The following is a 133,494-nucleotide window of genomic DNA, read 5'->3' as shown; positions in this document are numbered from 1 at the left end:
CTTCAACGATAACAAAGATCTACTCACTCTATGATTTACTTCAACCATGACAAAGATCTACTCACTTTGGCTTACTTCAACCATGGCAAAGATCTACTCACTCTATGACTTACTTCAACCATGACACAGATCTACTCACTCTATGACTTACTTCAACCATGACAAAGATCTACTCACTCTATAACTTACTTCAACTATGACAAAGATCTACTCACTCTATAACTTACTTCAACCATGACAAAGATCTACTCACTCTATGACTTACTTTACTTAATTTTCATTCAACATTTAGAATTACACTAAATCATCTTTAAGAAACTGATTGACAGGTCATTGGGTGACCTAATTTTGACATGCAACATAGTTCTTTGCTTTCCAAACTTCCTGACCTTCTGAAACTACTTTGTACTACTTGTTTGATTTGTATTAGTCTTGAATATGCATGAAATACCTGCCACTTGACATTAAGCTAACTAGTCCTGAATATGCATGAAATACCTGCCACTTGACATTAAGCTAACTAGTCCTGAATATGCATGAAATACCTGCCACTTGACATTAAGCTAACTAGTCCTGAATATGCATGAAATACCTGCCACTTGACATTAAGCTAACTAGTCTTGAATATGCATGAAATACCTGCCACTTGACATTAAGCTAACTAGTCCTGAATATGCATGAAATACCTGCCACTTGACATTAAGCTAACTAGTCTTGAATATGCATGAAATATCTGCCACTTGACATTAAGCTAACTAGTCTTGAATATGCATGAAATACCTGCCACTTGACATTAAGCTAACTAGTCCTGAATATGCATGAAATACCTACCACTTGATATTAAGCTAACTAGTCTTGAATATGCATGAAATACCTGCCACTTGACATTAAGCTAACTAGTCCTGAATATGCATGAAATACCTACCACTTGATATTAAGCTAACTAGTCCTGAATATGCATGAAATACCTGCCACTTGACATTAAGCTAACTAGTCTTGAATATGCATGAAATACCTGCCACTTGATATTAAGCTAACTAGTCCTGAATATGACCGAAGTACTAACCACTGAATCTTAAGCTAACTCGTCCTGAATATGCCCGAAGTACTAACCACTGGATCTTAAGCTAACTCGTCCTGAATATGCACTAAAAGCCTGCAACTGGATGTTAAGGGCATACGATACAGTTACAGGAGAGGTAATGACGTTGCTAACGTAAAATGTTATTTTCGCGACGTCAAACTGTGACATATCGGGCAAAGATGCATTTTTCGACTGATTTTTATCATTGAAACTGATTTAATTTGAAAACGACTTCATGGACCCCTATTTTTCAAAACGGCAATTTGTTTTATTTTGCAGGGAGAATATGTGACCCAAATTTTATAAAACTGTAAATAGAGGATTTTTTCTAATTTTGATAAACATGCAGTAAAAAATGACGTTTTTTCTTCAATTCATGAACATTTGATAAATATGAGTTATTTCTGAATGAAAAATTGCATATGTTTTAGAATACTTATAAAATACAGAAATTACCGACTATTTAACAAAAAACAATTTGTGTTTATCTTTTCTAACAAAAAAGTTATGTCTTTCTTTCGAAAAAGCAATTACGGCCACAAATCCGATTTTTTTGCAAATATACAAAATTTCGACCTCATTTTACTTAAAAAGTAGCACATGAAGGTATATTTTTTATTACATATTTGATTTAATCAGGTAAAAAATAGCATATATGCAAATTTTCATCAACTTATAAATACAGGATCAAAACTGTATCGTATGCCCTTAAGCCAACAAGTCCTTGATATGCATGAAATATCTGCAACTGGATCTTAAGCTAATTAGTTCTAAATATGCATTAAAATATCTGCACTTGGGTCTAAAAATAACAAGTCCTGAATATGCATGAAATATCTGCCTTTAGATCTTAAGCTAGGTACCCATATATATACTTCAAATACCTTCCACTGAATCTAAAGCTAACTAGTCCTAAATATGCATAAAACATCTCCCTGTATCTCAAAGTGATAAGTCCTGAAAATGCATGAAATATATGCCACTAGATCTTAAGGTAACTAGTATAGAATATGAATGAAATATCTGCCACTAGATCTTAAGCTAACTAGTATAGAATATGAATGAAATATCTGCCACTAAATCTTAAGTCAACTAGTTTAGAAAAAGAGAGAAATATCATCCACTGGAACTTATGCTCTCTAGTCTAGAATATGAATGAATGAAATATCTGCCCCTGGACTTTAAACTATTTCTAAATATGCATGAAATACTTGTCACTAGATCTTAAACTACCTAGTCTAGAATATTAATGAAATGTCTGCCATTGGATATTAAACTATTTGTAAATATGCATAAAATATGTGTCACTAGATCTTAAACTACCTAGTATAGAATATAAATGAATATCATCCACTGGAACTTATGCGCTCTAGTCTAGAATATGAATAAAAAATCTGCCCCTGGACCTTAAACTGACTACTCTAGAATATGAATGAAATATACGCCACTGGATCTTTTACTATTCCTGAATATGCATGGAATATCTGCCACTAGATCTTAAGCTTACTAATCTAGAATATAAATGAATTAACTGTCCCTTGACCTTAAAGAAACTATTCTAGAATATGAATGAAATATCTGCTATACTGAACTTTAATCTAAATATACATGAATATGCATGAAATATCTGCCACTGGAACTTAGGCTTACTAGTTTTGAATAATCATGGATCTTAAGCTAAATACTCATTAAGGTAACTAGTTCCGAATATGCATTAAAATACCTGCCATATGATCTTAAACTAACCAGTCCTAAAATTGCATGAAATATCTGCCTTTAGATCTTAAGCTAGGTACCCATATATATACTTCAAATACCTTCCACTGAATCTAAAGCTAACTAGTCCTAAATATGCATAAAACATCTCCCTGTATCTCAAAGTGATAAGTCCTGAAAATGCATGAAATATATGCAAATAGATCTTAAGGTAACTAGTATAGAATATGAATGAAATATCTGCCACTAGATCTTAAGCTAACTAGTATAGAATATGAATGAAATATCTGCCACTAAATCTTAAGTCAACTAGTTTAGAAAAAGAGAGAAATATCATCCACTGGAACTTATGCTCTCTAGTCTAGAATATGAATGAATGAAATATCTGCCCCTGGACTTTAAACTATTTCTAAATATGCATGAAATACTTGTCACTAGATCTTAAACTACCTAGTCTAGAATATTAATGAAATGTCTGCCATTGGATATTAAACTATTTGTAAATATGCATAAAATATGTGTCACTAGATCTTAAACTACCTAGTATAGAATATAAATGAATATCATCCACTGGAACTTATGCGCTCTAGTCTAGAATATGAATAAAAAATCTGCCCCTGGACCTTAAACTGACTACTCTAGAATATGAATGAAATATACGCCACTGGATCTTTTACTATTCCTGAATATGCATGGAATATCTGCCACTAGATCTTAAGCTTACTAATCTAGAATATAAATGAACTAACTGTCCCTTGACCTTAAAGAAACTATTCTAGAATATGAATGAAATATCTGCTACTGAACTTTAATCTAAATATACATGAATATGCATGAAATATCTGCCACTGGAACTTAGGCTTACTAGTTTTGAATAATCATGGATCTTAAGCTAAATACTCATTAAGATAACTAGTTCCGAATATGCACTAAAATACCTGCCATATGATCTTAAACTAACCAGTCCTAAAATTGCATGAAATATCTGCCTTTAGATCTTAAGCTAGGTACCCATATATATACTTCAAATACCTTCCACTGAATCTAAAGCTGACTAGTCCTAAATATGCATAAAACATCTCCCTGTATCTCAAAGTGATAAGTCCTGAAAATGCATGAAATATATGCCACTAGATCTTAATGTAACTAGTATAGAATATGAATGAAATATCTGCCACTGGATCTTAAGCTAACTAGTATAGAATATGAATGAAATATCTGCCACTAAATCTTAAGTCAACTAGTTTAGAAAAAGAGAGAAATATCATCCACTGGAACTTATGCTCTCTAGTCTAGAATATGAATGAATGAAATATCTGCCCCTGGACTTTAAACTATTTCTAAATATGCATGAAATACTTGTCACTAGATCTTAAACTACCTAGTCTAGAATATTAATGAAATGTCTGCCATTGGATATTAAACTATTTGTAAATATGCATAAAATATGTGTCACTAGATCTTAAACTACCTAGTATAGAATATAAATGAATATCATCCACTGGAACTTATGCGCTCTAGTCTAGAATATGAATAAAAAATCTGCCCCTGGACCTTAAACTGACTACTCTAGAATATGAATGAAATATACGCCACTGGATCGTTTACTATTCCTGAATATGCATGGAATATCTGCCACTAGATCTTAAGCTTACTAATCTAGAATATAAATGAACTAACTGTCCCTTGACCTTAAAGAAACTATTCTAGAATATGAATGAAATATCTGCTACTGAACTTTAATCTAAATATACATGAATATGCATGAAATATCTGCCACTGGAACTTAGGCTTACTAGTTTTGAATAATCATGGATCTTAAGCTAAATACTCATTAAGATAACTAGTTCCGAATATGCATTAAAATACCTGCCATATGATCTTAAACTAACCAGTCCTAAAATTGCATGAAATATCTGCCTTTAGATCTTAAGCTAGGTACCCATATATATACTTCAAATACCTTCCACTGAATCTAAAGCTGACTAGTCCTAAATATGCATAAAACATCTCCCTGTATCTCAAAGTGATAAGTCCTGAAAATGCATGAAATATATGCCACTAGATCTTAAACTAGTATAGAATATGAATGAAATATCTGCCACTAGATCTTAAGCTAACTAGTATAGAATATGAATGAAATATCTGCCACTAAATCTTAAGTCAACGAGTTTAGAAAAAGAGAGAAATATCATCCACTGGAACTTATGCTCTCTAGTCTATAGAATATGAATGAATGAAATATCTGCCCCTGGACTTTAAACTATTTCTAAATATGCATGAAATACTTGTCACTAGATCTTAAACTACCTAGTCTAGAATATTAATGAAATGTCTGCCATTGGATATTAAACTATTTGTAAATATGCATAAAATATGTGTCACTAGATCTTAAACTACCTAGTATAGAATATAAATAAATATCATCCACTGGAACTTATGCGCTCTAGTCTAGAATATGAATAAAAAATCTGCCCCTGGACCTTAAACTGACTACTCTAGAATATGAATGAAATATACGCCACTGGATCTTTTACTATTCCTGAATATGCATGGAATATCTGCCACTAGATCTTAAGCTTACTAATCTAGAATATAAATGAACTAACTGTCCCTTGACCTTAAAGAAACTATTCTAGAATATGAATGAAATATCTGCTACTGAACTTTAATCTAAATATACATGAATATGCATGAAATATCTGCCACTGGAACTTAGGCTTACTAGTTTTGAATAATCATGGATCTTAAGCTAAATACTCATTAAGATAACTAGTTCCGAATATGCATTAAAATACCTGCCATATGATCTTAAACTAACCAGTCCTAAAATTGCATGAAATATCTGCCTTTAGATCTTAAGCTAGGTACCCATATATATACTTCAAATACCTTCCACTGAATCTAAAGCTAACTAGTCCTAAATATGCATAAAACATCTCCCTGTATCTCAAAGTGATAAGTCCTGAAAATGCATGAAATATATGCCACTAGATCTTAATGTAACTAGTATAGAATATGAATGAAATATCTGCCACTAGATCTTAAGCTAACTAGTATAGAATATGAATGAAATATCTGCCACTAAATCTTAAGTCAACTAGTTTAGAAAAAGAGAGAAATATCATCCACTGGAACTTATGCTCTCTAGTCTAGAATATGAATGAATGAAGTATCTGCCCCTGGACTTTAAACTATTTCTAAATATGCATGAAATACTTGTCACTAGATCTTAAACTACCTAGTCTAGAATATTAATGAAATGTCTGCCATTGGATATTAAACTATTTGTAAATATGCATAAAATATGTGTCACTAGATCTTAAACTACCTAGTATAGAATATAAATGAATATCATCCACTGGAACTTATGCGCTCTAGTCTAGAATATGAATAAAAAATCTGCCCCTGGACCTTAAACTGACTACTCTAGAATATGAATGAAATATACGCCACTGGATCTTTTACTATTCCTGAATATGCATGGAATATCTGCCACTAGATCTTAAGCTTACTAATCTAGAATATAAATGAACTAACTGTCCCTTGACCTTAAAGAAACTATTCTAGAATATGAATGAAATATCTGCTACTGAACTTTAATCTAAATATACATGAATATGCATGAAATATCTGCCACTGGAACTTAGGCTTACTAGTTTTGAATAATCATGGATCTTAAGCTAAATACTCATCAAGATAACTAGTTCCGAATATGCATTAAAATACCTGCCATATGATCTTAAACTAACCAGTCCTAAAATTGCATGAAATATCTGCCTTTAGATCTTAAGCTAGGTACCAATATATATACTTCAAATACCTTCCACTGAATCTAAAGCTAACTAGTCCTAAATATGCATAAAACATCTCCCTATATCTCAAAGTGATAAGTCCTGAAAATGCATGAAATATATGCCACTAGATCTTAATGTAACTAGTATAGAATATGAATGAAATATCTGCCACTAGATCTTAAGCTAACTAGTATAGAATATGAATGAAATATCTGCCACTAAATCTTAAGTCAACTAGTTTAGAAAAAGAGAGAAATATCATCCACTGGAACTTATGCTCTCTAGTCTAGAATATGAATGAATGAAGTATCTGCCCCTGGACTTTAAACTATTTCTAAATATGCATGAAATACTTGTCACTAGATCTTAAACTACCTAGTCTATAATATTAATGAAATGTCTGCCATTGGATATTAAACTATTTGTAAATATGCATAAAATATGTGTCACTAGATCTTAAACTACCTAGTATAGAATATAAATGAATATCATCCACTGGAACTTATGCGCTCTAGTCTAGAATATGAATAAAAAATCTGCCCCTGGACCTTAAACTGACTACTCTAGAATATGAATGAAATATACGCCACTGGATCTTTTACTATTCCTGAATATGCATGGAATATCTGCCACTAGATCTTAAGCTTACTAATCTAGAATATAAATGAACTAACTGTCCCTTGACCTTAAAGAAACTATTCTAGAATATGAATGAAATATCTGCTACTGAACTTTAATCTAAATATACATGAATATGCATGAAATATCTGCCACTGGAACTTAGGCTTACTAGTTTTGAATAATCATGGATCTTAAGCTAAATACTCATTAAGATAACTAGTTCCGAATATGCACTAAAATACCTGCCATATGATCTTAAACTAACCAGTCCTAAAATTGCATGAAATATCTGCCTTTAGATCTTAAGCTAGGTACCCATATATATACTTCAAATACCTTCCACTGAATCTAAAGCTGACTAGTCCTAAATATGCATAAAACATCTCCCTGTATCTCAAAGTGATAAGTCCTGAAAATGCATGAAATATATGCCACTAGATCTTAATGTAACTAGTATAGAATATGAATGAAATATCTGCCACTGGATCTTAAGCTAACTAGTATAGAATATGAATGAAATATCTGCCACTAAATCTTAAGTCAACTAGTTTAGAAAAAGAGAGAAATATCATCCACTGGAACTTATGCTCTCTAGTCTAGAATATGAATGAATGAAATATCTGCCCCTGGACTTTAAACTATTTCTAAATATGCATGAAATACTTGTCACTAGATCTTAAACTACCTAGTCTAGAATATTAATGAAATGTCTGCCATTGGATATTAAACTATTTGTAAATATGCATAAAATATGTGTCACTAGATCTTAAACTACCTAGTATAGAATATAAATGAATATCATCCACTGGAACTTATGCGCTCTAGTCTAGAATATGAATAAAAAATCTGCCCCTGGACCTTAAACTGACTACTCTAGAATATGAATGAAATATACGCCACTGGATCGTTTACTATTCCTGAATATGCATGGAATATCTGCCACTAGATCTTAAGCTTACTAATCTAGAATATAAATGAACTAACTGTCCCTTGACCTTAAAGAAACTATTCTAGAATATGAATGAAATATCTGCTACTGAACTTTAATCTAAATATACATGAATATGCATGAAATATCTGCCACTGGAACTTAGGCTTACTAGTTTTGAATAATCATGGATCTTAAGCTAAATACTCATTAAGATAACTAGTTCCGAATATGCATTAAAATACCTGCCATATGATCTTAAACTAACCAGTCCTAAAATTGCATGAAATATCTGCCTTTAGATCTTAAGCTAGGTACCCATATATATACTTCAAATACCTTCCACTGAATCTAAAGCTGACTAGTCCTAAATATGCATAAAACATCTCCCTGTATCTCAAAGTGATAAGTCCTGAAAATGCATGAAATATATGCCACTAGATCTTAAACTAGTATAGAATATGAATGAAATATCTGCCACTAGATCTTAAGCTAACTAGTATAGAATATGAATGAAATATCTGCCACTAAATCTTAAGTCAACGAGTTTAGAAAAAGAGAGAAATATCATCCACTGGAACTTATGCTCTCTAGTCTATAGAATATGAATGAATGAAATATCTGCCCCTGGACTTTAAACTATTTCTAAATATGCATGAAATACTTGTCACTAGATCTTAAACTACCTAGTCTAGAATATTAATGAAATGTCTGCCATTGGATATTAAACTATTTGTAAATATGCATAAAATATGTGTCACTAGATCTTAAACTACCTAGTATAGAATATAAATGAATATCATCCACTGGAACTTATGCGCTCTAGTCTAGAATATGAATAAAAAATCTGCCCCTGGACCTTAAACTGACTACTCTAGAATATGAATGAAATATACGCCACTGGATCTTTTACTATTCCTGAATATGCATGGAATATCTGCCACTAGATCTTAAGCTTACTAATCTAGAATATAAATGAACTAACTGTCCCTTGACCTTAAAGAAACTATTCTAGAATATGAATGAAATATCTGCTACTGAACTTTAATCTAAATATACATGAATATGCATGAAATATCTGCCACTGGAACTTAGGCTTACTAGTTTTGAATAATCATGGATCTTAAGCTAAATACTCATTAAGATAACTAGTTCCGAATATGCATTAAAATACCTGCCATATGATCTTAAACTAACCAGTCCTAAAATTGCATGAAATATCTGCCTTTAGATCTTAAGCTAGGTACCCATATATATACTTCAAATACCTTCCACTGAATCTAAAGCTAACTAGTCCTAAATATGCATAAAACATCTCCCTGTATCTCAAAGTGATAAGTCCTGAAAATGCATGAAATATATGCCACTAGATCTTAATGTAACTAGTATAGAATATGAATGAAATATCTGCCACTAGATCTTAAGCTAACTAGTATAGAATATGAATGAAATATCTGCCACTAAATCTTAAGTCAACTAGTTTAGAAAAAGAGAGAAATATCATCCACTGGAACTTATGCTCTCTAGTCTAGAATATGAATGAATGAAGTATCTGCCCCTGGACTTTAAACTATTTCTAAATATGCATGAAATACTTGTCACTAGATCTTAAACTACCTAGTCTAGAATATTAATGAAATGTCTGCCATTGGATATTAAACTATTTGTAAATATGCATAAAATATGTGTCACTAGATCTTAAACTACCTAGTATAGAATATAAATGAATATCATCCACTGGAACTTATGCGCTCTAGTCTAGAATATGAATAAAAAATCTGCCCCTGGACCTTAAACTGACTACTCTAGAATATGAATGAAATATACGCCACTGGATCTTTTACTATTCCTGAATATGCATGGAATATCTGCCACTAGATCTTAAGCTTACTAATCTAGAATATAAATGAACTAACTGTCCCTTGACCTTAAAGAAACTATTCTAGAATATGAATGAAATATCTGCTACTGAACTTTAATCTAAATATACATGAATATGCATGAAATATCTGCCACTGGAACTTAGGCTTACTAGTTTTGAATAATCATGGATCTTAAGCTAAATACTCATCAAGATAACTAGTTCCGAATATGCATTAAAATACCTGCCATATGATCTTAAACTAACCAGTCCTAAAATTGCATGAAATATCTGCCTTTAGATCTTAAGCTAGGTACCAATATATATACTTCAAATACCTTCCACTGAATCTAAAGCTAACTAGTCCTAAATATGCATAAAACATCTCCCTATATCTCAAAGTGATAAGTCCTGAAAATGCATGAAATATATGCCACTAGATCTTAATGTAACTAGTATAGAATATGAATGAAATATCTGCCACTAGATCTTAAGCTAACTAGTATAGAATATGAATGAAATATCTGCCACTAAATCTTAAGTCAACTAGTTTAGAAAAAGAGAGAAATATCATCCACTGGAACTTATGCTCTCTAGTCTAGAATATGAATGAATGAAGTATCTGCCCCTGGACTTTAAACTATTTCTAAATATGCATGAAATACTTGTCACTAGATCTTAAACTACCTAGTCTATAATATTAATGAAATGTCTGCCATTGGATATTAAACTATTTGTAAATATGCATAAAATATGTGTCACTAGATCTTAAACTACCTAGTATAGAATATAAATGAATATCATCCACTGGAACTTATGCGCTCTAGTCTAGAATATGAATAAAAAATCTGCCCCTGGACCTTAAACTGACTACTCTAGAATATGAATGAAATATACGCCACTGGATCTTTTACTATTCCTGAATATGCATGGAATATCTGCCACTAGATCTTAAGCTTACTAATCTAGAATATAAATGAACTAACTGTCCCTTGACCTTAAAGAAACTATTCTAGAATATGAATGAAATATCTGCTACTGAACTTTAATCTAAATATACATGAATATGCATGAAATATCTGCCACTGGAACTTAGACTTACTAGTTTTGAATAATCATGGATCTTAAGCTAAATAATCATTAAGATAACTAGTTCCGAATATGCATTAAAATACCTGCCATATGATCTTAAACTAACCAGTCCTAAAATTGCATGAAATATCTGTCAATTAACCTACTTACTGTTCCTGAATATGCATGAACTATCTGTCAATGGCATTTTAGCTTGCTAGTACTGAATAAGAATGGATTTTAAGCTAACTAGCCCCGAATATGCATATAGATACCAGTAATTTGATCTAAGGTTAACTAGTCCTGAAAATGCATCAAATACCTGCCACTGGATCTTAAGCTAGGAAGCCCTAAATATGTACCACATAACTTCCACTGAATATATAGCAATCTAGTCCTGGATATACATGAAATATCTGTCACTAGTTCTTATAAAGCTTACTAGTCCTGAATATGCATCAAATACCTGCCACTGTATCTTTAGCTAACAGGTCCTTAATACGCATAAAATATCTGCCCCTGAATCTCAAAGTGTAAAAGTCCTGAAAATGCATGAAAAATCTGCAACTAGATCTAGCTAACTAGTCTAGAATATGAATGAAATATCTGCCACTGGATCTTAAACTTAAAATTCCTGAGTATGCATGAAATATCTGCCACTGGATCTTAAGCTAACTATTCTTGAATATGCATGAAATATCTGCCCCTGGATCTTAGGCTAACTATTCCTGAGTAACAATGAAATATCTGCCACTGGATCTTCAGCTAAATAGTTATTCAGCTAACAAGTCCCGAATATGCATGAAATATCTGCCACTGGATCTTAAGCTAACTAGCCTAGAATATGAATGAAATCTTTAACAAACTATTTCTGAATATGCATAAAATACCTGACACTTGAACTTAAGTAACTAGTTCTGAATATGCATAAACAATATTCACACTAGTAATTTTTGGGTCGCTTTATATCTTGCTGTTCAGTGCCAAGGCTCCGTGTTTTGACCGTATTTTGACCCATAATGGTTTACTTTTACAAATTGTGACTTGGATGTAGAGTTGTCTCATTCAGGTACTTGTACCACATTTTCTTATATCTACTTGAAGACATTTTCAATTGAGTTGTCAGAATACAATGCAATATGAGCATGAAAATGGCACACTGACTCTCTAATTTGGGTTAGCAAGGATGTTGAAGATCAAAGATGGCAAGCTACATTTATCTGGTTATATAGATCATTTGACCTTTTGAATATGTGAGGTAAAAACTATGCATGTAACAATATATAACAAGTGAAAGTTGAACAATGAATCTAATGAGTATCTTCTGAAATACATAAAACCATGAAACTTGCTAAAACATTCAGTTCTATCCAGAAGATATAAAACCATGAAACTTGCTAAAACATTCAGTTCTATTCAGAAGATATACAACAATGAAACTTGCTAAAACATTTGGAAAAAATTTGGACCTCTATGAGGATTGTTCAGAAGATTCACTAGAAAAATATCTGTTGTTAATTTGCCTCTTTTCTTATGCAGATCCACATATTTGGTCATGTGAGATGACAGATGTCCTTGATAAGGTACACCACTGTTGACAATCACAGCAGAGGCTAGACATTGCAAGGATCGTGTACCCACAGGACATAATGGACTTGATAACGTCTGGGAATACCAGATGGGTGTTCTATTGACAGCATCTAAACAGTCAGTGTGAGCACCAGCTCCCAGCAGGGCTTGGATAATATTCATTTGGTTATCATGATGGTCATTCACTACCTCATTCAATTCAGTAGACCTGATACGGTAGGCTAAATGGAGAGGTGTCATTCCAAACTCGTCCCAAGTATTGGGATCTGCTCCTGAACTTAGTAAGACTTCCACTAACTCTAATGATCCTGATACTTCTTTCTCTAATTTGTCTGATGCTTTGTTTGTGACTGGTGTGACATAGTGAAGTAGACTCTGTCTTACATCATTACGAATGTCATCTTTGAGAACTTTCCTCAAGAATTGTAGAAATCTTCGATCTTCTTCATCTGTCTTCTCATATCTATGTAGACATTTGATTGACAGCAGAAGAGGGGCAAACTGGGAGAAATCTCTTTGTTTTCTTGGAGTGGCTAGACAGTGCAAGAACAAACATTTACATATAGCCATCAGTAGATCGAATGACAACTGTCTTCTCTTTGTCTCAGTAAGTAGAACATTAGTGAAGGAGTCAATAAACTTGGTCAGTGTATAAGTCTTTGTAATACTGCTCACTGCATAGTATTCCTCTTGTGAAATATACTTAACAAGGTATGGGAAACTGTAGGTCATTACAGTAACAAATTCTTGGACTTTGTCATGACGTTTATACTCAATTGCTAAAGCATGAAATGCTCTCATAGTTTGATGGCATCCGTAACCTATCAGTCTCTCGTGAATTAGCACACTCTTAGTGAGAATGGCAATACGTGTTTTATGTAATAGTTCCTCTTCATCTTCACTGTCACTTGAGATATTATCAGAGCCTCTGTCACGGCTGTCACTAGAGATATTATCAGAGCCTCTGTCACGGCTGGTTAAAGTGTGGAGATTTGATACAACTGACCTGGTGGGTGAATGAACTACAATATCGGGTACAGTACCTGTGTTCAACTTAGTTTTAAAGCTCTCTTCAACAGACTCAATGATGGAGCGAGAATCTTCATCAAAGTCTATATATACAGTATCCATGTCAGTATAATCCTCGTAAGGATTCTGTAACTCCTCGGCAAGTTCATCCAATATTTCTATACCCTTCTCCCACTTTGACACTTGCTCTGAATTCTTATTCTTAAGGGTAGCTATCTGTTGTCGGATACAGTTGGCAGCATTCCAGCAATCTACAGCGTCAGAAAAACATCCCCATTTGGCAAAGTTAGCCCCAGCTATCTCTAAAGTATCAAACTTAATATGGAAAGGTATCTTGGGCATATCCAAACAGGTTCCTAACAGGCTCTTCCCAGTGGCAGCTAAGAATATAAGAGCATGTACATACTTGGTAGGTTTTGAATCGTCGTCACATGTGACGTTGTTAGTAGTAGGGTTTATTCTACAAGACTTTAGAACAGTATTAACATTAGTCTCTATAGTGTCTGGTTGATCCTCTAACAAAGGGAGGTAATAATACTTAAGAACATTCGCAGTGTTGACTTCTGTGCCATCAGATTGTTCCAAAATTGGTTCAATATAACTTGAGATTTGGCATCTCTTATAATTATAATCTTTATGAAGAAGTTCATACCCTAATAATGACATTCCCTCAGCATTCCTGACATTGTCTAGGTTAGGAACTTTGTCTAGAAATATAGGCAGACAAGCTTCATACAACTGTCCCCCAGAATTCATTACTATAACATTCGTACTCTCTTCTGGTAGCACAGCTCTAAATATATCAAACAGTTGACTCTCAGAGCATTTCTCTACAGCTCCATATGCGATCAACAATACAACGATTCTTAATTTAGGATCACATGGCACTGGAATTTTCTCATCCTTCTTGTTCTTAAAATCAAGTCTTATTCTACATTCAACTTCATTATCAGATCCGTACATACTTTCCTCTTCCTCTGTTTCCTCTTCATCTAAAAAGTCATCTTCATCATCTGACATATAGTCACTTTCATCATCATCAACATCAGTCCAATCCCCTTCATCCCCTTGGCCATCTAGACTTTCATCATCATCATCATCATCATCATTATCATCTTCATCTTCTTCATTATCATCGTCACTGTCTTCATCGTAAGATTCCTTTTCATCATCCTCATCATAGTTTTCTTCATATCCAAATGATGGCCATGTTGTTGTTGATGAACGTATCTTCATTGAGAACAACAACAAGTTGAAGGTGGGGGCCACATTTCTCCCCGGATCAGCGTTATTTTGGAGTAGGTAATGTACAATGTGTTCCTCTTGTTTTGCTATTGCCCACAGCATTGGCTTGCCGTCACCATCGTTACCATTTACATCAGCATCACAATACTCCACTAGAAATTTAACAAGGTCAAGGTTTCTTATCTTACATGCCAGAGATAAAGGGACATGGTCATAATAACGTTTGTTTTTAACTTTCATCAATTCCTGTCTTTGCTTTTTAGAACATACACCTAATATTGCTGCTAAGTAATGATCTGCATCGGTGGATTTAGTTCTGGTTCTCCGAGATGGAAACAGCCAAAGAAAGGAAAATGGTTCCACTTTTGGCTTTTTGGTAGCCCAAATCAAATCATGAATATTTCTTTTAATAGCTTCAAAAGTTAGATAATTCACTCCATCGCCGTAATTCATGTTGTTATAGAGGCCCTCCTGACTGTTCTGATCTATTGCTCTACTTTTCAGAGTTATATTGTATTCACCAAAATGTCCTGTTTTAATTAAGTTAGAGAAGCAACAATTCTGATTTGTATCAAAAGTCATATTCTTTGTTGGATAGTTTTCTTTCAAGGAACAATTTTCAATCGATTTTGTTATCTTTAAATCTTCTTTCAACTCCATTCTTTTATAACAAATCAATCTGAAAATACACAAAAAAACAAAGGGTAAAAATTTAGGATGAGTTTTATTTATTGTAATTATACATGTATTACACACAAACTGTAGTACACAACATGCACAATACAGATTGATAAAGATTCAACAATTATCATATACTAGTAGTCCAGTTAATCTAGCATAAATTTGACCTTTACCTTGAAGTAACCATGGTAATTGCAACAGAAGATTCTAAATTCTGAAGTTTTAATCTTTAACATAATCCCCCAAATATACACAGAAAAAAATCCCATAAAATCTTACTTGCGGAAAACTAAAAGATCATTTTAAAATATCTATGGAGATTTGCATTTTTTATATGGGAGATAACTCTGCAAAAAAGGCAGAAATATAAATAAAAATTTATACAAAATTATATCTTTAAAGCTTCTATTCAACAGAATGTATGGATTCTTGATATTTTAGCCGTCCTTAGAGTATAACAAACATACAAACATGAAGGTGTTTCCATATTTCTTATCAAGCTAGAACATAGATTTCATAATTCATTAATAGTTGACCATTTATTAGATTTTTCTGCATGTCAAGGTAAAGAATCTTGAAAATTTAATATAACTAATTAAGCATATATATATTCTTCTTTTTGTGGCTTAAGGTTTCTTTAAACTAGGTAGATGCTGAACAAATATAATTTACAGATATAAACAATACCAATTTTCACATTATATTTTCAAAATGGTCACAAAGGTATAAATTTGCAATTTCTTGAATGAAAATGTGCACAAAAAATGAAAATACCCATAACAATTCGGTTTTGTACATTTCATGAGCAGAAGATTATATAATATAGTCAAATACAAACTTATATCCCCATCAAAGTATTATATTTTACATGAATTTGAAGAAAATCAACCAAAACTGAAAAAAAAATAAGGTACTAGCTGAAAGACGCCTACAGGTGCAGGAGTTTCTCGCTACATTGAAGACCCATTGGTCGCCTTCCGCTGTTGTCTGCTTTATGGTCCAGTTGTTGTCGCTTTGACACATTCCCCATTTACTTTCTCAATTTTATTAGAAATAAAACATTTCGAATTTCTGTTACAATTAGTTTGAGATTCAAATTTAGTTTGACTGGACTAAAACAAGATCAGAAGCTTTCAACAAATAATTCCTACTGTTGTGTTAATAATGAGGAATAATTGGTGTCGCCACAAAAGGTGAAATTGTGTTACAAGAGTCAGAATATTGTCAAAAGTCTTACCAATCCCGGAAAAATGTATATATTTAATGAAATCTTAATGATTGATTAAAATGGTGTCATAAAGTATGTACTATGGTACATGTACAAGTCTCGTAACTCTGGCATACATGGAAAAATCTGAATAATTGTATAAAATGGTCAACTACTTGAACCACATATATATGTAATGACGTCGTGTTTTACCTATTGTATCTAGTATAGGGTTGACGTCAGTGCAAGAAGTAGCCTTAGCATTTGAACATATCTATGAAGTAAACGTTATGGTTTGGTTTCTTCTTTTTAATATAATGATATACAATTTAGTTGATTTATCACCGCCAGTTATTGTCTGTTGTCTTTTTTCGATATAATATAACGCAGTCTGCATGATTAGCCACTAGTCTGATGCCCCAGACTAGTAAAATTTTATATGGACTAGTAAGTTGTTGCAAAACTTTGTTTAGACTAATAAGAAAAATGTTTGAATATTGGTCTTCAGACTAGTAGTTGAAAAAGTTTTTGGTGTGGACTGTCTGACTGTTACTGGCTGGATGTTCATGGAATAGTAAGTTTATTATCCCTTGGATACAACTATTGCCCTTGGCTACTTCTCAGGACAATCATGAGTTGCTCCTCTGGGCAATAAACTTACTATTCCACTCATACCCAGTCTATAAGTATAAAATATATATTAGTCCAGTCAATTTGTAAAAGATATTTAAAATTTAAAACAAGAGGCTGTCACAACGACAGCAAACTGGATTTATAAACATTTACTAGAACACACCCGTGACATCGCGGGTCTGTGACTGAATTAAAGTATATAACTATGCGCAAGCCTTACTTTAGTGTTAGTATTGTCATCTGATAAAATCATGCCTATTATAAGATACACAGTTTTCTCTGCTTTCAAATCTTTTTTAAACTAATTATTTGGAAAACAGAAGGTCCTGGAATGGAGTTTTTTTTTAATCAACAGCATTGTCCTATATTAGTTATAAATTAAGTTGAATTCTTTGATTCGCTGTTTTACGTCACTCATGCCCGCTAACAAATTGAAAACTGTACCTACACGCCTTATTTTTAGTCCAGATTTTTAGTATTTGTTTTGTTATCTTAGAAAGTCTTACTGATTAAAATACTACAATAGGTAACAATTTGACAATTTAGCAGTGTCAACCCTGTGATTATGACCCGTGTATATAGCATATTAATCCTGCATACACTGTTTGGTGGTGCCCCTGTCGGATGCGGAACATACAGATAAGGTATAAGTAACAGGTGATTATACTATTGGTATAGGTATCAGACTCGACCTGGAACTTCTTAATTATTGGCAATATTAATTACATGGAAAACAAAAGGGCCTGGAGTGGTGTAATTTCGTTGTTTTCACGTGATGACGGCTGACAAATTGGACCTCGTACTTTTAGTATTATAGATTTGTGTCCTGGCAATATCACAAGGACCATTACTGATGATTGGTGAAAGTGAAAGAAGTCAATATCAAATTTGACCTCTATTTTGTCATCAGAATCAACATATTAAAATTTGAAAAGGTAAGATTGAATGGTTCAAGAGTAATTGTAACAACATGAATGGAAAAACCATTTTACGATCTTTCAAGAACCATAACTACTGAACGGTAAAAGTTAAAATCATCATTATTGAACTTGACCTTTATTTTGTCATCAGTAACAACATATTAAAATTTGAAAAGCTTTAGTTGAATGGTTCAAGAGAAAATGCACTGTCATGACAGGAAACACCATTTTTCAATCTTTCAAGAACCATAACTCCTGAACGGTAAAAGTCAAAATTGTCATTATTGAACTTGACCTCCATTTTGTCACCAGTAACAACATATTAAAATTTGGGAAGCTTTGGTAGAACAGGACATGCGTAAATGCACGGACACGACTGGAAACGCCATTTTTCAATCTTTCAAGAACCATTTATAACTCCTGAACAGTAAAAGTCAAAATCCCGATTATTGAACTTGACCTTCATTTAGTTGTCAGTCACAACATATTAAAATTTTAAAAGCTTTGGTTGAACGGTCCACGAGTTAATGCACGGACAACATTTGATTGCTGCCCGCCCGATCGCCCGACCGACTGACTGGGCGCCCGCCGAGCATCCCCAAATCAATAACCGACATTTTTGTCACAAAAATCCGGTTAAAAATGGTAAAACATTGACTTTAAAGGGCAATAACTCCTAAAGGGGTCAACTGACCATTTTGGTCATGTTGAATTATTTGTAAATCTTATTTTGCTGAACATTATTGCTGTTTACAGTTTATCTCTATCTAATAATATTCAAGATAATAACCAAAAACTGCAAAATTTCCCTAAACCAATTCAGGGGCAGGAACCCAACAACGGGTTCTCTGATTCATCTGAAAATTTCAGGGCAGGCCCTTTGGACCAGGTGAGCTAAAAAAATCAGCATTTAAAATTCCTATGGAGATTTGTATTGAAAAGGGAGATAACTCTTGCAAAAAGGGCAGAAATATCAATAAAAATTGATACAATATTATAATTTTACCACTTCTATTCATCAGAATGTATTGATTCTTGATTTTTTAGCGGTCTTTACAGTAAAACAAACAACTCTAAAGGTGTTTTCATATATTTTATCAAGCTTTAATCTAGATTTCATAATTCATTTGTTGACCATTTATTGAATTTTTCAACATGTCAAGGTAAAAAATTACAAATATAATAAAAATAATTAAGCATGTATTCTTCTTTTAGTGGTTTAAAGTTTCTTTAGATAAGTAAGTTGCTGAAATAATATAATATACAGATATAAACATTACCAAATTTTCACATTTTTTTTTCAAAATGGTTACAAAGCTTCAAATTTGCAATTTCTTTAATGAAAAATTCACGAAAAAAATAAAACTACCCATAACACTTCCATGACTTCGGTTTTGTACATTTCATGAGCAGAACATTATATAGTTCAGTCAAATACATCAACCCCATCAAAGTATCATACTGCACATAAATTTCAAGAAAAACAACAAAAAAACTGACCAAAAAAGACTCATTTTTTGAAAGAGTTATCTCCCTTTCCAATGTTAAATTTGTCTTTAATATGTCATTATGATATATTTCTATTATGAATTACTTTATACGTTGAACCACAAACGTAAAAATCAATCAATGGCGTAGTGGAATCAACAATTTTTGGATTCTCATAAATTCTATGTATACTTTTGGACTAATTTGAATCTCGGCTATTTCTGTAATTTATTCTTACATACTTTTGATTTTTTAAACCCTGTATGCGTACATTGCCTATGTAAATTTTAAAATTGTTTGTATGCACATTGAACGACAAATTTATGTGACGTATATCATGTATATAATTTTTCTGACGTCAGACACTCAAATCAATCCATGTGTTCGTAGATGGTAGTGGATTCTCATAAATTCTTTGTATAACTTTTGGACTAGTTTGAATCTCGGTCTATTTCTGTAATTTATTCCTACATACTTTTGATTTTTTAACCCTGTATGCGTACATTGCCTATGTAAATTTTCAAATTGTTTGTATGCACATTGAACGACAAATTTATGTGACGTATATATTTTTTCTGACGTCAGACAATCAAATCAATCCATGTGTTCGTAGATAGTAGATGTTTTTGTGTCCTGTTAAATTGTTCATTTTAAAATTGTTATACGATGATGACTGATGTACCCATATTTTGACTATTTTATTAATTGTGACTGTTTATTTAACGCATCATGTAAATGTAGCGGAATTTGATGAGACTGTTATTAAAGTGAGAGGGTTAGCGCTATAGAACCAGGTTTAATCCACCATTTTCTACATTTGATTTCACATTTGAAAATGCCTGTACCAAGTCAGGAATATGACAGTTCTTGTCCATTCGTTTTTGATGCGTTTTGTTTTTTGATTTTGCCATGTGATTATGGACTTTCCAAATTGATTTTCCTCTGAGTTCAGTATTTTTGTGATTTTACTTTTTCCTAGGAAATTGAAAATTCTGATTTTGAGTTTTCCTCAAGTTATATTTAATGGGACTTTTTTCTGTGTATATAAAGGGCATAACGCTATAGATTAGAACTAATACATTTTCTGTTGCAATTAGTTTGAGGTTAAATCTTAGTTTGACTGGACTATATAAATATAGAGGTTAACTCCTAACTATCCTACAGCCTGTAGATACTTTTATTTTTGGCGTTGTACGAGTCATGTCTTCTTTGACTGTCCATGACCATTATGACATTAAAATATTAATTCCCTGAGATTTGTTTTAAATGATTTTAGTCTCTGATGCATTTTTTTTTTTTTAATTTAATTGATTTTGGCTTTAAACTAAAGGCTCTAAAGAGCCTGTGTCGCTCACCTTGGTCTATGTGAATTTTAAAGAAAGGACGCAGATGGATTCATGACAAAATTGTGTTTTGGTGATGGTGATGTGTTTGTACATCTTACTTTACTGATCATTCTTGCTGCTTACAATTATTTCTATCTAAAATGAACTTGGCCCAGTAGTTTAAGTGGAAAATGTTGGAAAAAAATTACAAATTTTATGAAAATTGTTAAAAATTGACTATAAAGAACAATAACTCCTTAGGGGGTCAATTTACATTTTAGTCATGAAGACTTATTTGTAAATCTTAATTTGCCGAACATTATTGCTGTTTACAGTTTATCTCTATCTATAATAGTATTCAAGATAATAACCAAAAACAGCAAAATTTCCCTAAAAATTACCAATTCAGGGGCAGCAACCCAACAACAGGTTGTCAGTTTCATCTGAAAATTTCAAGGCAGATAGATCTTGACCTGATAAACAATTTTACCCAGTCAGATTTGCTCTAATTGCAATGGTTTTTGAGTTATAAGCCAAAAACTGCATTTTAGCCCTATGTTCTATTTTTAGCCATGGCCGACATCTTGGTTGGTTGACCGGGTGACCAGACACATTTTTTAAACTAAATACCCTTATGATTGTGGCCAAGTTTGGTTTACTTTGTCCCAGTTGTTTCAGAGGAGAAGATTTTTCTAAAAGACAACTAAGATTTACAAAAAATTGTTAAAAATTGACTATAAAGGGCATTACATGTAACTCCTTAGGGGGTCAATTGACCATTGTGGTGACTAGATACCCCAATGATGATTGTGGCCAAGTTACGATTCATTTGGCCAAGTAGTTTCAGAGGAGAAGATTTTTGTAAAAGATATCTAAGATTTACGAAAAATGGTTAAAAATTGACTATAAAGGGCAATAACTCCTTAAGGGGTCAACTGACCATTTTGGTCATGAAGACTTATTTGTAATTTACAGTTTATCTCTATCTATAATATTATTCAAGATAATAACCAAAAACAGCAAAATTTCCCTAAAATTACCAATTCAGGGACAGCCATCTTGGTTGGTTGACCGGGTGACCAGACACATTTTTTAAACTAAATACCCTAATGATTGTGGCCAAGTTTGGTTTAATTTGTCCCAGTTGTTTCAGAGGAGAAGATTTTTCTAAAAGATTACTAAGATTTATAAAAAATTGTTAAAAATTGACTATAAAGGGCAATACAATAACATGCATCTTCGCTAGCCAAGGGTTACGATCCACTCCCGCTCTCTTCACCCTTGGCAGATTGAGCCAACATTTGTGATATCAATGTTGCGCCATCTATCGGAAGTTTAAAGTCACGCCCATTCCGAATAAATTATTCTTGACCAATGGTAGCACTTGAACTCTTCAATTTGGAGATAAAAACACGGAAGCGTCTAGATTCTAACCACTTGGTAAAGCCGGAAACGAAAATATATGTCAATATTCATGCATTTGTGCATGAAACATACACAGAAACTTCTATAAGTTGATTAAAAACATTCAAGTTGTCACTAAATATAGTCCTATGTTTAGTGATGTAAAGACTTGTAAACACGTGGCAATTGTTTACACACACTTTCAACATTTACACGTGATCATGTTATAGGCGCTCTTTGATTGGATGCAGCGAATATCTACTGCAACCAATAAAAATCCTTACCTTGTGTCTCCGAAATATTATCTCAATCCACCAAGGGTGAAGAGAGCGGGAGTGGATCGTAACCCTTGGCTAGCGAAGATGAATAACATGTAACTCCTTAGGGGGTCAATTGACCATTCTGGTAATGTTGAATTATTTGTAGATCTTACTTTGCTGAACATTTTTGCAGTTTACAGCACAATTTCTTTAAAATTTCTAATTCAGGGGCAGCAACCTAACAACGGGTTTTCTGATTCATCTGAAACTTTCAGGGCAGATAGATCTTGACCTGATAAACACTTTTACCTCACGTCAGATTTGCTCTAAATGCTTTGGTTTTTGAGTTATAAGCCAAAAAATGCATTTTACTCCTATGCAGTGGCGGATCCAGAAATTTTCACAAGTGGGGGCCCACTGACTGGCCTAAGAGGGGGCCCGCTCCAGTCACGCTTCAGTGATTCCCTATATAAGCAACCAATTTTTTTCTAAAAAAGGGGGGGCCCGGGCCCCCCCCCCCCCCTAAATCCGCCTCTGCTATGTTCTATTTTTAGCCATGGCGGCCATCTTGGTTGGTATGCCGGGTCAACGGACACAATTTTTAAACTAGATACCCAACGATGATTGTGGCTAAGTTTGGTTGAATTTGGACCAGTAGTTTCAGAGGAGAAGATTTTTGTAAAAGTTTACGGACGCTGGACGACGGACGCAGACGGACGATGGACGCCAAGTGATGAGAAAAGCTCACTTGGCACTTTGGGCCAGGTGAGCTAAAAATGAAGAGATTGATGCCCAATTTATATAATTCCAAGGCCCTCAGTCAGCTCCAGAAGTGATTAAGTAGCGCATCCATTTTGGGTGGGCAAATATCCACTTTTAGATACGGAACGAGGTCTGACGTCCCAAGGCCCCAGCTTGTCTGGAAAAACAGCCGTCGGACGTCAGAGTAATCTCAGACTACAGTTTTTCCTGTTTGTTAAAAAGTCAATTTTGAAAAAAAAGAACATTATTTTTCCAATATTCTTTTTTAGTATATACATGTATATAGTTTTAAAAATTTTCATTATATCTGTAGTTTTGATACAATTGATGTTTGAAAAATTCATACAAAACTTGCATATTCTTTTATTAGTATATATAGTTTTAAAAAAATAACCACTTACATAACTTAAATAAGTAACCCGATACAAATATATTATGACTTTTTTCAATGCATTCAAAAACTCCAGTTTGATTATTTATTGCATACATGTACATAGTGACTTTTTCATATGCATTCCAACATATTTCTGACAAATAAGTTGTCTTAAACAAATTGTGACTTTTTTTCCTGTGACTTTCTTTCTTGTGATTTTTTTTCCTGTGACTTTTTTCCTAGGGATATTGTGACTTTTTATCCTGTGACTTTTTTTCCGTTTACCGTTTAAAATGGCCTGTCTCTATTATTCATTATATCTGTAGTTTTGATAAAATTGATGTTTGAAAAATTCGTACAAAAATGGCTACAGAAGGGTACATCACAGGCACTGTGGGTGTAACGGTTTATTTCTTCCTCTGTGATATTTTATCCTGAGGATAATTTGTCCCGGTAATTTTTTTCCAGGCATGGTATTTCACAGGTTGATTTTTTCCAGAGGAGTGAAAATCTATCTGTGTTATGCGGATAGTATGTACCGGTATATATTTGCCGTACTATATTTCACAGAACCGTGTGAAATAGAGTCCCATTAACTACTATGTAAGTTGCTCACAATCAATATATACCTGACTATAATTATAAAATGTTTCACAAAGGTAGACCAAATTTGCATAATTTATGAAAGGGAGGTAATTATGAGCAATTTATATTTTAAAGATATTAATATAAAATGTTTCTGAATTTATTTTATAGTGAAATTTTTCCTTGAATCTTATTTTTTATATATTCATTTATATAAAAAGATGACTTACAACTTGATTTAATAAGACAGATAACATTTCACAGGTTAAAACTATCCAGCTGTTAAACATGCTTTTGTATCAATATATTGTTATGCTATGATTTATCTGATTTCCATATAATCAACAACTACATCTCTATTTATATAGTTAAAAATATCATCATAATCAAATTCTTTTAATACTGTTAACAGTAGTAATGCAGCTATATTTCTACCTTACTTTTAAATTTATATGTGTACTGAGATCTGAAAACAACTCACTTTTACATGTATTTCACTAACCCTTTTCAATCATGATATTATTTTCACAATTACGATCTTTGAAATTACTTCTGGTTTTCTTCCTTTTGTTTCATGATAATTTTCTTTTTAAAAGGACGATATTGACTTGAATATTTTAGGAAATTTTCTCAAGGATATTTAGTGAAATTATTTTCCATTATACTTAATTTTTTTTATCAATTTCGCTTTATTTCAAATACACTTCATAGTATTTGGGATAAGTTTTTTTCCAATAACTATTCAATAAGTTAACTACCCAGATAGAATTTCACGGCAAAGGAAAAAATATCCCAGAGAAATATTTTCCTCCGGATAAAAAAATAACAACAACTACTGTGACATTTTTTCCTCCGGATCAAATTTCACCCGGATATAATTTTGCTTTACATGGGTACATAAACCTTAAACTTCATCAGAACTTTATAAATAATTTTCAAATAATAATAAAAAAAACCCCAGATAATATGTACAATTAGTTTCTGCCAAAAAAATCTACTTCTCTTACCTCTTAAAAACTTGAATTTAAATGTAATGTCAAAGCTTTCCAGCATCCTCATCATCTTTGTTTACATCGTGGGCTGCAAATAAAAGGGCGGGAAACTAAAAACGACATAAAAAGTGTGCTCATAATCCGTGCTTGTAACATAATATTTAAATGAAAATGCAATTTAATAAAAAAAAAATTTCATTCGATAAATAACATATTTTGAGTGTAATTATTCACCTGGACTCAGTCAAAAAATATAAAATACAAGTATGTTTATCTAATTAAATTATAAATATCTCTTCATTTTTTAAACGATATGAGCATCTAATTAAGTTAATTAAGGTAGTTTATATGGTCCCTTTTCAATCCTATTTAATTTATTCTTCGTTTTTGATAATAAGCTTTTTCATTTCTTCGTCATTTTTTTTTTTTTTTTAATGTGCCAAAACCTGCTAGCTTATTTTAAACCGTATAAGGCGTTTTTAATACCGATAATTGAGGTAAATTTGTTTTATGATTTAACTTTTGTTTTATAATTGCTTTTTGAAAATTTGTAAATACTAGTTTATACGTCTCTTATAATTCTTTAAGAATGGCATTAATAATTTTAAAAAGGTTTACTTTTATAATGTGAAATGTGTAGCATGACTGTACGTATTATTGGTGGTCAGACGTTGATAAATTATTATTGTTGTATATTGTCATTAATAAATTATTTTTTTCTATATTAAATTTTGCTGTATATACTATTAATGTGCTACCCGGGCTAAAAAAAAATACCATGAAATTATCAACATAAACTTACGTTAAACTCTACTGATGGAATACAACTGGGTTATAAGTAAACTGTTTACTGTACTTTTGGAACAGGAAAAGTGTGCAACCATTCTATTTCATGAGAGGGGGAGGGAAGAGTTGGATTTTTAAAATGAAAAATCTGCCATGAATCAAAAGAACAGGACAAAAATATCATTATAACTAAACTACTAACTACAAAGTGTGTGGTATAGTAACTGAACTACCAACCATAATGTTGTGTGGTATTATAACGGAACTACCAACTACAAGGTTGTGTGGCATTATAACGGAACTACCAACCATAAGGTTGTGTGGCATTATAAATGAGTACCAGATAGACGATTATGTGGCATAACTAAACTACCAACTACAAGGTTGTGTGATAGTTTAAACATGTTTTCTGTTAAAGTACAAATTGGATAAGACACAAGTCAAACAGACTTATGAAGTCTTCTCCATTTAACATTTATAGCAATATAATACAAAAATATATGTATGAGCATGCATATATAGAATGGTATATCTATTTAGTAAATATATAATATAAATGTGGACCAAAGACGGAAAATTGAAAAAAAAGAAATTAATAATAATACAGAAAAAAGAAAAAAAAATATACATATAAATGAATCATTATTTAAAAAACAGAAACACAAAAAAACACAAAAAAGAAAAAAAAAGAAAAAAGAAAAAGGACAAAAAATAAACAGCTGCGCCATGAGCGCATGATACGCCCGCCGTCTTATGTGGAAGTTTTAAGCAATAATCATAAATTATTTTTGAGATACGGCGTGACATGTAAAAAAAACCTCCCCTGTGTAACAAAATACTCAATAACTCAAAAATTAAATTTTGAATCACCACCAAAAAGTATACAGATCTTTAGATCAATATAACAAAGAAGTGTGTAAAGTTTTAAGCAATAATCATATATTGTTATAGAGATACGGCACAACATGTAAAAAATAAACTCCCCCTTTTTTACAAAATACTCAATCACTCAAAAATGAAATTTTGAATCATAATCAAAAAGTATACAGATCTTAAGATTTATATAACAAAGACATGTGTAAAGTTTGTAGCAATAATCATAAATCGATTTTGAGATATGGTGCAAAATGTGAAAAAACCCTCACTGGGCCCTTTTTTACAAAATACTCAATAACTCAAAAATGAAATTTCGAATCATCACCAAAAAGTATACAGATATTAAGATTAATATAACTAAGAAGTGTTTAAAGTTTTAAGCCATAATCAAGAATCTTTTTTGAGATACAGTGCGACATGTGAAAAAAACACACCCCTGTTTTAGTTACAAAGTGCCGTAAATCAAAAAGTTTAAATCTAATTTTCACCAAAAAGTATACAGCTCATTTGACCATCATAAGCAGTGGCGGATCCAGGAATTTTCATAAGTGGGGGCCCACTGACTGACCTAAGAGGGGGCCCGCTCCAGTCACGCTTCAGTGATTCCCTATATAAGCAACCAAATTTTTTCCCAAAAAGAGGGGGCCCGGGCCCCCTGCCCCCCCCCCCCCCCCTAAATCCGCCTCTGATAAGAAACAACTATATAAAGTTTTATGAAATTTGGACAATTAAGTCGTTCTCAAGTTACGGTGCGACATGTTTACGCCGGACAGACAGACACCAGACATGTGTATACCATAATACGTCCCGTCAAAATTTTGACGGGCGTATAAAAAGGGAGGAGAAATTTTACTTAGATGATGATGTGTGTGCGATCATGGTTTGCTACCTAGACAATTTGAAATCTTTCCGAACTTTTAATAAACTCAAAGTCATTTTTGAAAACGGGTTTATGTGTGATATAGTAACTAACTACCAACCATAAGGTTGTGTGGCAATACGAATGAGTACCAGATAGACGGTTATGTGGCATTACTAAACTACCAACTACAAGGTTGTGTGATATAGTAACTAACTACCAACCATAAGGTTGTGTGGCAATACGAATGAGTACCAGATAGACGGTTATGTGGCATTACTAAACTACCAACTACAAGGTTGTGTGATATAGTAACTAACTACCAACCATAAGGTTGTGTGGCAATACGAATGAGTACCAGATAGACGGTTATGTGGCATTACTAAACTAACAACTACAAGGTTGTGTGGCAATACGAATGAGTACCAGATAGACGGTTATGTGGCATAACTAAACTACCAACCATAAGGTTGTGTGGCAATACGAATGAGTACCAGATAGACGGTTATGTGGCATTACTAAACTACCAACCATAAGGTTGTGTGGCAATACGAATGAGTACCAGATAGACGGTTATGTGGCATTACTAAACTAACAACTAATAGGTTGTGTGGCATCATAACTGAAATATCAAACTATAATGTTGTGTGGCATTATACCTAAACTACCAATTTCAAGGTTGTGTGGCATCATAACTGAACTATCAAAACTATAATACTGTGTGGCATTATAGCTAAACTACCAATTTCAAGGTTGTGTGGCTTTATAACTAAACTACCAATTTCAATGTTGTGTGGCATCATAACTGAACTATCAAAACTATAATACTGTGTGGCATTATAACTTAACTACCAACTAATAGGTTGTGTGACATCATAACTGAACTATCAAACTATAATGTTGTGTGGCATTATAACTAAACTACCAATTTCAAGGTTGTGTGGCATCATAACTGAACTATCAAAACTATAATGCTGTGTGGCATTATAACTTAACTACCAACTAATAGGTTGTGTGACATCATAACTGAACTATCAAACTATAATGTTGTGTGGCATTATAACTAAACTACCAACTACAAGTTTGTGTGATATAGTAACTAGGGCATCATAATTGAACTACCACTTCAAAGTTTTGTGGCATTATACTAGACTAACAACTACAAGGTTTTGTAGTCATATAACTATACTACCAACTACAACGTTTTGTGGCATAACAAATTGACTTCCAGATGAGTTAAGCCTTTTCAACTGATTTTGATAGTTCGTTCTTTTGTTGTACTGATATACCACTGTCAAAGGTAAGGAGATGGTTTGGATCCTGTGCTAACATGTTTAACCCCGCTACATTCTGTATGTATGCATCAATCCCAAGGCAGGAGCCAGTAATTCAGTGTTTATCGTTTGTTTGTGTGTTACATATTTTGTTATTCGCTCATATTTGTACATAAATAAGGCCGTTATATTTCTCGTTTGAATTGTTTTACACCATGTTATTTCGGGCCTTTTATACCGGACTATGCGATATGGGCTTTGCTCGTTGTTGAAGGTCGCACGGTGACCTATAGTTGTTATTTTTTGTGTTATTTTGGACTCTTGTTGAGAGTCTCGTTGGCAATCAAACCACATTTTTTTTAATATATATATTTCGTTTCAAAGATGTGCTTCATTAAAAGTGTACTACCATCTACAAGGTTGTATGACATTTTAACTGAACTACCAACTACAAGCTTAAGGTTTTGTGGCCTAAAAAACGAAAAAAAACAACTACAAAATTTTGTGGCATTATTACTTGACAACCAACAACAAGGTTTTGTGGCATTATAACGTGACTACCAACTACAATGTTGTGTGGCATAATTACTTAACTACTAACTGTTTGTTTTTCGTAGTTTTCCCTCAATGACTTTTATCATAGGGTTGCTGGTTTTCTGTTATGAATTGTTTCCCATATTATAATGTTTTGGGCTTGTATAACTTACTATACAGTATGAGCGTTACACATTGTTAAAGTCTGTACAGTGCCCTATAGACGTTGGCATCATTATCTTCACATATAGTCATGTTTTGGGCTTGATTAACTTACTATACAGTATTGGTTTTACACATTGTTCAAGGCTGTACAGTTTCCTATAGACGTTGACATCATTGTTCTCTGTCCTCTGGTTCAGTTTCATTTGAAAGCATACCAAATAATTTGGTATGGCATGAACACTGAACAATATCTATAAAGAAGTGTGGCATTAAAACTGGAGTGACTCAAAAATATGGTGTGGCATAAAAACTGAAGTAACATTTAAAATATGGTGTGACACAATAACTCAACTACAATTTACAAGATTCTTTGACGTTAATACAGATCTGCTGAACTACAAAGTGATGTGGTACGAAAGTAATCCACCAACTATAATGTAAGGCCATGTGTCATAAATACCTAATCATCATCTCAAATTAAATATGGCATAACAAATCGAAAAATAATGTACTGAAATGTTAAATAATTTAATTCTAAATTTTGAACAAAATATTTGATGTAAATTGTAGCAAGGTGGCAACTCATCCAATCAATTTTTTTAGTAAACACTGGTAACACAGTAGTTATATAAATTACTACAAAATTTGCACCACCTGAGCAGTTTGCATTTTTAAGTTAATTAACAATGTAGCACAGAATTTGAATTTCTAAGTTAATTAACAATGTAGCACACAATTTGATTTTTTGAGTTAATTAACAATGTAACACACAATTTGAATTTTTAAGTAAACTAATAATGTAGCACACAATTTGAATTTCTAAGTTCACTAACAATGTAACACACAATTTGAATTTTTAAGTTAATTAACCATGTAACACACAATTTGAATTTCTAAGTTAACTAACAATGTAGCACACAATTTGAATTTCTAAGTTCACTAACAATGTAACACACAATTTGAATTTTAAGTTAACTAACAATGTATCACACAATTTGAATTTTTTAGTTAATTAACAATGTAGCACACAATTTGAATTTTTAAGTTCATGAACAATGTAGCACACAATTTGTAATTTTTAAGTTAATTAACACATGTAACAATGTAACACCTAATTTGATTTTTTTAGTTAATTAACAATGTAACACACAATTTGAATTTTTAGGTTAATCGACAATGTAGCACACAATTTAAATTTCAATTTGAATTTTTAAGTTAATTAACAATGTAGCACACAATTTATAACTTTTAAGTTAATTAACAATGTAACACACAATTTGAATTTTTAAGTAAACTAATAATGTAGCACACAATTTGAATTTCTAAGTTCACTAACAATGTAACACACAATTTGAATTTTTAAGTTAATTAACCATGTAACACACAATTTGAATTTTAAGTTAACTAACAATGTATCACACAATTTGAATTTTTTAGTTAATTAACAATGTAGCACACAATTTGAATTTTTAAGTTAATTAACAATGTAGCACACAATTTGTAATTTTGAGTTAACAATCAATGTAGCACACAATTTGTATCTAAGTTAACTAACAATGTAAGACACCATATGTATTTTTAAGTTTAGTAACAAAGTGGCATACAATTATATTTTAAAGTTAACTTTATATATACAATTGTATTTTTAAGTTTGTTAAAAGTTAGTTAACAGTGTAGCATATAATTTGTAATTTTGAGTTAAATTACAAAGTAGCACACAATTTTTTTTGTTAAGAACTAACAATGTAGCACACAACAATTTGCATTTTTGAAGAAACTAGCACATAATTATCTTTTTTAAGAAAGTTGCACACAATTACTATTTTTGAAGAAAATTGCACACACTTACTATTTTTGAAGAAAATTGCACACCATCTGTATTCTTTTAGAAAGTTGCACACCATTTGTATTTTTGAGAAAGTTGCACATAATTTTGTGTTTTTTTTTTAAATAGAAAGTTGCACAGAATTTTGTGGGTTTTTGGTTTGTTTTTTTAGAAAGTTGAACACAATGTTGTGTTTCGAGAAAGTTGCACACAATTTGTATTTTTCAGAAAGTTGAACACAATTTGATTTTATAAATAAACACACACTGAAACATGATATATTTCAATAATAAAGTTTTCAAGTGGTGTGTCAAAAGAAACATCTGGTGAGATATGCTCCTCTGTAAAGCACTGTCATTTGGCTGTTATATAAGATCATGAATATCTTATTTCTAAATTCCTTGATCTATGAACAGAGAATTTCTTTCAACAACATAAGGTTCAACTTCACAGCACTGTATTTGTTAAATGGGAATTAGCAAACATTATGGCAATATAGTTCAAAAAATTAAACTGTTTTTTTTTTTAATTTACACAAAATTGTCTTTTTAATTGGTTATTAATGGTTAAATAGTTTAATTAAATTAGATAAAAATTAGCCCAGAAAACATGGTAGATAGATTTTTGGCTTGCAAGACAATAAATAACTCAGTCTATATCTATACATGGGTCACACCTAAATAATAAGCAATCTTCAAAAGTCCTGTACATGGTTTAAAATTAAGATGCACCCAAAATGTTGAACTTTTTTTCTTTGTCATGTATTATTTACTGTTTCCGGTGAGACATTTTTCAGCATGAGCTAATCCTGGTACTACATTTAACCTGTTTAGTAAATAACAATCAACTTAATTAATATTAAACCATGATAACAATTTACAAGGCAAATGTTAAGTAACTGTCTGTTTATGTCAATCAGAGCCTTCATTCTCATCACTTTCACCACTTTGATTACCTTGATTACTTTGATCACTTTGATTACCTTGATCACTTTGATTACCTTGATCACTTTGATCAGACTCCTGGTAAAAACATTGATTAGATTCACTGAACAAATATTCTGTAAATTGATCAGATGTACGTTTGCCCCTCTTCTTATGTAAGTCTACCACCTTCTCTATGTGAGGTAATTTATGTCCTTGATAAGGCACACCACTGTTGACAATCACAGCAGAGGCTAGACATTGCAAGGATCTTGTACCCACAGTACACAATGGTCTTGATGACGTCTGGGAATACGAGATGGGTGTTCTATTGGCAGCATCTATACAGTCTGTGTGAGCACCAGCTCCAAGCAGGGCTTGGATGATATTCATTTGGTCAGTTTGATGCTCTGATCCAACACTCAACAAGACACGGTAAGCTAAATGAAGAGGTGTCATTCCATAGTCATCCACGGTATTAGGATCTGCATCTGAACTTAGCAATATCTGGACTAATTTGTGTGATCCCGACACTTCTTTCTCTAAATCTTTGGCTTCTCTATCCATAACTACAGGGGTGACATAATGTAAGAGACTCTGTCCAACACGGTTCCTCAGGTCGTCACTCACTACTCTTTCCATGAACTTTAAAAACTTTGTACTCTGCTCTTCACTCTTGTCATAACTATCCTGTACTTTTATGGCTATCAGCAGAGGTGCAATATCTGTGAACATTCTTTGAATCTTTGGTGTGCCTAAGTAATGGAGGAAGAAACATTTACCAATTGCCATCAGCTCGTCAAAAGTTAACTGCATACATTTTGTCTCCGTCAAAACAATGGATGTTAAGTTGGTTATAAACTTAGACAATGTCTCAGTCTTTGTATAATCTCTCACAATATAGGTTTCCTCTTGTGATATATATCTCAAAAAGTATGGAAAGCTGTATGTGACTACAGAAACGAAATCTTTAATTTGATCGAGTTTGTAGTACTCTGTGGACAATGCTTCGAATGCCTTCAGCGTCTCATGAGAACCGTATCCTACGAGTCGTTCGTGTATTAATGCACCTTTTAACAGCATAGCCAAACGTGTATTAGTGTTCTTGTCCAACTTTTTACTGTTACATGTGTTAAGACAAGTAAGGTGAGATTTTATTGATTTTTCTGGTGGATTCACTGTAATAACAGGAGCATTACCGCTTCTTATTAATTTTTCCTGCCATTTTTTGACCAACTTGATAGTTATCTTGGCATTCTCAGCCATATCCAGGTAAACAAACTCCATGCTGACATTGGAATCACCTTCAAACGGATTCAGTAACTTCTTAGACATTAAAGTTTTTACTTGAAATTCTTTTTCCCAAGGTGAAATATTAATTGGATTTTGGATGATCTCTACTTTCATAATTTTCTTTGTTCTATTTGAAACTTTCTGTTGCCTTATTTTGTCTGCATTATTCCAGCAACTCATAGCATTGTTATAGTACCCAAATTTGGCATAATAAGCCCCAGCAGCTTCTAATGCATCAAACTTGGGTTGAAACGGAACCTTATGTTTATTTAGACATGTGTGTAATAACCTCCTTCCGGCACTGGCTAAAAATACAACTGGATGTACATACTCATAGTTACCAGGATCATCAGGACAAACTGCATTGTTTGTAGTCTGGTCAACACTGCAAGACTTAAGAACAGTATCTATATTTGTTTCAATACCATTGGACATGTCCTCTGATGGACGTACAGGATAATATTTGATAATGTTCGCGTTATTGATATCTGACCCGTCACTTCTACCGAGGCGACGTAGCAAATGACCTGAGATCTTACATTTTCTAATCAAATCCTTATGGAGAAGTTCGTAACCTAACAAAGTCATGCCTTGATCGTTCTTTAAACTGGCCATGTTAGGTACTTTGGCAAGTAATAATGGCAAACAAGCTTCATACAATTCTTCTGCCATGTTAACTATTATCAAGTTGCTACTCTCTTCTGGAAGTACAGCTTTAAATATGTCATAAAGTTGGCTCTCAGAACATTTCTCAACAGCTCCATAATCAATCAACATTTTCACAATTTCAAGTTTTGGACAAAATGGTGCAGGAATATTTTCATTCTTTTTGATTTCAATATCAGTGTTATCACAACTCTCTTTTTCCTCCTCCTCCTTCTCATCGTCCTCATCATCAGTTTTGTTTTTGTCACTATCATCTTCAGTTTTGTTATCTTCTCCATCATCATTGTTTTCTTCATCCTCATCTTCATCTTCATCCTCTTCCACTTCTTCATAACCAAATGTTGGCCATGGTGCATAAGAAAAGATCTTCATAGAAAACATTAAAAGATTACAGTTACCCACATTTTTTGCAGGATCAGCTTTGTTTTCCAGTAAATAGCGAACCATGTCTTCCTCTTGGTTAGATATTGCCCATAACATTGGTTTACCATCCCCATCTTTACCATTGACGTCAGCCTCGCAGTACTCCACCAGAAACTTGACCAGTTCCAGATTTCCAATCTTACAAGCCAAAGACAAAGGGACGTGGTCATTATGATGGTTGTTTGTAACTTTCATTAATTCCTTTCTCTGTTCTTTAGAACAAACACTTAATACTGCTGTAATATACCTTTCAGCGTTGGTAATCACCCTTGATTTATCCTTCAATTCTTTCGACTTTTTTAGTTTCTCTTTTGAATGTTTTCCAAGAAGCATTGTTTCTAAGTACATCTTCACTTCTTCAGATTTATTGGGTGGTTTTGTAGCTAAGATTAAATCATGAATTATGCTGTTAATAGATTTAAAAGTGTCTGGTTGAACTCCATCCCCATAATTAAATGTCTTTTGTAGATGTTCATTGCTTGTGCAACCATCATTCTGTGACTGATAGCAATTACTGTTAATATCAACATTTAAACGACGTCTTTTAGAGCATTTTTCGTATGAAGATGTTTCCTTGAAACAGGAGTCACTTGTAGAATCCATTGCTGTTCATTCAATCTGGAAAATAAACAAAACTATAACTCAAATAACTTACAAATAAAATGATACATGTAAACCAAGTTTCATGCATCGATCCATTACTATATGTAAATCTTAAGAGTTGAAACTGAAACAACCAGATAACTGATCAGTTTCCTAACCATTCAGCTTACAGTATTTTGGGTGGTACCCAATACTTTCACTAAAATTAATTTGGCTTGTTTAATTTTCATAAAATTTTGTCAAAGTATTAATACTTTGACGATTTAACAAAAATATACAAATTAAAAAAAATTGTAACCAACCGTTTTGTCAGAAAAATTACGCTGGTTATATAGCAATTTGACAAACACCAATTTTGATCATTGATAAGCTTAATATTCCTTTTACAACACAATGTAATTAAAACATTTAGCTTGACTTTACAGAGTTATCTCCCTGTAGTGTTAGGTACCACCTTAAACAATATTGATGTTGTCTTAGCAGGATACAATGGCATCATATTTCCACTCAACTTTTTATGGGTTCCTTAAACAAACTTAAAAATAATGTATTTATGATCTTAAACCCCTGTTATGTTTGAAATTAATGTTTGGTAGCCCAAGAGGTTTATGATGTCAATACTATAGCCTTTTTTAATGAAGGTCAGACTAAATCTGATTGGTCAGTCATTTTATTTCATGATTAACATGATTAAGCGATTAAAATCTATTAAAAAGGAACAAGAGAAAACTGACATGTCAGCACAGGTGGCATTCATACTTTATCTGATATACAGTAGTTGTCGTCTGTTTAATTTTATGTAGTTCAAACATGTTTTTTGCTTCTCGTTTTTATATAGATTAGACCGTTGGTTTATCCGTTTGAATGGTTTTACACTAGTAATTTTGGGGGCCCTTTATAGTTTGCTGTTCGGTGTGAGCCAAGGCTCCCTCTTGAAGACCGTACCTTGACCTATAATGGTCTACTTTTATAAAATGTTCCTTGGATGGAGAGTTGTCTCATTGGAACTCATACCACATCTTCCTATATGTAGTTATGTGAGGCAAAGAGATTATGCATACAGAGCAAACATTCACAGATGGTAAATGTTCATAAATATTGACACCAGTAGGTGTTCTCAGTCAATACATGTTTTGTTAAAATCCAAGCACTATGAACCTGTTTTTGTGGGAATTTGGTAAATGATGTGCAAAAACCAATAATTCTGACACAGAATCATTTCACGTTAATTCTCAGTTTTAAACAATTTTTCATGAGGAAGCAATTTTGAAAGCCTATATAGTATATATCAGTTTTTGTTAAAATCCTGTTATGAGAGGCATTGCTTAAAAAATGCGATCTTTTAACATCAAAACTAACAAACCAAATTTCCCTAAATACAATATGATCATCTACATGACAACTGTGCAAATATCATATTGGCCTCCTCTCTATGCTTTTAGAGTTTTTGCAATTATAATTATAAGACATTTCAAAACTTATGTCTTAATTAAGCAGAATTTCACCAAAATATAGTACATATTATTCACATAAACAAATTTCACTGACCTCCTACCTATACTTTTTGAAGATTTCCACTGTACAAAAATTACAAACAGACATACAGACAAAATGAAAACTATAGAGCTCCCTCATTCCCTACGAGGGTCCCTAACTAGTTATAACCTTTTCATTGTCTCAGTTAGTCAAGCCCTAACAATAAACCCTGAGGGTCAGGGATCATACTGATGTGTACTTCACCCCGGATGAAGGTCAAGGTGCATACTGATGTGTAATTCACCCAGGATGAAGGTCGAGGTGCATACTGGGTGTAATTCATTCAGGTTGGCAATCGAGGTGCAGACTGATGTGCACTTTACAAAACATGAGGGTTAACTAAAGGTGCATACTGGTGTGTACTTCACAAGAATACTGATGTGTACTTCACCAAAGATAAGGGTTGAGGTGCAGACTGATTTGCACTTCACCAAGGACAAGGGTCAAGGAGCATACTGATGTAGGGATTAGGGTTAAGGTGCATGCTAATGTGTACTTCACACAGGACAAGGATGGAGAAGTATACTGATGTGTACTTCACCAAGGATAAGGGTTGAGGTGCAGACTGATTTGCACTTAACCAAGGACAAGGGTCAAGGAGCATACTGATGTGGGGATTAGGGTTAAGGTGCATACTAATGTGTACTTCACACAGGACAAGGATGGAGAAGTATACTGATATGTACTTCACCAAGGGTAAGGGTTGAGGTGCAGACTGATGTGTACTTCACCAAGGATGAGAGTGAAGGTGCCATAATTATGTGTACTTCACCAAAGATGAAAGCCAAGGTGCATACTAATGTGCACTTCACCAAGGATAAGGGTTGAGGTGCAGACTGATGTGCACTTCACCAAGGATGAGGGTCAAGGTGCATACTGATGTGTACTTCACCAAGGACAAGGGTCAAGGTGCATACTGGTGTGTACTTCACACAGGACAAGGATGGAGAAGTATACTGATGTGCACTTCACCAAGGGTAAGGGTTGAGGTGCAGACTGATGTGTTCCTCACCAATGATGAGGGTCGAGGTGCATACTGATGTGTACTTCACTAAGGATGAGGGACCATGTACATTCTGATGTGTTCTTCACCAAGGATGAGAGTGAAGGTGCCATAATTATGTGTACTTCACCAAAGATGAAAGCCAAGGTGCATACTAATGTGTACTTCACCAAGGATGAGGGTAGAGACACAGACTGATGTGTATTTTACCAAGGATGAGGGGCAAGGTGCATACTGATGTGTACTTCACCAAGGATAAGGGTTGAGGTGCAGACTGATGTGTACTTCACCAAGGATGAGAGTGAAGGTGCCATAATTATGTGTACTTCACCAAAGATGAAAGCCAAGGTGCATACTAATGTGCACTTCACCAAGGATAAGGGTTGAGGTGCAGACTGATGTGCACTTCACCAAGGATGAGGGTCAAGGTGCATACTGATGTGTACTTCACCAAGGACGAGGGTCAAGGTGCATAAATGTGTGTACTTCACACAGGACAAGGATGGAGAAGTAAGGGTAAGGGTTAGGGTTATTTGCTAGCTGTTATATTTGTTTTTTTCACTGAGGAGCAATTGTAGGATTAATTTGTGTCCCGTTTCAAACCTTAGGCCATTTTTGTATTTTCTCACAAAAACGGATATGTGTATTCACAGGCACTCGTCTTATACCTTTATATAATAAATTGTGAGACCAGAGCCTGTGTGTGTATTCATTTATTAACTGTAAAATGAAAAGAAATAGTATAAAAACTCTTATTATACTTGAATGTTTTTGTTTCATTCAATTTACATAAATCTGGGTTTAGTTGTCTTTTATTAGAAATTTTGGTTTCTGATGCTATATCATGTCATAATTGATTTGGCCATTTCACTTTTTCCAACTGATTTCGTTTTTGATGAAACCCTGTGTTTATTAGCAATGTTCTCGTTAAGGTACGCACACACGCCCAAGGTTGCGTTCGATAGACTGTTTTAGACGCTTCCTAAAACACTGGCTGAGTCTTGTAATCATGATAACTTTCCCTCAGCTTTTCAAAAGAAGCAGAAAACATGCTTCTATTCAATATTTTTACCGGACATTCACTTTGGTTTTAATTCAATGTATGTTATGATAAATCCCATACAATGCGAAAAAAATAAGACTAAATAACAGACGCTAATTGGATAAACACCGAGAAGATCGAAATGTTTTCAAAAACATGTGTACCTATTTAGCAAGGGAAAACTCCAACAGGGACCCATTTTAGCTGCTTGATGCAGGGATCTATTTTTAGAACGAAAGGAAATTTCCAATTATAAATATAATAAAGTAGATTTACGTGACGACTGTAAACTGATAAGGGTAAATAACGCAAACAGTAGCCAATAAAAGGGTTGAGAACTCATGGTTTTGGTATATAATTGGGGTTTCCTTTGAATTAATTGGGTTATTGAACCCTGCAATGGGCAATTGCATTGTTTTTTTTTCTTATTTATATTGCGTGATCACGCAAATACGCAGCTTATCTGGAGCTCTGGGCCGAGGTGCACACTGATGTGTACTTTACCAAGGATGTGGGTGGAGGTGCATACTGATGTGTACTTCACCAAAGATGAGGGCCGAGGTGCATACTGATGTGTACTTCACCAAGGATGAGGGTTGAGGTGCATACTGATGTGAACTTCATCAAGGATTAGGGTCGAGGTGCATACTAATGTGTACTTCACCAAGGATGAGTTTGGAGGTGCAAAATGATGTGTACTGCACCAAGGATTAGGGTTGAGGTGCATACTGATGTGTACTTCACCAAGGATGAGGGCCCAGGTGCATACTGATGTGTACTTCACCAAAGATGAGGGCCCAGGTGCATACTGATGTGTACTTCACTTTAGATGAGGATGAAAGGGCAGACTGATGTGTACTTCACCAAGGATGAAGGTGGAGGTGAATACTGATGTGAACTTCACCAAGGATGAGGGGCAAGGTGCATACTGGTGTGTACTTCACCAAGGATGAGGGTCAAGGTGCATACTGGTGTGTACTTTACCAAGGATGAGGGTGGAGGTGCATACTTGTGTGAACTTCACCAAGGATGAGGGTGGAGGTGCATACTATTGTGTACTTCACCAAGGATGAGGGTGGAGGTGCATACAATGTGTACTTCACCAAGGATGAGGGTTGAGGTGCATACTGATGTGTACTTCACCAAGGATTAGGGTGGAGGAGCTTACTGATGTGTACTTCACCAAGGATGAGGGTTGAGGTGCATACTGATGTGAACTTCACCAAGGATGAGGGTGGAGGTGCATACTTGTGTGAACTTCACCAAGGATTAGGGTGGAGGAGCTTACTGATGTGTACTTCACCAAGAATGAGGGTTGAGGTGCATACTGATGTGTACCTCACCAAGGATTAGGGTGGAGGAGCTTTCTGATGTGTACTTCACCAAGGATGAGGGTTGAGGTGCATACTGATGTGAACTTCACCAAGGATGAGGGTTGAGGTGCATACTGGTGTGTACTTCACTAAGGATGAGGGTCAAGGTGCATACTGGTGTGTACTTCACCAAGGATGAGGGTGGAGGTGCATACTTGTGTGAACTTCACCAAGGATTAGGGTGGAGGAGCTTACTGATGCGTACTTCACCAAGGATGAGGGTTGAGGTGCATACTGATGTGTACCTCACCAAGGATTAGGGTGGTGGAGCTTACTGATGTGTATTTCACCAAGGATGAGGGTTGAGGTGCATACTGATGAGTACTTCAATAAGGATGAGGGTTGAGGTGCATACTGGTGTGTACTTCACCAAGGATGAGGGTCAAGGTGCATACTGATGTGTACTTCACCAAAGATTAGGGTGGAGGAGCTTACTGATGTGTACTTCACCAAGGATGAGGGTTGAGGTGCATACTGATGTAAACTTCACCAAGGATGAGTGTGAGGTGCATACTGATGTGTACTTCACCAAGGATAATGATTGAGGTGCATACTGATGCGTACTTCACCAAGGATGAGGGTTGAGGTGCATACTGGTGTGAACTTCACCAAGGATTAGGGTCGTGGTGCATACTGATGTAAACTTCACCAAGGATGAGGATCGAGGTTCAACTGATGTAAACTTCACCAAGGATGAGGTGTGACATTTTAATGTGTACATCACCCAGGATAATAATTGAGATGCATACTGATGTGCAGTTCACCAAGAATGAGGGTGGAGGAGCATACTGATGTAAACTTCACCAAGGATGAGGGTTGAGGTGCATACTGATGTAAACTTCACCAAGGATGAGGGTCAAGGTGCATACTGATGTGTATTTCACCAAGGATGAGGGTTGAGGTGCATACTGATGTGAACTTCACCAAGGATGAGAGTCAGGGTGCATACTGATGTGTACTTCACCAAGGATGAGGGTGGAGGTGCAGACTGATGTGTACTTCACCAAGGATAAGGGTTGAGGTGCATTGTTATGTTTACTTCACGAAGGATGAGGGTCAAGGTGCATACTGATGTGTACTTCACCAAGGATGAGGTATGAGGTGCATACTAATGTGTACATCACCCAGGATAAGGATTGAGGTGCATACTGATGTGCAGTTCACCAAGAATGAGGGTGGAGGAGCATACTAATGGGTTCTTCACCCAGGATGAGGATTGAGGTGCATACTAATGTGAACTTCACCAATGATGAAGATGGAGGTGCATACTGATCTGTTCTTCATCAAGGATGAGGGTTGAGGTGCATACTGATGTGTACTTCACCAAGGATAAGGGTTGAGGTGCATTCTTATGTGTACTTCACGAAGGATGAGGGTCAAGGTGCATACTGATGTGTACTTCACTCATGATAAGGATTGAGGTGCATCCTGATTTGTACTTCACCAAGGATAAGGGTTGAGGTGCATTCTGATGTGTACTTTACCAAGGATGAGGATTGAGGTGCATACTGATATGTGCAAACTGGTGATTACTTCACACAGAACAAAGATGGATAAGTAAACTGATGTGCACTTCATCAACGATAATGATTAGGTGCATACTGGTGTATAATTAAACCAGGATGAGGGTGGAGGTTAAGACTGATGTGTAATTCATCAAAGATGAGGGTCAAGGGTCATACTTATGTGCACTTCACCAAAGATGAATGTCAAGGAGTATACTAATGTGTACAATTGTACTTCACCAAGGAATACGATCAAGGAACGTACTTCACCAAGGGTAAGAGTGGAGGTTCATACTGATGTGTACTTCACAAAGGATGAGGATCGAGGTGCATACTAATGTAAACTTCACCAAGGATGAGAGTTGAGGTGCATACTGATGTGTACTTCACTAAGGATGAGGGTCAAGGTGCATACTAAGGTGAACTTCACCAATGATGAAGATGGAGGTGCATACTGATCTGTACTTCATCAAGGATGAGGGTTGAGGTGCATACTGATGTGTACTTCACCAAGGATGAGGGTTGAGGTGCATACTGATGTGTACTTCACCCAGGATAAGGATTGAGGTGCATACTGATGAGTACTTCACCAAATATGAATGTCAAGGAGTATACTTATGTTTACATTTGTACTTCACCAAGGGTTTAGGGTCAAGGAGCATACTGATATGTTTTTTTCACTCAGGATCAAGGATGAGAGTCAAAGTGCATACTGAAAAGTACTTCACCCAGGATAAATGTCCAGGAGCATACTGATGTGTACTTCACTTTAGATGAGGGTCAAGGTTCATACTGATGTGTACTTCACCAAAGATGAGGGTCAAGGTGCATACTGATGTGTACTTCACCAAGGATGAGGGTCAAGGTGCATACTGATGTGTACTTCACCAAGAATGAGGGTTGAGGTGCATACTGATGTATACTTCACCATAGATGAATGTCAAGGAGTATACTTATGTGTACATTTGTACTTCACCAAGGGTTTAGGGTCAAGGAGCATACTGATATGTTTTTTTCACTCAGGATCAAGGATGAGAGTCAAGGTGCATACTGATGTGAACTTCACCCAGGATGAATGTCCAGGAGCATACTGATGTGTACTTCACTTTAGATGAGGGTCAAGGTGCATACTGATGTGTACTTCACCAAGGATGAGGGTGAGGGTGCTTACTGATGTGTTCTTCACTTAAGATGAGGGTCCATGTGCATACTGATGTGTACTTCACCAAGGATGAGGTCAAGGTGCATACTGATGTGTACTTCGCCAAAGATGAGGGTTGAGGTGCAAACTGATGTGTTTTTTCACAAAGGATGAGGATAGAGGAGCATACTGGTGTGTACTTCGCCAAGGTTGAGGGTCAAGGTGCATACTGGTGTGTAATTCACTGCAATGGGGGTAGAGGTGCAGTCTGGTGTGTTATTCACCCAAGATGAGGATAGAGGAGCATACTGATGTGTACTTCACCAAGGATGAGGGTCAAGGTGCATACTGATGTGTACTTCACCAAGGATGATGGTCAAGGTGCATACTGGTGTGTACTTCACCAAGGATGAGGGTGGAGGTGCATACTAATGTGTACTTCACCAAGGATGAGGGTCAAGGTGCATACTGATGTGTACTTCACCAAGGATGAGGGTCAAGGTGCATACTGGTGTGTAATTCACTGCAATGGGGGTAGAGGTGCAGTCTGGTGTGTTATTCACCCAAGATGAGGCTGGAGGTGCATACTGATGTGTACTTCACCAAGGACGAGGCTGGAGGTGCATAGTTACTGATTTGGACGAGGATGAGGGTGGAGGAGCTTACTGATTTGTTATTCGCCAAGGATGAGGAGTGAGGTGAATACTGATGTGGACATCCACCCATGATAAGGATTTAGTTGAGATGCAGACTGGTGGATACCTCATTTACCGGAACTGTTTCTTAAGTTGTTTTTGAGTTTATATATAATATTATATAGTAATGTTTAGTTTGGTAACTGGTAGTGGTCAATATTAAATTAACATGTATCTATAAAGATTTGTTGACTCTTGATTTATTTATGACATAATATTTGTTTGTTTTTGCACTTTGATGTCAATCTTTTTTCACCTACTCATAGAATCCCCATCTATTCGGTCTGTATTATAAAAGACTTCTTGTATCATGTATTAAATCTGTGTGAACATAAATCAGCGGGAAAAGGGCGGCAATCTAAAAAACATTGTAACCTACAATAACACCTACCAATCCCGTGACAGTAACCAAAAACACATATAAATTCTTAACGTCAATGCGTTGAGGATCACAAGAGGGACAGTACTATATATGAGCTAAAAATATGAAATATCTATAATAAATTTCAAAATAAATATTTTCTTTTTTGTTGTTTTATGAAGATAAACAATTTAAGGGCATCAAAGATAAGAAAACTTTATTTTGATTCGGCATTAATGCAAATATACAACACAAGGAGCTTTTGACCGAATATGTATTTTTTTGCCTTTTTAATAATTGAGACCTGGGACTATTATACTAGTTACTACTTACTATAAAAGTTCCAGTTGTGACGTCAATAATTTTGAAAATCTTATATAAATATTTACTTTTCTACATTGGCTAGAGGTATAGGGGGAGGGTTGAGATCTCATAAACATGTTGAACCCCGCCGCATTTTTGACGCCAATAATTTTGAAAATCTTATATAAATATTTACTTTTCTACATTGGCTAGAGGTATAGGGGGAGGGTTGAGATCTCATAAACATGTTGAACCCCGCCGCATTTTTGCGCCTGTCCCAAGTCAGGAGCCTCTGGTCTTTGTTAGCCTTGTATTATTTTAATTTTAGTTTCTTGTGTACAATTTGGAAATTAGTATGGCGTTCATTATCACTGAACTAGTATATATTTGTTTAGGGGCCAGCTGAAGGACGCCTCTGGGTGCAGGAATTTCTCGTTACATTGAAGACCTGTTGGTGACCTTCTGCTGTTGTTTTTTCTATGGTCGGGTTGTTGTCTCTTTGATACATTCCCCATTTCCATTCTCAATTTTATGAATATATTCAACTTGATTTCATTATCTTTTAAGATACATTCAGACCAGAACCAATAAAATAACATGTATTGAACCTGCTGGTTCTAGCATTCATATACTTTTTCGAGTGTGCATCAGAACTAAAAACATCCAAGTCTGTATAGTGACTGCTTTGGTAAGGAATTCCAAAGCCTAATTATTTTTGGTAGGAAATTCTTTATTTGAAGGAAAGAATAGATGTACTCTTGCCCTCTTGAACATACGAATGCAAATTTAAGTTTTCTTGGAGATAATATATAGTTCATGAAAACCCTAGAATGTAGACGAAAATCCAGTTGACTGAGCATGTTTTACAAAGCAACAAACGGAGTAAACATACCATCAGACGTGAGAAGACCATCTACCTCAACAAGACAATACCATCCAGAAAAGTTCACTCCGATCAGTACGTTTGCTCAGCAGTATCTGCGTTACAGATTTCCATTACAGCTCAATATTATAGATGTAGATATTTATTGCTGGTTTGCGATTAAGCTGGTTTCTCGGTTGACCACTACACTTTGTTCGTAGTTTGAGCAAAGCGTTAATTACAAGCGGATTCCTGTTTAGTATGAGATGGAAGCTATTCAGTGATTTTAATTTTGAACATGGTGACTTATGCAAGATTTCTTTTTTTGTTGTAGTGTTGGTTTGCTTCTATATTCAAGCAAAGAAGTTCCGTAGCTATATCAATTTGATGTATAAACCTGGCTGTTCGGTGGCTTTTGCATTCTTTTTTTTTCATAAAGGTTGCAGATTTTAATGTTATTTACAACGGAGTTATATCATTTGTTATGGTTATGCCAATATACTTTGCTTTGTCTGTTGATTGTCGAGCGTGCGAATTTTGTCGCAAAAGCGAGACATAGCGATCCTACATTTCGGCGGCGGCGGCGTCTACAAAAATCAACTCTGTTAATAAAATTAACGGTACCAATTTTCTTGCACCAGATGCGCATTTCGACAATACATGTCTCTTCAGTGATGCTCGTGGCCAACATTTTGAAATCCAAAGCTTATATAAAAGATGAAGAGCTATAATCCAAAAGTCTTTTTAGATTTTAATAACCTTCTTAAACTATCCTGGATTTTTACTAAACTAGGACAGAAGCTTGTTTAGTATCATAAGATAGTATCCAGGAGTAAATTTTGGAGAGAAAAAAAATCTGTTTATCCGTATTTTACTTATAGATGGATTTAGTTGTTCTACCAGTAAATACTACATTCGCTATATGTTTAAGGTTTTTAAAACATTTATTAGATTTATAATCCATCCTGGATTTTTACCAAACTTGGATAGAAGCTTCTACAATCAACATATAGTATTTGGAGGAAATATTTTAATAATTTACCCACCCCCTATTTTGGTTGAGCCTGCGAATAACAGCAAAAGAAGGCGAGATACTGGGATCCTTGGAACCCTTGCGATTTTTTTTAATACGAGATCGTGTAACGACAATGTATATAAAAAATAAGATTTTTGCTCTCTAGTTGTGTAGATTTCACATGTGTCTGGATTGAACGACCTTAACATTTCTTGTCCGCACGGTTCAAATTTATGCAAGTCTGATTGAAGGGTTCGACATTTGGCATTTAGTAAGAGATGTTAGACTTCATCATCTACAACCAGAAGTATATTGATTGACGGTTGTCTGGTATATCATCTATGTAAATTAGAAAAGGATGATGATCAAGAACAGAGCCTTGCGAAACGAATGACACATCAGAACAACTCTTTGATGTGTAACTATCAACTACCACTTTTTGAAATCTGTATTAAACCATACCTTTATGTATACTGGTGTTCTGTTGTTAATTTCCGTGCGTTTTAGCTTAAAGATAAGTCTAACATGGTCCACTTTATCGAAAGCTTTTAAAAAAATCAATGAAACAACACATTCGGCATTTGATCCTTGTTCGCTTTATCTTGTTTTACATAGCAACATTTTTACTGTTTATATTGAGTTGAATACAATATTTGGTCGTTTGGTACAATGCAACATAGTGTACTGCCAAACAATGCAACCTTTGATCTTATAGTGTATCTTTCTATGTTGTGATGTTACATTATTGTTTCAAATAAGGGTGAAGATTTGGTTCCATTAAAACGTTTAAACCCGCTGCAATTGTTTGCACCTATCCTAAGTCAGAAATCTGATGTTTAATAGTTGTCGTTTGTTGATGTGGTTCAAAAGTTTTTCTCGTTTTAATATATAGATTAGACCGTTGGTTTTCTCGTTTGAATTGTTTTACACTAGTATTTTTTTGGGGCCCTTTATAGCTTGATGTTCGGTGTGAGGCAAGCTCCGTGTTGAAGACCGTACCTTAAACTATAATAGTTTACTTTAATAAATTGTGACTTTGATGGAGAGTTGTCTCATTGTCACTCATACCACATCTTCCTATATCTATTTACACAGGTTTTGTCATTTAATTTGCGTGAACAATTAAACCATATTGTCGGAAACGGCTGTACAATGAACATACTTGCCGCCTCAATTAGTTGTTCAATGTGACCTACTTACTGTCATTTCTGTTGAACAATTGTGCCTACTTACTACCTTTATCAGAGTTGTACAATAAACATACTTACTACCTTAATCAGTTGTACAATGTAACCTACGTACTACCTTAATCAGCTGTACAATGTGACCTACTAACTACTTTAATCAGTTGTACAATGTGACCTACTTACTACCTTAATCAGTTGTACAATGTGACCTACTTAATACCTTAATCAGTTGTACAATGTGACCTACTTACTACCTTTATCAGCTGTACAATGTGACCTATTTACTACCTTTATCAGTTGTACAATGTGACCTACTTACTACCTTAATCAGTTGTACAATGTGACCTACTTACTGTCTTTTCAGTTGTACAATGTGACCTAATTACTGACTTAACCAATTGTGCAATGTGACCTACTTACTGTCTTTACAGTTGTACAGTGTGACCTACTTACTGTCTTTTCAGTTGTGCAATGTGACCTACTTACGGTCTTTTCAGTTGTACAATGTGACCTACTTACTACCTTTATCAGTTGTACAATGTGACCTACTTACTACCTTAATCAGTTGTACAATATGACCTACTTTCTATATAAGCCAGTTGTACAATGTGACCTACCTGCTACCTTAATCAGTTGTACAATGTGACCTACTTACTGTCTTTTCAGTTGTACAATGTAACCTTCTTACAGACTTTATCAGTTGTGCAATGTGATCTACTTACTGTCTTTTCAGTTGTACAATGTAATCTACTTACAGACTTTATCAGTTGTGCAATGTGACATACTTACTGTCTTTTCAGTTTTACAATGTGACCTACTTACTGTATTTTCAGTTGTACAATGTGACCTACTTAGACTTTATCAGTTGTGCAATGTGACCTACTTACTGTCTTTTCGGTTGTACAATGTGACCTACTTACAGACTTTATCAGTTGTGCAATGTGGCCTACTTGCTGTCTTTTCAGTTGTGCAATGTGACCTATTTACTGTTTTTTTCAGTTGTACAATGTAACCTACTAACTGACTATATCAGTTGTACAATGTAATTAACTATGCACTGTCTTTTCAGTTGTACAATGTAATCTACTAACTGTCTTTTCAGTTGTATAATGTAACCTTCTTATTACCTTTATCAGTTGTATGTCATGATAATGCGACCTTCTTCATGATCCCTTGTTTAACAATGAAACCCGTTAATTGTCTTTCTTAGTTGTATAATGCAATTTTTTTCTTGTCATTATCATCTTACAACAGCTCCTAAAACAACCAAAAAATTGTAGATAAAATATGTCGAACTCCTTCACCCAATCCAACAGCCATCCTTGAAGTGCTATAGCCCATATGATTTTCCTTACTCTTAAGTTTATAGCAGGGAGTTCCACACATTTCATGGCCAAAAACCTTTCCTGTGAGTGTTATGTAGATATGCATGAATTATATTCCACTGGACGCTTAGCAGCTAATAATTAATCTCAAAGATATTTTTGAAGACCTGCTTGGCTTTGAAATCAATGTTTAGTGGACCTGTTAGACAAGATTGGGATATAATTGTTGTACTTAGATCTGTAAGTACGATTATAGCTAATTAAGTTATTGTTCTTCAGTAAAGAGGAATACATTAATTTCTTCAAGATTGTTAAGTAAAGTCCAAGAGAAAATTATCTAGTTCTGCAAATCCACATTATAAACGCATCAAACTATGAACTAGGCTTAAAAAATATTAATATGTTAGAAAACAAATATTTTATTTGTATATTGTTAACAAAGCAGACTAGACATTGACAGATTAGCAAACATAACATTATTTCATATATTTCATATTATGCATGATCTCCTGTAAATCAATTTATAAAAATATCTTCATTGAGGCAGAATTGCTCACCTGGCAAAACATGCCATATTGATAAATTAATTTTAAGCTTTTTAGTATTTATTACTGAAAACAAATGATTTGCTTACAGATCATTGGACAATCTGGCCTTTTCATTACCAATCAATTGTTGATTTTGTCTATTGAATTGTTTCATGTTTTTCATGTTTTATATTTTTTATAGCCGACTATATGATACACAGTTTTTCTCACTGTTGCAGGCTGTACACTTGCCTACAATTGCTTACAAAAGGCTTCATTTGAACTTCTGTGGCTTGTGGAATTAGTTGGTTGGAAAAATGGAACCATTTGGTTAGAAAAATGGAACCAGTTGGTTAGAAAAATGGATCTAATAATAAGTTGGTTGGAAAATGGAACCAGTTGGATAGAAAATGGAACCAGTTGGTTGGGAAATGGAACCATTTGGTTAGAAAAATGGAACCAGTTGGTTAGAAAAATGGAACTAATAATAAGTTGGTTGGAAAATGGAACCAGTTGGTTAGAAAATGGAACCAGATGGTTGGGAAATGGAACCATTTGGTTAGAAAAATGGAACCAGTTGGTTGGAAAATGGAACCATTTGGTTAGAAAAATGGAACCAGTTGGTTGAAAAATGGAACCAGGTGGTTAGAAAAATAGAACCAGTTGGTTGGAAAATGGAACCAGTTGGTTAGAAAATGGAACCAGTTGGTTGGGAAATGGAACCATTTGGTTAGAAAAATGGAACCAGTTGGTTGGAAAATGGAACCATTTGGTTAGAAAAATGGAACCAGTTGGTTGAAAAATGGAACCAGGTGGTTAAAAAAATAGAACCAGTTGGTTGGAAAATGGAACCAGTTGGTTGGAAAATGGAACCAGTTGGTTGGAAAATGGAACCAGTTGGTTAAAAAAATGGAACCAGTTGGTTGGAAAAATTGAACCAGTTGGTGAGGAAAATTGAACCTCAGTTAGAAAAAATGAACCAGTTGGTTAGAGAAAAAAAATTGTATACAATATGTAAAAAAATAAAAAATCCCTTAAATATCCCAAACGCTTAACATGACTTCTGATCTGTGTAAAGGTCAATCAGGAGATAATCCAAATAAATGGTCAGGAAAGTTTTGATAAGTAGGTTCCCCATTCCTTTGATGAAGTTTAACAAACTGTATTAGGTGTTGAGGTAAATGTTCATGGTATTCAATATTATTATCTAGGATGGACACTGAGGCCAGACATTGAAGTGTTCGGTTAGCCACTGGACATAGTGGTACTACTGAATCCTGTGAATTATCTATTGCTGATTGGTTGGAAAGATCTACACAGTCTGGGTGAGCACCTCCTTCTAGGAGAGCTTCAACAATGTCGTGAGGGCTGCTGGTAACCTGCTCCTCAGAAATCTTTAACATTAAAAAGTAACAAAAGTGTAAAGGAGTCATTCCTTCATCATCAAAAGCGTTTGGATCTGCTCCGAATGTTAATAATAACTCTATCATTTCCAATGATCCCCTAAATTCATTTGTCAATGAGCTTTTCTTGTATTCCACATATGGCATCCATGAATCAATAGTATCATCAGAGAGAGTTGGTACAGCATAATGAAGCATTGTTTGTCCGTATAAATTCCTAAGATCAGCCTGAATAACTTGTCTCATAAACTTGGAAAACCTCTTTGTTTCTTCAAAAGTTTTCTTTTGTCCGTTCATAATCTTCATCATCACAAGCAATGATGCGAACTCTATGAACTTTCTCTGACTCCTTGGAGTTACACAACATTCTAAGAAGAAACATTTCCATATTGACATTAAAGTTTCAAAAGACAACAGTGAACGGTGGTTCTCATTGGTAACTATGTCCACTAATTTTAAGATAAACCATTTACAGAAATATTTTTTGTCTAAAATTTCTTCATTTGGTAAAAATTGAATGAAATATGGAAAACAATAAGTAATGAATGTAGCCAATTGTCTCACTCGATCTTCCTTGTCAAGTTCTTCAGCTAGATTCTTATATGCCAAAAACGTTCTGAAATCTCCATAACCAATCAAACTCTCATGAATCTGAGCACTTTTAAGTAAGATTGCCAAGCGTGTATCTATTGTCTTTCCTGCCTGGTTTTTACCAAGGTGCCATCCGAAAGATGAATGGGTAGATATGTCACTCAAATCAGGAACCTCCCCCTTTTTGACTTCTTCGTTAAAGATATGTTTAACCAGCTGAACAGTTTTCTTGGTTACATGAGAGAAATAATTTGACACAGTGTCTAGAAGATCTATAATTAATGTTGGCATAATTGGATTTAAAGAAGATAAAAACTGAGATCTGGCTTCTTCACGTGCACGTTCCTCTGTTTCCCATTTTGACATACTTTCTGCATCATTTGTTGTTGTCTTGTACATTTTATTTCTAGTGACACGGACACATTTTTGTCTCCTTATTTCATCAGCAGCTTTCCAACATTGCACAGCATCAGCGAAGTAATTAGAAGTACAGCAGTACGTCCCAAACACTTCCAGACTTTCTATCTTAACTTGGAGAGGTATATCTGACATCAGTAAACACTTATGGTATAACATGGTGTCCCCAGAGGAGGCTAGATACAGAATAGGGTGAACATACTTAGCCTCTAACTTTGCATCTGACTTGTCACCCAAGGCAATCTCATTGTTATCTTTATTAATACTAAATGATGCTAAAACAGAATCAACATGTTCTTCAGTGCTATCACAGTTTTCAATGGCCGACTGAAATTTGAGTAGATTAGCATCATTTACATTGTTTATATTCTCTAGATAAGGTTCTAGATAACCTGATATTGAGCTTCCTCTATGAATCATCTCAAATCCAAATACTGACAAACCTTCTATATTCCTTACATTGCCAAAATCAACGGGAACTCTATCAAGTAAAAACTGAAGTGAGGTTTTATAAAAATCTTTTGTTTCATCAAAAGCAGCAGTCAAGATGTCAAACAATTGTCTCTCGGAACATTTCTCCACAGCCCCTTTATCCACCAACATTTTAACAATCTCCACTTTATGACAGAACCCCTTATCTACTGCCTCCTTTAACTCCTCACCTAGCTTTGTTTGGTTAGCAGAATTGTCTGTGTGTTTATATCCAAATACTGGAAATATTTCTGGTGGGAATACCATCATGGCAAGCATTAGACAATTACAGTTCTTCCCAATGTCAATACCAACATCAGCCTTACATTCAAGTAAATAGTGGATAACATCTTCATCCCCATTTGCTACTGCACAAAACAAAGGTTTGCCCTTCAGGTCATCTGATTCACCATCAACTTGAGCATCACAATGCTCCACTAAAAACTTGACTAAGTCACCATTTTTTAACTTACAAGCCAAAGATAGTGGGTTATGGTTCTTATTTCTCACTTTCATCAACTCTTTTCTTTGTTCTATATCACAGATGCCTAATATGGATGCCAAATACCTTTCAGCATCACAGGATATCAACTCAGACTTTCTAGTGTCAGATATTAAATTAAGGATCATGTGTTTTAAAACTTCCAGAGTTTCTGGTTCAACACCCATGCCAAAACTTTGAGTTTCCTCACAGTCTTCCTCATAACCATAGTAACCGTCATAGTAATCATAGTTTTCTTCATCCTGGTCCCGATCCTCAATATAACTTTGTGTATTCTGAGGTAAGTCTTCTCCTAAGCTGTCATTATGTGTTAACGGAATTGTCTTCACCTCTATTCTATATCTTTGTGTATTCTGAGTTAAGTCTTCTCCTAAGCTGTCATTATGTGTTGACGGAATTGTCTTTACCTCTATTCCACCATTATTACCTTTGTCCTTAAGATCATTAAGTTTTTTTCTATCAACTTTCTGTCTCTTCTTCGTATTTCTAGATGATCCCATTTCTTGTTTTAAATCATTTAGACAGCCAAACTTAGTCCTGAAAAATAAAAAATAAAATTCTTGAGTCTTCTTATTTTTCATTTTCATTAATTGTTTAGTGTCTATCTATCTCTTATAATTTTCAAAAAGCAAAAACATTAAATATTGTTTAAACCTTCATCATTAAAGAGCAATAACTCCAACAGAAATTTTAGTCCAGTCAAACTAAGATTTAACCTCAAACTAATTAAAACAGAACATGTTTTAGTTCTAATCTGTAGCATTATGTCCTTTATATACACAGACAAAAGTCCAAAAAAATCTAGCTTGAGGAAAACTCAAAATCAGCATCTTTTATTTCCTCTGGGAATTAACATTGGAAGGGGAGATAACTTTGTGAAATCTTTTTTTGGTAAGATTTTGGTTGATTTTCTTGAAATTTATGTAAAGTATGATACTTTGATGGGTTTATAAGTTTGTATTTGACTATATTATATAATCTTCTGCTCATGAAATGTGCAAAACCGATGTGTTATGGGTAGTTTTATTTTTTTCATACATTTTTCAATAAAGAAATTGCAAATTTGAAGCTTTGTGACAATTTAGAAAAAATAATGTGAAAACTTGGTATTGTTTTTATCTGTATATGTAATATATTTTTTCAGCATCTCACTAATCTTAAGAAACTTTAAACCACAAAAAGAAGAATACATGCTTAATTATTTTTATTAAATTTGAGATCCTTTACCTTGACATGTTGAAATATTCAATAAATGGTCAACTAATGAATTACGAAATTTAGATTATAGCTTGATAAAAGATATGAAAACACCTTTAGAGTTGTTTGTTATACTCTAAAGACTGCTAAAAAATCAAGAATCAATAAATTCTGATGAAAAGAATAGAATTTTTAAGTTATTATATATCGAGAAACATGTGTGTGACACCATTTTTCTTCTTTTTTTTAAATCTGAATGCATGTTATATCTAGCTATCTTCTCATATTTTTTATCTTCTTTTTTATTCTATGGTTTGTTAAACAAAAGGAGATGTGTTATGCCTGCCAATGAGACAACTCTCTAAATGAAACCAAATGACACAGAAATTAACAACTGAACTATTGACTATAGCACACTGTATGGTCTTCAACAATGAGCAAAGCTCATACTGCAAAAGCAGCTATAAAATGTACCATAATGACAAGTGTAAAACAATTCTAACCAGAAAACTCACAGCCAAAATTAAAAATAAAATAATGAATGAAAAAGAAATATATATGTTACACACCAACAAAGGACAGTCACTGAACTACAGTCTTCTGACTTGGGACAGGCACATATAGAATGTGGCAGGGTTAAACATTTGTGGGAACCACACAAAATAGGGTTTTGCATGAATAATCTATACAAAATCTGACAATTTTGCACAACCGGTATCCTTCGTCCAGTATATCTAACAGGAAATGTTTGAAATTATTGAAATACAAGTTTTATCATAAAGTAGAAATATTTTCTAAAATGAAATGACCAAAATAAGACTGATTTATATGATGTGAAATGTTTTAAAACGATGTGAGAATGTTGGAATGCAATCAGCACAATATTTTTATTACCCTGTTTGCATTCTGAATGAAATGAATTGATTATGACAAATTTAAAGTGACAGATAACAAGTTTGATACACTGGCATCACTTAAAAACTATGTTTGAGTGACATCTTATTGATATAATCAGAAATCCTTAGGACAATAGAGTGGATGTTGTGAGCACATGTCTGTTTCCATATTGTCGCTGGGCTTCTAAAATGTAAATTACAAATATTTCTAGAAAAAAATATCTCACAAACAGGCTTTGAAAATTTTGGCAATTGCATGCTTCCAAAATGTTGTATGTGAACTTGAACATTTTTGTAAATTATTTATAGCAGTGAAATAAAAACTGGATTATCCAAGAACTTCAATTATTTTCACAGAAATAAAGAAATGTACAATATTTTTTTCCCAAAGCCATTCTACAATGAATTTCAAGTTTTCATACAACATTTTGGAAGCAAACTTTACAAACAACTGACATTGGCAATTTTGTAATATATATATATATATATATATGTATGTCTTATTTCACACATTTTGATTGGTCTAACTGTATGCTATTTTGTAATACCAAAGATTTCCTCCCGCACAGACCATTGGAGTCAAAAAGTATTTTAGCAAAAAAAGTCATAAACAACATTTTAGAAGCCCAGCGACGATATGCATGATATGTATCTTTATTAATTATGACCTGTCAGATGATAATATAGTAAGTAAGGAAGTAAATTTATTTAGATTCAGGCATGATATAGTAAGTAAGTAAGTAAATGTATGTACAAATCAACACAGTCAACATAATAGCTCAGTAGATAACTGCTACAATAAGGTAGTGTCAAGTCCCATCAATATACATGATATATACAATGTATGTTCCTGCTGCATATTGAAAAAAATATGGTGACCCTTATATTTTTATTACAATTCCCTTCATTGTCCTTGGGACACAGATATATGATAATGCCTCGCTTGCATATCATATAAAGTTATAAAGGAACAAAACTGAAGAACTGTAAATGTGACGCTACATTGTATATCCAAATTTGTATTTCATCTGAGTTTTGTGGTAATACAATGTAGGTATTGTGTATATATAAGTCTCATAACATTTGGTTGAGACTAACTAACATGACTAAAGTTAGACAGAGAACAAAAATGAAAAAATCAGCAATTTTTCCGTTTGTATAAAAACTCTAGAAGGGTAAAAGTAACATCACCAAAATTCAAATTTAACCTGTATTTTGTGATAAAAAGCATTGTGTATAAGCAGATAAGATCGAGTCATACCATTTGGTTGAAGCAAACTGAAAGTAAGAGAACGGAAAAAAATCAACAATTTTCATGATTATAAAGGGGCATTACTCAAGTACAGTAAAAGTACTTTTTTGACTTGAGCGTCACTGATGAGTCTTTAGTAGACGAAACGCGCATCTGACATATATATACTAAATTTAATCCTGGTATCTATGATGAGTTTATTTCATAACTTTGATTGAGGCAAACAAACTAAAATAAGAGAAGGAAACATAAAATTCAACAATATTTATATAAATAAAGGGGCATTACTCAAGAGCCGTAGAAGTGAAGCCACCCAGAGTTCTTAACTTCTAGTGAAAAAGTTTGAACAGGTCTCAGAGCCCACCAATAAATGATGCCCATGCCTTTTTTCTGCTGTTTCTAAAGTACCTGTTGTTTTTGTTGTGCAAAATTTCCATATTTTTCTGCCTTTGAAATACCAGCAGATTCCTAATTCTTCCACAAACTTAAGTTAGAGAACAGAAACCAACATTTGGACGTATGTACAGATGGACAGGGGTAAAAAGTTATGCCCCATGTGCTCCAGCAGTGACTCCCATGCATATGGCATTCTCAAATTCCAAAAGTAGTTCCTGGATCCTGAAATCTCGAGCTTTAAAGAGCCTGTTCCTGGAGTCCCGATAAAGACACCCCCCCCTAATTATGAAACACAATCCAAATGGCAATGAATGGTAAGACTTCCAAATTATTATGAATTTTTGAAATGTCAATTTTTTGTTGTTGGTTGTGACAGTTTTCTATAAATTATTTATTTAGTAAATCGAATTATCAGTTTCGGTATAGAAACAGCTAAACAGGATCTAAAACGAAACTCATTTTTTCACACATATGTTTTTAGACTTTACCTGTATTTTGTGAAAAATTTGAAGTTTGGTTGTATTGGACTTGATTGTTGTTAACCTGTGTTCTCTTAAAACCTTACACATATCAACTTCATAGAAGTTAGTAGACCTCTGACATCAACTTTCAGGTCCAAAAATAGTTCATGGGAGCAGACATTTTGATCTTACTAAATTGTGTACAAGCAATCCCGATCTTATCCCCAATTGCTGCTTAATATTGAAAGATGAACAATTTGACATTTTACAACTGATTATATATCCCTTTTTTTCTAAACAGGTTTTCTGTTATTTGATTGAGTTCAAAATGAAACACAAACCATCTATCATGTCAACAAATAAGTCATAGACTTTACTAATTTATTTTTATTATCTGGAATGTAACTACATAGAAATTAAAAGTACACAATTGGGAAGCTGAAATCATTTTTAAAGATTTCTGTTCAACCCAACCTCATCGTCAATTTATATGTGCTAGTTAAGATATAAGGCAGACTTATCTGTATCTGATGTATCGTTTATCCCAAAGTAGATGGGAAAGATGCTTTCAACAGTCACTAAAATTTAATGAAAAGTATGCTAGTTAAAAATGAAGTAAAAGGTTGATGTTTTTTTAACTTATTTCATTTCTTGCTAAGCAGCTTCTGTATGAAGTCTGCCTCTTTGAGTAAAGGAAAAGTCGTCAAGAAGAGAAACACAGTTGGTTTCCATGTGAATGCCGATTGTTTGTTGAAAAGTACGTCCTCCAAACGTAACAGATATGTTGTCAATCAAGCAAGAAAGTAAGCATCTTGATGAGGTTAGTTTCAGAAATTATTTTGTGTGAATCAGAGTGATTTTTTTACACAGCCAGATTTATCCATCCCTACAACAATTTTGTGTTTACATTGGTCTTTTTTTTTATGAAACAAGACAAAATCATCTCTTTCAATTTGCCATTTAGTTTGTATTGTGGATTTTGTTTTAGCTAGAGATAGTTTGAAATTTAGTTTATATACTTTGGGACAGATAAATGTTGAAAAATGACACACAATCCTACATGGTTGATCTTTTGGCCCCAAAAAGTAATACATGTGAAATTTCCATTCCAAAATACTGTAAATTCAGAAATTATTGCGTGCATTTATTATTGCGATTTTGTCATTTTACACTGAAATACGATTTTAATTTTTGCGATATTGTTAAAAATCCTGTTTCATTCATATAAAATATGAATAAATGCGACTTCAAATTATTGCGATCATAACCCTATCGCATTTTTCGCAATAATAAAAACATCGCAATAATTTCTGAATTTACAGTAGTAAAGTTGAACTCACCAAAATAGTTTTCATCCGCAAACGATGTCTCTATTTGATTGTTTTGCTCTCTTACTGACATTAACCTCACTTCTTAGTATCCATTTATAGAATTTCAGCATGATTCCAGTAATATACAAGACATGTGAAAACTCCACGATGAATTTTAGATGATTTACAAGGTGAAGCTACGCTAAATATTACACAAATATGCATCCACTGTACTACAATCTATTGATACTAAATCCATTGGATGTTGGATGTGTAATAAATGATATTTGGTGCAAGATACATGATTTTTTTATAAGTTGTTATTGGCTTTAAACTGATTGTTTTTGGGATGTACCAGTACCTGTAAATTCTCCTCTGTGTTTTTGTTAGATGTTTTTTTATAAGTTGTTATTGGCTTTGAACCGATTGTTATTGGGATGTACCAGTACCCCGTTCAATTCCCCTCTGTGTTTTTGTTAGATGTTTTTTTATAAGTTGTTATTGGCTTTGAACCGATTGTTTTTGGGATGTACCAGTATCCCGTTCAATTCCCCTCTGTGTTTTTGTTAGATGTTTTTTTATAAGTTGTTATTGGCTTTGAACCGATTGTTTTTGGGATGTACCAGTACCCTGTTCAATTCCCCTCTGTGTTTTTGTTAGATGTTTTTTTATTTGTATCCATTTGATGAGTTTAGCCTTTTTCAACTGACTTTTTAGTTTGTTCTTATGTTCTAATGTTACACCACTGTCCTCATTTGGGGGAGGGTTTGGCATCCTCAAACATGTTAAACTCTGCCACATTCTTGTCTGTGCTTGTCCAAAGTCAGGATCCTGAAGTTCAGTGTATGTTGTTGGTTTATGTCTGTCATATACGTTTTTCATAAAATGTTTTGTTATAAATTCGGTTGTTAGTCTCTCAATTAAATTGTTGATATTTTTCATGTCAGGGCCTTTCATAGCCAACCACAAGGTGTGGGTTTTTCTCATTGTTGAAGGCGATTCAGATGCCTATAATCGCTTACATCCTTTTCATTTCAACCCTGGTTGACAAAGTGTTTCAATCTTACCACACCTCCTTATTCTTTATATCACAGATGGGTCAAATTAAGTTAAACAGATTCAGATAGTTGGAACAGCAAAAATCTATGATACTACTACTCAAATTCATTGGGTTTAAACAAATATAACACATATACATACAGAAAATAGCCTTTATTTTTCTCTAAAACATTTACAGACTTTCTTATCTATAAATCTTAAACAAAAATAATAATTCTTATCACTGTTTATTCAAGACACATCTTTAATTCATACTAGCTGCATATTCATATGCAATTAAACTTCACTTATAGGCCACAACTTTTATCAGAATCACAGTTTAACAATTCATTGAAGTTTCAAGAAATATCACCGGTTGGAGTCACAGGATTCAAGAATTTGAATTTCAACAAGTATCGTGAATACAGATCATGCCAGTAAATACTTTTTCTAAATAATTCAGATCATTTCCTGAAAATTATATCTAGTGGCGAGCAGGTACAAGATACAATCAAATTCAGTCAAACTATCGTTGCAATATATATAGTGTGTTCAATGTATAAGTTACAACTTGGGGGAAAAAATTGACAAATACTATTAACCTTTCATTTACCAAATATTTCATGTAAATATATTTTAGTGGGTACCAAATTTTAAAGATTCAGGTAAAATTGTATTTTTGTGGAAATTTGATTTTATAACTTTGTCCAATTTTGCATACAAGCCTATAGGTATATCATACTTTGCTAGACTTTAAAATCTATTGCTCCTCTATAATCATGGCATACACACATATTAGTACCTCCCATTATTCTGAATTAACAGTATCATTGTTAACATATGTTTTCTATTTTCTGTATTTTCTGTGAGAACAGCAAATGTCAAAAGTGTTCTTATAGCTATTCTGCTGAACTAAACTGACCGACTTACACTACACCTCAAGAGAACATTTCCACCTAGCCATCAAGTAGCATGCCTACTCTACCAGTATTTAACCTCAGATTTGGAAAATTATTGAATACAAAATACATTAATCATTTCCCCTTGGGGTACTGACAGAAAAGAAATGTCATAAGTTTTGCACAGGGGGTCATCTAAAAGCTCTGTCCATTTTATGTCCACTCCGACCATGGACAAGTAGAAATGACCACTTGAGATGTAGTGTAGAGATTGAGAACTAAACAATTTTGGTTACTAATTTGCATGTAAGTGACATTTATTGTGATAACATTTTCAAGGTATTTGAAACTGAATGTAGGCATGGTAAGTGAAATAATCATATTGCTAGCTTAAAAATAAAATGTATAATATCTATCTATGGAGGTGAGGACATCAATTATTGCTTTCCCAACAAATACAACTTAAATGTATTAAAATGAAACTAAAATGAAAAGAAATAAAATCTAATTACAAAAATATGCTTTCAGTACTTTTAAGATCTTGTGTCTGAAAAACATTTTTAACTGATAATGTCTCACTATGTTGTAAGTTAAACACGCTCAAATTTTATAAAGAATCATTTAAAGGATATTTGTTTTCTTTCAAATGGGACCTAAGCCATCTAGTCAATTGGGCAACAAATAGTAGAAATTAACCATTTGAATATCAACAATCTTAATGAAAATATCAGCACTGACATCTTTCATTAATTAGTTTTTGGTAGATTTCTTTTTACTGTATATAAATTTAAAATATGGTAGATCAAGTCTATTGATGTGAAAGTAAATCTCTTTATTAACCAGATTTAAATTAAAATCTTTAGATTGCTAAAACTGACAATTTCTGCACGTGGTTTGACAAGATAGCCAACACATGTACAGATAAGCAGAATCATCCCTGATTAGTGTGGACTTTGAACCTTAGTCAAAAATACTAGATACAAAGCCTTATGAACAAAATAAAATATGAAGTGAGGTATTCTAATTGGAATGGCAGTTCTAAAATTTAAATTTGAATCACTTGGAATATTGCAAACAAGGATATACTACATCTTAAATTTACAAATTGTTATGATACAAATTGAAAATGATATGTAAACACTGTATGTATGATTACCATATCTTCATTACTGGTCTAAGTTATTCAGATTTAATGATCAAAAGTCAATTTAGTATTTTGCCAACCAAAATTCTTTATATTTCCCCTTATTTCACATAGTAGGGTTTGAGATTGCTAAGATTTTATTTACCTTTTCTTTACAATCCATCAATTAAAAGTAGAGCATACAAACAGGAGGTTTGGTTAAAGTTTAATCCAGATAAAAAACATTCAACTGGGTGAATTTTAAATATGAAACAAAACAAAAATACTTTATCCAATTTTTTCTTTAAAATATCTGGAATGTACATCAACTATGGGAGATAACCTGGGGCTAACAAGGGAGATAATTCATCATTATCTATAATTGGCAAGACAAAAATTAAAATAAATAAAGTTAATATGTACAGATCATGAAAATAAATAAAATTTGATGACAAGCTGATGTACAAAAAACATAATTATAACTAACAAGTTTAAACTAATGAACATAAAAGGACCTGTGCTAAAAATAAATACAATACTTTTATAAGACATTTTTACTTTCAATTTATATAATGTCCAAAATAAATGCTTGTCTATTGACCAATGGTCAGAAAACAAGGCAAGGTATGAATATAAAATTAAATTTGATTTGACTCATATCCAATCTTTTAATCTCAAAATTTTGATGGTTGAAAATATCACAATACATATTTTTATTTCGAAAAAAACAAATCTCTGCCCACACTTGTGGTTATATGACAAACTTCCGTCGAACTTAAATGAATGAACATTAAAGTGCAGACTATAAGTCATAGTACGTAATTTCCTGCATACTTCCTTACACCTTTATTTGAATTTGCCTTATTTTTTTTCTTCAATTTCTGATTTTAAAATTATATTTAAAATCAAATCATTTTCATGATAATTTACTATTTAGACAATCGAAATTAAAACCAAGATTAAAAGAAAATTTGTATTTGATATCTGTCATTGCCAGGTTCAAGTTTCATAACAAAAGTAATTGAGTACAATCATTGACCTTATATAAATCAATCACTTTCTCTTTTAGATGAATGCAACAAAAGACATGAGAGAAGAATTTCATTTATAATATTTCTAATTTGAATGTTTGATCAATAGCATACAACCGAAAGCCTATTTATTTATCTTCTATAATTTTGGTCCTCTTTTCACAAATCTCTTCAATTAATTGTAAACCATCCAACCTTATCAACATGAACGTTATGTATAATGATACTATGTATGTATTCATAGAACCATACTAAACAATGAGTACTGTACATGTATGATACTTAATATCAACAATGAAACAACATGAAATAAAATGATATCAATTATTGCATTGCTTGTTGCCCTTTCTATAAAAATATTTACATCTTTCTGGTGATGATAAAACCTGGAACATTTAACAATTAATGATGTATATACATATGTTAAATGATGGTTGAACTATATACATGAATGATGCACCAGTAAACAGATCAACTGTACCACACACACGTGTCAACTTTAACTAATGGTGTTGTTTTAACATATAATATTGCCATTTCTATTGCCATTTCTATATCTGCACAGTTCCCGGAACAAAACACAACCTTTAGCTTTCATCAACTTTTCTGTATTAACGTTGTGGGCAAAAAAATAGGCTGAACATTTTGAATATTTGTCCGACACAATGGGCACTCGTCTAACCGGGACGCACAGTTCTGACAACAAGTCATGTGACCACACGGACAAAAAGCTGTTGATATATCACAGTCCATACACACACTACACAGAAACGATTCGTGGATTTTTTCTAACTTGGCTTTCAACACCTGAAAGAAAAATATATATATATTAAATTGTTACAAGTTATTCCTAGATTTAATTCAGATTCCAATATTTCATACCAGCTTTTACCAGCCCAAAAGTAGCAACAAATCATTATGGAATTACTCAAGTCAAGAAATCAGGATTGTGATAAAATTTAAGACTGGCATAGAGATCATTTAACCCATCTTGGAAAAGAAAGAACGTATATAAGTACATATAACAAATATGTTGGCAGATTAAGCATTCTTTTTTTCAGACAACTAATCTAAAGACATTGGTTTTAAATATTTATATCCTAGGCTATTGATATTCACCCATTATCACTATTTCATGAAATTTGCCTTTGACATCTAATTACTGATTGATTATTTCCTTTCCAGCACAGTAGAGTGATATGAAAAATTATCTCTACTAAGAAACTAAGGGGGTCATAGGTTTAAATAGCCATAAACATTTTATCATTGGTCATCTCAACTTGATTGCTTTTCTCACTTTTGCTGTCACGGCTCAAGCAAGAAAAGCCATCTCTTTGAGATTATCAAAGATAATCTACAATTATCTCTACATTTGTATCTTAAGTCTACAATTAGAAATGACCCACAATTACACATTTCAGAAATAACAAATTACCTGAACGTCCTGACATTCGTGGTTTTTGGGAAGAATGTGTGTTTCACTACTATCCTCCATTTCTTCCTTATCAGGGGGAGGTAAGCTTTGATTTGCTGCTTCTTTCATTAGTTTTCGTCTAGTGCTATCATATGCTTCTCGCCAAGTTCTTTGAACATCAAAAACATAGTTTTGACCTGCAGGTATAGACAAATAAAACATTGGAAAAGATTCATACTTGGGTATTTGATTGTACAAGCCTTTTTCAAGGTTATAAATGAGGTATAGACTTTGTATGTGTTGATTTGTCTAACACAATTTATAATTGTGTATGAGATTTTGTTTCACACAGGTCCATCAATAAGCGGTAAATAAGTATAGTAAGACTTTTTATTGTTGAAGATGTTTTGTTGACTACTAGTTTTTTGTTGTTGTTTGTGATGTTGGGTTGCTGTCTCATTGAGGTTTATCCCATATCTCCTTTTATCGGTCGTCCCACTGTCTATATCACTCTGCTCAGCTCTTAATATTATTCCGTATCATGTCTTTGTGACGTCAAATACGTTGACCCGGCCTTAATAACTTTGACCCGGACATATCAGCGACATCACAATGTTTGAACCGACGTTAATAACTTTGACCTGAACTTATCAAGTCATCTTTTGTGTGCTGGTGAAACAAAGAAAACACTTCTGAAACACGCAAATATAGCCCGATAAATCGATTATCAGATTATCTGCATATTGATATTGTAAAATATCAGCTGCTCGACATAATATGAAGGCTTTTTGATCTCGTTCGCTACGCTCACTCGACAAAAAACTTCTTATTATGTCTCTCAGCTGATATTTTACTATATCAACATGCAGAAAACCTGATAATAGGTACTTATTCATTCACAAAAAGTCAATAAAAATCTTCTTAAAAGTATTTTAAATATTTGGCTGTTTACAGCAAAATGACAATCAAATTAATAATACTGATAAATTTATTCTAAAGAAAATCACCTATCTAATATAATAACATGGTGAACTGAAATGTAAATTTCCTTTCTTCCACAAAAATATTTGCAAAATCAATTGTCATCTATAAATTAAAGCTACTGATTGAACATTTACCAGTTGTGGTGTTCTCATTAAACAAAGATGCAAGTAGTCCTTTGAGATCACGATAGGTTTGGGATGACACTTCACTGTTAACTGTATCACATCGAAAGAAAGAGTGCATCTCCGTTATACAACGGTACAAACAAGAGGCAGCTCGTAAAGTTCTGAGACGGACCTCAATCCGACGTGTTTCCATCTCTTCAGTATACACAGACATGAAACAAGAACAGGCATCATGGACAATCCTCTGGATCATTGGGTACTCAATTCTGGAAAATAAATTAATCAATGGTCAATACTTGGGTACTCAATTCTGGAAAATAAATTAATCAATGGTCAATACTTGGGTACTCAATTCTGGAAAATAAATTAATCAATGGTCAATACTCTGGATCATTGGGTATTCAATTCTGGAAAATAAATTAATCAATGGTCAATACTGGATCATTGGGTACTCAATTCTGGAAAATAAATTAATCAATGGTCAATACTGGATCATTGGGTACTCAATTCTGGAAAATAAATTAATCAATGGTCAATACTGGATCATTGGGTACCGGTATTCAATTCTGGAAAGTAAATTAATCAATGGTCAATACTCTGGATCATTGGGTACTCAATTCTGGAAAATAAATTAATCAATGGTCAATACTCTGGATCATTGGGTATTCAATTCTGGAAAATAAATTAATCAATGGTCAATACTCTGGATCATTGGGTATTCAATTCTGGAAAATAAATTAATCAATGGTCAATACTCTGGATCATTGGGTACTCAATTCTGGAAAATAAATTAATCAATGGTCAATACTCTGGATCATTGGCTACTCAATTCTGGAAAATAAATTAAGCAATGGTCAATACTCTGGATCATTGGGTATTCAATTCTGGAAAATAAATTAATCAATGGTCAATACTGGATCATTGGGTACTCAATTCTGGAAAATAAATTAATCAATGGTCAATACTGGATCATTGGGTACTCAATTCTGGAAAATAAATTAATCAATGGTCAATACTGGATCATTGGGTATTCAATTCTGGAAAATAAATTAATCAATGGTCAATACTCTGGATCATTGGGTACTCAATTCTGGAAAATAAATTAATCAATGGTCAATACTCTGGATCATTGGGTATTCAATTCTGGAAAATAAATTAATCAATGGTCAATACTCTGGATCATTGGGTATTCAATTCTGGAAAATAAATTAATCAATGGTCAATACTCTGGATCATTGGGTACTCAATTCTGGAAAATAAATTAATCAATGGTCAATACTCTGGATCATTGGCTACTCAATTCTGGAAAATAAATTAAGCAATGGTCAATACTCTGGATCATTGGGTATTCAATTCTGGAAAATAAATTAATCAATGGTCAATACTGGATCATTGGGTACTCAATTCTGGAAAATAAATTAATCAATGGTCAATACTGGATCATTGGGTACTCAATTCTGGAAAATAAATTAATCAATGGTCAATACTGGATCATTGGGTATTCAATTCTGGAAAATAAATTAATCAATGGTCAATACTCTGGATCATTGGGTACTCAATTCTGGAAAATAAATTAATCAATGGTCAATACTCTGGATCATTGGGTATTCAATTCTGGAAAATAAATTAATCAATGGTCAATACTCTGGATCATTGGGTACTCAATTCTGGAAAATAAATTAATCAATGGTCAATACTTGGGTACTCAATTCTGGAAAATAAATTAATCAATGGTCAATACTCTGGATCATTGGGTATTCAATTCTGGAAAATAAATTTATCAATGGTCAATACTGTCTCTATCAAAATTATGTATACAAATGCCATGCATCTGATCTAAGCAGTTCAAAGTCATAACCTGACAGCCTTTTATTTGGGTTAAGCCAGAAACCACCTAGAGCTAAATACACATATATTTACCAGATATTAGAATGCAAGTTCTTCACATCGGGATACTCAAGGAGTTGCATTAATATTTATTTTTATTCGCATTAACAAAAATAGTACATATTCAGAAATTATTCTGTGCATTTATTTACAATGTATTGCAGTTTCTAAAGAATGTTTTTTAAAAAGGGTGTTTAATTATTGGACCTCTGAACTACCAGACTGGGCTGAATCATGATAAGCACAAAGAGTAAGTTGTTACTGACTTACCGATCTACTAGTTCCATATGGTTGTCATATATAAACACTCCTTCGGGACCTACACCAACTGACATCAATTTTCTGTCCATCTTTACTTCATGCTTTTCCATCCCATAATCCTCTAGTGTTGAAGCTTCCTGCAGCATTCTGTACTCTGCATTTTGGGAAGACACACCACGTAGTTCTGAATGGCAACTGGCTACACTCTTCAGAAAGTCTGGATCACTTTGAGGACAGATCCTCTCTAAGAAAGTCTCATAGCCAGGCAGATGTAAACGATTAGATACATGATCACCAAACTCTTCCTGAGCTATCAAAGCAAGTATCGTAACAAGCTTCGTCTCGTCTTGAACATGGAGGGTCTTAAACAGGATTTCTTGTTTAACTTGTATGTAGAACAGATGCCTGAAAACAGATACAAATTTTGATGTCAACACAAATTCATTGGTTACTCTGTATACATTGGACATACAGTACATGTACATGAAATCCTGTACATATAAATCCAACATTACAATCATAGCAAAAGCTACGTATAAAGTCACAATGTACATTATAATTATGTTACAAAAAAGTGTGTGCTACAAATCTGTCAAATTGATAGCTTTTGTCATTTTAAAGATATAAGTCTCTGTGATGTTCAGTACTATCTGAGAATGGTGAGAGAGAAATATATTTTGAACATAGGTAGGACAGAAGGCCAGACAAGGTGCTTGCTATATAGCCCCACTCTTAATCAGTGATATGTACTTGCTGCTATTGTAGATCCTTGGCTTGACAGAATGTAAACATGGAAATTCATGTTTTGATTATAAAATATATACTTTTGATTTATACTTTTGTTGTTTAAATTACTTTAATCTTTACCCAGTTTTAAAATGCACTTAAAGCCTACATGTAAATTAACTTTCTATTTTTATAAATGTTGTAAACAAAGTACTTATACTTATGAAAATTCTACTTTCTATTATCTCTCTTAAATCACAAAATAGGTAAACAGTCTTTGTTTAACCAAAACAATATAACGGTTATCATGTTTATTGCTGTTGCATCAATCTATTTTAAAAACTTAAATTAAACAAATAACCGATTGAAACTGTTTAAAATCATTTAATTTATTGCATCAAATTGCACAATTCTATTTTCAAAAACACTCAAATGTTGACAACAATCCAAAATAAGTACATTTTTTGTAGTTCACCATATAATGACTAATAATTTGTATCCTTCAAAGCACTTCAACTTAAATTACATTAAATTCAACAATAGTCACATTTTGATAAACAAGTTCAAAGTCCTGTCAAACATCAAAAACTTCGCTTAGGCGTCATGAACTTATATCACAAGCACCAAAAGACAGCAAACTCTACCATTCTTTAAAAGTGGTAGCATATACATGTATGTGGTTAGCTTATTTACAATAAGGCTACTTTTTGGTCCCTTGAAATCGAAAATAAAACAAGAATAATATACATGTACATGTATCTAACAACTAACATAATAGACATATCAAATGTTCACAAAACATTAGTCATTACTTTGTTAAACATCACGATTTATATTTTTTTTTAATCTTGTCGGACATATTTATATTTGGGCTTCAAACTTCATGCATTAAGTGGTATAATTTTGAGATCTTGCAATAAAAATTAATACTATTTACTTGTAGGTACATGTATGACCAAGGACTTTCCCGATAAAAAGACATTTTTGCTAATGTGTTTTATTTTAAACATCTTTTAGTGTAAGGCTTGAACTTTTGTCTACATGTATTTAGCCCAAAAAGTCAATTTAAGACCAAATTTACTGTTTTATTTATCTTGTTTATGACAACGTAAGTGTTCTGATTATATCAAAAAGTTTATATTTTGATGAAATTAACACTTTTTTGAAAGGTTAGAATAATTTGACCAGTTATGAAGGTTCAGTGTTTGCACTGCAGTCTCTACTCATACCTCCTTTCCATACAATGTCATGATTGTTTGTGTATAACATGTTTTAAGCCTCTATTGTCAGTTTGTCAATCATTAAGTTTTGCCTTGCCAAACCTTGAAAAAGATTGATATTTTCAGTTTTATCAAACTTTATGTTTCCAGTTACATATACAATGTATATTTCTGTCTGCAACAGATCTTTGCTTTCTCTGGCTGATTTTAATTTATATACCATCTAGGATTAGAACTTCAACATGTTAAATATGCTGTTCCTCTTTTGTTTAAAATATATTCAATAACATAGATATCTATTTCTATTTTTATGTATCATCATTGACATAAAATATTGTATTGACATCGTCACACAGGACATGCCAGTTAAATTTACACAGGATTGCACATAGAATATTAATAAATTGACCATGAACCATTTTATACAATGTAAACCACTCTATTAAATAAAGATTTGTCGTTGTGGATAAGATTTGGGTCAGTCACCTACATGTACATTTATTTATAGGGCACTGACTAATCAAACGCAGTATTATAATTGTAAGTACATGTATTCTTTGGTTCAGTCACCTCCATTGAAACATTGACTTTTAAAAATGGCTGACTGATCATTTCTTTTACCTGGATTACCTGTACATGTCTAAATATAATTAAGACTTTTGCGTTTTAATTTATTATTGAAAATGAATATTGATGATAAATACTGGCTTTTCCAATAATTTGTAGTGTTTAAATAATAATTATGTCATTTCAAGGAAGAAATTTCATCAGGTATATAAAGATAATATATACAATGACAGATGAACAATACATGACAAGAGAAGACACCTACATAGAATGACATGGGCATGCATTGCCCAATGTTTTAATTTAAATTCTGATAATATAGTACAATATTAGATTAAACATTTTATTTCTACATGTATGAATAACTTAAAATTTACATCAGGATCATTTACCAAGAAAACTAACTACAAGCACTTTAGGACCTGCTATACCACAGATAATTAGGTATACAATCTATGATTCAAATATTCTACTGGAAGTCTACTGAGGGGGGATAGGACCTTTATCGGGGACTCTGAGATAGGGTGTTTTTTAGCCCTGGATTTTGGGATAAGGACCCCTCATACCCCCTCTCTCTACTGGAAGTCAATATCTTGTTCTGAAGACAGATTCATTTCATAGTTTGTAGTCAGGTCTGACTTATTAAGCTATTACATCAGCAATGATCAGTTCTTCTGACTTCATACCACAACCAATGATTTACCTTAATTGTCTGTACATAGAGCTTGACATATTATTAGTACCAAATTAGACTTCACAAAGAATCACAAGCTTCATCTAAGTAGTACATCACATGTACAGTTTGTGACATACATGTATACTCATATAGCATGTATAGTTAAAATTAAAGGATGTTTTAGAACTTGACATAGGGATAAGCACCACTTACCGGTTGGACTTTAGAATCACAAACCACCTAAGTACTACATCACAATCATGTGTCATACTCATAGTAAATTTTAAAGGTTGTATGTAGAATTTACCCCACATATGAAATTTAATTACAAGACTAACAGTTTCTATAAACTAATCTTCATCATGTTCAACTTTGGTTTTATGTAAAATTTGATAGGGGTGAGATCCATTAAGTAAGGCCAAATATTACATTTGTACCATGTAGAGTCCCAGATTCTTGCAACTGAAGATGTGACAGATTTAAGAATTTTACTCAGAAATGAACTTTCAGTCTGATGACCACAACTTCACAAGCATGGCCAGATTTGAGTGACAGATGGACAAATTATGTACATGTACACTAAAGACCAACAAGAACAACCAGTGAGACACATAGAAAGACTTGAGTGGTATAATGAGAGTTTTACTGGTGAATGTCTAATTATTTTTTGGGGAAATTTGACCTATTCCCCACCAAAGAGACAACCTGAACTTATACAAACAGACTATGCTGATATAGGACATATACATATACAACCTGTACTTGTTTTGATGTACAGAGAAGATAGCTGCTTTGACACGTACAGTTCATGTACATACAATGTATACAAAAAATTCATTATCACTGAACTAGTATATATTTGTTTAGGGGCCAGCTGAAGGACGCCTCTGGGTGCGGGAATTTCTCGCTACATTGAAGACCTGTTGGTGACCTTCTGCTGTTGTGTTTTTTTATTTTGGTCGGGTTGTTGTCTCTTTGACACATTCCCCATTTCCATTCTCAATTTTATCACATAGATGAAAATAATAGGCAAATGGTTGCAATGTTGCTTTCAACATGTTCAATCCAAAAACAGATGATAAATTTCTGCAAGATACATTTTTGTAAATAACTTTGTAAAATGCATGTTGATGGAAAGACTGCCTTATGACCATGAACCCCCTGTGAATCTGTCAACAAAATAATCTTAGACATACATAATATACATAATGTATAACCAAGTTGACCACCTACCTGCTAGATTCCTGTAACAGAAGATGGGGTTGTATGTAGAACTTGACACGGAGATGAAATCTGTGAGCCCTCATTTCAGACACTTGTTGATTAATTCTGTTCCTCATGTTCAGCCATATTTTTTCTCCTTTATTGCCACTAAATTGTAAGCCAAAATAGTCATATTCAAGAATTCCAAGATGCAGGCAAACCTAATTAATAAAAAATTAAATACATTACAATGTGTTACAAAATTGAAAGGATATAAATAAAAGATAATCAAAATATTATTGAATAGACCACTTTCGAGTTCATCCGTCACCGGGAAAAACTCGTCAATTATACGTGCCTTTATGACGTCATTTACCAAATAGAGGGGGTCGCCTGTATCCCTGCACTATAATCGTTCATCAAGCATCTTAGTGATCGTCATTGTGCAGGATAAACTAGAAATAATTGTTATTCCGTAGGTACTTAATAAAAATTCCCTAATGACAGCTGTGCTGATTGTCAATTTTGATAATTCAATTTGCCGAATAATTCGTACAATATAGAATTATATTTTTCCAACCACTCGCTCAACATTGGAACGGAAGTGACGACGCCCCTAAACGCACAAATGACGTTCACTAAAACCAGAGTTTTTACTTACTGTAACACGTACAAGTACAACTTTAGATAATGAGCATTGTGTGAACTATTTAGGTTTCATAAATGCCTTATTAGTTATAGTAAATTTGGTACAATAAATCAAATTACTAACTACCCAGATTTTTGTAAGAACAACTAGTTTTCTACTTGAACTATAGTATATTCAATCTTACTACAGTTCAGTAACTGAGAAACAGCATATACATGTTAATCATCATTAGAAGGAGGCTGCTGTAATTACCAAAGAATTACCCAGTCTCCCTGTCCATATATAATTTGCACCTAAAAAAATACTGAGGAAAGCTACATGTAACAGAAAGTTTGGCAATGACCAGGAGTACCAGAATATAACCTTGCAACCCATGGCATAATGCCAGAAAGTCATCTGCTATCAGATACAATCATTTTACAGAATTGGAAGTAAAAATAATTGTCAATAAATCAATGATTCTGTAAAATAATATTATGATTATCTCACAAGAATCTGAATAGTTATTGGACTGGTTATTCCAGTTTTGTAGTCATACAATTGATATTTATAAAACTAAACAAATTAATTTACATAATTAATCAATACATAAAATAGTTTGCACATTTTATAATATATACATTCACTTGGAAAGATGTTTTTATCTTTTGGTCAAAATTAAAAATATAATTATTTTATGATAAAAAATGTACAAAATAATATTTTTTTTCTGTTCTAAATTAGTATTATCATGATTATCTTTTCATATCTTGACTTTAAATCTTATGTTGCAAAATTGTTTTTCTTTCAGTTTTAGCAACACATTTTTCTTTTATAGGACAACCCAATACACATGTACTTGTTTATACTTTTGTGTATTGATTTTTCTTTTGTCAAGTCAGCTGATCAAAGAAAGTCAAAGCTTCTTATTGCATCAACCATCCTCAGTCAATCACAAAGAAATTAGTCTATTACAAACAAATCTTCGAAATCGGATGAAATGTCTTAGAAATGTAATCAATTATAATGATTACAACATACATGGTAATTTTGACAGGTAACCGCTACGGGTTGATTGATCCTTTGTTTACATCCGATCACAGATTGGACTTTGGACCCTGCATGGCCATCTTCGATTTTTATGTACTTTCCCTTTGTCAACGGCATTTTACAAAGCAGAAATACGTTTTTACATATATAACAAGTTTCTTTATATTCATCATCAAAGCACAATTAATTAATTATACAAATATTGCAGCAAAAATGGAAATTTTTAAAGTTTTCTCCAAAGAAAGTGGAATACATTTTTATAGGTCACGTTCGACTTTACCTGATCTAAGCATTCTTGTCCATTCGCTCGAATATCCACATCGATTTCAATCACAACACTGTTCGGTAACACTACTGTAAATATCATTTTGTTCAAATATTCTTCTTTACGCTTAAAATGTCATTTCTTCTCTTAGAATCATCTCTTGGACGTGTTGCTATATTTGGAATCGTTGATCACATGGACTTTGACCGAGGTTCATTTTAGAAGCACAGATTCTGCGCGAACACTTTATCCAATCAAAATAATGATAAGGCGGTAACATTAAAAACATCAACAATTCAACCACGTGTAGAAATGTCACAAATACTCTCTAGAGAATAGAATATTTTTATTTCCGAAATTACAGGGCCCATAAAGGCATAAAATCAGATACAATTGATTAACATAATCTAAATATATACTTTTTCCAGGTACTACTGAATTTCTAGCAGTCAACTATAGTCAACTATGATAAAATATTTCATTGCGTTCAAATTGATTTTCAAAAGTACCGTATCATGCGAATATAATTAAAAGTTAAACTTCTATTATCTGCCGTACGTGTGCCTAAGTATTATGATCTATTATTCAGTCTAATTTGTGCCATGTCTTTGTTAAAAGATATAGATGTTTTGCATACTATACTTTTAACGGTAACATGTCATCTATATGGTATCTTACTAATATGCACTATGGTTCAAAATTGTGTTGTATTCATATTTTTTGTATTCATTTTCTTATTCGGTGGATTTGAAATGCTCACTCAGAGATATAAAAGAAGATGTGGTATGGTTAGCAATGAGACAACCCTTCACAAGAGACCAAATGACACTGAAATTAACAGCTTTATGACACTGTTCGGCCTTTAACATGAGCAAAACCCATTCTGACCGCATAGTCAGCAGATAAAAGACTCCGAAATCACAAATGTAAATGGCGGGGTTAAAGTGTAAGCGGGAGCCCACCACTCCTAACCTGGGACAGAGTTGTAACAGTGCAATAATAATATTAGAACGCATAAACTATAAAATCAGATGAAAGGAAGATGTGGTGTGAGTACCAATGAGATAACTCTCCATCCAAATAACAATTTATAAAAGTAAACCATCATAGGTCAACGTACGACCTTCAACGCGGAGCCTTTGCTCACACCGAACAATAAGCTATAAAGGGCCCCAACATTACAAGTGTAAAACCATTCAAACGGGAAAACCAACGGTTTAATCTATGTAAAAAAAACAAGAAACACGTATAAATTATATTTGGTAATGTATGTGGTCAGATGAATTATCCAGTAAGCCTGTGATTTATGTGGTTAGTTGAACTATCCTGTAAGCATGGTGAATTATGTGGTTAGTTGAATTTATGTGGTCAGTTGAACTATCCTGTAAGCATGGTGAATTATGTGGTTAGTTGAATTTATGTGGTCAGTTGAACTATCCTGTAAGCATGGTGAATTATGTGGTTAGTTGAATTTATGTGGTCAGTTGAACTATCCTGTAAGCATGGTGAATTATGTGGTTAGTTGAATTTATGTGGTCAGTTGAACTATCCTGTAAGCATGGTGAATTATGTGGTTAGTTGAATTTATGTGGTCAGTTGAACTATCCTGTAAGCATGGTGAATTATGTGGTTAGTTGAATTTATGTGGTCAGTTGAACTATCCTGTAAGCATGGTGAATTATGTGGTTAGTTGAATTTATGTGGTCAGTTGATCTATCCTGTAAGCATGGTGAATTATGTGGTCAGTTGAACTGTCAAGTATGCCTGGTGATTTATGTGGTAAGTTGAATTGTCAAGTATGCCTGGTGAATTATGTGGTTAGTTGAATTTATGTGGTCAGTTGAAATGTCCAGTATGTCTGGTGATTTATGTGGTTAGTTGAACTGTCCAGTATGCCTGGTGATTTATACATTATATATGGACACAACAAGAAAATATCATTGTTTACATTTAAGTTGTCTATTTTCACTAAGATTGTCTGATGACTCATAATTATCCAGGGAGTTATTACCCTTACACGATTATATTTTACAATTCAAATACAAAGTTTTTGCCTTTCATCCTGAAATTATAATATTTAACGAGATTTATCGACAAAAATAATCAACAAGAAAAAAACTACATGTAAACATATTTGGTTAACTGGTGAGTTGACTTCTTTTGCATATAATTGCCCTTTTTATACCTACCTTTTCTATAATTATTTTTTTATTCAAGTTTTGTATTTGTCATGTAAATAAAAAAGAGATAAATAAAAACGTCTTTGAATGGCAATAACTCTTATCGTCAATCTAATGTAATTTCTAACTGTAAATGTAACGGCCAAATAAATAAGGTTAAAGTTATCGTCTTTTAAGAGCAACAAATTAACTCTTAAAAGAAGTCCACTCACCAGTTAACCAAATATGTTTACCACGTGATCATATTTTGAGTTCGTAGACATGACTTTTCGATGCCGAATACCAAAATGATTACCGGATGTTAAAAGAGGTTCTTCGCATAGGCTAGTTGGCAGGATAACTAGAAAAATAGGAAGAGTTATATATTGACTATCAAATTAATCCTTTTTGTACTGAATCGGACCAGAAAATATGTAAAAAAAACCATCTCAATTACTTCAGTATTTTTTTTGGTAAAAGCCCTTACATGTCCAAATCAAGTTTTACAGTGGGTGTGTTATTTTTAACATTCATTCAGTTCATTCCCTGAGTGAGTATTATTCTTTTGTGCCTAATTTATTGTTTATAGTTATAATACATGTGATACAATATTAACCTTTTGTTTTCCTAAATTTATCATGCCTTGCAAAGATTAAATTTTTGTTGATGTACAGTTAAAACAATCGCTTATTTTGTGAAAATTTAGGAATGGATTCTTAGAAGAGGCTTGACTTGAACGAAATAAGGGTCTTAAAACATATTTTAGTTATAAGCACATGAGGAAATGTACGCGGAAATACGTGACGTAGAGAGGTGTAAGGGCAAGTGCAATGTAGTTTCCTTGAACAAAAGTACGGAAATAAATAAGAATAAATATCTAGCACTTTCTTCCCACCAAAATTACTTTCTTCCCGCCAAAATTACTTTCTTCCTACCAAAGGAAAGACGTAGAAAAGAGAGATTAGAAAAAAAACCAAGAAAATATAAAAATAACAAAAAACACAAAAAACGCACTATTCTTCAAGTGCATGCATGTAATAAGATAAGATAAGATAAGATATTTTAAGATAAGATAAAAAAAAATTTATTTCCAATTATGGGCCCCAAAGGGCATAAACATTACAACATCAATAATTTTTTTCATAATACAATACAAACAATGAGATAAAAAAAAAAAAAAGTTAAACGAGAACTATTTAAGTTCTTAAAGAATACGTAGATAAAGAATCTATAGTATGTTTTTTTTTTTAATACTAATGCATTTTATTGCAAGTGTGGTTGATATAGATAACAAACAAGCAGCCCAAAAAGAAAAAAAAGAAAAATAGATATCCACATATGTATAGTACACAAAAAGTTGGATCAATTAAATATATAAAAATTAGCCAAAAAGAAAGTAGAAATTAAACATGTCCATGACTCATCCTGTGTCAGCAGCAAATAGGAAAGCATTATGGTTTCCTAAAGGCAGCTGACACCAGGGGGCGATACCTTATGGGCCATAGGCATGTAAAATGTGTGTAAATGTCTCTTTCCTACCTATATCAAAAGCAAACAAGGAAGCATCATAGGTAACTTGAATGCAGCTGATACCAGGGGACGATGCCTCAAGGATATAAGAGAACATTTGAATAAATAATATATCTTAACAATTATGTTTTTTTTTTAATCGGCTAGTATGTTTGTGATATTCAGATGAATATAATTTTCTATGTTCAATCAAGGAGGTTATCATATAACGGAAATCTATGTGTGTATATACATTTGGTTCAATCAAATGTATATACACACATAGATTTCCTTTAACTAATCTTCACTAAGGAAGATGTTTGTATATAAAATTACACATTATTTTAAGTAACTCAACATTTTCTACACTAAATAACCAGATAATTTTGCTTTGACTGTTCATATGATTAAAATAAGAATTATATTGTGCAATACTAGCTAACATACAATTTCTATCATCCTCAAATTTGTTACAATCAAATAGAAAATGAGCCTCATCTTCGACAGTATTGGAAGAACATTTATTACACCTTCTGTTAATTCGGGGAATACCCTGATATCTACCTAATTCTATTTGTAATCTATGAGAAGATACACGTAATTTAGTAAAACTTCTTCTAAGTTCAAAATTCTTGATCAATGTTAGATATTTTTCAAAACCAAAATTTGTTTTATATAAAAGGTAGGTTTTCAGTTTACTGTCTGAAAATTTATCTATTTGTTTTTTCCAACAGCTAATAAACAATATTGATAGCTTGGTTTGTATATATTTCTTAAATTTGTATAAGGATTCACAAAATGGAGCATTTATGGCATTTGTATAGTCAATACCAAGTATTTTAAAAACAACATTTATTGAACCATACCATGATGTTATATTCATGTGATGTAGTGTCTTTGATTGTGTATATGCCTCTTTTAATAGAGGAAAATTATTACCTAAATTCTCTAATCTATACCAGTACAATAACATTCCTTTTATAATATTAAAATATATTGAAAATCTTCCAAGTTCAGATAACACTGCAGCATTTGTTGTTTTCTTGTGTACCCCAAGTATAAATTTACAAAATTTTATATGAAGTTTCTCACAGGGTAAACCTGAATATAATTTTTCAAAAGATATATCTTCCTTCTTACATTTAGAGGAAAGAGAATTAAACATCCCCCATATTTCGCTACCATATAATAAAATAGGTTTTACAGTGTGGTCAAAAACATGAATACTTGTTTTTACATCAGGATTAAGTGATAAAAGATCTTTCCTTAATTTGAAATGAGCTTTCAGGGATTTTTTGTATAGTTCATTTTGAGCATAACTGAATGAACCAGATGAGCTTAAATATAAACCTAGGTATTTGTATTTTGAAACACATTCCAGATTTATATTCTGAAATGTGAATATCTGTTTTACATGTCTGCCTGCCTTGTTGAAAATCAGCACCTTTGTCTTATTAGTATTCACATTGAGACAACAATCTTTGCAAAATTTATCAAGCATTCCCAGCTTTTCTCGTAGTCCTTCAGCTGATGTAGATAATAAAACAATATCATCAGCATACATTAAACAATGTAGATCTTTGTCATTGACATTAACTGGGTCTCTAGTATCTGACAAATATCTGGGTAAATCATTTATGAATATCTTGAATAAATTCGGACTGAGGTTGTCACCTTGTTTGACTCCAATATCTAATGGGAAAAAATCACTTACTTGATTTGTAATATATATCAATAGTATTCAGTGACCTTGTTGTCCTTAAAAAGAAATGTATTTATCCACACCTTATTTATATTCCATGTTGATAAAAAGAACATCAATAATACCAGGCTATAGAATATAATATAATATTTCTTTTAATCAACAATGAGCAAAACTTATACTGTATTGTCAGCTACAAAAGACCCCGACATGCCAATAGGCTTGAGATAGACACATACAGAATGGTGTGGTGTTAGGTTGATGCACACCTTATCCTAGATTAGAACGCAGAAAGATTTAACCTTTGTCGTGTAAAACATCCTTTAATATGATTAAATCTGGTCTCCGGCTCCTAACTCTTATATGTCATTGGTTCATTAACTGTCAATTGGTGTGTAGACTGTATATATATTGCTTTTGAATCGAAGTTTCTTTAAACATGATCATCAGAATCTTCTTTCAATAGATAGTTATATTGAATAGAAACACAAGCATCATTTGATAATTTGTTCGTGTACATATATATTTATACAAAGAACTGTTTACGTATTGTAAGAAACACTTGTCTGGTCTGGAAGACCGAATGTTCATCTTTGGATCTTTAAAAGTGTCTTTCAATCTTCCTTTACGTGTCTCTAGTTTGCTGACTCCTTCTGTTCATGTTTCAAATGTAACCAAAAGTGCACTATTAATTTATTTAATATTTGATAAATTCCCCTTGACGTCTTAAAGTTTAATGATAAACATATACAGGCAGATTTATTGGAGCAATATGCTTGCACAACTCTATTTTTAAGTCAACTGCATTTTGACAAAGATCCAAACTGATTAAACAAAACAAACGCAAAACTTTAAATTTCGTAATATATTTTGTTATATTGCGTTTGTTTAGTTCAATTTATGTTTACATCCCGAATTCTCATATTTACAATATCTTTGATAGTTTATGTTAAATTTATTCAAAACTTTATTGACTATAAAAAAATATTAAAGAAGATAGCTTTCACAGCTGTTTACATGTCATTTGTCGTTGGGTTATAGTCTTATCGATAGATTCCTCTAGATACCATTTCCATGTGGTCCTTTAATTTCAAACAGTTTTAAAATGTCCCAAAATAAGATGTTATAACAAACGTCGTTGCTACATTGACTTGCGAGTCAGTTTTTTGTACTCATACTCCTAAATCAACCAATCAAAATGCTGGATTTCATGTTTCGAGCATGTTTTTTGTGCTTTAAGCACTGAGCAAAGTTTATTTACTTCAATCCCTGGTAGTATAGGTCCCAAATGAAAATCCAAATTTAGCAAGGTTTTGAATACCTGTATACCTAGGAAAAATAAAATAGTGTTGACATCCTGTACAATTGAGTCATACGGATCGATAAGTAAGAACGTAACAGTTTTATCGGAATTTCATCCAATGACGTTTTTTTACTCGATGATCATGGTGATGTTTTTTTAACCATTAAATATGTTGTTATCCTACGTCACTACAAGGGGATAATTTTTTTTTTTTTTACTGAGATGTATAAACTTATATAGGTGTTGCTGAGACCGTGTTCGTGCACTAACGTCGGATGATTTTGTTAAGACTCTGGAGTCACGGTAGTGTTATGACCTTTGATTGCCATCGTCATCACTTGTAAGGATCGTATTCGAGGTCTTTATTATGTTCTGAAAAGCTAATTATATATCAGAGCACCACCGGATTAGAAAACACAAATGCTTGATGTTTCTGCTTGTTTTCCTGAATCAAAACGATTTATCTTTAAACACAAATCTTTACGTTTAGTACTTCATCTTTTGAGTTAGCTCTGTAAATTTCTTTTGCTGAGTAGTACTGTTACATCTAGTAAACAATGGACAAATATATAAATAAGAAGATGTGGTATCATGCCACGAGAGACCAAACCACACATAAATTAACAACAATAGGCCACCATACGACTTTCTACAATGAGCAAAGCCTATACTGCACAGTCAGCTATAAATGACCACAACTTAAACGAGAAAACTAACAGCCTAGTTTATGTACAAAATAATGAACAAAAAACAAAGGCTGGATATAAATACGGATATCCATTGAAAACATTTGTAGCAAGGGAGATAGGCTTTGCTAAAAGCGCGCGTATTCCTTCGTAAAGAATTAACAAAAAAATCGTCTAATATAATCGTAATAAACAAAAGAAAACAAAAAATACAATTTATTATGATTCTGTCAAATCTCTTTAGAATAACGCACACCGTTATCTATCCTTTGGTTATATAGTGAATGGAAGGAGTCCCCCATGTAACTTTATATTGAAATGTTATGCAGTTGTCTCTCTTGTGATAGGAAATAAAACAAAATGTTTATGTAAAACCCAACAAACATTTCTAGAGTTATAAGGTGATTGGAGTTGTTTCCCATGAAAAATTAAAATTAAAATGTCATGCAGTTATCTCTCTTGTGATAGGAAATAAAACAAATTATTTTATGTTTAAAGTTCTCGTATTTGTAACGAAGAAAAAAAACAAGTTATTTATAGAAAAAAGTTAAATTTTCAAACCAGTATCTGATCATAGGAAGGTTCTACAAACTGGAGACTTAGGTATAACACATATTTTTGATAAGCAGTGGAAAAGTATTATTCGTTTGTGGTGTAGATTAAATAACATGAGCTCAAATCGGTTAAATGCAAAAGTTCACAAGTGGGCTGATAGTATGAGTATTAAGCATAAGTGTGTTAAAAACTGGAATCTTTTAGTAAAGAAAACCTTCTGTGAACTAAATTTAAGTCATTTATCGTGTCCTGAAAATATGGACACTAACTATGTTATAAATTTTTTTATGTCAAAATAACACGGAAAACATGTCGATAATTGGCATGCTGTTTTGCATTCTGATAAATCTATATCGAACAGAGGTGGCAATAAGCTACGAACTTACAGACTATTTAAAGAAAATTTTGAACCGGAGGAATACTGCAAAATAGCTTTACCCTTCAGTCACAGAAGTGCTTTCGCAAAATTGTTTTAGAAAATAGAGTGTGTCATATGTGTGACGTTTTTATTGAAGATGAAGCGCATGTTTTATAAAGATGTCCTCTTTATGGCGATTTTAGAAACCATTTATATCATGTTGCTGAAACTTTTAATGAAAATTTTGATACTTTAGATGATAATCAAAAGTTAGTGTTTTTATTCTTAGATGTAAATATGATTCGTGTGTGTGCCAAAACCTGTCATTTAATTTTAAAAAGACGTAGAAATTTTATATATTGTACATAGTATTTTATTTCATATTACGTATTATATCTTTGCATTCTAATAGTCTCTTATAATTCTGTATAGAATGGCTCTCATTTTATTTAGTGTTATTTTACAATGTATAAAGATTCAAGTTGATTGTACTTGTTGAGAGATGATACTTTAATAAAACATTGAATTGAAGTATTTTATCTTCAATAACCACGGAATAAGAGTGATCTAATAAAACATTTGTCTTATATTTTTATTTTGCAGATGTTGTTAAATCCCAAAATTTCTGAACTCAACAGACAAACAAGTTTGATTGTATCATCAAATACGTTATGTATGTTTTATTGATTTGTTTTCAGTGGTCGGAAATCTTTGGGTAGTTTAATTAATATGCAATACACTATGTTCTGATGAAAAAGATTTTTCCAACAGATATTCTTCAATATTAAAAATAATGAACAATCTATTTTGATGCCACTATTTGAAAAATATGCTCGATAAGTCTGTCTGCATTGTTGAATACATGCACCTTAGTTTTATTATTACTAATGTTTTACAAGACAATGTGGCTGCAGGCATCATTGCCCTACATACACTGGCTCTCAGCTTGAGTGGTTTAGGACGATACGTGTAAAGAGAGGCAAAAGATATCAAAAGGAAATTCAAACTCAGATGTCGAAAATAATGTAACAACGCCATGGCAAATAAAAAAAGGAAAAAAAAGAAAAAAAACGACAAATAAGACAAACAACAGTCTACAAAAACTGTAAACTAAAGACTGAGCAACAAGAACGCAACCAAACATTGAAGCTGGTCTCGGGTACTCCGGCAGGGTAAACAGATCTTATAGGTGCTCCGTCAGAGTAAATATATCTTATAGGTACTCCGGCAGGGTAAATAGATCTTATAGGTACTCCGGCAGGGTAAACAGATCTTATAGGTACTCCGGCAGGTTAAACAGATCTTATAGGTACTCCGGCAGGGTAAACAGATCTTATAGGTACTCCGGCAGGGTAAACAGATCTTAAAGGTACTCCGGCAGGGTAAACAGATCTTATAGGTACTCCGGCAGGGTAAACAGATCTTATAGGTACTCCGGCAGGGTAAACAGATCTTATAGGTACTCCGGCAGGGTAAACAGATCTTATAGGTACTCCGGCAGGGTAAACAGATCTTATAGGTACTCCGGCAGGGTAAACAGATCTTATAGGTACTCCGGCAGGGTAAACAGATCTTATAGGTACTCCGGCAGGGTAAACAGATCTTATAGGTACTCCGGCAGGGTAAACAGATCTTATAGGTACTCCGGCAGGGTAAACAGATCTTATAGGTACTCCGGCAGGGTAAACAGATCTTATAGGTACTCCGGCAGGGTAAACAGATCTTATAGGTACTCCGGCAGGGTAAACAGATCTTATAGGTACTCCGGCAGAGCAAACAGATCTTATAGGTACTCCGGCAGGGTAAACAGATCTTATAGGTACTCCGGCAGTGTAAACATATCTTATAGGTGCTCCGGTAGGGTAAACAGATCTTATAGGTGCTCCGGCAGTGTAAACATATCTTATAGGTGCTCCGGTAGGGTAAACATATCTTATAGGTACTCCGGCAGGGTAAACAGATCTTATAGGTACTCCGGCAGGGTAAACAGATCTTATAGGTACTCCGGCAGGGTAAACAGATCTTATAGGTACTCCGGCAGGGTAAACAGATCTTATAGGTACTCCGGCAGGGTAAACAGATCTTATAGGTACTCCGGCAGGGTAAACAGATCGTATAGGTACTCCGGCAGGGTAAACAGATCTTATAGGTACTCCGGCAGGGTAAACAGATCTTATAGGTACTCCGGCAGGGTAAACAGATCTTATAGGTACTCCGGCAGGGTAAACAGATCTTATAGGTACTCCGGCAGTGTAAACATATCTTATAGGTGCTCCGGCAGGGTAAACAGATCTTATAGGTACTCCGGCAGTGTAAACATATCTTATAGGTGCTCCGGTAGGGTAAACAGATCTTATAGGTACTCCGGCAGGGTAAACAGATCTTATAGGTACTCCGGCAGGGTAAACAGATCTTATAGGTACTCCGGCAGGGTAAACAGATCTTATAGGTACTCCGGCAGGTTAAACAGATCTTATAGGTACTCCGGCAGGGTAAAGAGATCTTATAGGTACTCCGGCAGGTTAAACAGATCTTATAGGTACTCCGGCAGGGTAAACAGATCTTATAGGTACTCCGGCAGGGTAAACAGATCTTATAGGTACTCCGGCAGGGTAAACAGATCTTATAGGTACTCCGGCAGGGTAAACAGATCTTATAGGTACTCCGGCAGGGTAAACAGATCTTATAGGTTAATTCGACCTGTTGATACTGTTTATAATGCTTTTTGTCATTTTTTATTTATATGGATCTTGGCTGTATACCAGCTTTGATTATTTGTAATATCTTCAATTTTTCACTTATTCTTACAACATTTGTATAAACTTCAAGATTATAAAAAACCGGTTTTTTTTTTTAAAGTGAACATTGATTGGTTAAATATTTCTCAGTGTGTTTGAATTTATTTGATAGCCTTTTGGTCATGACTGTTTGTCTCTAATATTTAATTAACTGTGCATTTGTATTCAGATATCGCAGATCAAATTTATTCGTTCTTTGTGTAATCATACGTTTTTTGATTGAGTTAAGTCTGCTAATTGATATTTTATCGTATGTTTTTATATGTTGTGATGTTATGCTATTGTTTCAGAAAAAGGGAGAAGGTTTGGGCCCATTAAAACGTTTAATCCCGCTGCAAATGTTTGCACCTGTCCTAAGTCAGGAATCTGATGTACAGTAGTTGTCGTTTGTTTATGTAATATATACGTGTTTCTCGTTTCTCGTTTTGTTTATATAGATTAGACCGTTGGTTTTCCCGTTTGAATGGTTTTACACTAGTAATTTTGGGGCCCTTTATAGCTTGTTGTTCGGTGTGAGCCAAGGCTCCGTGTTGAAGGCCTTACTTTAACCTATAATGGTTTAATTTTTAAATTGTTATTTGGATGGAGAGTTGTCTCATTGGCACTCACACCACATCTTCCTATATCTACTTATAGGTTCTCCGGAACCGTCAAAGATAATAGGATATATCGTTATAATTTCGAATGTTTGAGTGTCATGTGATTTATACTATTTTTTCATTGGTTAACTGTCTTGATTGGCTGTTAAAAGTGTCTGTCAGTTTGAGTTTTGAGGTTGAATGGAGTGATCGTGAGTTTATAACACCTAGATCATTTAAATACATGTATATTTTCACTGTTAAATCAGAGGCGGATTTAGATGGTTTTCAATAAAAACCAATACCACCCTTTTGGGGATTTTTTAATCTTATTTTATTAAAGAAAGACTTGAATTACGACTAGAGCAGGGCCCCTCTAAGGTAGCACTCCACAGTTAGAAAATAAGATTAAAATGAGCCACAAAATGTTTTATCATCTCCTTTTCCTGGATTTCTACTACATTAACCTTACTGTTTGTGTTGTACATGTGCATATGCATGTAATCAGTATCTTCAATAGATTTGATTTTCCAAAGTTAAAAGGATGAAAAATAATTCCTTTAATGTGTATCCATGGCAACATTCTGCATTTATTTATAATAAAATATTGCAAAAAGGGGTGTAAACATGTCACATACACCCCCAAATTTGGATCAAACTAGAATTTCAATGCCTTAGAGTGATACCTTTTTTTAAAACTGTTTGTATAGATCTTTCTAATGACTAAATAAAAAATGGGTGTCTTTCGCCTCATTTTTTCGTAAAATCTCATCACAAAGTTCGTGCAAGCAAAAGTTGGGAAAAAAACATTGCAATAATTGCCGGACCAATGTATGGTATGGGCATGCAAATACGGACTGTCATACAGAAAACAGCCTATATTACATGCATTACATAATCTTGATGTTCATATAAACCCAATACGAAGGCTATTTTTGTACTCAGCTATTCAAAAATGAATTTTATTTCAAACTAGCTCTCATATTTTAAAAATCCACAGGGGCAAAATGCGAAACTACACACCTAACTGTGGAGTGCTACCTAAGACATCCAGTAGGCCTCCAATCTGAAAAGGATCCGCCATTGAATTATTTACGTTATTAGCACGAACATGACAGATTGAGGAAACAATAAGATAAGTAAGATTAGTTACAAACAAACGAACCGCTTTGTGAGTACCTGAAATATATATATAATTGTTCCAGAGGTAATAGATAATGCTTTTTGTTTGTGCTATTTGACTTCTGAGATTTCCATTTGTAAATTCATGATTTCATTTTTAAGTATTTACATCATACATCAATCACATTGTTAGCTGCTATGTCATTCCACCACCTCATTGGTGGATGATTTGTCATTATACCACCACCTCATTGGCGGCTGCTTTGTCATCATACCACAATCACATTGACGGCTGCTTTGTCATCATACTAGTACCACCACCTCATTGGCGGCTTCTTTGTCATCATGCCACGACCCCAATTGCGGCTTCTTTGTCATCATTCCACCACCTCATTGGCGGCTGCTTTGTCATCATACCACGACCTCATTGGCGGCTGCTTTGTCATCATGCCACCGCCTTATTGGCGGCTTCTTTGTCATCATACCACCACCTCATTGGCGGCTGATTTGTCGTCATACCAATACAATATTGTTTGCTGCTTTGTCATCATACCAGTACAATATTGTTAGCTGCTTTGTCGGTCGAGGTACGAACATCATACCACCACCATATTGTTGGTTGCTTTGTCGGCCGTGGTACGAACCTCATACCACTACCAAACTGTTGGCTGCTTTTTGACCGTGGTACAAACATCATACCACCACCAAATTGTTTGCTGCTTTGTTGGCCGTGGTACGAACATCATACCACCACCATATTGCTGGCTGATTTGTCGGTCGTGGTACAAACATCATACCACCACCAAATTGTTGGCTGCTTTGTTGGCCGTGGTATAAACATCATACCACCACCAAATTGTTGGCTGCTTTGTTGGCCGTGGTATAAACATCATACCACCACTAAATTGTTGGCTGCTTTGTTTGCCGTGGTACGAAAATCATACCACCACCAAATTGTTGGCTGCTTTGTTTGCCGAGGTACGAGTATCATACCACCACCATAGTGTTGGCTGCTTTGTTGGTTGAGGTAAGAACATCATACCACCACCAAATTGTTGGCTGCTTTGTTTGCCGTGATATAAACATCATACCACCACCAAATTGTTGGCTGCTTTGTTTGCCGTGGTACGAATATCATACCACAACTAAATTGTTGGCTGCTTTGTTTGCCGTGGTACGAACATCATACCACCACCAAATTGTTGGCTGCTTTGTTTGCCGAGGTACGAGTATCATACCACCATCATAGTGTTGGCTGCTTTGTTGGTTGAGGTAAGAACATCATACCACCACCATAGTGTTGGCTGCTTTGTCGGCCTTGGTGCGAAAATCATACCACCATATTGTTGGCAGCTTTGTCGAAAATTGCTTTGCGAGTAACTGAATGTGTTTCTAATTTTTGAAATGGGTAGATTAATGACCATTTATTAATTTCCAAATTTGTCTTTTTTCTCAAATGTTTTTGTTTGCGTTTAGTTTGAATAATATGGTGAATATAGACTGTGAGAAGGGACTTAAGAAACCTAACAGTCCTAAGAAGGAAAATTAACAATAGGGAACATAAAATCATCCCTTTTGTCAAAATGTTTTTTTATTATTTCTTGTGTGAAGTTGATCATCTTAATCACGGAATGCCTGTTTTTTCTGATTAATTATAAAAGATTAAGAATTTGAACTCGATATAGGTGATAATTTTATATAGCTTATAACTGCTGTAACATGTCTATTGATGTAGCGGGTTTTACGTATTATATGTAAACAATCTATTCATCTGAAAGAAAATGTACCTACTAAATAAACATATAAATAAGTAAACGATTAAACTATTAACAAATGAAAAAAAATCAAAAAAATAGAACTAAGGATATTGATTCAATCACTTGTTACGGAAATAAACAAACTGTGTAAATCTGAGCAACATGTGTATTGGTATATCAATTCCAGGATAAAGGCAACGCGTGCATAATATCAATCCACGCATGACACTATAGAAATATTAAAATTAAAAAATCTTATATTTCAGTATAAACACTTGTCTGATTTGTAGACGGTGACAACAGATGGGATTGATTCAAAAATCATTGTCTCCAAATAAACCACAATCCGCGAGAAAAATCATTGTCTCCAAATAAATCACAATCAGCGAGAATATCTAAATCACTTATTAATTAATAAATAAATAGAGGAATTCACAGTACATATGGACTTTATACAAGTAAACATAGGTATCAAATCTGCCAGTATAAAAATAACTAGGACTATCATAATATATTATATATATACTAAGACAGTATAATAGTTTTTAATAGTCCCAGAAAATAAAAAGATGTGGTATAATTGCCAATGAGACAACACCAACTGGTGACAAAACCTGTTTCTTCAATGGTCAGTATTTTGAAACTTATTTTGGCCTATAAACGTGCCATAGATATATAGGTAAACATCTTTCTGAGACAAGCGCGGTTACAGGTTCCTGGCAAAGCAACACTACATAAGTATCTGTCGACATTAACTGGAAGGGGCTTGACACACAGGCTTTAACTTTAGTGGAGTACTTTATCTTTTGGAATGACGTAAAATGTATTATATGGCGAAAGATAACAGAGAAAATATTAAACTTCTAAATCGAAAATTAACTGACAACACCATGGCTAAAATAAAAAGACAAACAATAGGTACACAAAACACAACATAGAACAATAAAGACTATAAGCAACACAAACTCCAGCTAAGGTGCTCCTGAAGGGTAAGTAGATCCACAAACTCCACCTAAGGTGCTGCTGAAGGGTAAGTAGATCCACAAACTCCACATAAGGTGCTCCTGAAGGGTAAGTAGATCCACAAACTCCACCTAAGGTGCTCCTGAAAGGTAAGTAGATCCACAAACTCCACCTAAGGTGCTCCTGAAAGGTAAGTAGATCCACAAACTCCACCTAAGGTGCTCCTGAAAGGTAAGTAGATCCACAGACTCCACCTAAGGTGCTCCTGAAGGGTAAGTAGATCCTGAAGGGTAAGGTGCCCCTGAAGGGTAAGTAGATCCTGCACTTGTCATGTTGCTCATGTTTGTTAAAAACGATAATAAGTCTAATTCGGTCGGTCTCATTCGTGAAACTTGAAAGGAACGAAATCGTAGTCATATGCGTTGTCATCAGTGAAACGGATATTACATAACGGTTAATCAAATCGTGATGGCGTCTGTAATATTTACGATGGGATGATTTCAACTTCATCATTTGATACTCATTGTTTAATAGCTTCCTTGTGAGCAGCAACCCTCTATCAAAGAAATCAAGATAGAAAATACAAGTCCGTTAATACCGTAGCAATTGGTTGATATTAACTCCGTATGCATAAAATGGAATTATATCAGTGCTTTTTTGAATATTTTGATTTTGATTTTTTATCAACCTGTAGATAATATTGAAACCGTTTTTTCCAAAAGTGATTATTTTCGAAGGGTTAAATATTTCGCGGTGGTATCTTGCCATGGTTTTGTTTGAACTGGTTTGTTTGCTTTTTGGCCTTGAATGTTTGTCCCTAATATTCTATTAACTGTGCATTTGCATTTAGGTATCGCAGATCAAATTTATTCGTCCATAGTGTGTAAATATATGCTTTTGTTTCGGGAAAAAGGGAGAAGGTTTGGTACCATTAAAACGTTTAATCCCGCTGCAAATGTTTGCTCCTGTCCTAAGTCGGGAATCTGATGTACAGTAGTTGTCGTTTGTTTATGTAATTTATACGTGTTTCTCGTTTTTTATATAGATTAGACCGTTTGAATGGTTTAACATTAGTAATTTTGGGGCCCTTTAAAGCTTTTTGTTCGGTGTGAGCCAAGGCTCCGTGTTGAAGGCCGTACATTGACCTATAATGGTTTACTTTTATAAATTGTTATTTGGATGGAGTTGTCTCATTGGCACTCATATCGCATCTTCCTTTATATATGTTATTTGGATGGAGAGTTGTCTCATTGGCACTCACACCACATCTTCCTTTATCTATGTATTTATCGGATTTATGTCTAATACATATTTTGAGAGTCTTGCAATGACATCGACTTAAGCGTTCCAAAAGAAGTTGAATCAAGAATGCACGAAATTTATCAACTGGTAATTTCTGTTTGTAAAACATAGTTATTTCGTATTGATATAACTTAAATATTGGTTTCTTCACGAATTTGATTGATAATTTCACCTTATGTAAGAATACTGGGTTTTGATTGGTTGATAGACAGTGTATTTTCACCAATTTACTGTTCTTAAATGAATATCGTTCATTTTTAACGCAGCCGGGGTATTTGCAAAAAAGGATATGCCTTTTTCATCCTTATATTACCTCAAGGTTTACCTTTTTACCTCGCCTTACGGCTTGCGAAATTTACCATTCTCTCGACTGGTATTTTTCGCAAATACCGCTCCTTAACATATGATATATCTGTTTAAAATGCTATATAATGTATCGTAATATGACAGTCGTCGGATGACACCAGAGCTAAATCTATATAGGAATAATATAAAATGTATTGTATTGAATTCTTGAGATAACACCAGAGCTTCTGTGGATAATGAATCAAATAATCTGTTTTTATAAATATAAAAAAGTAAAACAAACACATATGTGAATGATAAATACGTCATACAGACAAATTAGTATTATTATTTTATATATGTATAATAATGTAATAGATAAGTTAAATAACACAGAGAACACCAATTAACATATCTTATGTTAAATAACCATGATTTTTTTTCTCAAAGACAAACTAATTAGGTTAAAGTAGTTATGATATTGTGCAGGTGTTTTAATTCCAAGTGTTGATTATTTCACCGGATTTTCGACCAGGTCATATAATTCTGGAGACACTAGACTACTGTTGAAACCTTCGATCTAGATTGAGTGTAGAAAAAGGGCTGTTCCTTTTATAAGTGAACTCCCAGTAAGTAATTCAGTATTGTGTTGTATACAAACAATTAAACCATATCTCCAGTTCGACATTTAGATTTCTTAGTTCTTAGGAATTGTAGTCATATACAATACTATAGAAATTTAAAAAAAAGATTTCAATCTAAATTTTCAATTTAAGTCAGGATTACATGAATAACAATGGAGTACACAAAATTGCGGAAAAGAAACAAATCCTAATGAAAAAAATAACTGCGGAAAGTAGACTTTAATCTTGCGGAAGCGTAATTCAATATTTGCGGAAACGTATTTAACATCGAAAGATGTGATATTTTGCATCAATTCATGTCACAAAATCACTACGCGCATTTGAAAAAAAAACTTTAAATGAAGGAACAACATTTTATCTTATTTCATAGTGAGGCATTTTACATGGAGCAAAATCTTTCATCTCACTGCAAGTTCAATACGGCCCCACCGCCAATTTAACAGAAACTTTAAACTAGATTACGACCTTGTTATATCTTCATTGAAGTCCACATTTGCTGCATAGTTGACATTAATTAAGAATTGAATTGCATTTGCCTCTTTTTGTAACTTTATTGGGGTGAAAAGCGTTCACCGAAGTACATTTTGTATGAAGCGCGGAAGCGCTTCCTTCTAAAAATGTGCGCCCGATCAACGCTTTTACAACCCTATAATGTTACAAAAAGAAGCATTCAATACTTATAATTACATTTTTTAGCTAGGATCATGAAAGCACTATTTTTATCATTTTTTACTTTAATTCACCTGTGCACTTTATTGTTGAAACTTATATTAATCTCTTTCCACTTTGTGGGTGCGAGTGCTGCCTTGTTGCGGCATTATCCTGTTCTTTTTTCGAAGTCTACAAGGGTGTATATTTAACGTGCAAGACAAGTGGCTCTTTCTTAGCACGGGTCAGCCATTTAGTGTCCTCTTCAGACGGACTATTATCGTTTCCTCAAGGGAGAGCCGAAAATTCAGTCCCCGAAATTTTAATCCGGAACCAGGAACCTTTGTGCAACTATATTATATACAAGTACTATAGAAGCTAAAAATTTAAAAGTCCCGTCTTGGTGTATTCTCCTTATAACAAAATATACCTTGCTACTGGCCATGCACTATGTTAACCAAATAAAAAGTGAGTTGTTTCGGTGAAACTTTTCTAAAACTTTGATGCCAATATAACCAAACATATAGTTTTGCGCAATCGCAGTTTACTTTTATCTGGGAACAGTATATCTAACGGGAAATGAATCTCGTACGCATTTCAGTATAAAGTTATTTCACTCCCGTACGTCATGAGACTTCGCGAGTTTACTTTTATCTGGGAACAGTATATATGTTCCTGCTTTTATGCAAAAGAGAACTGTGTCGCACCTGCTTCAGTTGTAATCCCGTTCTTCATTGCGTTTGAATAGACCGATTATCACCATATTGTGTCAAGTTTGGTTAAGCGACAGAAGTAGGGTTAAAGGACAGGAAAATTTGGATTTCGTTATAATAAGTATTCAAAGTTAAATTGAAATTTATTTAAAAAATATTCTTTGCACAAATACATTTGATTACACTTGTTCGCAACTAATTTAAAATTCTAAGTAATTGTAGAAAAATGTCAATGAAGAAATGAAACGTTGCTTATGTTGAAAACCGTGTTCGTTGACGCATTAATCATGTAAAAGCAAACTTTAGGAGTATAATAAAAGTCGACACATTTTAATATCCGGTATGTGAGATTCGGTTTAAAATTTGAAGTATTTAAGGGAAAGTTAACAAAAATATTCATTCCCCATAAATAATTAAATTAGATAAACTGAATTAAAATTACACCTGCGAAACAGAATCCGATACTGAAGGACGAAGTAGTTTGTTGAAATCTGATGACTGTCCATACGAAACATCTCATCATTGACACATTCTCAAAGGTGGATCTTCTTAATACACAAACAGAGATAGACACCTGTTTTTTGCGTGTAAAAGTTAATTTGTTTCTAAATACTTATACAATTAGGTGTTAAACACGGACACATATTTTACTAGATTTGTAATGACTTGCAAATACCTTCAACGAAAAAAATCTTCCAGCGGAAATATATAATATACTAATTATATTTGTAGTTAACCGTAATTCCAAGGTTTTTTTTTGCTAATTTTTTTTATAGAGGACGAATTCCTAATTTGCAGGATAAATATAATAAAGGAATTAGATAACGAATTATAAATAAAAAAAAATCCCTACTTTTTTTCTGTATTTTGTACCGGTATACGTATTTTTTTACCATTGCCAAATTAATGATTAAAAAATAGCAGGGAGAGGGGGTTACTTTTATATATAGATCAGTTGTAAATGTTTTAAAACAAAACTTTTAATGAAAATTGTGAACACTGATGGACAGTCATTGTGAACAATTGAGAATGGAATTGGTGAATTTGTCAAAGAGACGACAACCCGACCAAAGAGCAGAAAACTGTCCATTTAACCAATGAGTCTTCACCACAACGTCAGAATCCCGCACCGCATGCAGGCTGGATTTAGCTGGCCCCGCACCGCATGCAGGCTGGATTTAGCTGGCCCCGCACCGCGTGCAGGCTGGATTTAGCTGGCCCCAAAACTAAAATATGTAATATAGTTTAATGAAAATTGACGTCGCACTAAACTCCGAAGAATGTTGTTGAATAAAACTAAAAAAACATACTTGACTATCAAAGGCCAGAGCCTCCTGATTTGGGACAGACACAAACATGCTCTAGTCAATGTTGAATAAACAAGTGTACATATTTGTGTGTAGGGGTCAACTGAAGCCCGCCTCCATGTGCGGGATTTTCTTGCAGTGTTGAAGACCCGTTGTTGACCCGAAATCCGCCGCGGGATCCGATTCCGAGTTGATGAAGTTTTGACTTGAGTAAGCAAAACCTGGATCCAATACCACAGGAACATAATTTTTACGTTTATGTACAGTTACAGGAATGACCAAAATCACGTTGTACATAATTAGTAACAGTTTACATATATAACTTTTATAGCTGACTATATGCGGTATGGGCTTTGCTCATTGTTAAAGGCCGTACGGTGACCTATAGTTGTAAATTTCTGTGTCATAGTGATCTCTTGTGGACGATTGTCTCATTGGCAATCATACCTCATCTTCTTTTTTTTTCCTTTTTTTTGTAATATATTAGCATTTTTCTATATTCGTTATTTTCTGTTAGTTTTGTCATGCACCGTATGCATTGCATCACTGAGTGCTTCCTGGAAATTATTTCACCGTGTAATATTTGTTCTTTTTTAAATTGTACAAAATGAAAGGATAGGGTTCAATATTCACAAAACTAGACTAGCCCCGTCAATATGAATGTCCTTTTTAAAAACCAGGTCAATTTCCTGAATGTGTCTGTCAGTTTCGGAACTCAGTGTTAATCCACAAACTGTCTAGACTTGAGGTTATTTAAAGATGTCCATCTCAGTGGTACTTTATTTCATAAAAAAGATTCCGGGTGCTTTTTTGCAAGCAAATGCTTGTATAGTAACTACTGTTGATAATAATAAAATCCCACCTGATGAGCGGTGCAATAGTCAGACGTGACTCTTCATCAGTTTAACTTATTACTTATGTATTTAAATACACTTGTCGCCAGAGATCAATAGAACACCTGCAGAATTATATAATAAAACTGTTTCTGCAATTTACCGGAATAACCCGATTTATGTTTCCGAATATTAACAACCATTTGGAATCGGTCGTGATGAAATACATTTAACGAACAAATGAGAGCATTTTACTATCACACTCTAAACAAAAGGGATAATTTATTTAATGACTGTGATTACATATTTTAGAGTTCTTGTCTTCAAGTAAGATCAATGTTAGTGTTTCTTAAAATGTCTTTAAAACCTCTTTCAGTCAGAAAATCTCGTGAAAATATTCGAACAACCTGCTTGAGGTCAACATTTTAAATTTACATTTATCAAGCAAACAAACACGAGAGCGCCTTTTAAATTTCTAATATTTTTTCAATGAGTGAAATAAGGATCATATAATTTGAAATTCAGATATTTGAAATCACCTGTCTTTCGTTATAATAACCATCCACCTGCAAATGTACACCTGCTCTCGGCTTTCGGTCTTTTTGTTGAACAATAATACTCTTCAATTTTCCAGTACAATGAAATTGCAAATATTTTTAATTTAAATACAGAGGAACAAACAATAAGTTAAACTAAATTACTTTTTCCGTTTTCAACATTTAAGACGATTTATCCATTTTATGTTGTGAAAGTCTTCCCGCTTTAATACACGGACTTGGAAGGCGGTTCAGTTTGGGCACGTGCTGTATTCACGCGGACTAATGCGCCTTTATTATTGTTAAAATTAACAAACTTAATTGTCCGCAATGTTTTCCTAGGTCACACGATCACAGTTTATAATCTTCCTCCATGAAACAGGTGCTGGAAAGATCGAAAGCAGTTTGATTCATCTTAATAAATATAGAGATTGTATCTTCATACCGGTTTTAATGATCGGAAGATATGGAAATTAAAAAAAAATGAATCTTGTACATTTATCCATTTTACATTGGAACACAAATGATTTAAAACCTGTTACGCGTAAGCTAATTGTTTCCTTTCTATTACATAAATATAATATTTGCCACTGGTGATTAAATAAAGCTCACCAAACGACAACCAATTACCGATAATATCGTTGCTTATCTTTTTGTATCTTGCTTTGAAATTTACATTAATTGGCTGTCCTTATGTTTTATAAGTCAGATAAACTGTATAATTTTATTTTGTAATTTTTTAATATTTTAATTTGAAATACTTAGTAGTGTCATGGTGAAATGTTTTTGTGATTACGAATTTTAACTGACTGTGTGTTTAATGTCAAAAGGTTGAAAATTCACTCTTCAAACTTAAACATAATTTTTGGTTCATGCTAAAATCATATTGTTTAACATTCGTAGTGTACAACTATCTTCTGTGAAAGCGTTATAAGACTTTTATACTGTTTCAATTCATTGAAAGGTTCCAAACATTTGAAATCTGAAATAATCACTTGGCCAGAAAAACGTTCCAGAGGTTTATCAGAATGAACCCACGTTTTATTACAATTGGAACTCAGAAATACAAAAACTACAAAAAGTAAATATTGACCAATCTCATGAAAACAGCAAAAGATATTTATCGCGAAAGTTATACTAAGTCACTCATCTGTTTAGCACATTATATACAGCAACTTCTTAACGGTACATGAATAAAACATATCGGTACAGAATATCAACGCCAAATAGTGGAAAATATATCAGCATTTTAGTAGTGCTTTTATTCCCTTTAAGAATAAGACGCAATGACTTAACAATACTTCCTTTGGATTTTTGAAATTATCTTAGTTATATAAGTACCATTATGATCTGTATGTGTCTTCCACTGTACAAAGTAAGGAGATGTGGTATGATTGACAGTGAACCAACTATCCGACAGAGTATAGATTTACACAATTATAGATCTGTTATAATTTGGTCTTCCGAGTGATGTATAAGACTCCGTTATAACAAAATGTAAAACAACTCAAAAGAAAAGCACAAAATGCCTGAATTATGACCGGCCAACAATAAACGAATAACAAATATGACAGATACCAACCAACGAAAACAGGCTCCTGAAGTGGAACGGGCATGTAAAGAAAGTTTAACACTAATGATCTATATGTTCTGATAAGTTAAGGAAACACAAAATAATATGAATTTTATTTTTATTTTCAAATAAATAAATAACGGTGTTCTATATATTAACAAAAGAACAGCACTACTTTATGTCTCACAATTTTTGAAAACCGGGACTATTTCTTTGGCACATGAATATTTTTCAATGTTGCATTAATGAACAACACCCATCTTCGTGTTTCAACAATAGAGACATGCGTGAAAATGTCTTACTACATGACTTACAGCTGTATTTCTTAATATCAGAATGGGTTTGTAAATGCGCGCGCAGATTTGACCTATCTGCGAACGCTCGACCACAATGGTCGCATCGAAATGGTTTCTCCCCCGTGTGAGTCCGAATGTGACCTTGAAGCAACCAAGGTCGTGAAAAAGCTTTTCCACAAAGTTTACATTTACATGGCAGTGTATGTGTACGTATGTGCATTTTTAGTGCTCCTAACGATACGTAAGTCTTGTCACAATATTTACACGAAAATTCCTTTTTAACTTGACTAGTACAATGAAACTGTTTATGTTTTGATAACCCACTGAAAGTTGAGTAACTTTTATTGCATCCATCACATTGGTATCGTGTTGGCTCTCCTTCTCGGTTCTTTCTCTTAAAGGACAGGTCCAACTCAATAGTTTTGCTTTCTAACGAAGATGTATATTTTGCGATGACAGGATCAAACGCTGAATCCATTAATTTCCCCGATATACTTGAGTCTATGTCTTTATGTTCTGTTTTTGATAACTTTTCTCTGACAGACTGTATAGGGAATGGTCCATTATGCATGAAGGGTGTCCGCGGGATAAACCCATTCATCATCGGATTAAAAGATGAGACGGGATCCGGAAAAGACTTAAATGGCAAGTTTTCCTGCATGCTATGAAACGGAAGTCCAGGTGGAAATCCATGGAATCTCAAACCTAGTGGTAGAAAGGGAGGATACTGTGGGTGATAACCAGGGAATACGGCATTTTGCCATGGAAACAGTTCACTGATTTTGGAAGTATTTGTCGGACTTTCATTCGGAGTTCTAATGAAGCCTCGATCTGATTCTTTGTAAACCGGAACTATAACTTCTGAGGATCGTTGGACCATATCGTCGACAGCTCCATCTATCTTCACATTTCCTCGTCTGCTTAAATTAATAGGAATCTGTAGACCGGTATTACAATCTGGAAGAAAAACATTATCTATTATTAATTCTTTTTTTTTTTTAGATATTCCAAGTACAAAAACATTTCCATAATAAAATGTATATCATATTATTAAAAATGTCTTATTCCTACTTAGATGTTATCTTGCAATGGTATTGAAACTGAGGGTGTGGGAAAAAGTCAAGACAAAAAAAAAACCCCATAAACAACAAACATAAAACCGAGCTAGATGTTTTCTAGCAATGGTATTGAAAAAAGGGCGGGAAGGCGTCAAGACACAAAAAAAAAAACCCACAAAACAACAAAACATAAGACCGAGCTAGATGTTTTCTTGCAATGGTATTGAAAAAAGGGCAGGAGGCGTCAAGACACAAAAATAAAACCCCACAAAACAACGAAACATAAGACCCAGCTAAATGTTTTCTAGCAATGGTATTGAAAAAGGGCGGGAAGGCGTCAAGACACAAAAAAACCCCATAAAACCACAAAACATAAGACAGAGCTAGATGTTTTCTAGCAATGGTATTGAAAAAAGGGCGGGAAGGCGTCAAGACACAAAAAACCCATAAAACAACAAAACATAAGACCAAGCTAGATGTTTTCTAGCAATGGAATGGAAAAAAGGGCGGGAAAGCGTCAAGACACAAAAAAATCCCTAAAACAACAGACATACAACCGAGCTGAACATGAAGTTCTCCATGACACATTGAAGCACACAGCAATTATTCGTTTTGTTCTCGACAATGTCTCGATCAATGAGCAAACTTTAAAGTACAACTAATACTGAACAACCTGTTCCGAAACTTGTTAATAATATTTTTACGATCACAATCTCGGATATTATTTTTTGATTTAATATCAGTTGTCGATTATAGCCAATATTCCGTCTCATTTAACTTCCAGTATGAAATAAACGTCAGATTTAACCCGTTGTTTTAAGAGGAAATCCATTAGTTAGTATAGTTTTATTTTTGCGGCACCTGTCGCTATGAAAGTCAACTACATATTTTATATAAATCAGTAAAGGCTTAAATGTTCTTAATGCGGTAACAGTTTGTTTACAAAGCGTTGTTCAACAGGTAGCAAACATGTATAAATGGGGCTTATACGCATTGTATAGTAAGGTCAACATTCAGTCACTTTTAATAACTGCTTAACGTCTAGAAGCGAATTCGGTATATTCAAGATAGATTGTGTGTTGCTTGCTTAACGTCCAGTGGCAAATATGGTATATCAAAATTTACTGAGTGTTGCTTGCTTAATGTCCCGTTGCAAACATTTCATTCATATTCAGCCGTACGGGGGAAAAATAACGATAAATTCCAAAGGTATGTTATAAAGGGGAACTCGGTCAGTATTGAAGGTGTACAATTTGGACTATCGGCAACTTAAAAAAATAGAGTTTATAATAGTTCTATGTTCATAAAAATAAAACGATGTGGTATGATTGTATATTATGTTTACTGAGTTGGTCATTTCGGTGTTTCTTCTTCATTGCATTGTCATTTTTGTTTATGTACCAGTTTTAATAGATATAGGAAGATGTGGTATGAGTGCCAATGAGACAACTATCCATCCAAGTAACAATTTATAAAAATAAACTATTATAGGTCAAGGTACGGCCTTCAACAATGTGCCTTTTGGTATCTTTCCCCTATTTGTATGGATATAGTTGTAATATTACGTATAAAGTCGATACACGGGCTCTTTAATCGTGCAAGACAGTCTGTGAGTCTTCCTTCATACATTCAGGGTTCAGATGTAATGTCGCTATTCCGACCTGAATCGGTCGCGTATTTATATATCTCATATAAGTCACTCGTAAGCAAGAGTTTTACTACAGGAGCCGGGGAGCAGTCAAGTCCTGAATGAGCATATTTTTCTATTCTTAAGTAAACCCTTGTGTTATATTACAGTTAGAAAGCCCATGAGACTACTCACTATCAGAGACTAAACGACGATTTACTGCTTTAGCAATGAGTAATAACATATGCAGCCAGCTACACAAGGCACCGAAATGATAAATTTAAAATAATTAGAATACGAAAACTAACGGCCTGCATCGAATAAGAAAGTTGACAGATGACCTTTAGATGTATTTTGGTTTATTCCGTTGGTTTGCTGCTTTATTGGTCCCAATCCCCCCCCACCCCCCAGTTTTCATGTGATAATTAAAACATAATATATACATTGATACATTTGAATTTTTTTAAATTAAATAAATAATCTTCATGTTTTTGTTGTGTGTAATATTTTTGTGTGAACTTCCTTTGCTGTAAATAAATTGATTGGTTGTGGTTTATTTCTTGTCCAGTGGCAAATATTTCACTTCTAGCTTCTGTTTGCGACCCTAACAGAAACATATAAGTTGAATTACTCGTGATCCGTTCGTGCTGTTGTGCTTATTACAAGCTATGCGAATTCTAAACAGTTATTCAAAGCTTCAAACTTTTATTCTTCCTATATTGTACTTCACAGGGAACTATTTCTGATGAAATGCATAAATTCAGTTTTTTTGTGGGATATATATGCTTAATGGTAGTTTCCGTCAAACTTGAGCCGTTTAAGAATAACTATAAACATGGCTGTGTGTAAAGATATATATATTTTTAGTTTGATTAATTTTGAATAAGGAGTATATTTTTTATATTTTGTAGGTCGTGACAATCTCCATATAAATAAACAAACTTGTGTTTGAGACTATTTACAACGCAAAGATCTGGAATCTGAATAGCTGTCCACCTAGCCGGTATATGCTTTCAATTAAGTCCATATCCCTTACACTCCACAAATATTTTTTGTTTAAACTAATATATGACACATTTTTATATTTGCAGCAAAATATGATTATTATTGGTGCAGTAACTTGATAATATACTTTTAAAAAGACGATAGGAATTACCAAAAAATATTCGATAAAACAAGAGACCTCACGCACCACCAAGATCCGTTTTTATTCGCTTTTAGAACATGTAAAAAAAATATTTTATTTTTCAAATGACTTTGCGTTTGGGTTAAAAATGTATCATCACATATGAAATTTATAATATTTAACTCACCATCCTTGCTGAGTTGGTTACAGTTGACGTCCAGCTCCACTTTTGTTTCCATCAGAAGTCTGTTCCGATCAGCATCCTTTTCTAACTTTAAAATCAACCACTTGTCTTTTTGTTTCTCTTTCCACTTTTATATAATTTTGAAAATTCATTTCTGATAGTGACGGATTTCCTACATCTAATTCTCGCTTTTTCACTAGGAAAGATCTCGGCATGATATTGTATATTTAAAAGTTTATCAGAAGTTCACAAACTGTCCCATTTATGTCAAATCAAATAGTTTTTCACGGTTTTAAAACGTTTTTAACACTTGCTGAAAGGTTGACTATAATTGGTTATATCTTTAATAGTAATATGACCGAAACAAGTTAATTTACAACTTCTGACCGGGTTTGAGACGATCAGCAGTTAAATATTTTTTTTAAATGTATGGAAAATCACGGCGTGAAATAAAGCTGCTTTCATAGTTAACCTATCACAAAGGAGAAGTGATTATTAAGTTATAGCCGGCGGCCAATCACTAACGACGTTTTGACTTTCGACTCCGCCCACTTTAACCGATCTTCCTTTACAAATGAAGATAAAATCACTTGTAACAGGTGTTTTACCTTAAAAGAAAATATTTATTCTGCCTTGTTAAGAAAACACGCAAGTCTTTATCGATTAAAATCTTCTTCTATAAATTATATACTAACATTAACGAAATATTTAACTATAAATTTATATTCTATATTGAAATTATAAAATATTTAAAATAAAATTGTTTTAAATCAAATTACGGAGGCATTTAACCTTGCTAAATAATAACTTAGATGTGTTTATAATTCTTTTCACAAAACATAATTTTGTGATTAACTTCTCATTAGTAATAAATATGTGAATAAAAGTCAGAAAAGGGTCTGTCTATAATATTAGCTTAAAAGTCCGTATTAATTTTTAAATGAAAAAAATATTTTAGAAGATATTGAGAATAATATATATTCTGGATATTTTACTTAGGCGTTTATCAACAGAACGTTCTTTTTGCGATACATCCGAGAATTTACTTGTGCATAACATATTTCGATATATATATATATATAAAATTGCAAAAAAATAAATAATTAATTGTAACAGTGAATTAAAAGCGAAGGCTAAAAAATTGCAAATGGAAGTAAGGGGTTGCATATCATTTGACTACTATTTAGAAACAAGTGGGACAATACCATCTTAATCACAATGTCTTAAATACAATGGTTATATTTTATGTATGATGCAGTTCGAGCCTGCCTGTAATATGAAAACAGTTTTAGAAGGTGCCTAGATCAACAACGATTATTTCACTATATCGTATTTGTCAAGCCATCACCCCCATTTATCGTAAGCCTGTTTAATATTTAAACATTAAAGTGTGAATTCTGATATTTACACAAGTGTCATCTTCCTGTCAATTTGACTTCTCCCTGTTACTGATCCCCCATGACCTAGCACCTTACCCCGGAAACTTCCGTTGTCCCAGTAGAGCGATAACTAGAACTGTACACACACTGACATTATATACATGTTTTATACACTTTATTTGTTTACAAAACAAGTGTTTGTTAATAATAAGTATATTGACACAGATTATATACATACCCAGGTTTTGTAACACATTACAAATCTTTAGAAATAATTTTAATATCAGTCTGGTTGTAATTAATATATGGTAATTAATCGTGGACTGTTTACACAATTGTCTGTTTTTACTCATACACATACATTTTTAATAACTTTTCTGTTTTTTAGAAACTATATTTTTTTCTATTTAAAAAATAATATATAAAAAATATATGAATATAATAAGTATAATCTGTATAAATTATTGATTACAATAATAAACTATCTAGTTATAAATTTTATTCTTTTATATTTATAATAATTGAAAGACATTTTAAATATTTATTGCGCTTCGTTTAGTTTCATCTCTGCTCCTGGTAATACACAATGACATGATGACACATTCCCAATCCTACCTCTTAATGTATACAAATATTTGGTTTTTTTTTAACAATCAATAAAAAAGGACCAAAAGAAACGCAGTATATATACCAAATAAATAAATTAATTAATTAAACATTTTTGAACACAGAAAACTGGTGAAATTTTCCAGTAACCGCATCCCGGTTTGATAAAATGTATTTAAATTATAAATTGTATAGTTTTAGTCTGTGGCTAATACATAAAGGAGTAGGTCCGGTAGGGATCGATTTTGGCCTCAAATTTCAGGCTCATCTGACGAAAGATTTTGACCACTTTTTAAACACTTAAGTGTCTATCCCATCGAATTGGAGATAAAAGATACTACAGATACAGATAAGTCGGCTTCACATCTTGACTTACATCTAGAAATTGACAATGAGGGTCGGTTGAAGACAAAACTTTACGACAAAAGAGATGATTTCAGCTTTCCAATTGTAAACTTTCCATTTCTAAGTAGCAACATTCCAGCAGCACCTGCATACGGGGTATATATCTCCCAATTGATACGATATTCCCGTGCTTGCATTTCCTATCATGATTTTTTTGATAGAGGGTTACTGCTCACAAGGAAGCTATTAAACCAAGAGTTCCAAATGGTGAAGTTGAAATCATCCCTTCGTAAATTTTACGGACGCCATCACGAGTTGGTTGACCGTTATGGAATAACCGTTTCACAAATGATATCGGATATGTTCCTTACGTCGTAACTACAATCCCCTTCCCTTTCACGAATTTGACCTACCGAATTAGACTATTTACCGGATTTGTAATCACATAAGCAACACGACGGTTGCCGCATGTGGAGCAGGATCTGCTTACCCTTCCGGAGCACCTGAGATCACCCCTACTTTTTGGTGGGGTTCGTGTTGTTTATTCTTTAGTTTTCTATGTTGTGTCATGTGTACTATTGTTTTTCTGTTTGTCTTTTTCATTTTTAGCCATGGCGTTGTCAGTTTGTTTTAGATTTACGAGTTTGACTGTCCCTTTGGTATCTTTCGTCCCTCTTTCATTTGAATGCATTATTGTATGTGAAAGATTTTAACTGATTAAGTCATTAAAAACGATCCAATGCAAGCTCAAATATGAAAAATCTACCAAATATGCCAAAAAATGTCACTTTTCAGATGTTTTTTTGTCAAAATTGAAAGTGGCTGCATCCGTGTTCATCCTCAACTTTTATATATGTTATGTATTATCATAAAATAGAACTTACACTTAAATATTATGGATAAACACGAATGCGGCCAATTTCGTTTTACACGCAAACCGTCTAAAATTTAACTAAAATGATAGAATTGTGAAGATTTCAGTAATTAATTAAGCATGACTTGATAGTGCTAGTACCCGATACATGTGCATTGTATTGTCAAAAAACAGCCCATATTTATATGCAGCAGAAGCACTCTACTGTCCAATAAATAAGTAACCCTTTACATTTTAACAATTAGATAAAACTGCTATATGTTGGGGCCAAAAAGGGGTCATACTGGACCTACTCCTTTATATTATTCCCAGTTATAGTTTTAATCGTATTTTAAGAAAACTTTCACAATGGGTTTCCACTTCAAAATGAGGGCACGTTTTCTAATACACACACCCTTTTGGAAGTCAGAAACAAATATTTAATTAAGAAATATATGACATGTGTAAATATATCAGCCAGCATTTCTTCTGAAAAAGCCCTCTTAAAAAGTTCGGTCTTGAGAAAAACTTTTCAAAAGTAACAATGTAATTGGGTATTTAAAATTTTGAACCACCAATTAGTAAATCTTAAAATAATTGTTGATACGTAACAGGTAGAAACAAGTGTTAACTACATAACGTTAATTGGCCGATTAACTTTTGGTAAATACACATCTATTAATACTGGATAAGAACTATTTGCAGGTATAGTCTTTGAACTGACTGTAATCTAAATAGGTATATTGTATTGAGTGTTAGTTAAATGATTTCTCTTTAAACAGGTGGATTTTAGTGAAATAATGATAAGTTAAAGTTACTACAAATACCTGTTTTACTCTTCAGATTAATCCACGATTTAAATTATTGAAACCCCTATTGATCACATTTTGATGAATTTACGAGCTTTGAAACTGTTAATTTATGAGTGGCGGTGACATACCGTGGCTATGGCATTACATAGGGAACTTTAAGCATATTCTAACAGCGCTGACTACAACACTGGCGTCGTGAAACACACGAGAGAAGATTATCACAAACGTATGCTTAACACGACTATTGTACTGTTACGTGGTTTTTATGAGGTTAAAAGGTCAACATTCATATAATTTAGTAGCTTAAACAATTCCAGACGACCAGAAAAACAGAAATCAATAAAAACACAACAGAAACCAACGATTGAATTTAAAAAGAGAAATAAAGCAAAACATAATAACAAAAATAAATAAAGAAATAAGAACCATGAAATTAAAAAAAAGATAAACAAAATGAAACTCAATACAGTCACGTTGCACACTGTCTTCAAGAAATCTACAATGTGGATAACTTCAAACAACTTCATAATGATATACAGTGGTGGATCCAGGAAGAGATACATAACAACCTGATGGCGACGAAACAACGAGCACGAAGTGGTGACCAAAAAAAACCCTCCAACAAACACTAATTAATGGCCGAGAAACAACAAACACTGATGGATGGTCAAGAAACAACAAACACTTATTGATGGCCAAGAAACAACAAACACTTATTGATGGCAAAAAAACTTAACAAACACTAATTGATGGTAAAGAAACTTCAATTACAACACACACTATTTGATGGAAAAGAAATAACAAACACTTATTGATGGCAAAGAAATAACAAACACTTATTGATGGCCAAGAAATAACAAACACTTATTGATGACAAAGAAACAACAAACACTTATTGATGGCATAGAAACAACACACACCGATGGATGGCCAAGAAAAAACAAACACTAATTGAAGGCCAAGAAACAACATACTCTTATTGATGGCATAGAAAAAACAAACACTAATTGATGGCCAAGAAACAACAAACACTTATTGATGGCCAAGAAACAACAAACACTAATTGATGGCCAAGAAACAACAAACACTTATTGATGGTCAAGAAACAACAAACACTAATTGATGGTAAAGAAACAACAAACACTTCTTGATTGCCAAGAAACAACAAACACTTATTGATGACAAAAAAACAACAAACATAGTTTGATAGCAAAGAAACTTCAATTACAACACACACTATTTGATGGCAAAGAAATAACAAACACTTATTGGTGGCAAAGAAGCAACAAATACTGATGGATGGCAAAGAAACAACAAACACTAATTGATGGCAAAGAAACAACAAACACTTATCGATGGCCAAGAAACAACAAAAACTAATTGATGAAAAAGAAACAACAAACACTGATGGATGGCCGATAACAAAAAAAACACTTATTGATGGCATAAAAACAACAAACACTTGTTGATGGCCAAGAAACAACAAACACTTATTGATTGCCAAGAAACAATAAATACTTATTGATGGCCAAGAAACAACAAATACTTATTGTATTGATGGCATAGAAACAGCAAACACTTATTGATGGCCAAGAAACAACAAACACTAATTGATGGCCAAGAAACAACATACATTAGTTGATTGTTTAGAAACAACGAATACTTATTGATGGTCAAGAAAAACAACAAACATAGTTTGATGGCAAAGAAACTTCAATTACAACACTCACTATTTGATGGCAAAGAAATAACAAACACTTATTGGTGACAAAAAAGCAACAAAGACTGATGGATGGCAAAGAAACAACAAACACTAATTATGGCAAAAAAACCAAACACTTATCGATGGCCAAGAAACAACAAACACTTATTGATGGCAAAGAAACAACAAACACTCATTGATGGCCAAGAAACAACAAACACTAATAAATAGCCAAGAAACAACAAACACTTATTGATGGACAAGAAAAAACACACACTTATTGATGGCAAAGAAACAACAAACACTAATTGATGGCCAAGAAACAACAAACACTGATGGATGGCAAAGAAACAACAAACACTAATTATGGCCAAAAAACCAAACACTTATCGATGGCCAAGAAACAACAAACACTTATTGATGGCCAAGAAACAACAAACACTATTGATGGCCAAGAAACAACAAACACTTATTGGTGGCCAAGAAACAACAAACACTTATTGATGGCATAGATAGAAACAACAAACACTGATAAATGCCCAAGAAACAACACACACGTATTTATGTCCAAAAACAACAAACACTTATTGATGGCAAGGAAACAACAAACACTTATTGATGGTATTAGAAACAACAAACACTAATTGATGGCCAAGAAACATCAAACACTTATTGGTGGCAAAAACATAACAAACGCTTACTGATGGCATAGAAACAACAAACACTAATTGATGGCCAAGAAAAAACAAACACTATTTGATGGCAAAGAAACATCAAACACTAATTGATGGCCAAGAAACAACAAACACTAATTGATGGCAAAAAAATAACAAACAATTATTGATGGCAAAAAAACAACAAACACTTATTGATGGCCAAGAAATAACAAACACTAATTGATGGCCAAGAAACAACAAACACTGATGGATTGCCAAGAAACAACAAACACCATTGATGGCCAAGAAACAACAAACACTTATTGATGGCCAAGAAACAACAAACACTTATTGATGGCCAAGAAACAACAAGCACTTATTGATGGCCAAGAAACAACAAACACTTATTGATGGCCAAGAAACAACAAACACTTATTGATGGCCAAGAAACAACAAACACTTATTGATGGCCAAGAAACAACAAACACTATTGATGGCCAAGAAACAACAAACACTTATTGATGGCCAAGAAACAACAAACACTTATTGATGGCATAGAAACAACAAACACTGATAAATGTCCAAGAAACAACAAACACTTATTTATGGCCAAAAAACAACAAACACTTATTGATGGCCAGGAAACAACAAACACTTATTGATGGTATAGAAACAACAAACACTATTGATGGCCAAGAAACAACAAACACTTATTGGTGGCAAAAAAATAACAAACGCTTATTGATGGCAAAGAAACAACAAACACTAATTGATGGCCAAGAAACAACAAACAATATTTGATGGCAAAGAAACATCAAACCCTTATTGATGGCCAAGAAACAACAAACACTAATTGATGGCAAAAAAATAACTAATAATTATTGATGGCATTAAAACAACAAACACTTATTGATGGCCAAGAAATGACAAACACTTATTGATTGCAAAGAAACAACAAACACTAATTGATGGCCAAGAAACAACATACACTGATGGATGGCCAAGAAAAAACAAACACTTATTGGTGGCAAAAAAATAACAAACACTTATTGATGGCAAAGAAAAAACAAACACTAATTGAAGGCCAAGAAACAACAGTACTATTTGATGGCCAAGAAACAACAAACACTAATTGATGACAAAGAAACAACAAACACTAATTGATGGCAAAAACATAACAAACATAGTTTGATGGCAAAGAAACAACAATTACAATGCAAAGCTCTGATTCCTGTTACGGATTTGGCTATACTTTTTGGACCTTTTGGATTATAGCTCTTCATCATTTATATAAGCTTTGGATTTCAAATATTTTGGCCACGAGCATCACTGAAGAGACATAAATTGTCGAAATGCGCATCTGGTGCAAGAAAATTGGTACCGTTAATTTTATTACTTCCACTGGGTCGATGCCTCTGCTGGTGGACTATAAGTCCCCGAGGGTATCACCAGCCCAGTAGCCAGTACTTCGGTGCTGGCATGAAAATACGAATTTTTTGTGTTATTTAAATTTGCTGTTATGAAATATTAGAAATAATTATAAATTAAGGAATGTATCTCCCGCATGCAAAGCTCTGATTCCTTTCACGGATTTGGCTATACTTTTTGGACCTTTTGGATTATAGCGCTTCATCATTTATATAAGCTTTGGATTTCAAATATTTTGGCCGTTTATTTTATTACATCAAACACTATTTTATGGCAAAGAAATAACAAACACTGATTGATGGCAAAAAACAACAAACACTTATTGATGGCAAAAAACAACAAACACTATTAGATGGCAAAGAAAAATCAAACAATATTTGTTGGCAAAGAAACAACAAACACTTATTGATGGCAAAGAAGCAACAAACAATATTGCATGGCAAAATCAACAAAAACAACAAACACTAATTAATGACAAAGAAACAAAACAACAAACACTTATTGATGGAAAAGAAACAACAAACACTAATTGATGGCCAAGAAACAACACACACTAAGTGATGACAAAGAAACAACGAACACTAAGTGATGGCAAAGAAACAACAAACACTAAGTTATAGCAAAGAAACAACAAACATTAAGTGATGACAAAGAAACAACACACACTAAGTGATGACAAAGAAACAACCAACACTAAGTGATGACAAAGAAACAACGAACACAAAGTGATGACAAAGAAACAACCAACACTAATTGATGGCAAAGAAACAACAAACACTAAGTGATGACAAAGAAACAACAAACACTAAGTGATGACAAAGAAACAACAAACACTTAGTAATGACAAAGAAACAACGAACACTAAGTGATGACAAAGAAACAACGAACACTGAGTGATGACAAAGAAACAACCAACACTAATTGATGGCAAAGAAACAACAAACATTAAGTGATGACAAAGAAACAACACACACTAAGTGATGACAAAGAAACAACACACACTAAGTGATGACAAAGAAACAACAAACACTAAGTGATGACAAAGAAACAACAAACACTTAGTAATGACAAAGAAACAACAAACACTAAGTGATGACAAAGAAACAACGAACACTAAGTGATGACAAAGAAACAACCAACACTAATTGATGGCAAAGAAACAACAAACACTAAGTGATGACAAAGAAACAACAAACACTAAGTGATGACAAAGAAACAACAAACACTTAGTAATGACAAAGAAACAACCAACACTAAGTGATGACAAAGAAACAACGAACACTAAGTGATGACAAAGAAACAACCAACACTAATTGATGGCAAAGAAACAACCAACACTAATTGATGGCAAAGAAACAACAAACACTAAGTGATGACAAAGAAACAACAAACACTAAGTGATGACAAAGAAACAACACACACTAAGTGATGACAAAGAAACAACGAACACTAAGTGATGACAAAGAAACAACAAACACTAATTGATGGCAAAGAAACAACAAACACTAAGTGATGACAAAGAAACAACAAACACTAAGTGATGACAAAGAAACAACAAACACTAAGTGATGACAAAGAAACAACAAACACTAAGTGATGACAAAGAAACAACAAACACTAAGTGATGGCAAAGAAACAACAAACATTAAGTGATGACAAAGAAACAACACACACTTAGTAATGACAAAGAAACAACACACACTAAGTGATGACAAAGAAACAACAAACACTAAGTGATGACAAAGAAACAACAAACACTAAGTGATGACAAAGAAACAACAAACACTAAGTGATGACAAAGAAACAACACACACTAAGTGATGACAAAGAAACAACAAACACTAAGTGATGACAAAGAAACAACAAACACTAAGTGATGACAAAGAAACAACACACACTAAGTGATGACAAAGAAACAACACACACTAAGTGATGACAAAGAAACAACAAACATTAAGTGATGACAAAGAAACAACAAACACTTAGTAATGACAAAGAAACAACACACACTAAGTGATGACAAAGAAACAACAAACACTAAGTGATGACAAAGAAATAACAAACACTAAGTGATGACAAAGAAATAACAAACACTAAGTGATGACAAAAAACAACAAACACTAAGTGATGACAAAGAAACAACAAACACTAAGTGATGGCAAAGAAACAACAAACATTAAGTGATGACAAAAAAACAACACACACTAAGTGATGACAAAGAAACAACACACACTAAGTGATGACAAAGAAACAACCAACACTAATTGATGGCAAAGAAACAACAAACACTAAGTGATGACAAAGAAACAACAAACATTAAGTGATGGCAAAGAAACAACAAACACTAAGTGATGACAAAGAAACAACACACACTAAGTGATGGCAAAGAAACAACAAACATTAAGTGATGACAAAGAAACAACAAACACTAAGTGATGACAAAGAAACAACACACTCTAAGTGATGACAAAGAAACAACCAACACTAATTGATGGCAAAGAAACAACAAACACTAAGTGATGACAAAGAAACAACCAACACTAAGTGATGGCAAAGAAACAACAAACACTAAGTGATGACAAAGAAACAACGAACACTAAGTGATGGCAAAGAAACAACGAGCACCAAGGATGATGATAAGTTTTAATGGAATAAATAAAACAAACCAACAAAAAAACAACACACAATGAATAGAATCTAGAATAGTGCCCACTTTGGAGGAATGAACGATTCGACAAAGCAAGTGAACTAGATTTTAATTAGACCTTATGCATACTTCGAACTTGTCAATTCAAAATTCGCATGTATACCACTGTGGTATACAAAATAATAAATCGACAAGCTTTTATTTAAATTCGGTATATAGCAATTTGTGCGGTGGGATTATTTCGGTATATAGCAATGTTTTCGCTGGGATTAATTCGGTATATAGCAATATGTTCGGTGGGATTAATAAGCGATAAGCATTGTCTTAATTTGACTTTTGCTTAATGTTAAACAATGATTTTATTACGCTGACATGCATTTTTAATTTTATAAGAAAGTGAAAGTCAAAAAGGTGAGAAATTCGTTCATGGTTGTTTTATTGTTTTATATTTGAAATCCCTCGTTAATCATATTTAACTTTACAAGGTTATCTACCTTCTAAACCTACAACGGAGGTCTCAACACTATAACTTAAATATGCATGAAATCTCTATCAACTTATCTGATCATAAACAAATACTAAACAACTGTATGTATCAACGGGGAGGAGACGATTTACGGTGTCTGTAAACAAATCTCAGTCATTTAATCGCATGTTTTATGTCCTATAATGAGTTAACCATGGCGGTGTCACCGAGTCGTGCATTTCAGGGGCAGTCAAGGGGCAGCCACAATTAAATTTGAACTAAGCAATTCAAAAAAGTGCAGTCCGTATTTTGCTGAATAGTTTGATTTTAGTTCAGGTTCACCGCTTATCAACATTTATATTGAGACGCAGATGTGGAAGCCAGTTAGTTTCAGGGTGGAGTTTTTATTTTTGGTCGTTATAACGATTTAAAGTCATATGAAACGAGTGAGTGGTGAAAAATAATGTTTGTCGAATTCTTGAACCAATGCATGTATACATCATAAACTTAGTCCTCTGTGCACGATTTTATTATTATTTTCGCAAATATATCATATAATCGTCTTTTTTTCTTCTCTCTGTTTGTTATGATTTAACATTTATGGCTGCTCATTAAATGCCGTGTTTTGAAGCCGAGTTTTACCGATTGTCACCTTATAGTAAACAAATCACAAAAAGCATGGGTAATGAGCACGTGTTTTTAAAACATGTATAATCAGATATTTGTTTATTTCAATGACAGATCCATGCGTATTGTGGTCACCGGAATTTTACGAGGAGGGTTACGGTCGAGTCACTATGCATACGGAAAATATGTCGGCGAATTGATTCCTGGAAGCAAGCAATTAAAAATAAGAAATTTTCTTCTAAATGTGGACAAATTAAAGACTTTTCCTCAGAAAAAAGTATATGTACATAAGTTGTATAATAAAAACTATTCATTTAGTTATAAAAAACATATGCATATTTTTTTTTAATTCGAGGTTTCTTATGACTTTAACAAACTTGTTATAACGACTATTTGTTGTTGGGATGTAAAAGTACCCGGCCACTTCCCTTTGCATTTTTGTCCATCTGATGAGTTAAGCCTTTTTCAACTGATTTTTATAGTTCGATCTTATGTTTTACTGTTATACCACTGTACCAGGTTAGGGGAGGGTTGGGATCCCGCTAACATTATTAATCCTGCCACATTATTTATGTATGTGCCTGTCCCAATTCAAGAACCTGTAATTCAGTGGTTGTCGTTTGTTTATGTGTTACATACTAATATTTGTTTTTCGTTCATTTTTAAAAATAAATAAGGCCGTTAGTTTTCCCGTTTAAATTGTTTACATTGACATTTCGGGGTCTGACTATAGCTATATAGCTGACTATGCGGTATGGACTTTGCTCATTGTTGAAGGCCGTACGGTGACATATAATAGTAGCTGTGTTAATTTCTGTGTCATTTTGGTCTCTTGTGGAGAGTTGTTACATTGGCAATCATACCACATATTGTATTACCTTATCTAACTCGTTATAACAACTCAGCTTACCTGTTTTATCGACTTAGCTAACTTGGTTAAACAACTTATCTTACTCGTCCAAACAACTTAGAAAACGCGTTTTTATTTGTGAAAACAACCAAGGCCCATAACTCTTTAACAACGAAAGTGAAAAAAGTATAGGTATCATGCTATATGGGTTTTACTCTTCGTTGAATGCTGAACGATGATCTATAGTTGTTAAATTCTGTATCATCTTGTGGAGAGTTGTTACAGCGGCAAGCATACCACATCTAATTTTTAAACTAGACTAAGGCCGTGTTCACACCAAACGATGTGTACAGTAAACATGTTTACATTTGGTAATGCACACTAGTTTCACATTAAATTTGTTCACATCTATACACCTTGTGTAGCTACCTGTTCACAAGTTTTGTTCACACTTGTAAACTATATGTCATTTAAATGCTCATTATGAGAACAGAATTCAAATTTTCGAACAACTTTTCTAGCAGTTAGGGAACGACCATTTGACCTTTTTTGCCTAGTTTTGTGTACATCTAACCTACACAAGGCCTACACTGACTATCGACAGCATGTAGACAAAACATGATTTACACTACATGTAAACATTGAGTTTTATCAATGAGAACGTAATTATGTTTAGTTTATGTGTGAGTTACACTAACACAACACCGAGTTTAGGTCAATGTGAACACGGCCTTAACCTCCATTTTCACACGAGAGACAACTAATTGATATATGAAAAGGACTGTATCAAATTTTATCACATGCCATTTCCAAATCATTTAGGGATCAAAACTGATGAATTGAAAATAAGAAACCTCAACATGGAACGAGACATTTATTTTGTTAACGGTAACAACAAAATGTAATAGAATTTCAAAAAGAATAACAAATTACACAAAAGATGATTGACTGATTGTTTATTGGTGTTTTAACGCACTTTTAAGCTGTTTATTGGTGTTTTAAAGCACTTTTAAGCTCAAATTTTGGGCTGTTTCTTGGCGGTCATTTTTTTTAATGGAGGAATTCAGAGTTCCCTGAGAAAACCACCGAACTTCAATAGGGAAACTGACAACATAGTCAATTGAGATGTCCCACTTAAAAAAATAAATGAAAAGGCTAATACACTGTAGTGAATTTGCTTACATAAACACATTCATTATAACATTTGTTCTACTTTTTAAAAACGACAAAATCATCTACATATTCAATGAATTATCTATTAAGTCGATTTCGTTACTGGACTTATACCGATTGTCTCCTCTTTTTCAGACTCAAAAACTACAGTTGCGCGTAATAAAATGCCATCCATAAAAGGATAACATAGTAGTTATTAACTGAACCTTTTTGAACCTCATTTTCCGAATGAAACCTGTTCTCTAATACCATGTAGAAATAAAAGTATAATCTTATAATTTTACGGTTATAAATCCATTGTAGCTAACTTTGTTAGCAAGTGAAAATTAATGATGTTATTATTTAAGCCGACTAACCTGTTACTTTAAACATTTTAGTGACCTTGCATTTTACAAGATGTCTGCCGGTTGCCCGGGCAATACAATTGACAACTAAAAAAGGAAAGAGACAACAAACCCATTAATAAGAAAATGACAGGTAAAATAAAAGGTGAAAAATGATTGTAAAGTGTTCTTTGTAAATCTTTGTTATATCCCTTTCAATGATAGTCATGAACTTGTTTGGCATGATATACCTGTTTGTTTGTAAGCATGACATTGGTCACGACACGATTGACATTGGAATTCTTGCACCAATTGCAGATGCATAAATGTTATAATCCTTGTATAGATTGTAGTAACACACGTGTTTTTATTGTTTTGTTTCCAACATCTCCTTAAAGAAGTAAAAGACGTTATATTACATGTCTTGTTATTTTTCCTATGTGATCTGACACAAACTTTTAAATTTAAACCGATAATTAATTTCTTTTACATAATATTAAGATATTTATTCAAGGTTGTCACTCCTCATTTAGTATGAATTGTTTGCTTGACCTTGTAAAAAGAGGCCTACGACATCAATAAGACTATCAAATGTAAGAGTAGCATCCCCAGAGAGTTCAGACAGTCGTATTTTCAATATTCTAAATGGTATATCAAATATTATGTTATGATGGCACCATTGACAGAAACGAATTGTCGAAATGCGCTTCTGGTGCATAAACATTGCAAATAATCTCATCGCAGATACCAGTATTAATACTTGTATTTACGCCAGACGCGCGTTACGTCTACACAAAAACTCATCAGTGACGTTCGAATCCAAAACAGTTAAACAGGCAAAATAAAGTACGAAGTTGAAGAGCATTGAGGACCAAAAATTTATAAAAGTGTTGCCAAATTGCCAAATACAGCTAAGGTAATCTACTCTTTAGGTTAAAACAAACTAGTATATATTTGTTTATGGGTCAGCTGAAGGACGCCTCCGGGTGCGGGAATTTCTCGCTATATTGAAGACCTGTTGGTGACCTTCTGCTGTTATTTTTTATTGTTGTCTCTTTGACACATTCCCCATTTCCATTCTCAATTTTATTAGTATTTCAAAAATTCAAAACCTTCGTAAACAGTTAATTCATAAATATCATCCAATCAGTGTTAATTCATAACAACACGATGCATTACAACTCCATCGACAGTGGCATCGACCCATTGGTTGTAAATAAACTCATCATTAAATTTTGTATAAACGCCAGACGCGCGTCTAGTCTACAAAAGACTGTTCGAATCCAAAACAGTTAAAAACGTGTTGCCAAATACAGCTACGGTAATCTATTTCTGAGGTAGAAAAGCCTTAGTATTTCAAAAATTCAAAAGTTTTGTAAACAAGTAATTTATAAATATGACCGTACCAATGATATTCATAAACATTATTACATTTCTCCTCGCCAAGCACTTAAAATTCATATGTCAAAATATAACCTTTCAAACACGACTGAAATTGATTTACCGTGCGAAAATTAACATGCTTTACTTTTAAGGCACCCGTCTCGCTTCTTTTGGAGTCCATGTTATTCCCTCTTTGTTTATTTGTTGCCTTTATTTGTCTGTTCCTAATCGATACTTGAGCATCGATAAGCTAAGTTTATTTTATTATTCGGTGCAATTCCATTTAACATTTGATTCTTGTAATTTTTAACAGATATTTAGCCTTTGAAGAACAATTTAAAATGCATTTGCTCTGCTACGAACTTACACCGTATGATATAATCTTGAAATTTAACTTTTTCCGTAAACGCCATCTTTGTGACGGCTTTAAATTTTTTGAACCATTTCGTTTACCTTTTCAGTTTTGGTTTATTGTATGTCCATAATTATTTTTTTTATATAAAAAATTATATCCCATGGTCAATATTATCCTTATATATATCCTGATATTAAAATGCACTTTGTTACAGAAGTCTACGAATTCTCTGAATCGTTAACACCGCAATACAAATTCCAAATGAAATTGATTGTTACCGAAAACGTTCATCGTTTGGAGTTAAAAAGCTATTATATTTGTCACTAGGATTGATGATCATTCAAGTTCAGTAACGAAAACCAGTAAGCTGAGCAAAAAGCTTCCAAGTGATCCACAGTTGTCTGTATCGGATACGCATCTTTTATGACATTTCATTTAATTTCCGGTAATCCACACATAGTCCTAATGTGTCATTTTGTGATACTAAGACATGGAAGCGGACCATGAACTGCATGTTTTACTTAATATCAAAAGATATTCTGTCTCGAGTTCCAGAATTTGGCTCTTGAACAATAGTATTTTTCTCGGGAGTTCTGTGATTGATGTTCCATTTTAATTTTTAAGAATGCCACTGCAACAGTTTTACCATTTTTTCATAAGGATTTGATGACACCTCTTGGTATTGCATTAACACCTTCAAGAATAGATCGGCTTTTTCTGGTGTCAATAACATTTTTCCACCAAGAAACACCAGTTCATATAATAATATTTAAGTAACTGTGCAACAGTCCTGTATCTTTTCTCGTCAATGTGAAACACGTCAACGTTATAAATCTCTACTTCGAAATTGTCACTATTATAGTTCACTGAAAAACACAAATTGGTTGCCCTAGATAATCTGATAAAAATCATTCCAATAGATGCGTTCACGAAGATGCGATTATAGACTTCCCGTTTTCATTTTTTTTCTAATGGATTATATGTTTTACATATGACGATGGATATGTTACAATAGTCGTAACTGGTATATCGTCCATTCCAACTTTTTGTCATCTGGTTGTACTAACATGAGCAACAGGACGGGTACCACATGAGCAACAAGAGCATCTGAAATGATACTGGTTTTTGCCGGGGTCAATATTGCCCAGTCTTCGGATTTCTATGTTGTGTTTTGTTGAGTCATGGCGTTGCTAGTTTCGACTTAATAATGTCCCTTACTCATCTTTTGCCTCTCTTTTGCTAGCGCTTTTCTATTGTCTCTCATAAAACTTCTCTGAGTTGACAGAAAATATAAAGTGTCTACTTCCTTTCTTGCCAGTCTCGATTTTACTTCTTCTTCATGTTTACACGGTACTATAATTGTCTGAGTCAATTTGAGTAAAAAGTGGGAACACTATTTTCCTGAAATGGATATAATTGGCATTTATCTATAGAAAAGTATTCCACAGTGACAACAAAAACCTTTTATAAAGTCAGTTAACAAATTTTATTTTAACCCTCCAGGAATTGTAAGGGAATTGATGCAATTATTTCATTTATGAAGCAAATTTTGGGTTTCCAAAGGTCTGCTTTACAGCAAAACCAACAAATCTTACTATCACAGAACCTTTTTAATTTCATGAAATAATTATTGAGAACAAGAGTAAGTATGACCGCGTTGTCCATTTAGAACCATCGCCTCTGCCGAGTTTGTTTTTTTGTGCTCAATTAATATTTGTTTTCTGTGATATGAAGTTAACCTTCGTCTTTTTGTTGAATAATTTGTGATGGTTTTGGTTGCACTTTGGTATTTTCTTGGTTCCGTTTATGATAGAGAATTGTGCTATCTTCCCCCCTCTTCATTAATGTTTATGAGCTATTTGCCATTTGTAGTTCACGTTGCACTAGTTTGAGATTTGCTCTTGTCAATAAGCTGAACTAAATGAACTTAGATGCAGTATAAAGTAAAATAACAAAAATACTGAACTCCGAGGAAAATTTAAACGGGAAGTCACTAATCAAATGGCAAAATCAAAAGCACAAACACATCAAACGAATGGACAACAACTATAAGCCAGATAATACATATTAATTTATTATTTTCCGATATCTGTTTATTCTTGAAAGTATTTATATTGCAGTCAGTATATTACTTCCCTGATTTATCTTATAAATATATATGATAAAATATACAAATATATGTTTTGGACGTCACTGGTTTAGAAATATTTAGAAACTTTATCAGTTATTTAATTAGCCGAGTAACTTAGTCATTTTTTGTTTCCATTTTTATATTAATGACTTGATGTTGGGTGGTAGAATGTGAAGGACCAGAACATATTTGCACCTGTAATCTGTTGAATGAAAGGGAATCGCTTCAAGTTTTGTCCCGCTAATTACAATTGATAAATTTATGGCTAATTTCCTCCCTTTTCTTTGGATTAAACCGCCCGGAAAGTCAAATTTGGCTAAATCTTTAAATAAAGATGTTCAAAAAGGTGTTAGATATCATTAAAGGCTTGTGTTAGAATACCTGTCATTAAAATTGTGAGGTTTGGAATGGAGCGTAGAAAATGCTGAAAATGAGAACTATCACTTTTTCTCTGTTTCCTTATATTTAATTTGAAGCAGGACGGACTGTAATGAAAACCAATTTTTAGATGAAATTATAATATTTTGTATTCCCATATCCCCCTCGGTGCCCCGTATTCATAAACATTCCATCAACCTAGATCACCTGTTGTTGATTTAATTACCTGCATCTTCCAGCACGCTTTATCCTTGTTATACACCTGTATGGGATGACAAACTGACAAAACCTTAAGAGGGTTTCAAATTGATGTTTAACCCAAATAACACCTGTTTTTATATAAACTGTATTTTGAAGAACGGATTCCCGCCTTCTTAAGATGTTGCGTGAAATAGGTAGACGATTCTGTTTCCGTTTTAATTTCAGTGTATGATGACCCATGATCAGGGTCAAACATATATTATCCAGAAAGGTAACACATCTTTGTCTTACATGATATACAAAACGGAGTGTATATACATTGCATGACGTGTCAGTCAAATCAACCTTGAAACATAGTAGTCGACATGCATAGCAAACAATAATGGGAGACAGATAAAATCAGCAAAAAGTAAAATTACAAAAATACTGAACTTAGAGGAAAATCAATTTGGAAAGTCCATAATCAAATGGTGTTTGTTCCTGGAACCTGTTTGTCTATAATGTATCACCTTAAAAGGCCTGATGTTTCATTGAGTTAAATAATGTTTTAAAAGCACTTTGTAATCTTTTCATACTGCACAATGCACAAACTAAACAGAAATTCCGTTTAAACCCCCGAGGAAACCCTAGATAGGTGGTTTAATATATATTTTAATTACACGTCTCTTTATATATTGTAATGAACTGTGTTAATATATCAGTTTTTAATTTTTATTTTCTTGAAAAAATTTGGACAAAAGAAATCTTGTAGATACTGATAACATTTTCCCAGAGAACCTCCTTCGATGATGAAAACTTTTCACACTCTGCAGATAATTACTTCTAGTATGTTCAGAAATAATCAGTTTAACTTGCAGACCAGTGCATTTTAACCGGTGAATTATATCTTATAAAAAATATTGAATACATTTGATATTTGACTATCTACATTCATAGAAGTAATAATTGTAACAGATAAAATTGAAAAATTGTATACAGATTAACTGTCGACAACATATATGATTGGTTAATCCGAGATATATCTTATTTATGATTGGTTAAACCCTAAATATATCTCATTTGCATTTAAACCGAGGAAGATAAGAGTTATCGTGGTAAATATCTTTACGACTTGTCGTGTTTCATGGGCACCATGTTGGAAAGTTATAAATCATAACGATTAGAATAAGACAATACAAATAAAGTGATCATTCTATGTAGAGTTGTGATAATGGAGTGTAATTATTGGTGTAACAGCAATCTAATTTAACGATTCTTTAATACTCGTGGTTAACATTAGGAATAACATTACAACGAGAAATAACGAGATGTTGATGCGCGTTTCTGTATAATAATGTTTATTTTTCAGCTGTCATTAACTTTTGATGACATTAGATCATAACTAAGGAACTGTTAAAAAGAAGGCAGTCTAGTAAACCCAGGAGAGAGTACATGAAGAAACTTATTGTGTGTTATACCATCAATAACTATGCTGTTAAAATTAACAACTATTAATTGTAATTTGATGCGACAAAAAGATAAAAAAAAAAAATCAGCACTTTTTAAAAAAAAGTTTTCATCATATTTTTGATCGTGTCAAACATTTGTACATCAGTTAATCACCAACAAAAATGGAGGATATATATTGTATATATTTTTCTACTATTTGTTATGAATGATTCCGTTTACAATAATCACAAGACAGAACTTCAAACTTCAAGCATCGACCTTCAATAAATGGCATTTTCTACTTTTTAAAACATGTAAAAAGTAAAATTACAAACATAGTGAACTTCGAGGAAAATTCAAAACGGAAAGTCCCTAATCAAATGGCAGAATCAAATGATAAAACACATCAAACGAATGGACAACAACTGTCATATTCCTGACGTGGTACAGGCATTTTCAAATGTAGAAAATTGCGGATTGAACCTGGTTTTATAGCTAGCTAGTCCTCGCACTTGTATGACAGTCGCATCAAATTCATTTATATTTACAATAATGCGTAAACAAAATAGACATAAAACAAAGAGACTAATCTCGCGCATCTCTAGATAATTGTACGAACATTGATAAAGCTTTAAAACTTTTACCTGCATAGAGACACATTTATTTATTATTTTTGATTTAAAACGCTATTCTTCATTAACAAAAAAGTAAGAAAACAAAATTTTCTAACGAATGACGAATTATATAGCTCGTTTCATATACAATGAAGGAAAAACAAATACACTATGCTATAAGAATTTTCTAAATAATAAATGTCTATATATGTTGACTCGTTTTGGCCAGGGAAAGTCTATAGACAGGAGGGAAAAGAGTTTCCTCGCTCATATGTTATAATATAGACGAAAAGAGTCTATTTGACAATATTGTTGTACTCCATTATTTGAGAATATTGTTATATTCCAGTTTTTGCCAATATTGTTGTACTACAGTATTTGACAATATTGGTATACTCCAATAATTACAATTTTACAATAAATTTTTATACAGTTATTCGCCATAATCAATGTTAAAGCAATGATAGAAGATGCTAAATGTGATATTTGCCTTTGTGTAATATTTGTTTGTTTTTATTGTGATTAAGATACTTGTTGTACTTGTACATCCTGTCATTATGTTATAGTTAATGATATTCTTGTCTTTTGTTTCTACTAATGCGCTATGTGTATATGACTTTTGATGATACTTCGATACATATAGTGCGGCCCTGTTCTTATACATTCCGTTACTGTACTATTGTTAAACTTTTTTATATATAAAAACAGAAGATGCGGTATGATTGCCAATGAGACAACTATCCACAAATGACCAAAATGACACAAACATTAACAACTATAGGTCACCGTACGGCCTTCAACAATTAGCAGAGCCCATACCGCATAGTCAGCTATAAAAGACCCAGATAAGACAATGTAAAACAATTCAAACGAAAAACCTAGGGGCCTTATTAATGTAAAAAAATGAACGAAAAACAAATATGTAACACATAAACAAACGACAACCACTGAATTACAGGCTTCTGACTTGGGACAGGCACATACATAAATAATGTGACAGAGTTAAACATGTTAGCGGGATCCCAACTCTCCTCTTGTATGCTTGTCGTTCATTATTGCTGTGTACTTGGTCTATATGTTGTTTTTCTTATCTTTCTTTTATACATATATGCCTTGGCTATGTACTTATACATCCTTTCAGTTTGTAATTGTACTATTTAAAATTTGTGTAATCTGGTCTTTGAATTTTGCTTGGTCTATATGCCATTTTGTGCTTCTTTGATACATATTTGTTTTTTTGTGTGTGTTTTTTAGTGATAAATATTATAACACAATGTTGACTGCTGTACCCCTATTATGGAAATTTGTATCTAATATGTCTATTTGGTTTGTTCACACATCGTTGTCAATATATGGAACTTGATGCGACTGTCATACAAGAGAGATTTTTAATAAGCTATAAAAGCTGGTTCGATCCACCATTTTCTACATTAGAAAATGCATGTACCAAGTCAGGAATATGATAGTTGATGTCCATTCGTTTGATGTGTTTTATATTTTGATTTTGCTATTTGATTACGGACTTTCCGTTTTGAATTTTCCTCGGAGTTTATTTTGTGATTGTACTTTTTTATACTCCAATAATGTCTGTTACCAAGTCAGGAAAATGGCCATGTTATATTATAGTTCGTTTCTATGCGTGTTACATTTAAAAGTTGTGTTTCTGTTGTTTCGTTTGTTTAGTTTTATGTTTGAGTGTGAATTCACATTGCTATAAGACGTGTCACGGTATCTAGTCTTAGTTATTCTCATCGGATTTTGTCTATTGCTTAGTTCGTTTCTGTGTGTGTTACATTTTAATGTTGTGTTTCTGTTGTGTCGTTGTTTTCCTCTTATATGTAATGCGTTTCCCTCAATTTTAGTTTGTAACCGGAATTTTTCTTTACTATCGATTTATGAGTTTAGAACAGTGGTATACTACTGTTGCCTTTATTTGACAATATTTTTATACTTCAGTTTTTAGCAATATTTTTATACTCCAGTTTTTTGACAATATTTGCTAGTATTTTATGTCATCGAACGCTATTGATTTAGTTCTTTGTTAAATGAACATAAAATCACAGCTAAATGCATGCACGTGTTCTATTTACATGATATATTTGCAATCGATTCCCATTGACACCTTTCTTCTCAATAAAAGCAGTTTTATCTTTAGTTTAAACAATCAGTAAATTGAGTTGATTTGGCGTTAATGCTCAATATTTCTGAGTTTTGTCTGTTTTGTTTTTTGTGTATGACATTGTATATCTTTGACATGCGTGTTACACTTCATTATATATGTATGCCTTTTTCGCTTTTTGCGCCTGTCCCAAGTCAGGAGCCTCTGGCCTTTGTTAGTCTTGTATTATTTTAATTTTAGTTTCTTGTGTACAATTTGGAAATTAGTATGGCGTTCATTATTACTGAACTAGTATGTATTTGTTTAGGGGCCAGCTGAAGGACGCCTCAGGGTGCAGGAATTTCTCGCTGCATTGAAGACCTGTTGGTGACCTTCTGCTGTTGTTTTTTTATTTGGTCGGGTTGTTGTCTCTTTGACACATTCCCCATTGCCATTCTCAATTTTAATTTTACTTGTTATATCAGGATGATATATTTACATTTATTTTCCTGTAACAAATTACTAGTATTTAATGTTGTCTTTCGGTGTAGAAAACAGTTAATGGACCAGCTCACAGTCAAACCAACCAGGAGGCCCAAGACCACAATTAATGACCCCGCTTTTCGTTGTTCACGAATATAGTTCCCTTTAATTATAGTGTATTTTTTCTTTATTTTTTTTCTTTCCCTTTCTCATTCATTTCTTAGCTTTTCTGGGGTGGGAATGAAGGAAGAGAGCTGAAATAAACTTTTGGATGTTTTATTTTAACTGATTTTAATAAGGAAAGAGTGATTAGGCCAGGTGCAAAAAGGTTATATTTACACTTTTCGGAACATCTCTTGACTTGCCTATAGGGGTATGGATGTGTATTGGCCAAATTTGTATGATGTAAACATGCAATTTTTCTGAAAATTGCATATGTTTTGGGACTTGAACTGTACATTACTCACACAAAAAAATAGACAAAAAGAACAATTGAAATTTTTTTAATGCGACAAAACGTTATAAAGAAATGATAGAAGAATTAATTGTGGTCTCGGGCCAGGAACATTGTTTTGACAGAAACAACTTTGATTTCTGATTATTCTATCATGAAATTAATTTCAACCTGAATAATTCAGTCCCCCTTTTTCTCTCCGTCTTATAAGAAGCCATTGTAGAGCATCAGAGTATCACATCTGACTGATTCGGGTTAAAATGCATTTTTATTAAACCTGGAATAGTCTTGATTTTGATAAAAAAAAATCTGTAATATAATTTATGTACTCAAGCCACGTATATCCTTTATATGTGTTTTGCGTTAATTTGAGCTAGATAGAATAAAACACAATGCAATTTTTTTTTTAAATATAAAACAAAATATTCCATAAATGAATGACGCTATATTTTACTTGAAATTTATACTTCTGCAGTAATTTTTCTCTCAAACTATTGATCATTATTAGATAATTTATTTTGAACTAAATTGCGATTTAGGATATCTGAAGTTCAAATGGCCCCATAAAAATCTAATTTTATTTATTGTATTAAAAGATTTTCAGAGTATCTGTCTCTTTTATCTCGGGTCGTTCAACATATATAGCTTCCAGTAAGCTGATTCAAATAAAAAAAAAGTTTTGCTGAAGCAAACCCGAATTTCCGAAAGCTGATATAAAAGTCAATCTAACGGTTTCCTCAAGGTGAAGATTTATGGTTTGCGTCAAAGGCCCGGTAACATCTTCCATTGATCCGGTGGATAAACGAACTACCGTCACAGGTGCTGATATTATATTTATCCGTTCATTGTCCAAACAAGAGATAAACGAGATACACAAATTGAAAAACCATTGATTTAACTTTCTTCAACAAATCAAAATTTTTATATAAAGGGGATCTCCTTGAAGATAAACCACAACCATTCCATCTGCTGCTACTGATGAAAAATTCAACCTGCCGCCATCTTTTGTTGTCGTCAAGTGTCCAAACAACTGAAGACAGAGGCTGAATGTCATAAAATATAATGTTTTTATTGACTGTAGGAAATTATTTAATACTTCACTTGAATTAATCATACAAGTTATATTTCTTTATGATTTCTATACACAAATAACTTGTATAGGTTAAATATTTTACAAATTGCAAACACGCTGAGTGGAAACATCTTGTTTCATCATTTGCAGTGCAGCCTTCTAGAACGTCCGATAGACATGAACCAGACGACTTTATATTAAGATTTATTTTTCATGAAAAAGAGAAATAAATAAACAGATGTCAATTGTTAACTTAATTGATATATTTAAATTATTAACGACATCTTCACTTCCAGTTTCGGTCGTTTTAGTGCTGCTCAATATTTGTTTGTTCGCGCGTATGTATGTGTGTGTGTGTGTATGTGTGGGGCGGTTTGACCTTTTTGTTTATTTCAGTTAGGTTATGATATTTTCAATTTTTCTTCGATTTTGGATTTTTAATTGATCATTAAGGTAGTGTGTGTTTCTTTTGTTTTACTTGAAACTCGAGTTGAAAAAATGTTATTCTTCGCTAAACTATAAACGAAAAAACAAAAATGAAAGCAAGCTGAACAGTACCATTTAATGTTGAGTTAATGGTGGGCAATCTGCTGTAGAAGTGTGTCATGATCTGTTTATGTTTGATATCTCACCACGATTATACTCTTTGAAGTTCGATCTAAGACAGCAAATATTTATGATGCTTACAGCAAGAACATTAAAATTCTGATGGATAGTTGTCTCGTCAACAATCATACCACATCTTTTACGTTAATATTAAGTAACATTCATCAACATGATTTTGAATTAACTGAATTTCAACACAATTGTGTGTTGTTATGGGTAGAGGTATGGCGTTGTTAAATGCGTTCGTTTCAGACCTAGCTGAATGATTAAGAGGGAACCTATGCAAAGCGTTTTGTCTATGATGATTGCAATATGAATGTATATGTATCTGTTAAATATTGATACAAATACCAAAGCGTCAATGTTTTATTATAATTATGATTATTTGATCCTGACGAATATTATGTGTCACATATACCCATGGTCATGCTTAGTTTGTCGTTACCCATCTCGATCGTCACTGACTATCACAGAATGTCCATTATCATCAGATCTTACCTATCCAGTGGAAATAGTGGAACAGGAACATTTGACCCTTCCACAATCTTTCTTCACCTGAGTTTACCCTGATTTGTTTTTCCGGAGCACGGGTAGTGATTCGTGAACTGTCTTTTTTATTCCCATTCTATTTTGTGTGACGATTTTTGTATATATTTCGTTGACTTGGAAAATTTTGACTGAAAACTTGGTTTATATAAAAAAGAAGGTGTGGTATAATTTCCAATGAGACAACTTTCTACAAGAGACCAGAATGACACAGACATTAACAACAATAGGTCACCGCATGGCCTTCAGCAATGAGCAAAACCCATACCGCATAGTCAGCTATAAAAGGCCCCGATATGATAATGTAAAACAATTCAAACGAGAAAACTAAAGGTTTAATTACTAGTTTATATAAAGGCACTGTCAAATAAGTTGCAGTATAAATAGATATGAATAATATAGGAACAAAGTAAATCCAGACTTATAATAAAGAAATTTTATGACAAAAATAAAATGGAATAACACTTGAAAAAAAATGTGCATATGCTAATAAACAGCAGGTCATATTTATGCATCTTTTCTTTTATCTTTTACCCATTTAAAATGTGCTTTCTAGTAACTTATTTTGTCTTAAATTTTTAACATTTCAACTTTTCATTTCTAAAATTTAATGGATTGACTATGAGAATGATATAGGGATGAAAATAGCAACAAACTGCCATGAACTTTTTCATAAATCATCATTTATTCAGACAAATCTTACTTTAGGAAATTTATATTTGGATACAGTCGTTCTATGGGACAATGCTTCAATGACTTTATAAATATAAAGAAATTTCCACCTGTCGCGTCGATACACCTGTTTATTTTACACGCTCGTTGGCCACAATTATTCTGAATTAAAAGAGAGACACGTGTCTTGGTCATAAAGCTGCACGTTAAGGGAAACATTCAAAATTGTTTAAATAAATGCGTGATTAACATAAACGTCACCCCGAACTAAAGCACGTGCCGAGAAAACGACACTCCAATCTAAAGCACACGTCATGAAAACGACAAAATCAAAAGACATTTAAAGAATGAAAAGGTGCAATGTAATTTGATTTTCGTCAATTTAACAGCCATTTTAAAATCTTGAATTCTAAACGCAAGAAGATATTCAAAACAATTATAAATTTTCTTTTATAGAACACCTTTAATTGAATTTTTGTATTTAAAATATTGATTATAATAAAAAAAAAACATATATTTTTTTTTTAGATTTATCTAGAGAGAAACGAATAATAGTGTAGTAAATATTTCTTATCATCATTTTAATTATTAAACAGTATTTTAACATTGCATACTTAAATATAAAAAAATACCTTAAGCGCTTTACATTAATTTACATATAAAGTATTTACAATAAAATAGGAAGGCCCATTAAGAAATTTAGCATTTGGAAAACAATCTTTTATAACATTTAAAAGATGAAATCTGATTTAATAAAATCAACGGTACCAATTTTGTTGCACCAGATGCGCATTTCGACAATACATGTCTCTTCAGTGATGCTCGTGGCCAAAATATTTGAAATCCAAAGCTTATATAAAAGATGAAGAGCTATAATCCAAAAGGTCCAAAAAGTATAGCCAAATTCGTGAAAGGAATCAGAGCTTTGCATGAGGGAGATACATTCCTTAATTTATAATAATTTTTAATATTTTGTAACAGCAAATTTTAAAAACACAAAAAATCCTTATTTTCATGCCAGTACGGCTACTGGGCTGGTGATACCCTCGGGGACTAATAGTCCACCAGCAGAGGCATCGACACAGTGGTAGTAATAAAATCAACGGTACCAATTTTGTTGCACCAGATGCGCATTTCGACAATACATGTCTCTTCAGTGATGCTCGTGGCCAAAATATTTGAAATCCAAAGCTTATATAAAAGATGAAGAGCTATAATCCAAAAGGTCCAAAAAGTATAGCCAAATTCGTGAAAGGAATCAGAGCTTTGCATGAGGGGGATACATTCCTTAATTTATAATAATTTTTAATATTTTGTAACAGCAAATTTTAAAAACACAAAAAATCCGTATTTTCATGCCAGTACCTAGGTACTGGCTACTGGGCTGGTGATACCCTCGGGGACTAATAGTCCACCAGCAGAGGCATCGACCCAGTGGTAGTAATAAAATCAACGGTACCAATTTTGTTGCACCAGATGCGCATTTCGACAATACATGTCTCTTCAGTGATGCTCGTGTTAAAGTATCTTATAAAACTATACCATTATATTGACTGATAAACAACTGAATAATAAAACAGATTAATGAAAAAGGGGTATGATAAAATAAAAAGACAATGAAATGGTACTATATGAAATTAGTTAAAAATTCTAAATTATTTAGTTTAATATTTATAATTACAATAAGGCAGATATACTTTTTACAAAACTATTCAAAAACATGTAGGAGTAGTTCGCATGCATTTTCAGATCGAAGTTCTCGCATCAGTTTACAGAAATTAACAAGTTTTGTAGTCAGGCGTGTTCCTCTTCGTACAAACCCTTGCTCACATACTAAAAAAGTTTTCAAAAGTATAAATTATTCTAAATAATAGGGATGTTCTGGTACCTTACAGAAAACCCTGGGCGTTTTTGGCACAACTTTTCTTTTGAACTTTTGGTCCTCTATGCTTTTCAACTTTGTACTTGTTTCGGCTTTCAAACTTTTGTATCTGGGCGTCACCAGTTAGTCTTGTGTGGACAAAATGCACTTCTGGCGTAATAAAAAAAAACTGTTGCCTTTTGTTAGCTATTATTCGTGTGGTCATTTGTCAATTGTGTTCTCCTATTTATTTGTATTGTAGTCCTGTAATGTTGTGTTGTCATTTTAATGATATATTCTACATGGCCATACAAGAGGGAGGTTTGGCATGCCACAAAACCAGGTTCAACCCACCATTTTGTTCTTTTTAAAATGTCCTGTACTAAGTCAGGAATATGGTCATTGTTATATTTTAGTTCGTTTCTGTGTGTGTTACATTTTAACGTTGTGTTTCTTTCGTGTCGTTTGTTTCCTCTTATATTTGAGTGTGAATTCACATTATTATAAGAAGTGTCACGGTACTTTTCTATCCCAAATTCATGTATTTAGTTTTGATGTTATATTTGTTATTCGCACCGGATTTTGTCTAATGCTTAGTTGCGTTTCCCTCAGTTTTGGTGTATGACCCGGAGTTGTTTTTGTCTATCGATTTATGAGTTTTGAACATCGGTATACTACTGTTGTCTTTATTTATATTGACATCGAGGAGTTAAAGGCAACAAAAAAAATTGACTTAATCATTGGTGTTATGTGATCGTACTTGCATGGGAGTATCATATTGAATATAATAATTCCATGCTCTTTTTTGTAGTTGAGTATTTTGTATTTGACTCGCTGTATTCATCGAATAATAGTAGCTGGGAGTCAAACAAAGGTCACTTTATTTCCCTTCGATTTATTTATAGAACAGTACTACACGTTCAAATAAATAAATAAAATGTGTCAACCTAATTGAGTTCGGTTAAAATAATTCACCAGAGATGTCATGCCTATAATATGTACGGTAGTCAGGCTCCTAATCTGCATAAGACTCATTAAGGACGCTCGAATCACGAAGGTAAAGAAGGCAAAAATAAAATACGACGCTGAATAACATTGAGGACCTAAAATTTCAGAAAGATTTTACAAGAGAGATCTCTATGTTTTGTTTAACACTGCAATAACCACAATTCACCTTCTTTCTTTCAATTCACTGGACGTTAAGCAACCAACAATCAATCAATCAATCTTTATTTCAAATGATCAAATGTAACAATTACACACTCACTTTTGTAAAACTGATGTCTATCGATTTCTGTTATTACTGGAACCTAATATAGTGGACGGGAATCATTAAAAACTAAAGTTGGACGAAACATACCAAGGGTTAAAAATCAGAATCATTCTTCGATATTTTTGGTATTTATAAAGGCAACAGTAGTATACCACTGTTCAATAGGCATAGATTAACGGTTAAGCAAAAACAAATCCGGGTCACAATTCAAAACCATCAACTTTATGAAGAAATGAAAGGAACAAAAACAATGATTTGCTGCAAAAACTAAAGCTAAAACAAATACTTACGGATTTTTGGATAACAACTACAATATTAGCGTATATAAGAAATGGGACATATAGTATGCAAAGGTTGTCGTTAAAGTGAAAATGACAACCGTGTAAAAAAAATCTGGAAGACGTCTGTAGCTGTCAAAAATTATGACCATATCTGAGATAAATTGAATTGTTTTCATGTTCGTTGACAAAATACACGTATTCAGTTCAATTTCGTAACTGAAATTACATTTATATACGCTATGTCTGCCTGTCATTGCTTATAATTTCAGAGAAGAGTTGACATTTGACTATTGAAATTGGCAAAATGTTCTACATTCTAACACAATTATTTAAAGTCTTTGACATAACAGTACCTAATTTGCCTCCCTTTTCCCCCAAAAGCAGCTGAAATCTTACATGTTTTCTTAGAGACTTAAAGATATAAATATAAATATATGAAAAAATTATACTAAAATAAAATACCAGTAATGCAATTTTTACGGTTGCGATGTTGAGCGTAGATGTAAATCAACCCCCCCCCCCCCCCATTGCATAATCTGGATTCGTTTTGAGGTCGGCTCAAATCCTCGTTTCTCAGCAATGGTCTCCATAATTGTCATATGATACCGTATAGCGGGTAATTTTCGCGGGGTGCAAATTTTCGCTTATTTTCGCGGACAGAACTTAATCGCCAAAATAAATTCCGCCAAATTAAAAGTGTACATACAAAGGTATTAATAAAAGTTTTTAATCCGCCAAAATAATAACCGCCAAAATATTTCGTATACCTTGTTCAATGAAAATCGCGAAATTTTACACCCGCGAAAATAACCCGCTATACGGTAAGGTATCTGGTATTTGGTTTCCTGTAATTATTTAGTATTGAGCTTTCAGTACAAGTATTCAGAGCATCGGGACTAATAACAAGTTTTAAAATACATTGTAACCGTTAATTTATTTAGTACAATGTAACTGATGTTATCTTAAAGATGAACATCACTAGTAATGATTTGGAGTCATGTGTTTATTTAATGTTAACTACTAATTCAATCAAAATGATTTTTTTTATGAATATTGAGTGATTAATCTTTAATTACTTGTAGTTTTCTACGTACAATTCTATGGACTTTTTAGATCATTAGAGACCATAAATGCATGTTTAGTGTCTGTCATAGCTTTGACGTATTTTCTGTCTTCCTGGTTTTATATTAGGTCAGAGTTTATAAATGGCTCGAACAGTAGGTGTTATAAAAACTTTGATTATGTCTAAGAAAATTTATAACCACTTTAATCATGGAAAAAGTTGCAATATATTAAATTGTCACAGGCAAAACTTTAAGGAATTTTGGTCGTCAATGCTCTTCAACTTTATTTGGCCTTTGTAACTTTTTTTGGATTCGACCGTCACTGGTGAGTCTTTTGTAGACGAAACGCGCGTTTGTCGTAAACACAAAATTGAACCCTGGTATCTATGATGAGTTTATTTATACTAAGAATAAACACACCCGTCATCATTGAAATATGAAATTCCTATGAAATATAAGTTCTCTTAACCTGTTTTTATATAAAGATAGTTAGCACATGAACCTTCTTAATGGTTATAGATCAGAATACAAAAAAATAATATTCCAAAGATAAACTCGCAGGCTTAAGCTGGTATGGGTGTCTTCCTCCATCTTGGATTGTAAAAAACAGTGAACCAAAGGTCCAGATTTTCTATCAAGTTAGCAACATTTGATGCAGGAATGCATATATTTAATATGAATTTTCATTTAAAAGAACCAATTTATAAGATAATAAATAATAAATATTTTTGCAAAATTAATTATTTTTGTTTGTTTTTTATTTTTTTTAGATTGCCATTTTAAGGGGAAGTAACTCTAAAATAGTGCATTTCCTGAAAGATTCTTTATGGAATTTCCCTATTTTGTATTTTTTACGGAAAGAACTCATGGTGACCCTATCTTTTCTTTTGAAATTCTCAAAGCATTGTCTGAAAGCTATCTTTTCCTTAAGTATTTAACAATTCTATCATTTTGTTTAGTTTCTAACCACAAAACGGTGTTTTTTCCTGTATAATCCTTATAAAATGTGTCATTTTGTCGCGTCTTGTAGCTTGAAAAAATGCGCGGTGACCTATCATTTTTATTATATATACAGTCCGCCAAAAGTTAAGCACCACCGAAATATAACTGGCAATATTTTTATAACTATTGCGAAACAAATATTAATGTTTTGTGTTATGAATTACCTTCAACATACCCTAAGAAAATCCATTACGACCAAAAAGATTGAACTTCGATAAAGCAGTCAAGCAACCTCTTATCAAAAGTCATCTGCGCGTTTACAAATTCACTGTTTCTCCAGGTGGTAGTGTTAGTGTTCGTGCATTGGTCAGTCAACTTCTCAGAGGCAACCGAAAAGCAAGTCTTGGTGTATAGAGACCTGTACTTACAGGTAGGCACTCTACTGTCAGGTTTTAATGGGATAATAACTATCTATGCTTGAACATGAGAAGCTGAG

At 33.3% G+C, this 133,494-nt stretch overlaps 5 protein-coding genes across 8 annotated transcripts; all 5 read right to left on the bottom strand.

Moving 5' to 3' along the window:
* Window positions 1-12,369: 12,369 nt before the first annotated feature.
* LOC134722214 (uncharacterized) lies at window positions 12,370-25,693 on the bottom strand. Of its 2 annotated transcripts, XM_063585825.1 has the most exons (3): window positions 25,588-25,693; window positions 13,631-15,621; window positions 12,370-13,594 (listed from the first exon to the last, which is right to left on the bottom strand). In XM_063585825.1, exons 2-3 carry the CDS (start codon window positions 15,600-15,602, stop codon window positions 12,522-12,524), a joined length of 3,045 nt encoding a protein of 1,014 aa, XP_063441895.1. In that variant the 5' UTR covers window positions 15,603-15,621; window positions 25,588-25,693; the 3' UTR covers window positions 12,370-12,521. The 2 variants fall into 2 exon arrangements, with proteins under 2 accessions (XP_063441895.1, XP_063441894.1); XM_063585824.1 differs by having other exon boundaries at window positions 12,370-15,621.
* Window positions 25,694-31,490: 5,797 nt separating this feature from the next.
* Window positions 31,491-44,465, bottom strand: LOC134722213 (uncharacterized). 2 transcript variants are annotated; one of them, XM_063585822.1, is made up of 2 exons: window positions 44,355-44,465; window positions 31,491-35,814 (listed from the first exon to the last, which is right to left on the bottom strand). In XM_063585822.1, exon 2 carries the CDS (start codon window positions 35,797-35,799, stop codon window positions 32,803-32,805), a length of 2,997 nt encoding a protein of 998 aa, XP_063441892.1. In that variant the 5' UTR covers window positions 35,800-35,814; window positions 44,355-44,465; the 3' UTR covers window positions 31,491-32,802. The 2 variants fall into 2 exon arrangements, with proteins under 2 accessions (XP_063441892.1, XP_063441893.1); XM_063585823.1 differs by having other exon boundaries at window positions 44,351-44,436.
* Window positions 44,466-49,550: 5,085 nt separating this feature from the next.
* Window positions 49,551-57,453, bottom strand: LOC134722212 (uncharacterized). Of its 2 annotated transcripts, none has more exons than XM_063585821.1 (2): window positions 57,365-57,453; window positions 49,551-53,595 (listed from the first exon to the last, which is right to left on the bottom strand). In XM_063585821.1, exon 2 carries the CDS (start codon window positions 53,556-53,558, stop codon window positions 50,754-50,756), a length of 2,805 nt encoding a protein of 934 aa, XP_063441891.1. In that variant the 5' UTR covers window positions 53,559-53,595; window positions 57,365-57,453; the 3' UTR covers window positions 49,551-50,753. The 2 variants fall into 2 exon arrangements, with proteins under 2 accessions (XP_063441891.1, XP_063441890.1); XM_063585820.1 differs by having other exon boundaries at window positions 57,288-57,446.
* Window positions 57,454-59,767: 2,314 nt separating this feature from the next.
* LOC134722211 (E3 ubiquitin-protein ligase MYLIP-like) lies at window positions 59,768-73,891 on the bottom strand. The gene is made up of 6 exons (XM_063585819.1): window positions 73,683-73,891; window positions 71,755-71,945; window positions 67,342-67,737; window positions 65,194-65,450; window positions 64,097-64,272; window positions 59,768-63,468 (listed from the first exon to the last, which is right to left on the bottom strand). The coding sequence occupies exons 1-6, from the start codon at window positions 73,767-73,769 to the stop codon at window positions 63,259-63,261; spliced, it is 1,317 nt and encodes a 438-aa protein (XP_063441889.1). The 5' UTR covers window positions 73,770-73,891; the 3' UTR covers window positions 59,768-63,258.
* A 9,340-nt stretch (window positions 73,892-83,231) lies between these two features.
* On the bottom strand, window positions 83,232-86,399 carry LOC134723126 (MAGE-like protein 2). Its single transcript, XM_063586766.1, has 2 exons — window positions 86,339-86,399; window positions 83,232-84,391 (listed from the first exon to the last, which is right to left on the bottom strand). The coding sequence occupies exons 1-2, from the start codon at window positions 86,397-86,399 to the stop codon at window positions 83,232-83,234; spliced, it is 1,221 nt and encodes a 406-aa protein (XP_063442836.1).
* Window positions 86,400-133,494: the final 47,095 nt, after the last annotated feature.

The sequence above is a fragment of the Mytilus trossulus genome, chromosome 6 (genome assembly GCF_036588685.1).
Source record: "Mytilus trossulus isolate FHL-02 chromosome 6, PNRI_Mtr1.1.1.hap1, whole genome shotgun sequence".
Taxonomy (NCBI): Eukaryota; Metazoa; Mollusca; class Bivalvia; order Mytilida; family Mytilidae; genus Mytilus; species Mytilus trossulus.
Note: the sequence above shows the minus strand (reverse complement) of the source record. Positions and strands in the feature narration are given on the sequence as shown.

Coding starts and splice junctions, on each gene's coding strand:
- LOC134722211 (XM_063585819.1), bottom strand. CDS start 73,769: ATGATATTTACAGTAGTGTTACCGAACAGTGTTGTGATTGAAATCGAT. Junction 65,451..67,341: donor CATATGGAACTAGTAGATCG/GTAAGTCAGTAA, acceptor TTTATTTTCCAG/AATTGAGTACCCAATGATCC. Junction 64,273..65,193: donor TAATGAGAACACCACAACTG/GTAAATGTTCAA, acceptor CTATACCTGCAG/GTCAAAACTATGTTTTTGAT.
- LOC134722212 (XM_063585821.1), bottom strand. CDS start 53,558: ATGGGATCATCTAGAAATACGAAGAAGAGACAGAAAGTTGATAGAAAA.
- LOC134723126 (XM_063586766.1), bottom strand. CDS start 86,399: ATGGCGGATCCTTTTCAGATTGGAGGCCTACTGGATGTCTTAGGTAGC. Junction 84,392..86,338: donor AGGTAGCACTCCACAGTTAG/GTGTGTAGTTTC, acceptor AACCTGCCGGAG/TACCTATAAGATCTGTTTAC.
- LOC134722213 (XM_063585822.1), bottom strand. CDS start 35,799: ATGGATTCTACAAGTGACTCCTGTTTCAAGGAAACATCTTCATACGAA.
- LOC134722214 (XM_063585824.1), bottom strand. CDS start 15,602: ATGGAGTTGAAAGAAGATTTAAAGATAACAAAATCGATTGAAAATTGT.